The following is a 144179-nucleotide window of genomic DNA, read 5'->3' on the forward strand; positions in this document are numbered from 1 at the left end:
TATTTTTTAAGTTGATATTTTTTCAAATATTAACTTAAAATGGAATATTTTCAAATTAAGTGGTTACAACTTAATTTTTATATTTAATAAAATCTAATTTGAAAGATATTTAAGTTGGATATTTTAGATTCTTCTAAACAACTTAAACAAGATATTTTCAAATTTGTTCCATTTTTTTTTCGAATTTAAATAATAATTGAAATTTAATTAAAGTTGGATTTTTTATTTAAACCAACTTTAGTTTGTAATTTTTCATTATTAAAATATGGAACAGATGATTAAATAAAGTACATATTTTAAAATAATGAGCTTTAATCAAAAGATATTCGATCTCCATTGTTGGTCTTACAATAGTTAAATTTTTTCAATATAACCTCGAGACGCTAGACTTCGTCCTCCTTATGGATGGTTATTCGTTGAAAACTTTTAACACCGTAAGATCTCATTTGATAAGTGTTTTGTGAGTTTTCGTCTCTATTAGACTCTCCCCTACAGTGACTACTTAAAGATAAACTCATAAAACATGAAACAATGGTGGAAGCTCATAAAATGAGAATAACCTTGACTCTCAACTACCGGGACAACGTTGGATTCTCATTTTGATCGAATAAAAGGTTGCTAAAATGGTTTTATTTTAGATGAGCTGACTACTCTATTCGAATAATGTTATCTTTGACTCTCGCCTACCGGGACACTGTATTTTATTATGTTGGAAACCTTGGAAAATAAACTATGTTAGATTTAGTATTTTTATAACATAATGTGATTATTTGTTATTTTCTGAACTTGTGTATGAATTTATTGAACCAAAACTTACTTCTGTTTTATTGATATGTTAGTGCCAATAACCCTCATCCCAATAAACTCCTAGTTAATATCTTAGCAAATGAACTTGAAGATATAAACTCCTGGTCAGAGTAATACTTCACATGTGCTCATGATGAACATGAAATTTCAGAAAGCAGATAAGCTGGGAATTGTTCACTCTAAAGAGCAAATAGTTCATAACTCCATAAATCCTACTGATTCAAGCTCAGTTGAGAAGATAAGAGAAAGTGATTCCACTTCCTCAAGTTATACTTCACAACAAAATGAACCAGCAAGAACAACAATTCAAAAACGAAAAAAGCAGTGATGCTTTAGTCTTCGAATCATGTGTTTTAGACAATGATAAATCCATTTGGATTCTTGATTCTGGGTCTACAAACCATGTAAGTTGTTCATTGCAATTGCTTGAGAAATAGAATTATCTGAAATCCGGAGAGTTGAAACTTAAGGTTGGTAATGGCGAAATGGTTTCGGTTAGAGCTAGAGGAAAAGCCAAACTCAAGTTTCAAAACAGAATTTTGGAATTAGATAATGTCTTATACATTCCAAATTTCAGTAAAAACTTGATTTTTGTTTCATGCTTACAATTGCAACAACACAAATTAGATTTTTCAAATACTGGTTCTACCATTTCTCGAAATGACATTCATATTTGTGTTGCATCCATGGAACAAGGGCTTTATGTTCTTAGACCAGACGAACCATTAGCCCTACATAACGAACTTTTTAAAGTAGCTAAACCTAGAAACCACAAAAGGGAAAAGATCGATGATGATAAAGAAACATATCTATGGCATTTACGTTTAGGTCACATAGGCTATGACAGACTAAATGTTGGGTTTTATGCCCTAAATAAAACTCATTTCAATATAATCAGATTTACTTATTAATATAGATCAGAAATAACATTTAATGTTGCATGGTTCACATGATTTATTTCATGATTATATGTACATAATGTATAGATTCATCTGAAACCCTTTTCACATACTTGATCCTGTTTATTGTGCCGTCAACACATTGGAAAGTAAACATGACTATGTGAATAAAGTTTCCTAGATTTATCAGACATAGGGTTTTACTGATATGATAATCTACAACAGAGTTTACTTGCATTTGGAGAAGTTCTATGTTCTTTCCAGAGCATTGGTTAAAGTAAAGCTCAGGTTGGATGCATGGAGTATGCATCGGAAGGGACCGATATTGAACTTTGACTTAGATTTATTAAACTTACCGTAATATCTATTCAAGTCAATATCGCCTAGTTGATCCTAGATCAAATGATCTTAATCCTATTATGATTAGGCTCAATCTTGAAAGGCTATTCGTGTTCCTTGAATTGTTAGTTAAGCCTACTTTTAGGTCAGGGTGATACGTACTTTTTGGGAGCACGGTAGTGCAATTGAGTGGGAGCGCTAGCATAAACATGGAATCTATAACTTCTATCTAACGAATAGTAAGCAAAGGATGATCTCCTTCGAGCTTGACCAAACAAAAATAAATGGTGGAGATCTCATTTCACATAAGCTGAAATATCATTTATACGGGGTCAAGTGTTTTAAGGATAAAATACATAGTAGGGTGTTACGGTAATTTAATCCCTTTACTGTGTAGATCATTCATATAGAGGATAATTGATCAAATTAGGATTATAACAATGGATAACTGATGATGTGTCTATATGGTCGAACATATAGAGCATTCTATATACTGAGAGTGCAATTCTAAGTTCTATGCGTGGATTCAACGAAGAATTAATAAGTTAGTGAATTTTAGTAATAAATTCTTGATCTACTTATTGGAAGCTCGGTTATATAGACCCATGGTCCCCCCACTAGTTGAGATAATATTGCTTGTAAGACTCATGTAATTGGTTTTGATTAATCAATTATAATTCACAAATTAGACTATGTCTATTTGTGAATTTTTCACTAAGTAAGGGCGAAATTGTAAAGAAAGAGTTTATAGGGGCATATTTGTTAATTATGATACTTTGTATGGTTCAATTAATAAATATAATAAATGACAATATTATTTAATAATTATTTATAGTTATTAAATAGTTAGAATTGGCATTTAAATGGTTGAATTAGAAAATTGGCGTTTTTGAGAAAATCAGATGCAGAAAAGATAAAACTGCAAAATTGCAAAAAGTGAGGCTCAAATCCACTTGTATAGGGCCAGCCACTTTTGTAGGAAATTTAAACTGATTTTTTCATTATTTTAATGCCATATAATTCAAACCTAACCCTAGTGGAATGCTATAAATAGATAGTGAAGGCTTCAGGAAAATACACTTTTCTTCTGACACTTCTAATTCAGAAAACCTGAGCCTTCTCTCTCCCTATCTTTAGCTGCCACTTCTTCTTTCTCTTCCCTCTTGAATTTCGAAATCCTTAGTGTATGAGTAGTGCCCACACACAGCAAGTGATACCTCAATCAAAGTGAGGAAGATCGTGAAGAAAGATCATCAGCAAAGGAGTTTCAGCATCAAAGATTCAGAGAAAGAGATCCAGGTTCAGATATTGATAATGCTCTGCTACAGAAAGGAATCAAGGGCTAGATATCTGAACGGAAGGAGTCATTATATTCCGCTGCACCCAATGTAGGGTTTCTTAAACTTTATATGTGTTTATTTCATCGTTTTAGAAAGTTCTTATTTAGGATGTTAATAAACATACTTGTGAGTAGATCTAAGATCCTGGTAAAATAATTTCCAACAACTGGCCTCAGAGCCATGGTAATTGATTTACTTGCAAGAAATTTGGACTTTAAAACGATTGTTTGTATGTTTTTTGGATGGTATCATGTTGTATTGAGTGTTATTTGATGATTGATTGATGTTTGTAAATTTTCGTGAAAAATAATTGCGATTCTGTTTGTAGCATTATTTTTATTGGATAGTATGGAAAAAATTAAGCAAGTTAGCCTTTTACAGAACTCAATTTCGATTTTATTTGAATTAGTTATGAATTTTTGAAGATTTGAAAAAATCGGGGTTGTGCTGAAATTTTCCTGCGATCGCGAAACTGTCCGTACAATTCACAATTTTTTTGTTTTTCTTCGATTTTTTTTTTTTGTTTTTCTTAGATTTTTCATGCTTTTTCATGGAATTAACTTCCGATTTTTGGTATAGTTTTGTATTTATACTATTACTATTCCTAATTCAATTCTAATTATCATTTTGAATTAATTTAATATTTTTTAAATTTAATTCAAGATATTAGTGTAATTTGAATTTGAATAGAATTAGTATCTATCTTCTTGCTTAAAAATCTATCTTATTTTAAAATTTGATTATATCTTATCTTATTTTAAATTTAAAAATAAGATATTTATAATCATGTAATTTTTAAATGATATAAGATATTTTGCTAATTTTTTAAATTTTGTTATTTTATTTATTTAAATTACATTTAAAATTTGAAAAAGATATTTATTTATCTTTTCTAATTTTTTTTTTAATTTTTATTTATAAAATAACATTTAAAATTTAAAAGTAGTTAGCAAATTTTTGAAATGATATTTAGGTTGGTTGAAACCTAATTTTTCAAAGTTGTAGGTTAATTTTTAAATTTAAATTTTTTTAAAATTTCGAATTTTTTCAAATTTTTTTTTAAATTTTCGAAATTTTTTTATTTAATTAATTATTTTCGAAATTAAATATTTAATTTAAAATTAAATAAATCCTACATCCAACTATCCAACTAACCTTGTTGCAGGAGTATGTGTTTTAGCTTATGTGTAAGTTTTCAAAACCTATTATTACTTGATTGCAAATAGCCATGGTTACTTTTTGCCAGATCTAATGATCTGATGGCTCCCTTGGTCAAGATAATAATTTGTAACAGGTATATTTACAATCTTCTTTCATCTGTGTATGACCTAGCAACATGATAGGACCCATCCAAAGTGTGCCTGTGTGAGCCTATGTGTTTAATTTGATTATAGATACATATAGGTTGTTGTTGCTAAAATAAATTATCATAGTTCTTGATAGAATTTATTTAGGCCCATTTAGTTTTTGGGCCTATTCAATTAATAACAGTTGTTCTTATTAAGGTTAAATTCCTCTCTTTTGGGCCTTGTGTGAGAGTTGGGAGCCATAGAAGTGGGTACGACATACTGAACCCAGCACCCCCTCACATGAACCACCCCAATTGTGAAGGCCCATTTGCCTGATTTGAACAACTGTACTAGGTTAATTACACTAGTTTAACCTAATAAAATTGATTAGCAACATAATTAATTTCATTTATTTTGAAATTAATTTAAGAAAATTATAGTTTAAAGAATTTTTTATTCTAAGCTAAACTATATGTATTTTCTTGTATTTAATTAAATATAGAATTATAACCATCTAGATTCTTTCTGGAACTTAATTTAAATTTTTCATTAAATATTCTTATTTAAGTTAATATTTAGTTATCTACAACTAACCAACTTAAATCTGAATATCTTTTGAATTTCAAATTTCAAAATTAAGTTGAGGAATTTTAGGCATTGGTTATTAAGATTCTTTAGATATTTTTTAAGTTAATATCTTTTCGAATATTAACTTAAAATGGAATATTTTCAAATTAAGTGGTTACAACTTAATTTTTGATATTTAATTAAATTTAAATTTGAAAAATATTTAAGTTCTAGATTTTTTTTCTAATACAACTTAAATTAGATATTTTTTCAAATTTTGTGGAAAAGATACTTAGTCAAATAAGATATTTTCTAGATAGTTATTTCTAGACTACTTATTATTTCTAATATTAAATAGGAAAATATTATACATTGTGAAATTAATTATTTATATAATTAATTTTAATACAATTTATTTTAAGTATGTTTTTCCTAGTATTAAACTAGAGACTAATAATTAAGCCTTCTCTACACTTAATTATTTATTTCTTGAATTTAATACTTTTAATTAATTTGAAAATTAAATATCTAAGTTGATTTTTATCATCATACTTAAATATTTATTTTTCATGACATTTAATTAAATAGAAAATCATTTTTAGTTGAAATTTATTTTTTCAACTAAATTTAAATAATTTTTAAAATATATTTTTTCTTTATTTTATTAATCAATTTTCGAAATTGCATTTCTTAAATGATAGAATTTTGAATTTTATCTTGAAAAATAGATTAAGTTGTAAATTAATTATTTATTTTAATTAATTCTTGGATCAACTTAAATCAATGATTTTTTCATTTATTGATTAATTTAAAATAAATTGAATTAAAGTATATTATTAGAAATTGAATTAATTAGTCAAAGGAAAATCTAGATAATGATATTTTTGCTTGAAGTATTATTTCTAGTGTATTTAATTAAATAGAAAATTAATATTTAAGTTGATTTTCATCATCATACTTAAATATTTGAAATTTTTCTTATATATTTAATTAAATAGGAAAATTATATTTTTTGTTGTAAATTAATTTTGGGCCAACATTAAATTAGAATAATTTTTCCAGGATTAATTTTTTATTTTAACATGCATTTTCGAAAATTGTATTCTTAAATACTTTAATTTTTCGAAATGCAATATATATTTATAGAAAATTAAATTTGAGTTGTAAATTAATTTATATTAATTTTATAACAACTTAAATTGAATATTTTTCTAAATATTTATTGGAAATTATTACTAAGATGGAAATAATTCATGTTATTTTTATATCCATCTAAGTAAAATTTATAAATATTAAATTAAAATTTATATTTAGAATTTTTCATTCTAAATTGGAAATTTTAAATAAATATATATTTAAAATAAATAAATTAAATAAAGAGAATCAAAGAAAATACAACTCACTTTAAATAATGAGCTTGATTATTATTAAGATATTCGATCTCCATTGTTGGTCTTACAAAAGTTAAATGTTTTCAATATAACCTCGAGACGCTAGACTTCGTCCCCCAATGGATGGTTATTCGTTGAACGCATTTAACACCGTAAGATTTCATTTGATAAGTGTTTTGTAAGTTTTCGTCTCTATTAGACTCTCCCCTACGGTGACTACTTAGAGATAAACTTATGAAACATGAAACAATGGTAGAGGCTCATAAAATGAGAATAACCTTGACTCTCGCCTACCGGGACAACGTTGGATTCTTATTTTGATCGAATAAAAGGTTGCTAGAATGGTTTCTATTTTAGATGAGCTGACAACTCTATTCAATAAATGATGCTTTGACTCTCGCCTACCGGGACACTGTATCAGTTTGTTGAAAACCTTGGAAATTATTTAGGATTGTATGTTTTAGTATTTTTACTAGTCATTCCTACTTGCTATATGTTTATAATTTCTGAATTGTGTATGAATTTATATTGAACCATGTTATTTTCTGTTATTAAGTTGTAGTTTAATTTCGGATCTTCATTGTTGGTCTAACATGTTTGTTTTTCTAATGAGATAAATCCCTAATGGATTTTCACCATTAGACATACATAATAGTGTAAGATCTCGAAAGATAAATATTGTATATGCAACATCTAGCTGTTCATCAATTGATGACACCTTAGACTAGTATTTTTACAATATGAAACAAGAAGATTACATAAATAAGATTACTTTGTCTTTCGCTAATCGAAGCATCGTTGGATTCTTATTTATAAACGAAATTATCCTAATTCCTCTTAGCTTATTCATTTCGAATTAGCTTTAAAAATATATCATTGGATGAATGGTCTATAAATCATTTCATGTCATTATATTTTCTCTTAAGAAATTAAATTACGCATATGATTATAATCTCGAAATTCTATTCCCAATTGATATAAATCCTCAATCTTAGAAATCTCCTACTTGTATGGGTAAATCTGACTTCGAGTTTGTATTAGTAGTGGTGGTCCAAGATAGAATTACTCATTATATTTGGTATAAATTTAAGTCTTTGACTTTAATTTTAGATTTCCAAATAGAAATTTTCTTATATTTCTAATTCCAGATACAATACAGTTACACTTTCTTAAGTGTTTAATATCCATCTTCTATTAATGGATTAAAACTGTATGGAATATGAGTTAGGTATTCTGTGACCAGGATCCACTTGCAGTATTCTAAGAACTCTTTGATGTAACTAAACCTATGTCATCATAGACACTACCACATTTTTTTTAATCTATGGCATTTGTATCTTGTTCATAGTGGATTTGACAAGATCAATCTCTGCAAAGAGTTAATATGCCTATATCCACTGAAAGTAGTTCATCTCATTCGCAGATGGATGTACATTCAGGGGTGGATATGAGTTTTTCGTTGTATTCTTAAAACGATCACTCTAGATTATACCTTTCAGCAAAGAAATTTGAAATGTTTGTAAAATTTCATTAATTTCTAGCAATGGTTAAAACCATTAAGGTAAGTGGTTAAAGATCTTGCGAACTGATAGGGGTGGAGAAATAGTTAGTAGATATGCAGTTCAAAGATCATTAAATTGATTTTTGAATTATATCCAAACTTACCTCCCCAGAAATTTTGAGTTGCATGTTAATGATTAGTTACTAGTCGTTGCCTAATTCCTTCTATGGTAATACAATTTCAGAATGATGTAATGGTTGTATACTTAATGTAAAACATTACTCGATTTATGGATGACCTAATCAAAAATCTTAAGAAAAGCTAGAACTGTTAACCATGGTTTGTTAGCTTTTCTAAGTGATTAGGGGTGGACCATCCCATTGTCAATAGATAAGAAAGTGTTTGTTCAAACAAATACTACTTTTCTAAGAAAATGACTAAGTCTGAAAAACAAGTAGCAAATAAAGGAGATATTTAATTCTTGATTCCAAAAGTGTTCTATCATCTTATATAACATATGATGATCCCACTGCCTCTGTTGTCTTGTCACAACCGAAGAGATCAATACCATTTAGTTTTCTTAGACATAATTCACGGTGCCTTGTCGTAGTGGGAGAGTTTCTAGGAACTCACCTTCTTATGACTTGGGAGACACTAGTGATTAAAATCCATTGTGAGTTTAAACAAGTAATGGATTGTCAAGATAAGAAGCTAAGAAGAAAGCCAATAGAACTATGGTTTAATCCATTCACATGGAGTAACCTAAAGTTTTCTATTACAAGGACATAAAAGGAAATTTTCGTTTATAAGCCTATTCAATGGACTTAACAAACTTCCTGTTCCTAGTATTATAGGTTTGAGTTTATCTAAACCTATGGCTTGTGGTATACCTGGTAATTACTTACTCTAATGCAAGCAACTTATTTTAGTAAGATGCTGAAGCATTTTCTTTCTAATGGCAATCTATAGAAGCTTCACAACTTCTTAGGTATAGATTTTATTTATCTAAGGAAAAGTCTTAACTATTCCAGAAAAGATAAAGCCATGAAAGAATTTCTTATATCAACAGTGAGAGGTCTTAGATATGCTTTTGTATGCCTTAGACCAGACACCTACTGTTGAGTGGGAGTAATGAGTAGGTATCAGATTAATCCAGGAGAAGAACATTGGAAGACAATCAAGTAAATCTTAAGATTAAGAAGAGGAACTATATGTTAGTCTATAAGAATGTGTTTAAAACTCTTGGACTACACCATATCAGATTTCAAAATTTGCCTATGTGCTAGTAAATATTTCTGATAAGATGGTGGTTACTCTGGGGGTGGAATAGTGATTTTGGAGAAGTGTAAAAACCTATCTGAAGTCTCTAGGTCTACCAGAGAGGGACTGAATGTTAAGGTTGCAGGAAAGGTACTTATTCAGTCTAAGGAAAGTTCTATACATTTTTGGCATCATTCCAAATTGCCTTAAACTACTAGTGTTAATTTCCTGATTAACCAAAAGTAGTTGCCAAAGGTATAGAATCCAGTATCCCAAGAGAGTAGACATATAGAGAGGAATTTCACATTATCAATGATTTTGTGATTAAGGAAGAGTAATAGTGGAGAAAAGGTTGTGGTTAATTCAACCTTTCAGATCCTATTATGAGGAGTTTACTACTACTACACTTGATATGTATATCAAGGTGTTGAGATTATTTGAAATGCACTTTTTGTTTTATATTAGTGCAAGTGGGAGTTTGTTGGGTTTTATGCCCTAAATAAAACTCATTTCAATATAATCAGATTTACTTATTAATATAGATCAGAAATAACATTTAATGTTGCATGGTTCACATGATTTATTTCATGATTATATGTACATAATGTATAGATTCATCTGAAACCCTTTTCACATACTTGATCCTGTTTATTGTGCCGTCAACACATTGCAAAGTAAACATGACTGTGAATAAAGTTTCCTAGATTTATCAGACATAGGGTTTTACTGATATGATAATCTACAATAGAGTTTACTTGCATTTGGAGAAGTGTTATGTTCTTTCCAGAGCATTGGTTAAAGTAAAGCTCAGGTTGGATGCATGGAGTATGCATCGGAAGGGACCGATATTGAACTTTGACTTAGATTTATTAAACTTACCGTAATATCTGTTCAAGTCAATATCGCCTAGTTGATCCTAGATCAAATGATCTTAATCCTGTTATGATTAGGCTCAATCTTGAAAGGCTATTCGTGTTCCTTGAATTGTTAGTTAAGCCTACTTTTAGGTCAGGGTGATACGTACTTTTTGGGAACACGGTAGTGCAATTGAGTGGGAGCACTAGCATAAACATGCAATCTATAGCTTCTATCTGGCGAATAGTAAGCAAAGGATGATCTCCTTCGAGCTTGACCAAACGAAAATAAATGGTGGAGATCTCATTTCACATAAGCTGAAATATCATTTATACGGGGTCAAGTGTTTTAAGGATAAAATACATAGTAGGGTGTTACGGTAATTTAATCCCTTTACTGTGTAGATCATTCATATAGAGGATAATTGATCAAATTAGGATTATAACAATGGATAACTGATGATGTGTCTATATGGTGGAACATATAGAGCATTATATATACTGAGAGTGCAATTCTAAGTTCTATGCGTGGATTCAACGAAGAATTAATAAGTTAGTGAATTTTAGTAATAAATTCTTGATCTACTTATTGGAAGCTCGGTTATATAGACCCATGGTCCCCCACTAGTTGAGATAATATTGCTTGTAAGACTCATGTAATTGGTTTTGATTAATCAATTATAATTCACAAATTAGACTATGTCTATTTGTGAATTTTTCACTAAGTAAGGGCGAAATTGTAAAGAAAGAGTTTATAGGGGCATATTTGTTAATTATGATACTTTGTATGGTTCAATTAATAAATATAATAAATGACAATATTATTTAATAATTATTTATAGTTATTAAATAGTTAGAATTGGCATTTAAATGGTTGAATTAGAAAATTGGCGTTTTTGAGAAAATCAGATGCAGAAAAGATAAAACTGCAAAATTGCAAAAAGTGAGGCCCAAATCCACTTGTATAGGGCCAGCCACTTTTGTAGGAAATTTAAACTGATTTTTTCATTATTTTAATGTCATATAATTCAAACCTAACCCTAGTGGAATGCTATAAATAGATAGTGAAGGCTTCAGGAAAATACACTTTTCTTCTGACACTTCTGATTCAGAAAACCTGAGCCTTCTCTCTCCCTATCTTTAGCTGCCACTTCTTCTTTCTCTTCCCTCTTGAATTTCGAAATCCTTAGTGTATGAGTAGTGCCCACACACAGCAAGTGATACCTCAATCATAGTGAGGAAGATCGTGAAGAAAGATCATCAGCAAAGGAGTTTCAGCATCAAAGATTCAGAGAAAGAGATCCAGGTTCAGATATTGATAATGCTCTGCTACAGAAAGGAATCAAGGGCTAGATATCTGAACGGAAGGAGTCATTATATTCCGCTGCACCCAATGTAAGGTTTCTTAAACTTTATATGTGTTTATTTCATCGTTTTAGAAAGTTCTTATTTAGGATGTTAATAAACATACTTGTGAGTAGATCTAAGATCCTGGTAAAATAATTTCCAACACTAAATAGGCTAACCAAAGTCGTTCCATTGAAATATATCGTCTTAGGTGAATTACCTGTTTGCGAGTCTTGCCTAGAAGAAAAGATGACCAAACGTTCTTTCTCTGCAAAGGGAGAGCGTGCCAAACAACCCCTAGGGTTAGTGCATTCAGATGTTTGTGGACCTTTGAATGTAAAAGCCCGAGGTGGTTATGAGTACTTTGTCACTTTCATTGACGATTACTCTAGATATGGACATATTTACCTTATGCATAAGAAATCTAAAACGTTTGGAAAGTTTCAGGAATTTCAAGCATTGGCTCAAAACCAATTGGGTAAAACGTTAAAGATCTTGCAAACTGATAGGGGTGGAGAATATATGGATATGCAGTTCAAAGATCATTTGATCAAACTTGGCATTGAATCCCAATTAACTACCCCTAGCACTCCACAGCAAAATGGAGTTGCAGAAAGAAGGAATCGCACGCTTTTGGAAATGGTTAGGTCCATGCTTAGTTATTCAACTCTACCTACGTCCTTCTGGGGATATGCAATTCAGATGGCAACCGACATTTTAAATGTTGTTCCATCTAAATCAATCCCTAAGACACCTTTAGAACTATGGAATGGTCGTACACCTAGCTTACGCCATTATAGAATCTGGGGGTGCCCTGCTCATGTCTTAAGAAAGAAAGATGGAAAACTTGAAAAGCGAACTGAAGTTTGCATGTTTGTCGGAAATTCTAAAGAGACTAGGGCTGGACTATTTTATAGTCGCAAGGATGATAAAGTGTTGGTTTCCACAAATGCCACATTCCTTGAAGATGACTATATTAAGAATTTCAAACCACAAAGTAAAGTAGTATTGGAGGAAATGCTTGCAGATATAACTCCTTCCAATGTTCCGTCCTCTTCCGATCAAGAAGAGGATAATCCCACTCCCTCAGTCGAACCAACTGAGAAAACTACTACCAAAGTTTCTGTTCAGAAGATCACCGCTCCTCGTCGTAGTGGGAGGGTTTCAACAAAACCAGCTCGTTATGGCTTGGATGGTGAAATCAATATGGTCGTTGGTGACGGTATTGATGACGACCCATTAACCTATAAACAGGCAATGGCAAGTCTGCAACGGAAACGATGGTCAGCCGACATGGATTCAGAGATGGATTCCATGAAAAAAAAACAAAGTCTGGGAATATGTAGACGCACCCGATGACTATAGTCCAATCAGATGTAAGTGGGTCTACAAGAAGAAAAGAGGCACTGGAGGCGAAGTCGAAACTTTTAAAGCTAGACTTGTCGCCATGCTCAAATCCATCCGAATTCTTCTCTCCATAGTTGCTGCTTTCGATTATGAAATCTGGAAAATGGATGTCAAGACTGCCTTCCTTAATGGGGTACTTGAAGAAACCATCTATATGGAGCAACCAAAAGGCTATGTTCTTCCAGGGCAGGAAAAGAAAGTTTGCAAATTAAATAAGTTTATCTATGGACTTAAACAAGCTTCTCGCTCATGGAACAAAAGGTTTGATGAAATCATCAAGACCTACGGCTTTCTTCAGAATGAAGATGAACCTTGTGTTTACCAACTCAAGGAAGACCAAGTAGTAGTATTCCTGGTCCTTTATGTTGACGACATTTTGATTATTCGAAACAATATCAAGAAAATGACTAACATCAAGGAATGGCTTCACACTCAATTCGATATGAAAGATTTGGGTGAGGCAGCCTATGTTCTTGGTATTCAGATTATCAGAAACCGGAAGAACAGATCCCTTGCTCTCTCTCAAACAACCTACATTGACAAAGTTTTAGAGAGATTCTCCATGAACAACACCAATGGGGCGAATATGCCTTCTACATATGGTATTCGTCTATCTAAGGAACAGTCTCCTACTGATCCTCAAGAGATAGAGGACAGGGCAAAAATTCCCTATGCTTCTGCAGTTGGAAGTCTAATGTATGCAATGTTATGCACTAGACCTGACATTTACTATGCAGTTGGAATCGCGAGCAGGTATCAATCAAATCCAGGTCAGGAACATTGGAATGCAGTTAAGTATATTCTGAAATACTTAAAGAGTACAAGAAATCTTGTGTTAGTCTACAAGGGTGGTGCTTTAAATCCCATAGGCTATACTGACTCAGATTTCCAGGCATGTCTTGAAGACAGGAAATCTACATCTGGGATGGTGTTTACTCTTGGGGGTGGAGCAGTGGTTTGGAGAAGTGCTAAACAAACCGCGATATCAGACTCTACAATGGAAGCAGAATACATAGCTGTAGCAGAAGCTGCTAAAGAGCTTGTCTGGCTGAGAAAGTTCTTCACCAGTATCGGTGTCGTGCCTGGAATGGAAAAGCCTCTGGTCCTACTTTGTGATAATAATGGAGCAATAGCCAACAGTAAGGAACCTCGAAGCCACAAGAGAAGCAAACACATAGAAAGGAAATATCACATCATCAGAGAATATGTGGCAAGAGGGGATGTACTGGTTGTGAAAATGGACACAGAAGACAACTTAGCTGATCCATTCACCAAAGTCTTGGCAATAACTGCATTTGAAAAGCACCGTCAGAATTTAGGATTAATTGATATGTACTGATTAGTTTTATATTAGTGCAAGTGGGAGTTTGTTGGGTTTTATGCCCTAAATAAAACTCCATTTCAATGTAATCCATTTTATTCAATATCAATAAAGAAACAGAAGTATTTTTTCATTCATTTATATATTTTGGTTCATGTTATCAATTGCTTGTCTATTTAATTTATAAATTCATCTAAAACCCTTTTCACATACTTGATCCTGTTTATTGTGTTGTCAACACAGTGAAAAGTAAACATGACTATGTGAATAAAGATTCCTAGATTTATCAGAGACGGGGTTTCACTGATATGATAATCTACAACAGAGTTTACTTGCGTTTGGTAAAATGCTATGTTCTTTCCAGAGCATTGGTTAAAGTAAAGCTCATGTTGGGTGCATGGAGTATGCATTGGAAGGGACCGATATTGAACTTTGACATAGATTTAATCAAACTTACCGTAATATCTATTCAAGTCAATATCGCTTAGTTGATCCTAGATCAAATGATCTCAATCCTGATATGATTAGGTTCAATCTCAAGAGTGTTATTCGTGTTCTTTGATTTGTTAGCTAAGCCTACTTTTGGGTCAGGGTGATACGTACATTTTGGGAACACGGTGGTGCAATTGAGTGGGAGCGTTAACATAAATATGAAATCTATAGCTTCTATCTGGCGAATAGAAAGTAAAGGATGATTTCCTTCGAGCTTGACCAAACGAAAATAAATGGTGGAGTACTCATTTCACATAGCTGAAATATCATTTATACGGGGTTAAGTGTTTTAAGGATAAAATACATTGTAGGGTGTCACGGTAATCTAATCCCTTTACAGTGTAGATCATCTATATAGAGGATCATTGATCAAATTAGGATTATAACAATGGATAACTAATGACGTGTCTATATGGTGGAACATATATAGCGTTTTATATACTGAGAGTGCAATTCTAAGTTCTATGCGTGGACTCAACGAAAAATTAATAAGTCAGTGACTTTAGGTTATAAATTCTTAATCTGCTTATTGGAAGCTCGGTTATATAGACCCATGGTCCCCCCCACTAGTTGAGACAATATTACCTGTAAGACTCATTTAATTGGTTTTTATTAATCAATTATAATTCTCAAATTAGACTATGTCTATTTGTGAATTTTTCACTAAGTAAGGGCGAAATTGTAAAGAAAGAGTTTTTAGGGCATATTTGTTAATTAAGATACTTTGCATGGTCCAATTAATAAATATGATAAATGACAATATTATTTAATAATTATTTATAGTTATTAAATAGTTAGAATTGGCATTTAAATGGTTGAATTTGAAAATTGGCGTTTTTGAGAAAATGATATGTAGAAATGATAAAACAGCAAAATTGCAAAAGTGAGGCCCAAATCCAATATGCCATGGCCGGCCACGTTTGTAGGGTTTATCATCTGATATTTTCATTATTTTAAGCTATAAATAGATAGTGATGGCTTCAGGAAAAATAGACTTCCACATCTTGTTTCCTTCAGAGAAAAACCTGAGCCTTCTCTCTCTATACCTAGCCGCCACCTTCACCCTCTTCTTCTTCCTTGAATTATTTCGAACCTCTTAGTGATAGAGTAAGTGCCCACACACAGCAAGTAGTACCTTAATCATAGTGAGGAAGATCGTGAAGAAAAGACATTCAACAAGAAGGAGTTTCAGCATCAAAGGAAGGAGAGAAAGAGATTCAGGTTCAGATCTTGATAATACTCTGTGACAGAAAGGATACAAGGGTTAGAGATCTGAACGGAAGGAGACATATTATTCCGCTGCACCCAATGTAAGGTTTCTCATACTCTATATGTGTTTAAATTTATAATCGTTTTAGAAGTTCATATTTAGGGTGTTAATCAACATACTTGTAAGTAGATCTAAGATCCTGGTAAAATAATTTCCAACAGAATCAGGCAAGGCGATCCACTTTCACCTTACCTATTTCTTCTTGTTGCAGAAGGTCTCTCTACCATTATTCGTTCCAAAACTCAAGCTCATTTGTTTTAAGGTATTTCCATATGTCGTTCTGCTCCTTCTATCTCTCATCTTGTGTTATCTAATGATAGCCTGCTCTTCACTCATGTTAACCCTCAAAATTTTGAGGCAATTAAAGATATCCTCAGCATCTATAATAAAGCCACATGTCAATCAGTCAACTTGGCTAAGTCTTTTGTTGTTTTCTCTCCTAATACAACACCTAAGCACAAGACCTCTTTTCTTCATTTACTCCACATGAATGATAAATCTTTTATAGATAAATACTTAGGTGTCCCTCAATATTTTTCTCGTTCTAAGAAATCTTCTTTTCTTTTCCTCCTCCAAAGAGCTAGTAGTAAGTTATCTGTTTGGAACCAAAAACTTTTTTTAAAAGTTGGTAAAGAAATTTCACTCAAGACAGTTATCCAAGCCATTCCTTCGTATGTTATGTCTTGTTGTAGGATTCCTCTTTCTATTTGTAGACATCTTGGAAAACTTATGGCAAATATTTTGTGGAGATCTTCGGCTGATAATCAACACAAAATTCACTGAAAAAAAAATGGTCCCATGTTTGTAATTATAAGTTTTTCGGGGGTCTAGATTTTCAAGATATTTTTCATAACAACCAAGTTATGTTGGCTAAACAAGCTTAGCAAATTTATACTAACCCTGATTCCCTTGTGCCTTCCCTCTTAAAAGCAAAATACTTCAAACATAATGACTTTATCCAAGCTACAATAGGACATGTTCCTTTTTTTCTTGGATAAGTCTCCTTTGGGGAAGAGATCTTCTTATAAAAGGTTTAGTTTGGAAGGTGAAAGGTGGTAAATCTGTCCAAATATCTACCCTAATTCAGTTCCAGGATCCAATTATATCTCTTTTAAAAATAACCCAATTTCTCCTGAAACTACAGTTTCTTATTTTATTAGGGAGGATGGTCTTTGGGATATTGATAAGCTCAACAATCACTTTGAAGAAGACCTCATTAACTCAATTCTCAAAGTGCCACTTAATCCCAATACTAAGGATTGTCTCATTTGGGGGCACAGTCCTTGAGGAATCCTAACTGTCACTTCAGCTTACCATCTTGCAAACTCCAATTATTCCTATCCCAGTTCCGTTAATCCTAATACCTTTAAGTGGTGGTGGAAATCTATTTGGTCTTCCAATATTCCTCCTGAAATAAAACATTTTATTTGGAGGGCTTTCAACCACCTTCTTCAAACTTAATCTTTTTTTCAAGAAAGATCCTCAATAACCCATATTGCCCCTTTTGTTTAATACGAACTGATTCTAATACTCATTCCCTTTTAGAGTGTTCTAGGGCAGGTAAGTGTTGGAAACACACTAGTTTTCCAAATTTCTTCTATAATAACAAGTCTTGTGATATTAAAGAATTCCTTTTAAGAGGTTTTGAAATATTTCAGAGAGATGATTTGGCTGTATTTTTTGGTATCTTATGGACAATTTGGAATCATCGTAATAAGTCTCTCTTTGTAGATAAGAAGCTTGGTTACATGGATGTGGAACCTTTTGTTATTTCATATTTGCATGATAACAAGGAAGCTCAAGCTAAGGTCACCCTCAAATCAGATGGCACCTTTCAAGGCAGCAATTTGGATCAATCGAAATTAGTTTCATTATTGCCTTCACCAGGGAAATATAAGCTAAGTGTAGATGTTGCAGTGAAGAGTCAGGTCAATAGACATAGTTATGGGGCTATCATTCAAGATTCTCATGATAGATTTATAGTAGGGCTCTATTCTTTTGCAACTTTAGGTCTTTCTCCAACCATTGTAGAAGTAGAGGCTCTTCTTCGAGCTTTAAATTGGTGCCAGACAATCTAGTTTCCTATCGTTCTTGTGGTTTCAGATTGCCAAGTGTTAGTCTCTAGAATCCTAAAGAAGCAGAGAGATCAATCAATCTTGTCTGATTTGATATGGAATATCATCTCCTCTTTGTCCTCTTTTCCTAATGCAAAGATCTGTTTGCTCCTAGAAGCAACAATATCTTAGCTCATAATCTCGCCCAAGCTGCATTAGGAACTGATAAAGAGTGTGTTTGGAACAATTTTGTTTCAAAATTTCTTTAGATCTTTGTAACTTGTACTCTCATGTTCTATCCTTTGTTACAGATCTCGTTTGTTCAAAAAATAAAAAACTTCTCCACCAAATCTAAAAAGTTAACACAAAATTAAAATAAATTAAATCTTTTCAACTAAAATAATTTTTACAATTAAAACCAAAAAATATTTAATTAAATTAATTTTATGTACATAATTAAAGGTTTAAAATATACACATTTGAACCTTAATCAATAGCCTAAATGTATCTTCCATATATTTTGCAATATTTTATTATTAGGGTGACTACTCAATGGTTACATTTTTATTGTAACCATCGTGGTTACATTTTTTTTTATTTATAATAGCAGGTTACTAATAAGTAAAACTTCTTTTTTTAGAATTAATTATTTTTTTAATATAATTAATTAAATATTTAACAAGACTTCTTTTAGCAATTAATAATTATAAATAATTTTTTATATAAATTGTTGCTATAATTATTTTACCAGTTAAGCCATTTAATTATAATGTTTACAATAAAACTTTATTTTTTTTACAAAAATTAGACTTCTTTTTACACAAATTAGAATTCTCTTCTTGTATAATAAATTTTTAAATAATTTATTATTTTTAAATGATATTAAATTATTTTCTTATAGCTAGAAGAACTAAGTATGAGTTTTTCTATTCGAGTTTGAAGTTGCTTCGTTTTTTGGGGGAGCTTGACTTTTTTTTTACTCTGGTTTGGTTTTTTGAGTAAATGAATCCTTATAAAAAAAATAATGGAGGAGTTTAGCCACTTTTTTTAGAAAATACATTCAACCTATTTCACTTTTTACTTTTAAAATATTTAAATAAAAAATTAAGTAATTAAGTGTAATAATTTTAAATTAAAGTTATAAGTATAATAAAAATTTAATTATGAAATTATATATGTATAATTTTAAATTATAAAGAATTTTGCTATAAAAATTTTAATAATTTAAGGGCAAAAAAATTGCTAAAAGATCTTTATTTAATAGTAAATTATGAAAAATTAATTTATAATTGTAATTAATTAAATTTTAAACTATAATTAATCTTCATTAAAGTTTTATAAGAAAATAAATTATTAGGTGACTATGAGGTTATAAGTTAAACATTATTTATTTTTATTAATTTTTAAATTAATCACAATCATTCAATAGTAATCTAATGGCTAAAAAAATGTAACCATGATGGTTACATATTTAATGTAACTATTGAAACATCCTCTTTTATTATTATTATTTTAATAGGACCTCATTCTCTATAAAAGAAAAGTTTCAATAGCTAGTTTTAAGTTTAAAAAAATATATATAAAGTTAGAGCATCTCTCTCTAGAAAATAGAAATTAGAGCTTTCAGACTTAGCTAATTTTCTTATAATTCTCGTGAGAAATAAAAACTCGAAGTAGATGTAACTTCATTACTATTAAGACGTGAAGAGTGAATTACTATAAATTTTGTGTCGCTCTAAATTAATCACTTAAACTCATTATTCATCTTCCCAATCTAGCGAGCTGATATTGGCCACTTTTTAGCGTGAACACATTTTATTACCAATTGGTTTTGATATAGAATCTTATATACCTTATCTTAAATTCTAACATGATATCATAACAATTAAAAAATTTCCGTTCTATTTGGAACCTTTCGACCAATGTGTGTAAATTTTTAGTGTTTGGTTCTTTAACCAGTTTTAAAAAAATGTACAAATTTCTCAAAAGTTGCATATTATATCCACACTTCCCAAATCCAAATGTGAAAATGGTGTATTAGAAAGAGTCTCATATTGCTAATATATGGAAAGATAATACAATATATAAAATGTATGAGCTACTCCTGTCATTGTCGATTAATTTTGAGATGAAATCCCACCGAATTACCATATGTGCTTGAATTCGAGCCACACTTATGTATCCTTCTAGAATTATAATTTTCTTTCAATAATTGAGTGCATATGATTTATTTAAAAGGAATTATCCTGTATACTATTTTTTTAACTTTTTTATTTTAAAAAAAATTACGGTTTGAGTTTCTAAAGTGGTTGCAGCGCTAGTTGCAATAGGGGTTTCTATACGATTTTTTGTTGCAATTTAGGTTACAGCGCTAGTTGCAATAAGGGTTTCTATGTAGAATTCCGTAAAAATACAAAAAAAAAAAAAAAAACATATTTTAAAGTGTAAAAATAAAAAGCCCTTTTATTTAATGCATATGGAGATGATTCTTTTTCATAAATCTTATCCATTCTTTTCACATACAAGTCTGAGAAAGACAACACGTCATTACTCATTAGACAAAAAAAAACTCATCATAGATAGATATCATATATACTAGGTGGATGTTACGTGCCAAGCCACGTATGATTAATTTTATTTTAAGCTTTAAATTAATCCATCATATTTTAGGTAAATTTTGACTATGTACATAACGTCCATTGAATAACATATCAAAGTGTTACTGCTGATCAACATCAATGACACACATTACCGACTCTGTTTTCTCTTTGTTAAAGTCGATACCTATGCATTGCAAGAAGCAATAGCTTCATAAATCCAATGTAAAAATATAATTTCATCAAAGTACATATATAGCCTAATAGATCACACTTAATATTATAGCTAATAACAGCAGTATGAACAAGTAGAGAACACCAAAGCAATAGCTTATAAATCTAATATAAAAATATAATTTCATCAAAGTACTGATATAGACTAATAGATCACACTTGATATTGCAGAAAAAAAAAAAAATTACAGAAGAATATCACAGGCCTATATTCACCTTCGAGAGGCCTAGACTTTCCATGATACAATTAGAAACTACTCAGTTCATTGAGTAACTCTCACTCTTCCTACATTCACCTATTAATAATATCATTCACCATAATAACTTATCTACTCATTCATTTACTTTCTTTTAACATATTCTACTGTCTTGGGGTCTAACAAGTACATCCATAAGCAAACAGCATGACTGTGAAAATACACTAAATAGATACTTAGATTAAGTGAAAGAAAGTGAATGATTAAAGGGTATTTGGACTAATAATAATACATGAAATGTTAACAAAAACATCATATAAAATAACAACAAACCACAGAGCCGTGAGATCAGTTGAAACCATCATCACTCTTCACCACATTGAGGGGAATGATATAACCCCTTCAATAGAGATCACAGAAGCACCCTCATCTTCCTTTACAAGTAAAGTTGATCCAACAAGTGCAAACATAGTGCCTTGTTGACCTAATATAAAAATATAAGGACAAACATAATGTCTTGACACTGAACTAAGAATTTGTATTTCAGTCCTTACCTAAAAAATTATTTTGAAGCTAAACAAAAGTTTACTATGAACAAAAGAGAGTTATCAAAATCTAAAACTGCTTATACCTAAAATTACCATATTTTTTAGGAATTTAGATATGGAGGTGCGTTGTTCCTCATGTCCTGCAACAAATAAACAAACATTATTAGTTAGGAAAGTAAAACCAATAAATAAAAACCAAGCAAGATGAAAACATACCAGAGACTTATTATAAGCCCTTGAACTCTGTAAGTCTTCTAGTCAGTTTGATTGGAAAATATTAAATGACCAGAGACTTTAGCCTATACATAATATTAAATTGGATTCAAAGCATTTTTATATGATCAAAGTTATACTACAAAAGCATATCATAGCAAGACCCAACTAAAGATATCAATGACATAATTGAGATTTTTAGTCTATTAAACAACATAATGCTAATTATTAAAAACCTAATTCATAATTTAGCCATAATTGTCAATTAGAAAACCCATATATAATCTAACATAAATAACACAATGCCAAATTAAAAATTAAAAAACTCATAATAATGTAGAACAACGGCAAGACAATTGAACCCTAAACAAATTATCTATATTGATTATTTAGAGGATCACTTACCAAATCGAAGATGGACGTCTAAAGGGATATGAGCCAATCTTAGGAAGTGATATTAAGGAAGTGAGGAGTGGAATTTGGCTATAGTAAATCTTTAAGAGATTTCTTATTTGTAGAAGTGTAAAAACTATATACAATTAATTATTTCAAATACTAATGAAACCCTAGACACAGTTCTAAAAGTATCGCAGATAAAAAGAAAAAATAAAAGATTGGTATGTTCAATTTGGGGAAATACCAGAAAATTTGATTCAATTGAGTTATCGTGGTATAAGGATTGCTTAGACTGATATTCTTCGATGAAAAGCAGAGAAGCAACATTTCTCAAATTGTCGTAGGCCGTGGTTGAGAAGCAACATCGTTTCACTTCTAAATAGTACAATAACAAGTTATTATAAATGAAGAAGTCGACTCCAACCGAGGGAATAAAATCGATTGACCTCCGATTGGGATTGGGAGAGTGAAATGGAGGAGTCGGTGAAAGCGTCGTGCTGTTGGTTTCGACGATCTGCGATTGGGAGTGAGAATGGAAGGGAAGAGTTAAGTGTCGTACAGTGTAAATGAGTTAGGGTTTTGAGGGTTTAGTTTTATTTATCGATACAATCATTTGCAAAGTTAACTGGAGAATTAAACCTACTAACATCGTTAAATTTAATAGAATATTCTTTTATTTTTAAAGTATATTCTGTTAAACCAAGAAATGCAGTTAGATAGGCAATTTTAATATATAAAGATATATATATCTTAGGTAGAAGATGATCATGATATGATTACGATTTACGATGTGTTCTCCTTGTGTTTGTAAAGTGACTCCAAATGCACAAAAAGACTTACGCTTGAGGATGTGAACAAGCTTAAAAGAAACTGAATTGTCAATAGCAAATAAAAGAAAATTTTGAATTTTTATGCATAATAAGGGCTAAAATTGGTCCACTAATTTAAAACTTTAATAAATTTATAAAATGAGATAATTTTTAGTAAAACCCAATATTACCCCTCAATTACATCACATCGGCCTGACCTTCAGGAGCCCAGAAATGAGCTAAAATCGTGTACCATCGGGCACACATCAGACTTGCATCAGACCCCATCGGGCCCGACGTTCAAAAGCCCAAAAATTGAGCTAAATGTGTGTACCATCGGACACACATCGAACGGGCATCGACCCCATCGGAACGACTTCTAAAAAACCCAAAAATGAAGTAATTTTGTGTACCATCGGACACACATCGAACGTGCATCGGTTTCCATCGGACGGGCATCAAGCCCCATCGAACCCGACCTAAAAAATTCATTTTCGACAGAAAACTCATACCAATTTCAACCCTATTAACTAACAAATCTCATCTTAAATCTAACCTTAACTACCAAATTTCACAAAAAATTGCAACATATTAATCTATTTCATCAATTTAAGCACTAAAAATTGAATAAAAAAATTGAAAAAAAAAAAAAAAAAAAAAAAGAAGAATGCGAGACAGAGGGAAAGAGAGGGGACGGTGGGGGGCGGTCGGCTGTGGGTGACATGGGGCGGTCGGCTGCGTGGACAGTGGGGGCGGTCTGCGTGAACGGGTGTGTGCTGTCTGCGTCGACAGCTGTGGGCAATCTATGTGCGGCGAAGAGATGCGAGACAGAGAGAAAGAGAGAAAGAGAGGGGAAAGAGAGAGGTCAGATTTGAATTAGTGGGTAATATGGGAATATAGTAAATGTTGTCCCATCTTACCAATATAATGTATTATAGGTTTAGGAAAAAAATTTCTCCCTATTATACAAATAAAAAATCAAATTTTCCAAATAAAATAAAATGTGATTAATCACTATGATGCCATAATACAACACCATGAAAGTAGGTCCAAATTTTTCACACCAATATATAACAATTGCATCATATTCGTGGTAAATGTGTCCATTGTAAAGTGTTAAATTGAAGATTTTCTGTTACTAACTTCTCCATTATAAATTATTGAATAAAGAACAATACTCAACGGACTGCAAGTAATCGCTAACCCTCTGTAAATGCAGCCAATTCCAAGAGCTTGTTCCAGATTGAGGAAAACCGATTATAAGATGAAGACTTTTTTATGCTTGGTTGTGTTGATAAATCATGGACCAGATATGGTACTATATACTTTTTCATGTCATTTCTTGAGATTTGTAGATGATTTCCTGGTACACTAATGAATTTGACTTTCCCAGCTTCATCTAAATTTCTCAAACCAATCCAATCTTCAGTGTATAGCTTTGTCTGTACATGTTATGGAAACTAGTTTCAGTTGAATCGACCGGCAAAAGGAAAATGAAAATTTAAACTATTCTAAAGTGCAGCTTCCCACCACTTGCTTGGGATATTTAATTATCTCCCTAAGAACAAAAGTAAAGTTTATGGAAATAACATATTACCTCTTGTGGAGGTAGAACTGGATCAAAGGTCCCATCCGGATAATATCCAAACCAGGAGGTTTCCTTAGGTACAACGATAGTATCATGCTCAAACTGCTCAATCATGCAGAAAAAAGGAGATTGGCATAAGCCTTGAGCATCAAATTACATAATGAACTAAGAAGAGAAAATAAAAATTAATGAAAAAAAGTAGATAAATAATATAGTAATATTTTTTTAAAACATAAAATAGCTGAAACAGTAACTCACCATTATAAGTACCAAATTATCTATACTTGCAAATCTTTCCTTGTAAGTGGAATTTCTCTCTTCAACAATTTCATTATTAAGCTTGGGGAGAAAATGGCATCCTTTCAGATAGGTATCAATGTCCTGATGGAAGGAGAAGGGAATAACCTTTGGTGTCAGTTTTAGGAATCTGTGGTCTAAAATAACATTTACAAAACTGGATGATATATCCATCAAGCAATCAAATTTTTTGTCTACAACTACTCATTTCAGTTCCATGGAACTATAAGAAATAAAGTTCATCCCTAAACAAAATGAAAATTTAACACTGCAATAACTTTTAAACTCTCATCCTTTCCAATCTTTGTGAAACTGGGATCATCATGATGATTGTTGAGGACATTACTTAGAATTGTTACAAGAAGAAGCATGTAATCAGCTCAATTGAAAAGAAATGAGGAATTAACTTACAGTTGGGATTTTAAGATAGCCACTTGGAGCCAAGTGTTCCTGCAAACCACCGAAGAAAGGCGAGTTAAAAGAAACAAAATTTCTGATCAAGCCAAATACTGATGAGAGAGAGAGAGAGAGAGAGAGAGAGAGAGAGAGAGAGAAGACCAAAAATTTAAGTATCCCTCCTGCCTTTGTCACAATTACAAACATGTTTGAATATATGTGGTAGGCCTGTAGTTAAATTTACTTATGTTTGGAGAAAGGATAGAGGGGTGAAAATGACGTGTAAATGAGTGATGACTCATTGGAGAGAGAAAGAGTTTGTTAGGCTTGTTTATGCTGTGATAAAGTGTGCTTGTAGTTGCAAAGTGGGAACATTGGGAAATTGGTGGTGAATTGGGATAGATCAAGCTCTCTAGTTCCTGGAGGGGCTCTCTTTATTTTCTCTACTGTTTTATCAATAAATTTTGCCTAAACATGAACAATTTCTTAAGTTCCAGGAGTGTTTTTCTTCATTCTCTGGTATTGTTTCTGAGCTGTTTAATGATTTTGTGTCTTCTTCGTTAAGTTTCAATTAGAAACTTGCCGATATGTTACCTCTTCCTACCACTGCTTTTATTCTAATTTTTGACATAAAATATGTAATAGACATATACATCCATCCTATGCACTAGAATGAAAAAAAAAAACTTGAAATTTTAGAAAGAAATAAACCTGGACATAGTCGCTGTAGATCTCCGACTTGATTAAAGTGTCAATAAGAATGCAAAACCACCCAGACTGCAAAATGCAGAGCCTGTCAAACCATTTTGTGATAACTATCCTTTGATTCTCTATCCATGTTTAGCCATGCTAAATTAACATAAACATAAGAACATATCCATTACTAATATTTGTAAATTTAACATCTTCGGAATATTATGCACGAAAAGAATCTATAAAAAAACAGAAAAATTGCAAGGCAAGTAAAAGAAGCATACTCCACAGAATGGAATAGAAGCGGTACCAGCATGAGGACCTCCAATGGATACAAAATTTTTCACCTGAAAAATATATAATGAACAATAGATCATACTTAAAATCACAGAAAATAAGCACGAACTAAGTTTCAACATGAATTGGTGGAAATAAGTGTCAACAATACAAGTAAGAAAAAGGAAAGTAAGGACAATCTGAAGGGCAAGTTGAAGGAAAATTTTGGCTTCACAACTTTAGCACGGTATGTGGCAAATGGCAATGAATTATCTTCACATCTGCATAGCTAAGCCCCGTCTAGTAATGCTTGAACAAAGGTAGCGCATCCATTTTAAAGAAAAGATACAAGTAGCCAAGAAGAGAATGGAATTTCAAATATTGACAAGGCAAAACAAAGCAAATATATATGGATTGTTAAATCAAGCTCTTACAGGAGGTCCTCCATCACAAACTTCAATTACACCTCGACCAATCAAATTTCCCTGAGAAACATAATAAATGCACATTATATTTACATCCTACCATGTGTAAAAGACGTTTAATGAAAACATCAACACAGATGAATGCAAGAGCTCATGCTATATACTCCAGAATATAGGATTAGACTGATACAGGATAATATTAACAACATCGCTGCATAAGATGAAGGAGCTAATGTGAAGTGGCAAAACCATATGTTTACAACAATTTTAAATCACCTGTGAAAGTCCAACTATGTTGTATCCATCACTCAATTCACTCATGTTCTTCACCTGTAAAATGAAATCAAAATTTGGGAGCTAAGAAAATATACATTAATTCTTAGAATGGAAAAAGGAAAAAAAAAAACAATGTATCAGCAAACCATTTTACCACCTTCTCACAAACAATAGACGTCTGCAAAGAGAAGGACAATTATCCATTGTTAGTTTATAAGATTGAAGATGACAAACAAAAACATCAAATTTTGTATAATCAAATTTAAGATTCACTTGTTCAAACAGCGGCATTGTCCAGGAATCCCAAGAGCCATCTCCAATTTCTCTGCAGGCATAGTACCGATTCTCTTCATTAAATCATATAAAGAGGAATAGGGTTGTTATATAAACAAAAGTTTAATACTGAAAAGGCTTACAAGCAGTATCCTTGAGAACTGGACCAGTTGCTAAGGAGCTCAGTGAAATGTGTAATTCCTTTATTGCTGCATTTATCCCCAATGCCTATAAAGACATGTATGAAAAGAATCTCAATAATTCAAGCACAACTTTCATACATGTACTGACACAAATATTCTAATCCCAATCTGCCAATTAAAAAAAGGGCTTGGGGGAAAGCGCCCCAGCATATTAAAAAACTAGTTGTAAAGTTTAAAACAAGATTATGCAAGTTAACAACTATGTCACTTGGCAAATATTATCCTGGAAAGCTTGTTCCAAACATGTTTTCCATTACAACAGAAGCCAACAAACAAAGAAGAAGTGGGCAATAATTAATGAAAAACAAAGAGACAAAACGTTGAGTAAAATAAATAAATAAAGGAGGTAAGATTCTGAATTCAATCTAACTGTAGAATTGGAATAAAGGGTATTGACTAGAATTGAGAAAAATAGTATGATTAATTAGAAAGGTGAGAATTTCACTTACCATGCAAAACAATGAAAGGAACAGAGTGAGTGAGGGGAATGATAAAGACAAAGATAAATAGGATGGTTTGTATTGGAAGAGAACCCATTGATGTTGAAAGAAGACTTTTGTTGAAGAAGTAGTGAGATTTTAGACAAATTTGAGATTTAAGTTTCTACTAGATCTTTGGCAACACAGAAACTTGTCGCTTGTCGCAGACCCGACTGAGATGTCTGCCACGGCACTAGCTAGTAGCTACCTTTCCCTCCTCCTTTTGGCTCCTATCCGTGTCAAGTTTGAGGAAATTAAACAGTAATACCCAGTTTTTGGTGAAATTCCTTTTTTTTTTTCTGGCTAGAATTTTTCCTCAAAATTAATTACATATTTATCCCTAGTAGAAATAACACTAAAATATACCTTAAAAAAATACTAAAGTATATATTTTTTCTTAGAATCATCCTTTACTAGTTTTTTATTTTTTTTTTTATTTTTACAATTCGAGATGCTCCGGTGGTTGTTATGTAGATTTATGTTGCAATTTAAGTTGTTCTGTTTATTTCTATGACGGTTAGTATGTAGATTTCTATAAAAAATATAAAAAAGAAAAAAAAATGTTTTAAAATATAAAAATAATAAAACAAAATAATATAATAATTTGTTATAATTATAAATTGAATAAATTACGGATGAATCTCTTAAAATTTCACTATAATTGCATCTAAAACCCCTCAAATTTATTTTTTGCCAATAAAACTTCTCAAACTCCAAATTAACTTTTTCATCTATTTTTTGTTATTATATACAAAGTAGATTGTCCACGTGTACACTCATATATACATGTAATACATTTATATTGATCCATATAATATAAATATTTAAAAATATATATAAAAAAATTATTTTAAATGTAGATGGGACTATCTTTGCAGATCTCAATGGGTTCGGCCTTAGCTTGGTTGCGCGGGATGACAAGGGGTTTCTTATTGAAGGAAGGACCAAGCTTTTCCAAAGGAATGTGGTTGCTGAAGTTGCAGAAGCCATGAGCTTTAGAGAGGCTCTTAGCTAGGTAAAACAATACTCAAATTTTTGGCAGGGGGTCTTTATTGAAACTGATTATTTGGCTGTGGTACAATCGTTAAGGAGCTCCTTTAGAATGATTTGTAGGGATTTTATGCCCTAAATAAAACCCATTACTATCTAATATGATCTGTCAACAATAAAATATTAGAAATCATTTATGCTTACATGTTATATTCATGTTTATGGTTTAATTTATATATATATACACAAAATCTGTTAAATCCAGAACATATAGTCATACACAATTACAGTGATGTCAACACAGTGGAATGTGATTGTAATTATATGCTTCGAAAGACAAAGTCCCTGTTTCATCAGTGCATTGGATTTACACTGATGTGATAATCAGCGATGAAGTATACTTACACTTTGTATAAGTGTTATGTTCTTTCCAGAACATTGGCATAGTATACTGGTCTCCAATGTATGGAGTATACATTGGACTGGACTGATATTGATCTTAGTAAAGATATTATAATACTTACCGTTATATCTTTCCAAGTCAATATCACTAGTTGATCTTAGATCAAAAGAACTTAATCCTGATATGCTTAGGTTCAATCTCAGAAGTACTATTCATGTTCTTTGATTTGTTAGTTAAACCTACTTTCGGGTCAGGGTAATACGTACATATTAGGAACATGATAGTATGATTGAGTGGGAGCACTAAACATAAATATGGAATCTATAGCTTCTACTGGTGTATAGAAGTCAAGTGATGATTTCCTTCGAGCTTAGCTAAATAGATGTAAATGAAAGAGCTCTTATTTCTGTGATTATATTTTAGCTCACTTAAATATCATTTACAGGTAGCTAAGTGTTTTAAGGATCAAAATACATTGAGGGGTGAAACGGTAAATTAGTCCCTACTCGGTGTAAATCATCTAGATAGAGGATCTTTGATTATTTAGATTATAACAATGGTTAAATGTGATAGCGTATCTATATGGTGGAACATATAGAGCGTTCTATATGACTGAGAGTGCAATTCTAAGTTCCAAGAGTGGATGTAACAAAGAATTAATAAGCTTGTGAATTTACTTGGTGAATTCTTAATCAGCTTATTGGAAGCTCAGAAATATAGGCCCATGGTCCCCATTCTAGTTGAGACCATACTGCTTGTAAGACTCAGTTAATTGATTTTAATTAATCAATTATAATTCTAAAATTAGACTATGTCTAGTTTATGAATTTTCACTAAGCAAGGGCAAACTTGTGAAGAAAAGAGATTCTAGGTTTATTTATTAATTGGAAGACTTTGTTGTGTCTAATTTAAATATAATAAATAAAAATATTATTTAATAATTTATTTTAGTTATTAAATAATTAGTTTTGGCATTTAAATGGTTAGAATTTGAAAATTGGCGTTTTTGAGAAAATAGAAATGAAAATTGGTTAAATTGCAAAATACCAATGTGGGGCCCACTACATCATGGCCGGCCACTTAATATGAATTTTCTAATTAATATTTTCATTATTTTAATGTCCAATAATTCCTAACCTAAACCTAGTGGTTACCTATAAATAGATAGTGATGGCTCACACTTGTTAAGAGATTGAAAATCGGAAATTTTGCCTTCAGAAAAATTTGAGCCATCACTTCCCTTATTATAGCCGACCTCTTTTTCTCTCTTTTTCCTTCTTCAAGTTTTCAAAACCCTTAGTGATAGAGTAGTGCCCACACACATCAAGTGGTACCTCAATCATAGTCTGGAAGATTGTGAAGAATCCAAACTGAAGAGAAGGGCATTCGGGCTCAGATCTTGGTGATACTCTGCGACAGAAAGGATACAAGGGTTAGAGATCTGAGTGGAAGGAGACATTATATTCCGCTGCAACCACTGTAAGGTTTCTTATACTTTATATGTGTTTATTTCATATCGTTTTAGAAGTTCATGCTTAGGGTGTTAAAACAACATACTTGTGAGTAGATCTAAGATCCTAGTAAAATAAATTCCAACATGATTTTAGTTTTTGGTGATTTGATTAACGATTGTAAAGTGTTGCTTAATGATTTACCCTTTGTCTCGTTTTCAATTGTTAAACGGTTTGCAAATGTGGTTGCTCATAGCTTTGCTAGAGCGCCTCGTTCATACCTTAATCATACTTTTCAATTTGAGGGATGTCTCAACTGAGTTGTTATGTTGTTAGGTAACAGAATTTGATGCTTAATAAAGCTTGAATTTTTCATTCAAAAAAATAAAAAATAAAATTATTATAATTTTTTTAAGAAAAAGTATTTTTCTTTCTTTTTTCTTTCCTTTTCTTATTCCTTATTTCCAGAGAGAGAGACACACGATGGGTCTAGTGGTTCCAAATCTCTCGTGGCTTGTCCCATTCCGTCACTGCCAAACTTGTTGTCACAACTCTATTGGTTTTATGGTACTAAATCAGGTTCGCAGCAGAAGAATTCGTATTATCTGATTATCATTGTATCATAGCTCCCAGGATCTCCAAATGTGTACATTAAATCAGAACAATAAAAATAATAAGTTTAGAGTATATTTCTTGAAGCCTATCAGGGTATCCTCGAAACTTCTTGTAAGTTGTATCTCTTAATCCAGTTGATGATGAATTTACAATTTGGACTCACACTAGTATCTTCTAAATCGATCTACCACACACAAGGAATAGTGTGGACTATTAGGATAAAGTGTATAATCTTTGTTCTAGTTGAGTTTGTTGGAAATTATTTTACCAGGATCTAGATTTACTAACAAGTATATTGGATTAACAACCTAATATGAATTCTAAAACAATGAAAATAAACACATATAAAGTTAGAAAACCTTACAGTGGGTGCAGCGGAATAATATGACTCCTTCCGTTCAGATCTCTAGCCCTTGATTCCTTTCTGTAGCAGAGCATCACCAAGATCTGAACCTGGATCTTCTTTTCTCCTTCTTTGATGCAGAAATTCCATAGTCTTCCATACTATGATTGAGATACCACTTGATGTGTGTGGGCACTACTCATCTCACAAGGATTTTGAAATTTCTCTCTATTTTTCTCTCTCAATTTCGTGGCTCATGGTTCATATGATGTGCAAGAGAAGAGAACAAGGGCTGCTATATATAGGGAGAAGGGAGAGCACAACTTTCCAAATAAAACAGTTTCCTTAATTACTGTGTAATCAATCAACTGCCTTATTTAGTGTGATCCACCACTTTCCTATTTTTGCTAGGCTTTGATTAGCAATTACATGACAATTAAAAAATAAAAATAATAATTGGAAAACACAAAGGGAGTGCTCGGCCATAGAGGGAAATGGGCCTCACTTGGATTTTGCAGTTTCCTCAATTTTATTTCTATTTCTCCAAAAATGCCATTTTTCCAATTCTAATCATTTAAATGCCAAAACTAATTATTTAATAACTAAAATAGATTATTAAATAATATTGTCATTTAAAATAATTATTAATTAGACATACAAAGTCTCTTAATTAATAATTAAACCTAGAAACCCTTTTATTTACGATTTCATCCTTAAACTGTGAGAAGTCATAAAGTAGACATAGTCTAACTTTTAGAATTATAATTGATTAACTAAAATCAATTAACTGAGTCTTACAAGCAGTATGGCCTCAACTAGTATGGGGACCATGGGTCTATATAACCGAGCTTCCAATAAGTCGAACCGAATTTACCAAGTAAATTCCCTAACTTATTAATTCCTCATTGAATCCACACTTAGAACTTGGAATTGCACTCTCAGTCATATAGAAACGCTCTATATGTTCCACGATATAGACACGTCATTAGTTATCCATTGTTATAACCCTAATGTGATCAATGATCCTCTATATAGATGATTTACACTGTACAAGATTAAATTACCGTAACACCCTACAATGTATTTTATCCTTAAAACACTTAACCCTGTATAAATGATATTTCACCTAAGTGAAATGAGATCTCCACCATTTATCTTCGTTTGGTTAAGCTCGAAGGAAATCATCCTTTACTTCTATTTGCCAAATAGAAGCTATAGATTCCATATTTATGTTAGCGCTCCCACTCAATTGCACTACCGTGTTCCCAAAATGTACGTATTGCCCAGACTAAAGATTAGGCTTAACTAACAAATCAAAGAACACGAATAATACTCTTGAAATTGAGCCTAACCATATCAGGATTTCGATCATGTGATCTAGGATCAACTTATGATATTGAATTGAATAGATGTTTACGGTAAGTTTCAAAATCTAATTCAAAGTTCAATATCGGTCCATTCCAATGCATACTCCATGCATCCGATACTGGTAAACTTTGCCAATGTCCTGGAAAGGACATAACACTTTTCCAAGGTGTAAGAATACCTATCGCTGATTATACCATGTCAGTCTAAATCCAGTGTTCTGACAAATCAGGGAATCAACTTTTGAACATATAATAAAGATTATATTCCACTGTGCTGACAACACTATAATCTTTAACCAACTCATATGTTCTGGACTTAAAAAGAATTCATACATTATATACATATAATCATGAAATAAATCATGTGAACCATGCAACATAAAATGTTATTTCTGATCTTTATTAATAAGTAAATCTGATTATATGAAATGAGTTTTATTTAGGGCATAAAACCCAACAAACTCCCACTTGCACTAATATAAAACAAAAAGTGCATTTCAAATAATCATTAACACCTTGATATACCAATCAAGTGTAATAGTAGTAAACTCCTCGTAATAGGATCTGATAGGTTGAATTAAACACAACCTCTTCTCCACTATTACTCTTCCTTAATCACAAAATCTTTGATAATGTGAAATTCCTCTCTATATGTCTACTCATTTGGGATTCTGGATTCTATACTTTTGGGCAACTACTCTTTCGTTATTCTGGAAGTAACCCTAGTAGTTAAGGCAAGTTGGAACACTGCCACAAATGTATAGAACTTTCCTTAGACTGAATAAGTATCTTTCCTGCAACTTTTAACATTCAGTCTCTTTCTGGTAGACCAAGAGATTTCAGATAGGTTTTAACACTTCTCCAAAATCACTACTCCACCCCCAAAGTAATCACCATCTCATCAGCAGACTTTCTAGCACAAAGGCAAGTCTTGAAATCTGATGTGGTGTAGTCTAAGAGTTTCAAACAAACACCCTTATTGACTAACATATAGTTCCTCTTCTTAATCTTAAGATTTACTTGATTGTCTTCCAATGTTCCTCTCCTGGATTAATCTGATACTTACTCATTACTCCCACTCAACAGTAGGTGTCTGGTCTAAGGCATACTAAAGCATATCTGAGACCTCTCACTGTTGATTTAAGAAATTCTTTCATGGCTTTATCTTCTCTGGAATAGTTGAGACTCTTCCTTAGATAAATAAAATCTATATCTAAGAAGTTGTGAAGCTTCTATAGATTGCCATTAGAAAGAAAATGCATCAGCATCTCATGCTTGCATTAGAGTAAGTAATTACCAGGTATACCACAAGCCATAGGTTTAGATAAACTCAAACCTATAATACTAGGAACAGGAAGTTTTGTTAAGTCCATTGAATAGACTTATGAACGAAAATTTCCTTTCATGTCCTTGTAATAGAAAACTTTAGGTTACTCCATGTGAATGGATCAAACCATAGTTTTATTGGCTTTCTTCTTACTTTCTTATCTTGACAATCCATTACTTGTTTAAATTCACAATGGATTTTAATCACTAGTGTCTTCCAAGTTATAAGAAGGTGAGTTCCTAGAAACTCTCCCACTACAACAAGGTACCGTGAACTATGTCAAAGAAAACTAAATGGTATAGACCTCTTCAGTTGTGTTAAGACAACAGAGGCAGTGGGATCATCTTATAAAATAAGATGATAGAACACTTATGGAATCAAGAAAAAAAAAATATCTCCTTTATTTGCTACTTTATTTTCAGACTTAGTCATTTTCTTAGAAAAGTGGTATTTGTTTAAACAAACACTTTCTTATCTAATGACTATGGGATGCTCCACCCCTAATCACTTAGAATAGCTAACAAACATGCAAACCAAGGTTAGCAGTTCTAGCTTTTCTTAAGATTTCAATTAGGTCATCCATGAATCTAGTAATGATTTATATAAAGTATACAACCATTGCATCATTCTGAAATTTTATTTCCATATAAGGATTTAGGCAACGACTAGTAACTAATCATCAATATGCAACTCGAATTTCTGGGGAGGTAAGTTTGGATATAATTCAAAATCAAATTAATGATCTTTGAACTGCATATCTACTAACTTTTCTCCACCCCTATCAGTTCGCAAGATCTTTAACCACTTACCTTCACCATTGCTAGAAATTCATGAAATTTTTCAAACATTTCAAATTTCTTTTGCGTAAGGTAAAATCTAGAGTGATTGTTTTAAGAATACAACGAAAACTCATATCCACCCCTGAATGTACATCCATCTGCGAATGAGATGAACTTACTTTCAGTGGATATAGGCATATTAACTCTTTGCAGAGAATGATCTTGTCAAAACCACTATGAACAAGATACAAATGCCATAGATTTATGAAATATGTGGTTGTATCTTTTGATGACTTACTTTAGTTTCATCAAAGAGTTCTTAGAATAGTGCAAGTGGATTCTGGTCACAGAATACTAAACTCATACAGTTTGAATCCATTGAAAGAAAATGGTTATGAAACACTTGTGAAAGTGTAACTGTATAATTAGTAATTCTCTCTTGGACCACCACTACTAATCTAACTCTATGATTTGCCTATACAAGTAGGAGATATCTAAGATTGAGGATTTATATCATTTAGGGATAGAATTCCGAGAATATAATCATATGCGTCATCTAATTTCTTAAGAGAAAATAAGACTTTATATGATTTATAGACCATTCATCCAATGATATGTCATTAAGCTAATTCGAAATGAATAAGCTAAGAGGAATTAGGATAATTTCATTTTAAATAAGAATCCAACGATGCTCCGATTAGCGAGAGTCAAAGTAATCTTATTTATACAATCTTCTTGTTTCATATTGTAAAACATTAGTCTAAGGTGTCATCAATTGATGAACAGTTAGATGTTGCATATACAATATTTATCTTTCGAGATCTAACACTATTATGTTAGTCTAATGGTGAAAATCCATTAGGGATTTATCTCATTAGAAAAACAAATCAAGTTAGACCAACAATGAAGATTCGAAATTAAACTACAATTTAATAACAGAAAATAACATGGTTCAATACAAATTCATACACAATTCAGAAATTATAAAGCACATAGCAAGTAGGAATGACAAGTGAAAATACTAAAACATACAATCCTAAATAATTTCCAAGGTTTTCAACAAACTGATATCAGTGTCCCGTTTAGGCGAGAGTCAAAGCTATCATTCATTGAATAGAGTTGTCAGCTCATCTAAAATGTCAAACATTCTAGCAACCTTTTATTCGATCAAGATGTGAATCCGCGTTGTCTTGTTTAGGCGAGAGTCAAGGCTATTCTATCTTATGAGCTTCCACCATTGTTTCATATTCTTGCAAGTCTTATACAGTCGCCACCATTAGGGTGGTCATAAACTATATAAAAAAAAACTTACAAGATTACTTATCTTTCGAGATTAAACGGTGCTAACTTGCTAATGAACGTTCCTCCATTAGGGAGGATTACTCACTAAAACAATAGCTATGTAAAACCAACAATGGAGATCGAATATCCTTATAATAATAAAGCTCATTATTTAATGAAGGGTTGTATTTTCTTCTAATATTTATTTTAATCCATTTATTTTAAATATATATTTATTTAATTAAAATTTCCAATTTAGAATGAAAAATTCCAAATATAAATTTTAATTTAATATTTATAAATTATACTTAGATAGATAAATAACGTGAATTATTTCCATCTTAGTAATAATTTCCATAAATATTTAGAAAATTATTCAATTTAAGTTGTTTATAATTAATTTGAATTAATTTACAACTCAAATTTAATTTTCTATAAATATATATTGCATTTTCGAAAATGCTTTAAAATAAAATAAAATAAATCCTGGAAAATTACTCTAATTTTATGTTGGCCCAAAATTAATAAAAATTAATTTTCAACAAAAAAATATAATTTCCCTATTTCATTAAATATCTAAGAAAAATTTCAAATATTTAAGTATCGTGATTAAAAAATCAACTTAAATATTAATTTTCTATTTAATTAAATACACTAGAAAAATACTTCAAGCAAAACAGATAATAACTATCTAGACTTTCATAGATTAATTAATCCAATTTCTAATTATAATATATTTTAGTTCATTTATTTAATTAACCATCAAATGAAAAAGTCACTGATTTAAGTTGGTCCAAAATTAAATAAATAATTTTCAACTTTAATCTATTTTTCAAATAAAATTCGAAATTTCTGCATTAAAGAAATGCAATTTCAAAATTTTGGGAAATGATTAATAAAATAAAATAAAATATATTTTGAAAATTATTCAAACTTAAGTTATTCTGAAATAAGATTCCAAACTTAAAATAATTTTCAACTTTAATTAAATAACATGAAAATAACAATATTAAAGTATCATGATGAAAATCAACTTAGATATTGAAATTTTCAATTTAATTAAATGTATTAAATTCAAGAAATAAATAATTAAGTAAAGAGGAAACTTAATTATTAATTCTAGTTTAATACTAGGAAAATATACTAAACTTAGATTGTACCAAAATTAATTATGAGACAATTAATTTCACAATCAATGATATTTTCCTATTTAATATTAGAAATAATAACTAGTACTAGAAATAACTATCTAGAATATATCATTGACTAAGTGTTTTTCTAAAATTAACTTTAAAATATTACATGAAAAATAAATTTCATATATTTTAAAAGTTAATTATGTTGCTAATTCAATTTTAATTAGGTTAGACTAATATAATTAACCTAATACAATTATTTAAATAAGGCAAATGGGCCTTCACAATTGGGGTAGTTCATGTGAGGGGGAGCTGGGTTCAGTATGTCGTACCCACTTCTATGGCCCCCAACTCTCACACAAGACCCAAAAGAGAGGAATTTAACCTTAAAATAAACAATTGTTATTCATTGAATAAGCCCAAATCTAATTGGGCCTAAATAAATTTCCTTATGTCAAAATTTATTTTAGCAACCTAGTCCATTTACTTAGTAAAAACTTAAATGGGCTCCCTATATGCATCTAAGCCCAAAAGTAAACATATAGGCTCACACAGGTCAAATGATTTGGATGGACCCTATCATGTTACTAGGTTTACACAGATGAAAGAAGTACAAAATTTACCTGTTACAAATTATTTATAAGATCTATCGTCAATTGGACTATGATTAAAATCAGATCAATGGATCATGATCTGTCAACAAGTTAATCATAGCAATTTAGATCAGATAAATAATAGGTTTGTTAAAAAGTTTTGAATAAACAATATAAACAAACAAACATTGTCCATGTAACAGATGTGAATCAAGATATTAATATAATTAAATTATTATTCTTAAACTAACCAAATAAAGGAAACTAATTTTAAAATTTCTAGGTTTATTTGAATCAAATTAAATTAAATATCTAATAAGATCAATGATTTGAAGGGAAAGAGTCTTCAATATCACTTTCAGATCTTATAATTTAATAAAATAAACCAATTTTAAAATAGATTTGGTTAGATAATTATTATTTTAGGAATAAAATAATAAATAAATAATAATTACCATAATTATATGTCAAAATATCTCAAATTAAGCAATATTCAAATCTCTACAAAAATATCTATGTTATTTAAATATTTAAGATATGATTTATAAATTTCTAATAAGGAAAAAATGATATATATAGAAAAAAATATCATTTTTAAACTTATAATTTATAAATAATTAAATATTTAACAAAATAACAAATTTTTGAATTTGAAAAACATTATGGTAAGTATATCTATAAAAATATCTATGTTAATTTCAAATTTATTAATTATTTAATTTACCATATAAGATAATTTTAATATAATATTTTAAATAAAAAGACAAAGCTATCTTTTAATTTAAAATATCTTAAATATCAAAATATCCAATCTTATAATTAAATAACAAATAAATATTAAAGAAGTTAACAAATTTTTAAATCTGACCATAATAGGAAATACTTAAAAATTGGAAACAATCCAAAATAGAAATATTTAAAATTGGAAAAAATTCCAAATTGAAAATATTTAAAATTGGAAACATTTCAATTTAGAAATATTTTAAATTGGAAAAATTAATTTTTGGGAAACAAACCCATGAAAAAATTGGATTTTTGGGAAAAAATCCCAAAAATCGCAATTTTGGGTTTTTGCTGCCAGTAGGCTGCAACTGCAGCCAAAATAGGCTGCATGACACCCAATACGCGCGCGGAGCAGGTGGTGACGCCGAGAAAACTCGGCGCTTGCAGGGACTTCGACCGAGAAGCCTCGGTCAGCTGCAGGGTGCACGCCCAGACTTACGCGCGCGGATGGAAAGGCTGATCCGAGGGTCTGGTGCGCATGAGCACCACCCTTGACAACCTTGAATCCCGATTTTCAAAAATTCATATCTTTCTCAATTTTTATCGGAATCGAGTTCCGTAAAAAATAAAATTGCTTAATTTTTCACAAGGAATCCAAATAAAATATTTTCAAAAATTGAAAAAATATTTTTCATGGAAAACGAAACTGTACAACATATACATTCATTAACTAACACATAAACCAACATGAAACCATCCAAATCAACACAGATTCATGCAATCATCGTTTTAATTCATATTACATGAAAGTAAATCATTACCATGGCTCTGGTGCCAGTTGTCGGAAATTATTTTACCAGGATCTAGATTTACTAACAAGTATATTGGATTAACAACCTAATATGAATTCTAAAACAATGAAAATAAACACATATAAAGTTAGAAAACCTTACAGTGGGTGCAGCGGAATAATATGACTCCTTCCGTTCAGATCTCTAGCCCTTGATTCCTTTCTGTAGCAGAGCATCACAAAGGTCTGAACCTGGATCTTCTTTTCTCCTTCTTTGATGCAGAAATTCCATAGTCTTCCATACTATGATTGAGATACCACTTGATGTGTGTGGGCACTACTCATCTCACAAGGATTTCGAAATTTCTCTCTATTTTTCTCTCTCAATTTCGTGGCTCATGGTTCATATGATGTGCAAGAGAAGAGAACAAGGGCTGCTATATATAGGGAGAAGGGAGAGCACAACTTTCCAAATAAAACAGTTTCCTTAATTACTGTGTAATCAATCAACTGCCTTATTTAGTGTGATCCACCACTTTCCTATTTTTGCTAGGCTTTGATTAGCAATTACATGACAATTAAAAAATAAAAATAATAATTGGAAAACACAAAGGGAGTGCTCGGCCATAGAGGGAAATGGGCCTCACTTGGATTTTGCAGTTTCCTCAATTTTATTTCTATTTCTCCAAAAATGCCATTTTTCCAATTCTAATCATTTAAATGCCAAAACTAATTATTTAATAACTAAAATAGATTATTAAATAATATTGTCATTTAAAATAATTATTAATTAGACATACAAAGTCTCTTAATTAATAATTAAACCTAGAAACCCTTTTATTTACGATTTCATCCTTAAACTGTGAGAATTCATAAAGTAGACATAGTCTAACTTTTAGAATTATAATTGATTAACTAAAATCAATTAACTGAGTCTTACAAGCAGTATGGCCTCAACTAGTATGGGGACCATGGGTCTATATAACCGAGCTTCCAATAAGTCGAACCGAATTTACCAAGTAAATTTCCTAACTTATTAATTCCTCATTGAATCCACACTTAGAACTTGGAATTGCACTCTCAGTCATATAGAAACGCTCTATATGTTCCACGATATAGACACGTCATTAGTTATCCATTGTTATAACCCTAATGTGATCAATGATCCTCTATATAGATGATTTACACTGTACAGGATTAAATTACCGTAACACCCTACAATGTATTTTATCCTTAAAACACTTAACCCTGTATAAATGATATTTCACCTAAGTGAAATGAGATCTCCACCATTTATCTTCGTTTGGTTAAGCTCGAAGGAAATCATCCTTTAAATCTATTTGCCAAATAGAAGCTATAGATTCCATATTTATGTTAGCGCTCCCACTCAATTGCACTACCGTGTTCCCAAAATGTACGTATTGCCCAGACTAAAGATTAGGCTTAACTAACAAATCAAAGAACACGAATAATACTCTTGAAATTGAGCCTAACCATATCAGGATTTCGATCATGTGATCTAGGATCAACTTATGATATTGAATTGAATAGATGTTTACGGTAAGTTTCAAAATCTAATTCAAAGTTCAATATCGGTCCATTCCAATGCATACTCCATGCATCCGATACTGGTAAACTTTGCCAATGTCCTGGAAAGGACATAACACTTTTCCAAGGTGTAAGAATACCTATCGCTGATTATACCATGTCAGTCTAAATCCAGTGTTCTGACAAATCAGGGAATCAACTTTTGAACATATAATAAAGATTATATTCCACTGTGCTGACAACACTATAATCTTTAACCAACTCATATGTTCTGGACTTAAAAAGAATTCATACATTATATACATATAATCATGAAATAAATCATGTGAACCATGCAACATAAAATGTTATTTCTGATCTTTATGAATAAGTAAATCTGATTATATGAAATGAGTTTTATTTAGGGCATAAAACCCAACAGAGTTCTCAACACATGTGCAAGAATAATTGAGAAGAAAAAAATATTTTCTTTTCTCTCTATATACTTCGAAAATATAGTGTTCAAAATTTTTCAAATCAGACTTCTATTTAAAGTAGTTAAATTTCTTTTAATTAAATCATATTTAATTGTTTAAATAAACATATATTTATAACTAAATTCGGTTACTGATATTAATAAAGAAATCTCTCAACCACTTGAGAGAATATTTGAAAACCTTAAAATATCTATAATCACTTTTCAAATTAGATATTTACCTAATTGAATTAATTAAATAATTAATTAATCCAAGAAGACAAATACTGTAACGCCTTATCTCATAGGGACGCCACGTGTATAATTTTATAAACTAGTTTAGTACTAATAAAGTAATTAATTAATAAAATCTGTGATAATATTAAAAACTACACCAAAATAAAACATTGAAAACGGACATCATAACGACACTTAAACTGTGTTTCGGGGATCTTTGTTGTAGAAGTTTTACAAAAGCTATATACGACAACAAGTCAAAATACTAAATCAAAATACATGGCACATATAGCCCAAAAACAACTCCTGGCAACTCGGCACGCAGGCTGGTAGGGTCAATATGTACATTGTTGAAGAAGACTATGACCTCATGGTTGATCTAGCTTTTCTTTACTTTTACCTGCACCACATAGTACTCGTGAGTCATGAGGACTCAGAAAGAAAAGTAATAACAACAATCATATAATTTATTATTCGAATATTATCATTTAAACTCAGACAATCAGAATCAAACAATCATGCATTACTCATAAGATGAAATCCAAATCACTACTCGCATCTTTTGCGAATAAACATCAATATAAAGTTATTTAGTAATATAAAACTATTATATCAATAATAGAAATCATATTCATCTAATAATATAAATTATATATATGTTACCTAATAAAATAACTATCTTTATTACATCACATTGCCTAATTAGGCAAGTCGATACTTTAATTTGATCGTTTATTGCATTGCCTAATTACGCAAGCTCGTGCCATAGCCTGACACCCATATATCGCATAATTGCATCACCAAATCCATGTGCCATAATTTAACATTGTACATAATATCACTGTGTCACCTAATCAAGTGAGTCTGTGCCACAACTTGGCAACAATATGTCGCATTGCCTAATTAGATGAGTCTATACCATAACTTAGTACTCACATATCATTGCCGCCCGTACCTAATAAGGTACACTGCCAGGAAGAAACCCAACAACAGTTTCAGTCTATGCCATAACTCGACATTCACATGTCACTACCGCCCATACCTAATAAGGTACGTTGCCAAGAAGAAATCTAACAATGGTTTCAATCTATGCCATAGCTTGGCATTCTCATATCACTGTCGCTCGTACCTAATAAGGTATCGCCGAAAAGTATATCGCATCACCTAATCAGGTGAGCCTGTGTATGACATTCATGGTATCATCACATTGTCATTGCCTAATCAGGCAATCTTTTTATTACATAACAATAATAACCGTATCTTAATCTCAATATCAATTAATTCTCAACAATATTAATTGTATTACAATATAACATGCTATGTAGTACAATGTACTTTTCTTATATTTAATCCAAATTCATGCATGTCGGCCAACCCAAGTGGAGAAACATCCCCAATGATCTTGGCCCTATGTCATAACAACAGTAAACCAATAAGTGTTTATCCCAAAATGCTGCTTAATAGTTGCGAAGGGAAATTTAAGGTTTCCTACCAAACCCTGTAGTACAAATACATTAAAATAAAACTTATATTTTAGCTCTAAAACACACACCACATTGTAGAGCTCATTGCAAGCTTCAAAATGGTATATAGAATGTCCAAAACAGACATTGGAGTGAAAAGTTACGACAAAAATACGATTCCCGATTTCTTAAAACTTCCCAAAAAACGGTAAACCGGTTGGGAAATGGTTAACTGCTTCCCCATGAACTAGTTAACCGGTTCACCAACCGGTGGACCGATTTGGCAGGGGTAAAAGTCAAAAATTCCAAAATTTTCACTCACCAAAACGCTACCGAAACCTATTCATATCACTTCAAACTTCATAGGGCACACATATACCATAAGTACAACCATTCTGATGCAATAAAAGTTAAAATCAAGCCCTTAAATAAAAAACTCCATTAATGTTTAGACTTAAGCTTTAAAAAGTTCTAAACCCGATTTCTAACTTAAAATCACCTCAACAGCAAGTAAACATCGAAACTAGTTCCATAGTTACCCAAAAACAATTCTATGAAGTCAAAACTTCCATAACCACTCTAAATCACAAAACTACTATATAAAACCAATTGTATTAACCTTAAAACAAAACCAATCCTTACCTTAAGCTCTCCCTCTTTAATTATTTACTATCTCGCTATTATCGAAGCTTAAATTACTAGGTTTCAGGTTAAAATTTGAAGAAAATTAGATAGTAGAGGTGAGGGTTTCGCCACACCCAAGGAGGAGGGTTTCGTTCATTCTTCAATTTATATTTTTAAAATTTTAATAATATATATTAAACTGATATGGATATTTTTATTAATAATAATAATATAATATTATTAATAACAATTAATTTACTATTTCTTAACCACTAAGAAATCTCTAATTCTAGAGTATTTGGTAAAACCCGAGTACCCTAAAATATCCTGATATTTCTTAAATTAAATTATCTTAATAATCTCATCAATAATACTAACTAAAATCATTGTGATATTTTTAGCCTCCAATCGGGTCTCTAGGGTCGTCGAACTTGAAAATATTTTTATTTCACAAATAACTTACATTATATATACATATTCTAAATAAATCTTCGTAATTAATAAATTACGCTTATTTATCCACTTATAGCTAAATTTACAATTTATGCTAAATTAAATTAGCTAGATTATAATCCTACTCATTACTACCTAATTAATCCATAATATAGAATAAATCTTAATTAATCATATTTAAGTTTCAAGAATATTACAACCATCCCCTCATTATAGAAATTTTGTCTTTAAAATTTACCTAAATAATTTAAGATATTACTCCCGTATTCATGATTCTAACTCTCAAGTTGCTTCTTCCTCCTTGTTATTTCTCTACATCACTTTTAACTAGTAGAATTATCTTATTCTAAAGTACTTTTTCTTCTAGTCCAAAACCTGGACAAATTGTTCCCCATATAGTTAATTAGCTAAAAATTGTTACAATTCAGAATATGGGTCGGGTCCAATACATATTTTCTCAACATGGAGATATGAAACACGTTATACACTCTGGAAAATGCAGGAGTCAAGGCTAGTTGATAGGCTACCTAGCCTACCTACTCCAGTATCAAAAGGTCTAATGAATCTAGGTTTTAACTTCCCTCTCGACATATCTCTTTCATAGGCAATACTCAGAGAAAAACAAAATCTCCCATTTGGAACTCGATATTCCTATGCTTTGAATCATCGTAGCTTTTCTGTGTACTCAATGAAGCGAGCATACAACTCGAATTCACTCTATGGCTTTATAAATTCCTTGGATCTTTTCAGTCCATCGTATTCTTTTCTCACCTATGTTACTCCAGTGAACAGGTGTCTAATATTTCCCTCGTACCACACTTATTAAAGTACCTAACCAATGGTACATTTAATTCTCACTTTTATATAAATACTCCATCAGGGGAAGAGATTATTCCAAAATAATCTAACCTTTATAAAATATGCCCACAATATGTTTCTAATATCCCATTGATCCTCTCAGGTTACCTGTCTTTTAGGAATAAAACATTATACTATGTTTGCTTTAATCTCCATGGTTCTCATTAACCTTCTTTAATTTTTAACACCATAGCCAAAGATATCAACTTTGGGATTTCATTAGAGTAGACTATTCCTTCGTATGAACTCCATATCCTCATTTATTGTATAAATTGTCTGTACTGATAGATAGCATATTAACTTTGTATGTCCAACTGTTACTGCTCATTCAAAATCATAAGATCCTACAGTACATAATTCATAATTATGCCTTTCATTCCTCCTATGGGATCTCCTGAGTCGATGTACTAATTTAACTCATTAACAAGCTAAGTATTCATTTCTAATAGATATTCTATTATAGCATTCCTTACTTCCATCCACTATTATATACTCATCTCGACACCTTGTAAATCTTTACTTATTAAGACATCCTTTCCTCTTGATAATTTCTAGAATGACTGCTTATTCTGCATCCTAATACAAATCTTTCTAGCGTACTTTGTCCTCACTTGTATGCTATCCCAGATGACTCCCTAGAAGATTTCCTATCTTGAGATTACCCCAAGTTAAGTATGCTTAACTCAAAGGTAAGCTCATGGTGGGTTATCAGAAAGTAGATGCTTCTTTGTCATTCTTAATTGTATTTCTTACTTTCATTAATTAAATGTAATTTCCATCACTCACTTCATTAGCATCTTAAAATTCCTCATCAGTTTATTATTCATTAAAACTTGAGGGATTTATATTTTATTGTCAACTTGAATCTTGTTTATCTCTACCTATTTTGACGTGTATCAATTTTCCTTGAACTGACACAACTTTTAAATTCCCCAATCACTTACAGTTAACCACCGTTATAAAGTGAATTAATGTAACCCATATAGTAGAGGCAATATTGCTCATACTGGGTACCCATAACTAAATTGGAAATGTCCATTTCCTAAATTCTCAACTGATAACAATTAATTAAAGATCATCCTTCATCCTAAAGTTTCTTTTATGTGTTTGGTATAAATCTTAATAATCCTTTCAAACACATAAAAAAAAATATATATATACCTCAAGTGTATTCCCTATTTTATTGAATAACCCTTAGTATGAACTACCATACCAACTTATAGTGAGTCTCCCGTTGATGGTGCTGATTCATCAACATCTAAGACTCTCATATTATTTTCTCGTCATTACTACTAAGGTTTTACTCTATAGTTCATATGCTACTATTGCTCACTTGCAATCATCACTATCTTCATACTTGGTTAACCACTGTAAAACTTTTTTACATTGAATTATATAGTTCATTGTTTAACAAACAACATACTTTGTGATCCAATATTCACCAACTACTTGAATACATGCCCATCAAATTGCATCTCAGTTTATAAGATTTTCCCATTTTGGGTGAGCGTATATACCTTTTCATTATTGCTTAATAAGGTAATCTTTTCTTAGAATTTCAATTGTCAACTCATATACCAGATTGACCACCCGGTCAAATATAAAAGTATTCTCCCTTATTACCGTATCACCATCAGTAATTCATGTAATCTTCTTTACCTTAGGGATACCACTACTCTTTTTAACGTTCTGTTATACGTTACCTTTGTAACATCCCTACTTCAAGCCTCCATTGGGCCCTTACACCCACGAAATGAGGGCTCTTATACACGAGTACGTCACTCTGGCTGCTTCATGGACTAACGACTGGCCCTACAGACCAGCACGAGTGTTTCTAGCATTCTTTGTCCTCACTCGCATGCTTCTTGGGAAAACTTCCTGAATGAAATCACCCTAGGTCAAGGAAACTTAACCGTGGAGTTCTTTCGGGATGGGCTACCGAAAAACAAGATGCACTTTGTTAATATAGGTACTCCCAATCAATCCATTCAAGTCCCCAACTACTATGTAATCCCATAACTACATAGTCTCAAAATCATCACATACAACTATGTTTGCTTCAAGAGAAATACCTTCACAACTGGAGATCTTGTCAAAATAAAGCAAAGATGAGATGAGCCTTTGAAAGACTATATGCAAAGGTTCATGGCTGAGGCCACCAAGGGCAAAGGCGTGACAGAAGAAGACCGATATACGGCCATACTTAGAGGCATCCTATTGCTGAGTGAATTCTGGAAAGATATCAGAAGGATCTCAATGAGAAACATGAAGGAGTTCCTTGAGGAAGTTGATGGCTTCATAAAGTTAGAAGAAGCTGTCCGGTAAGCCCAGAAAATAGGGCAAGTCGGTGTTGAACAGACACAGGGCATCATATTACCCCAAGTGTTGTCTTATGTGTCGATCAGCATAGACGATCTCTGTCGATTCTCCAACAATGAGAATATTGGAGGCAAGTGCAATAACAATGGCTCTGACCAACATAAAGGGCAATTCAACGATTCCCTTATGCCATGAAGTCTAAGGGAGAAGGAGGAGAAGTGCACATGCTTCACTCTCCTACCAAAACACCCAAAGCAAATCATGCCAATCGGCCACGGCGATAGGTGTCACCAAAACCTGAAGCACCTGGCCAACCACTCAAGTGAACCACAGAGACTTGGCCAATGTAAGGCCTGTTGGAATTATTTTACCAGGATCTTAGATCTACTCACAAGTATGTTTATTAACACCCTAAATATGAACTTTCTAAAACGATGAAATAAACACATATAAAGTTTAAGAAACCTTACATTGGGTGCAGCGGAATAATATGACTCCTTCCGTTCAGATATCTAGCCCTTGATTCCTTTCTGTAGCAGAGCATTATCAATATCTGAACCTGGATCTCTTTCTCTGAATCTTTGATGCTGAAACTCCTTTTTGCTTAAAGTCTTTCTTCACGATCTTCCTCACTATGATTGAGGTATCACTTGTTGTGTGTGGGCACTACTCATACACTAATAATTTCGAAATTTGAGAAGAAGAAAGAGAGAGTGGGTTCGACCAAAGATAGGGAGAGAGATAGGCTCAGTTTTTTCTGAATCAGAAGTGTCAGAAGAAAAGTGTAATTTTCCTGAAGCCTTCACTATCTATTTATAGCATTCCACTAGGGTTAGGTTTGAATTATTTGGCATTAAAATAATGAAAATATCAGAGGGAAAAACCCTACAAAAGTGGCCGGCCCTACACAGTGGATTTGGGCCTCACTTTTTGCAATTTTGCAGTTTTATCTTTTCTGCATCTGATTTTCTCAAAAACGCCAATTTTCTAATTCAACCATTTAAATGCCAATTCTAACTATTTAATAATTATAAATAATTATTAAATAATATTGTCATTTATTATATTTATTAATTGAACCATACAAAGTATCATAATTAACAAATATGCCCCTATAAACTCTTTCTTTACAATTTCGCCCTTACTTAGTGAAAATTTCACAAATAGACATAGTCTAATTTGAGAATTATAATTGATTAATCAAAACCAATTATATGAGTCTTACAAGCAATATTATCTCAACTAGTGCGGGGACCATGAGTCTATATAACCGAGCTTCCAATAAGTAGATCAAGAATTTATTACTAAAATTCACTAACTTATTAATTCTTCGTTGAATCCACGCATAGAAATTAGAATTGCACTCTCAGTATATAGAATGCTCTATATGTTCCACCATATAGACACATCATTAGTTATCCATTGTTATAATCCTAATTTGATTAATGATCCTCTATATGAATGATCTACACTGTAAAGGGATTAGATTACCGTAACACCCTACTATGTATTTTATCCTTAAAACACTTGACCCCGTATAAATGATATTTCAGCTTATGTGAAATGAGTACTCCACCATTTATGTTCGTTTGGTCAAGCTCGAAGGAGATCATCCTTTGCTTACTATTCGCCAGATAGAAGCTATAGATTCCATGTTTATGCTAGCGCTCCCACTCAATTGCACTATTGTCTTCCCAAAATGTACGTATCACCCTGACCTAAAAGTAGGCTTAACTAACAAATCAAAGAACACGAATAGCCTTTCAAGATTGAGCCGAATCATAACAGGATTAAGAACATTTGATCTAGGATCAACTAGGCGATATTGACTTTAATAGATATTATGGTAAGTTTAATAAATCTAACTCAAAGTTCAATATCGGTCCCTTCTGATGCATACTCCATGCATCCAACCTGAGCTTTACTTTAACCAATGCTCTGGAAAGAACATAGCACTTCTCCAAATGCAAGTAAACTCTGTTATAGATTATCATATCAGTAAAACCCTATGTCTGATAAATCTAGGAAACTTTATTCACATAGTCATGTTTACTTTCCAATGTGTTGATAGCACAATAAAAAGGATCAAGTATGTGAAATGGGTTTCAGATGAATTTATACATTATGTACATATAATCATGAAATAAATCATGTGAACCATGCAACATTAAATGTTATTTCTGATCTATATTAATAAGTAAATCTGATTATATTGAAATGAGTTTTATTTAGGGCATAAAACCCAACAAACTCCCACTTGCACTAATATAAAACAAAAAGTGCGTTTCAAATAATCTCAACACCTTGATATACAAATCAAGTGTAGTAGTATAAAACTCCTCGTAATAGGATCTAAAAGGTTGAATTAACCACAACCTTTTCTCCACCATTACTCTTCCTTTAATCACAAAATCATTGATAATGTGAAATTCCTCTCTATATGTCTACTCTCTTGGGATACTGGATTCTATACCTTTGGCAACTACTTTTGGTTAATCAGGAAATTAACACTAGTAGTTTAAGGCAATTTGGAATGATGCCAAAAATGTATAAAACTTTCCTTAGACTGAATAAGTACCTTTCCTGCAACCTTAACATTCAGTCCCTTTCTGGTAGACCTAGAGACTTCAGATAGGTTTTTACACTTCTCCAAAATCACTATTCCACCCCCAGAGTAACCACCATCTTATCAGAATGATTTACTAGCACAAAGGCAAATTTCGAAATCTGATATGGTGTAGTGTAAGAGTTTTAAACACACCCTTATAGACTAACATATAGTTCCTCTTCTTAATCTTAGGATTTACTTGATTGTGTTCTAATGTTCTTCTCCTGGATTAATCAGATACCTACTCATTACTCCCACTCAACATCAGGTGTCTGGTCTAAGGCATACAAAAGCATATCTAAGACCTCTCACTGTTGATTTAAGAAATTCTTTCATGGCTTTATCTTTTCTGGAATAGTTAAGACTTTTCCTTAGATAAATAAAATCTATGTCTAAGAAGTTGTGAAGCTTCTATAGATTTCCATTAGAAAGAGAATGCTTCAGCATCTCACTAAAGTAAGTTGCTTGCATTAGAGTAAGTCATTACCAGGTATACCACAAGCCATAGGTTTAGATAAACTCAAACCTATAATACTAGGAACAGGAAGTTTTGTTAAGTCCATTGAATAGACTTATAAACGAAAATTTCCTTTTATGTCCTTGTATTAGAAAACTTTAGGTTATTCCATGTGAATGGATTAAACCATAGTTCTTTTGGCTTTCTTCTTAGTTTCTTATCTTGACAATCCATTACTTGTTTAAACTCACAATGGATTTTAATCACTAGTGTCTCCCAAGTCATAAGAAGGTGAATTCCTAGAAACTCTCCCACTACGACAAGGTACCGTGAATTATGTCTAAGAAAACTAAATGGTATTGGTCTCTTCGTTTGTGACAAGACAACAGAGGCAGTGTGATCATCATATGTCATATAAGATGATTGAACACTTTTGGAATCAAGAAAAATATCTCCTTTATTTGCTACTTGATTTTCAGACTTAGTCATTTTCTTAGAAAAGTAGTATTTGTTTGATCAAACACTTTCTTATCTATTGACTATGGGATGGTCCACCCCTAATCACTTAGAATAGCTAACAAACCATGGTTAACAGTTCTAGCTTTTCTTAAGATTTTGATTAGGTCATCTATGAATCTAGTAATGATTTACATTAAGTATACAACCATTACATCATTCTGAAATTGTATTACCATAGAAGGAATTAGGCAACGACTAGTAACTAATCATCAATATGCAACTCGAAATTTCAGGGGAGGTAAGTTTGGATATAATTCAAAAATCAATTTAATGATCTTTGAACTGAATATCTACTAACTATTTCTCCACCCCTATCAGTTCGCAAGATCTTTAACCACTTACCTTAATTGTTTTAACCATTGCTAGAAATTTATGAAATTTTTAAACATTTCAAATTTCTTGCTAAAAGGTATAATCTAGAGTTATCGTTTGAAGAATACAACGAAAAACTCATATCCACCCCTGAATGTACATCCATCTGCGAATGAGATGAACTACTTTCAGTGGATATAGGCATATTAACTCTTTGCAGAGATTGATCTTGTCAAATCCACTATGAACAAGATACAAATGCCATAGATTAAAAAAAAGTGTGGTAGTGTCTTTTGATAACTTAGGTTTAGTTACATCAAAGAATTCTTAGAATAGTGCAAGTGGATCCTGGTCACAGAATACCTAACTCATATTCCATACAGTTTGAATCCATTAATAAAAGATGGATATTAAACACTTGAGAAAGTGTAACTGTATTGTATCTGGAATTAGAAAATATAAGAAAATTTCTATTTGGAATCTAAAATTAAAGTCAAAGACTTAAAATTTATACCAAATATAATGAGTAATTCTATCTTGGACCACCACTACTATTTAATTCTAAGTCTGATTTGCCCATACAAGTAGGAGATTTCTAAGATTGAGGATTTATATCAATTGGGAATAGAATTTCGGGATTATAATCATATGCGTCATTTAATTTCTTAAGAGAAAATATAATGACATGAAATGATTTATAGACCATTCATCCAATGATATGTTTTGAAGCTAATTCGAAATGAATAAGCTAAGAGGAATTAGGATAATTTCGTTTATAAATAAGAATCCAACGATGCTTCGATTAACGAATGTCAAAGTAATCTTATTTATACAATCTTCTTGTTTCATATCGTAAAAATACTAGTCTAAGGAGTCATCAATTGATGAACAGCTAGATGTCGCATATACAATATTTATCTTTCGAGATCTAACACTATTATGTATGTCTAATGGTGAAAATCCACTAGGGATTTATCTCATTAGATAAACAAGCCAAGTTAGACCAACAATGAAGATTCGAAATTAAACTACAACTTAATAACAGAAAATAACATGGTTCAATATAAATTCATACACAATTCAGAAATTATAAGCAGATAGCAAGTAGGAATGACAAGTGAAAATACTAAAACTTATAATCCTAAATAATTTCCAAGGTTTTCAACAAACTGATATCAGTGTCCCGTTTAGGCGAGAGTCAAAGCTACCATTCATTGAATAGAGTTGTGAGCTTGTCTAAAATGTTAAACATTCTAGCAACCTTTTATTCGATCAAGATTGGAATTCAGCGTTGTCCCGTTTAGGCGAGAGTCAAGGCAATTCTATCTTATGAGCTTCCACCATTGTTTCGCAATTTGCAAGTCAAGTATGGTCGCCACCATTAGGGTGATCCATACCATACAAAACACTTACAAACTACTTATCATTCGAGATTAAACGGTGCGAAATTGCTAATGAACGTTCCTCCATTAGGGAGGATTACTCACTAAAACAAACGCGGTGTAAAACCCACAATGGAGATCGAATGTCTTTTGATTAAAAGCTCATTATTTAAAAAGAGTTGTGTTTTCTTTGATTCTTTTTATTTATTCTATTTATTTAATTGAAATTTCCAATTTAGATTGAAAAATTCTAAATATAAATTTTAATTTAATATTTATAAATTTTACTTAGATGGATATGAAAATAACATGAATTATTTCCATCTTAGTAATAATTTCCAATAAATATTTAGAAAAATATTCAATTTAAGTTGTTACAAAATTAATTTAAATTAATTTACAACTCAAATTTAATTTTCTGTAAATATATATTGCATTTCGAAAAATTAAAGTATTCAAGGACACAATTTTCGAAAATGCATGTTAAAATAAAAAATTAATCATGGAAAAATTATTCTAATTTAATGTTGGCCCAAAATTAATTAATAAAATTAATTTACAACAAAAAATATAATTTTCCTATTTAATTAAATATATAAGAAAAATTTCAAATATTTAAGTATGATGATGAAAATCAACTTAAATATTAATTTCCTATTTAGTTAAATACACTAGAAAAATACTTCAAGCAAAAATATCATCTATCTAGATTTTCCTTTGACAAATTAATTCAATTTCTAATAATATACTTTAATTCAATTTATTTTAAATTAATCAATAAATGAAAAAATCATTGATTTAAGTTGGTCCAAAATTAAAATAAATAATTTACAACTTTAATCTATTTTTCAAATAAAATTCGAAATTCCAGCATTTAAGAAATGCAATTTCGAAATTTGATTAATAAAATAAAGAAAAATATACTTTGAAAATTATTTAAATTTAGTTGAAAAAATAAATTTCAACTAAAAATAATTTTCTATTTAATTAAGTGTGATGAAAAAGAAATATTTAAGTATCATGATGAAAATCAACTTAGATATTTAATTTTCAAATTAATTAAATGTATTAAATTCAAGAAATAAATAATTAAGTGTAGAGAAGGCTTAATTATTAATCTCTAGTTTAATACTAGGAAAAAATAAATTGTACCAAAATTAATTATTTAAATAATTAATTTCACAATGTATAATATTTTCCTGTTTAATATTAGAAATAATAAGTAGTCTAGAAATAACTATCTAGAAAATATCTTATTTGACTAAGTATCTTTTCTACAAAATTTAAAAAAATATCTAATTTAAGTTGTATTAGAAAAAATCTAGTACTTAAATATTTTCAAATTTAAATTTAATTAAATATCAAAAATTAAGTTGTAATTACTTAATTCAAAAATATTCCATTTTAAGTTAATATTCGAAAAGATATTAACCTAAAAAATATCTAAAATATTCTATTTTAAGTTAATATTCGAAAAGATATTAACTTAAAAAAATATCTTAAAGAATCTTAATAACCAATACCTAAAATTCCTCAACTTAATTTTGAAATTTGAAATTCAAAAGATATTCAGATTTAAGTTGGTTAGTTGTAGATAACTAAATATCAACTTAAATAGGAATATTTAATGAAAAATTTAAATTAAGCTTCAGAAAGAATCTAGATGGTTATAATTCTATATTTAATTAAATACAAGAAAATACATATAGTTTAGCTTAGAATAAAAAATTCTTTAAACTATAATTTTCTTAAATTAATTTCAAAATAAATGAAATTAATTATGTTGCTAATCAATTTTATTAGGTTAAACTAGTTTAATTAACTTAGCACAATTATTCAAATCAGGCAAATGGGCCTTCACAATTGGGGTGGTTCATGTGAGGGGGTGCTGGGTTTAGTATGTCGTACCCACTACTATGGCTCCCAACTCTCACACAATGCCCAAAAGAGAGGAATTTAACCTTAATAAGAACAAATGTTATTAATTGAATAGGCCCAAAAACTAAATGGGCCTAAATAAATTCTATCAAGAACTATAATAATTTATTTAGCAACAACAACCTATATGCATCTATAATGAAATTAAACACATAGGCTCACACAGGCACACTTTGGATGGGTCCTATCATGTTGCTAGGTCATACACAGATGAAAGAAGATTGTGAAAATTACCTGTTACAAATTATTTACTTGACCAAGGGAGCCATCAGATCATTAGATCTGGCAAAAAGTAACTATGGTTATTTGCAATCAAGTAATAATAGGTTTTGAAAACTTACACATAAGCTAAAACACAAACTCCCGCAACAAGGTTAGCTGGATAGTTGGATGTAGGATTTATTTAATTTTAAATTAAATATTTAATTTCGAAAATAATTAATTAAATAAAAAATAATAATTTTCGAAAATTTAAAAAAAAATATTTCAAAATATCGAAAATTTAAAAATAATTTAAACTTAAAATTAAACCTACAATTTTGAAAAATTAGGTTTCAACCAACCTAAATATCATTTCAAAATTTGCTAACTACTTTTAAAATTTAAATGTTATTTTATATATAAAAATTAAATAAAAAATTAGAAAAGATAAATGAATATCTTTTTCAGATTTTAAATGTAATTTAAATAAATAAAATAACAAAATTTAAAAGTTAGCAAAATATCTTACATCTATATAAAATTACATGATTATAGTTATTTTATTTTAAATTTAAATAAGGTCAAATTATTTGAAAAAATTTAAATTTAAAAATATATAAAATCTGCCCTTAAATTTAAAAATAAGATAAGATATAATCAAATTTAAAAATAAGATAGATTATTAAGCAAATAAGATAGATACTAACTATTTTAAATTCAAATTACACTAATATCTTGAATTAAATTTAAAAAATATTAAATTAATTCATAATGATAATTAGAATTGAATTAGGAATAGTAATAGTATAAATATAGAACTACACAAAAAATTGGAAGTTAATTCCATGAAAAAGCATGAAAAATCGAAGAAAAACGAAAAAATTGTGAGCTGTACGGACAGTTTTCGCGATCGCAGGAAAATTTCAGCACAGCCCCGTTTTTTTCGAATCTTCAAAAAATCATAACTAATTCAAATTAAATCGAAATTTAGTTCTGTAAAAAAATAACTTGCTTAATTTTTTCCATACTATCCAATAAAAATAATTTCAGAAACAGAATCGTAATTATTTTTTATGAAAATTCACAAACATCAATCAATCATCAAATAACACTCAATACAACATGATACCATCCAAAAACAAACAAACAATCGTTTTAAAGTCCAAATTTCTTGCAAGTAAATCAATTACCATGGCTCTGAGGCCAGTTGTTGGAATTATTTTACCAGGATCTTAGATCTACTCACAAGTATGTTTATTAACACCCTAAATATGAACTTTCTAAAACGATGAAATAAACACATATAAAGTTTAAGAAACCTTACATTGGGTGCAGCGGAATAATATGACTCCTTCCGTTCAGATATCTAGCCCTTGATTCCTTTATGTAGCAGAGCATTATCAATATCTGAACCTGGATCTCTTTCTCTGAATCTTTGATGCTGAAACTCCTTTTTGCTGAAAGTCTTTCTTCATGATCTTCCTCACTATGATTGAGGTATCACTTGCTGTGTATGGGCACTACTCATACACTAATAATTTCGAAATTTGAGAAGAAGAAAGAGAGAGTGGGTTCGGCCAAAGATAGGGAGAGAGAGAGGCTCAGTTTTTTCGGAATCAGAAGTGTCAGAAGAAAAGTGTAATTTTCCTGAAGCCTTCACTATCTATTTATAGCATTCCACTAGGGTTAGATTTGAATTATTTGGCAGTAAAATAATGAAAATATCAGAGGGAAAAACCCTACAAAAGTGGCCGGCCCTACACAGTGGATTTGGGCCTCACTTTTTACAATTTTGCAGTTTTATCTTTTTTGCATCTGATTTTCTCAAAAACGCCAATTTTCTAATTCAACCATTTAAATGCCAATTCTAAATATTTAATAATTATAAATAATTATTAAATAATATTGTCATTTATTATATTTATCAATTGAACCATACAAAGTATCATAATTAACAAATATGCCCCTATAAACTCTTTCTTTACAATTTCGCCCTTACTTAGTGAAAATTTCACAAATAGACATAGTCTAATTTGAGAATTATAATTGATTAATCAAAACCAATTATATGAGTATTACAAGAATTATTATCTCAACTAGTGCGGGGACCATGGGTCTATATAACCGAGCTTCCAATAAGTAGATCAAGAATTTATTACTAAAATTCACTAACTTATTAATTCTTCGTTGAATCCACGCATAGAACTTAGAATTGCACTCTCAGTATATAGAATGCTCTATATGTTCCACCATATAGACACATCATTAGTTATCCATTGTTATAATCCTAATTTGATCAATGATCCTCTATATGAATGATCTACACTGTAAAGGGATTAGATTACCGTAACACCCTACTATGTATTTTATCCTTAAAACACTTGACCTCGTATAAATGATATTTCAGCTTATGTGAAATGAGTACTCCACCATTTATGTTCGTTTGGTCAAGCTCGAAGGAGATCATCCTTTGCTTACTATTCGCCAGATAGAAGCTATAGATTCCATGTTTATGCTAGCGCTCCCACTCAATTGCACTACCGTGTTTCCAAAATGTACGTATCACCCTGACCTAAAAGTAGGCTTAACTAACAAATCAAAGAACACGAATAGCCTTTCAAGATTGAGCCTAATCATAACAGGATTAAGAACATTTGATGTAGGATCAACTAGGCTATATTGACTTGAATAGATATTACGGTAAGTTTAATAAATCTAACTCAAAGTTCAATATCGGTCCCTTCCGATGCATACTCCATGCATCCAACCTGAGCTTTACTTTAACCAATGCTCTGGAAAGAACATAGCATTTCTCCAAATGCAAGTAAACTCTGTTGTAGATTATCATATCAGTAAAACCCTATGTCTGATAAATCTAGGAAACTTTATTCACATAGTCATGTTTACTTTCCAATGTGTTGACAGCACAATAAACAGGATCAAGTATTTGAAAAGGGTTTCAGATGAATTTATACATTATGTACATATAATAATGAAATAAATCATGTGAACCATGCAACATTAAATGTTATTTCTGATCTATATTAATAAGTAAATCTGATTATATTGAAATGAGTTTTATTTAGGGCATAAAACCCAACAAGGCCCCCTGTCAACCAAACATGGCCATCAAAGGCCAAGCTCTCGCCAGCTTCATAGCTAAAAATAGAAGCATATCTCCCCAAATCTCTCAAGGTTTGGGAGAAAAGAAAGAGCCAGAGAAGAAGCAAGAGCAAGAGCAGACAACTCAACCTAGAAGGTACATTGACCACTTGCCTGATGCAGGTCTGACTCTCAGAGCACCTGGGGGCAATGGCTACATGAGGCAACAAAGGTCAGACTCAAAGCTTCTAACAATGAGGTTGAATATGAAACTCCAATTGCTGGCCTCAAGCTAGCACACGAAGCTCAAACTGAAAACCTAGACATACACCATGACTCTTAACTAGTCATAGGTCATGTCCTGGGTGAATATGCAGCTTAATCCAAAAACTTGATTACCTACTTGAGCTAATATCAAAACTTGTTAAGTTAGCTCAAAGGTTGTACTAAAAGGCAAGTCCCTAAAGACAATGCAACAACCGACACACTCGTTTGACTAGCCAGTTGCGCTTGACAACCAAGGCAAACTTGGTACCCGCTTAGTTCTTCAAAGAACTAAGCATCTCTATTCAAAAAGGGACAAACATGTTGGACAACCAACATGGATATACCTACAACAGCATACCTCCAAACAAAAACCTTGTTAGAAGGTAGGGATTAGGGGAATGGCTACAAGGTGCTAAATTATACCCAACATAACGCACAAATGTGGTATCCCAATACCACTTCTAAGAAACATTACCAAGAAAGAAGTTGAATAGCTATTGACATGAGTGCACAAAGGCTTCAGCAAGCATGTCAGGGGCAAAGCTAACTGAGTGCAGAAGGGATCAAACTGTAGCATCAACTTGGCCTCCAAAAGGCTGGCCGACCATGGCCTTAGTAAGCTAGCCGGACATAAGATCAACAACCTAGCCACCCACCATCTCCACAGGCTGGCTGGCCATAGTCTCCTTCAAATGGCCAAGCAATTCTCCAACGTGGCTGGCCACCTGGAGTTGGAAATTAATTTACCAGGATCTTAGATCTACTCACAAGTATGTTGATTAACACCCTAAATATGAACTTCTAAAATGATTATGAAATAAACACATATAAAGTTTAAGAAACCTTACATTGGGTGCAGCGGAATAATATGACTCCTTCCGTTCAGATATCTAGCCCTTGATTCCTTTATGTAGCAGAGCATTATCAATATCTGAACCTGGATCTCTTTCTCTGAATCTTTGATGCTGAAACTCCTTCTTGCTGAAAGTCTTTCTTCACGATCTTCCTCACTATGATTGAGGTATCACTTGCTGTGTGTGGGCACTACTCTCACAATAAGATTTTCAAAATTGAAGAGGGAAGGAGAAAGAGAAGGGTCAGCCAAAGATAGGGAGAGAGAAGGCTCAGTTTTTTCTGAATCAGAAGTGTAGAAATTTAAGTGTAAATTTCCTGAAGCCTTCACTATCTATTTATAGCATTCCACTAGGGTTAGGTTTGAATTATTTGGCATTAAAATAATGAAAAAAATCAGTTTAAATTTCCTACAAAAGTGGCTGGCCCTATACAAGTGGATTTGGGCCTCACTTTTTGCAATTTTGCAGTTTTATCTTTTCTGCATCTGATTTTCTCAAAAACGCCAATTTTCAAATTCAACCATTTAAATGCCAATTCTAACTATTTAATAACTATAAATAATTATTAAATAATATTGTCATTTATCATATTTATTAATTGAACCATACAAAGTATCATAATTAACAAATATGCCCCTAAAACTCTTTCTTTACAATTTCGCCCTTACTTAGTGAAAATTTCACAAATAGACATAGTCTAAATTGAGAATTATAATTGATTAATCAAAACCAATTACATGAGTCTTACAAGCAATATTATCTCAACTAATGCGGGAACCATGGGTCTATATAACCGAGCTTCCAATAAGTAGATCAAGAATTTAGCACTAAAATTCACTAACTTATTAATTCTTCGTTGAATCCACCCATAGAACTTAGAATTGCACTCTCAGTTATATAGAATGCTCTATATGTTCCACCATATAGACACATCATTAGTTATCCATTGTTATAATCCTAATGTGATCAATGATCCTCTATATGAATGATCTACACTGTAAAGGGATTAAATTACCGTTACACCCTACAATGTATTTATTCCTTAAAACACTTGACCCCGTATAAATGATATTTCAGCTTATGTGAAATGAGTACTCCACCATTTATGTTCGTTTGGTCAAGCTCGAAGGAGATCATCCTTTGCTTACTAGTCGCCAGATAGAAGCTATAGATTCCATGTTTATGATAGCGCTCCCACTCAATTGCACTACCGTGTTCCCAAAATGTACGTATCACCCTGACCTAAAAGTAGGCGTAACTAACAAATCAAAGAACACGAATAGCCTTTCAAGATTGAGCCTAATCATAACAGGATTAAGAACATTTGATCTAGGATCAACTAGGCTATATTGACTTGAATAGATATTACGGTAAGTTTAATAAATCTAAGTCAAAGTTCAATATCAGTCCCTTCCGATGCATACTCCATGCATCCAACCTGAGCTTTACTTTAACCAATGCTCTGGAAAGAACATAGCACTTCTCCAAATGCAAGTAAACTCTGTTGTAGATTATCATATCAGTAAAACCCTATGTCTGATAAATCTAGGAAACTTTATTCACATAGTCATGTTTACTTTCCAATGTGTTGACGGCACAATAAACATGATCAAGTATGTGAAAAGTGTTTCAGATGAATTTATACATTATGTACATATAATCATGAAATAAATCATGTGAACCATGCAACATTAAATGTTATTTCTGATCTTTATTAATAAGTAAATCTGATTATATTGAAATGAGTTTTATTTAGGGCATAAAACCCAACAAACTCCCACTTGCACTAATATAAAACAAAAAGTGCTTTTCAAATAATCTCAACACCTCGATATGCAAATCAAGTGTAGTAGTAGTAAACTCCTCGTAATAGGATCTGAAAGGTTGAATTAACCACAACATTTTCTCCACCATTACTCTTCCTTAATCACAAAATCATTGATAATGCGAAATTCATCTCTATATGTCTACTCTCTTGGGATATTGGATTCTATATCTTTGGCAACTATCTACTTGGTTATTCAGGAAGTAACACTAGTAGTTAAGGCAATTTGGAATGGTGCCAAAGATGTATAGAACTTTCCTTAGACTGAATAAGTACCTTTCCTGCAACTTTAACATTCAGTCCCTTCCTGGTAGACCTAGAGACTTCAGATAGGTTTTTACACTTCTCCAAAATCACTATTCCACCCCTAGAGTAACCACCATCTTATCAGAAATATTTTCTAGCACAAAGGCAAAGTTTTAAACACACCCTTATAGACTAACATATAGTTCCTCTTCTTAATCTTAAGATTTACTTGATTGTCTTCCAATGTTCTTCTCCTGGATTAATCTGATACCTACTCATTACTCCCACTCAACAACAGGTGTCTGGTCTAAGGCATACAAAAGCATATCTAAGACCTCTCACTGTTGATATATTCTTTCATGGATTTATCTTTTCTGGAATAGTTGAGACTTTTCCTTAGATAAATAAAATTTATGTTTAAGAAGTTGTGAAGCTTCTATAGATCGCCATTAGAAAGAAAATGCTTCAGCATCTCACTAAAGTAAGTTGCTTGCATTAGAGTAAGTAATTACCAGGTATACCACAAGCCATAGGTTTTGATAAACTCAAACCTATAATACTAGGAACAGGAAGTTTTGTTAAGTCCATTGAATGGACTTATAAACGAAAATTTCCTTTTATGTCCTTGTAATAGAAAACTTTAGGTTATTCCATGTGAATGGATTAAACCATAGTTCTTTTGGCTTTCTTCTTAGTTTCTTATCTTGACAATCCATTACTTGTTTAAACTCACAATGGATTTTAATCACTAGTGTCTTCCAAGTCATAAGAAGGTGAGTTCCTAGAAACTCTCCCACTACGACAAGGTACCGTGAATTATGTCAAAGAAAACTAAATGGTATTGATCTCTTCGGTTGTGACAAGACAATCGAGGCAGTGGGATCATCATATGTTATATAAGATGATAGAACACTTTTGGAATCAAGAAAAATATCTCCTTTATTTACTACTTGTTTTCAGACTTAGTCATTATCTTTGAAAAGTAGTATTTGTTTGAACAAACACTTTCTTATCTATTGACAATGGGATGGTCCACCCCTAATCATTTAGAATAGCTAACAAACCATGGTTAACAGTTCTAGCTTTTCTTAAGATTTTGATTAGGTCATCCATGAATCTAGTAATGATTTACATTAAGTATACAACCATTACATCATTCTGAAATTGTATTATCATAGAAGGAATTAGGCAACGACTAGTAACTAATCATCAACATGCAACTCGAAATTTCTGGGGAGGTAAGTTTGGATATAATTCAAAAATCAAATTAATGATCTTTGAACTGCATATCTACTAACTATTTCTCCACCCCTATCAGTTCGCAAGATCTTTAACCACTTACCTTAATGGTTTTAACCATTGCTAGAAATTTATGAAATTTTTCAAACATTTCAAATTTCTTTGCATAAGGTATAATCTAGAGTTACGTTTTAGGAATACAACGAAAAACTCATATCCACCCCTGAATGTACATCCATCTGCGAATGAGATGAACTACTTTCAGTGGATATAGGCATATTAACTCTTTGCAGAGATTGATCTTGTCAAATCCACTATGAACAAGATACAAATGCCATAGATATAAAAAATGTGGTAGTGTCTTTTGATGACTTAGGTTTAGTTACATCAAAGAATTCTTAGAATAGTGCAAGTGGATCCTGGTCACAGAATACCTAACTCATATTCCATACAGTTTGAATCCATTAATAGAAGATGGATATTAAACCCTTGTGAAGGTGTAACTGTATTGCATCCTGGAATTAGAAATATAAGAAAATTTCTGTTTGGAATCTCAAATTAAAGTCAAAGACTTAAATTTATACCAAATATAATGAGTAATTCTATCTTGGACCACCACTACTAATTTAATTCTAAGTCTGATTTGCCCATACAAGTAGGAGATTTCTAAGATTGAAGATTTATATCAATTGGGAATAGAATTTCGGGATTATAATCATATGCGTCATTTAATTTCTTAAGAGAAAATATAATGACATGAAATGATTTATAGACCATTCATCCAATGATATGTTATTGAGCTAATTCGCAATGAATAAGCTAAGAGGAATTAGGATAATTTCGTTGTTTAAATAAGAATCCAATGATGCTTCGATTAGCGAAAGTCAAAGTAATCTTATTTATACAATCTTCTTGTTTCATATCGTAAAAATACTAGTCTAAGGTGTCATCAATTGATGAACAGCTAGATGTCGCATATACAATATTTATCTTTCGAGATCTAACACGATTATGTATGTCTAATGGTGAAAATCCACTAGGGATTTATCTCATTAGATAAACAAGCCAAGTTAGACCAACAATGAAGATTCGAAATTAAACTACAACTTAATAGCAGAAAATAACATGGTTCAATATAAATTCATACACAATTCAAAAATTATTAAACATATAGCAAGTAGGAATGACCAGTGAAAATACTAATTCATACAATCCTAAATAATTTCCAAGGTTTCCAACAGACTGATACAGTGTCCCGGTAGGTGAGAGTCAAAGTATCATTCATTGAATAGAGTTGTCAGCTCATCTAAAATAGAAACCATTCTAGCAACCTTTTATTCGATCAAAATAAGAATCCAACGTTGTCCCGGTAGTCGAGAGTCAAGGTTATTCTCATTTTATGAGCTTCCACCATTGTTTCATGTTTCATAAGTTTATCTCTAAGTAGTCACCGTAGGGGAGAGTCTAATAGAGATGAAAACTTACAAAACACTTATCAAATGAGATTTTACGGTGTTAAATGCGTTCAACGAATAACCATCCATAGGGGGACGAAGTCTAGCGTCTCGAGGTTATATTGAAAACATTTAACTTTTGTAAGACCAACAATGGAGATCGAATATCTTAATAATAATCAAGCTCATTATTTAAAGTGAGTTGTATTTTCTTTGATTTTCTTTATTTAATTTATTTATTTTAAATATATATTTATTTAAAATTTCCAATTTAGAATGAAAAATTCTAAATATAAATTTTAATTTAATATTTATAAATTTTACTTAGATGGATATGAAAATAACATGAATTATGTCCATCTTAGTAATAATTTCCAATAAATATTTAGAAAAATATTCAATTTAAGTTGTTACAAAATTAATTTAAATTAATTTACAACTCAAATTTAATTTTCTATAAATATATATTGCATTTCGAAAAATTAAAGTATTCAAGGACACAATTTTCGAAAATGCATGCTAAAATAAAAAATTAATCCTGGAAAAATTATTCTAATTTAATGTTGGCCCAAAATTAATTAATAAAATTATTTTGTAATGCCTGATCTGTGATACGTGTGAATTTGATTAGATTTAGGGTTTGTTTTGGGTCGTGTCTGTGTTACCACGAGAAAAACTTGGGTTTTAGCTTAGGCCTGATGCATGTCTGATATAGGCCCGATATAGGTCCAATGTAAGTGGATATGAGATAATAATAGAGGTTGAAGATAAAGGTTCGATAGAGGCTAATATAGGTTCGACATAGGTCTGATACTAAACCATAAAGTCTTAGGTCAGATAGAGGATGATGTAAAGTCCAATAATGAGTCAGATTGATTATGTGTTTTATGTAGGGGTGTTCGCGGTGCGGGTGGTGCGGTTTTTAACCATTTTTTCAAACCAACCCGCACATGCGGTTTTTCCAATTTTCCAAACCGCACCCGCACCGCAATACTAAAAAACTGCAAAAACTGCACCGCAAAAAATGATGCGGTGCGGTGCGGTTTCTGCGGTTTATGCGGTTTGAAGTATCACATTTTTTTTTGAAGTCATCACAAAATAATTAAACTATCATTAATATAATTATTCCAAAACACTTAAGAAAATACAACAAACTTGAGACTAATAAAAGTTATAACAACAACAATAAGTTAATAATCTTTTTAAAGTTTCAACAACACACCTAAATCAAAATAATAAACTTGAAACTAATTAAATTGCAACAACAATATAAATGTACAAACACAAACTTCTAACTCCAAATTTCAATACACATGTATGGGCTTGGGTTTGTTGCTAAGAAGAGAGGGTTTGTGAAGAGTTATGGATTTTGTCCTAAGATTTATGGGCTTGGGTTGGGCTCATATGTATGGGCTTAATTAAATAAATATAAAAATTAAAATTTTAAAACATGCGGTGCGGTGCGGTTTGAATCGCGGTTTAATAATTCCAAACCGCAAACCGCACCGCACCGCGCGGTTCGGGAGAAATTCAAACCGCAACCGCACCGCGAAGAATTTCAAACCGCATTTTTTTTGCGGTGTGGTGCGGTGCGGGCGGTTCGAGCGGTTTGATGTACACCCCTAATTTTATGTTTTTTTAATAAAATGTGTCTCTGTCCGACGTAGGATGGTAGTGGGTCTGATGATGGGCCCGATTGTGTGTCCCACATTTGTACTTTTGGATTGTATTGCTCTATGTATGATTGTGGGTCTAATATTGGACGATTCTTGTCTGATAGTATAATAGCATTTTTTATAAACATGTAGGTCCAATAGAGGACGATAGTGGGACTAATAGTGGGACCGATAATGATTGTGCTTTCAATTTATTTTGATGTTTGTGTGTTCAATACTGGTCCGATATAGGCATGATATTTGTAAGATATTTTGCTGCAGATTTCTAAACTTGTATTTTCCTGTGTCATTTCTCTAGGATTCAAGACCACCAGGCCTTATAATTCTAGTCTCAAAGTATTACACTGTCCGTGTCACTTGGCATGGAAAAAGTTATTACTATCTGAGGATTAAGGCAAAATTTGACAAATTTCAATTATGGGATAAGGTGAAGGAATCCCCTTTAAAATAATTCTTCGAGAGAAAATCGCTAAACTTTTTGGGACCATTGATCCATCAGTTATTCATGTACAAGATCAAATCTGAGAAGCCAAATGAGGTACACTTTTATTTTGCAAAGAAGAGATGCAGATTCAGCCAGGTCGAGTTTACGTTGGTGATGGGGTTGAACTTGTAACCTTGGTCTACAAAATAATAAATCAGAGAAAGGACGTTTGAATCGATTGATTGTCAAGTACTTCAATGACAATTTGTCCATCAACTTTGGCCAATTGCGGAAAGTTTTCGAGAGTTGCACAGAAGTTGATGATATCTACAAGTTGGAGATGGCCTTGTTTGTTTTGGGCATTCTCACTGGTAAGGAGGAGAAGATTGTTGTTCCTCCATTTGTGATAAGGATGGTTGATAACCTTGAATTCTTCTACGAGTATCCATGGGGAAAGATCTCCTTCAACAAGTTGATGGAAACTTGTAACAAAGATTTTATAGAGGTTAAGAAATGGATGCATAAGAAGATTGAGAAGGGAGTTTCTGAGAAGGAGGCAAAATACACATCATACGACTATACTGCGACGTTGCAGTATTGGGCCTATGAGGCCATCTTGGAGTTGGGCAATGAATATGCAGTGAGGATGTCGCATCGCTTTCCAAGAATGGTTAACTGGGAGAGTAAGGAAAAGACCACACTCGGCAAGGATGAAGTTATAAGATTGTTTGCAAAAAATGTAAGTTTTTTACGCTTTGTATTTAGTCATATTTATTTTATTTTCATTTCCTTCTAATATTATATTGGTTTTTATTTTCAGTTGATAGTGTACTCAATGTTATGTCCCTAGAAAAATGAGGAATAGTTCGTGAAGATTATCACCGGCGGTGAGGGGCCTTTATTTGTTGACTTAGAGAAACTAGTGTTAGGTGACAATGATCAACCAACTCAAGATGCTCTACAGCTAGGCCCAGAAGCTTGCCTCAACATTAGAAGACTAGGAAAATGTAGGCTGAATATTTAGAGACAATACACCACCTGCAGCGTATCCACCATCAGAGGATCCTCCTCTTGCCCCGTCATCATCTATTCCCAGCACCTCAAAGGCTCATGAACCAGTATGCTCGACCATTTTGGCAAGGTTGGAGACTGTAGAGAGGGAGCAGATTGCTTTAAGGCAAGGCTAGACTGCTCTTTTAAAAGGGTAGACAAAGATTATGGGTTACCTAAAGGCCCTAACGAGACTAAAGGAAGATTAGAGAAGGCCCTAATGGGTTACCAACTCAAGGAAGACCAAGTAGTAGTATTCCTGGTCCTTTATGTTGACGACATTTTGATTATTGGAAACAATATCAGGAAAATGACTAACATCAAGGAATGGCTTAACACTCAATTCGATATGAAAGATTTGGGTGAGGCAGCCTATGTTCTTGGTATTCAGATTATCAGAAACCGGAAGAACAGATCTCTTGTTGTCTCTCAAACAACCTATATTGACAAAGTTTTAGAGAGATTCTCCATGAACAACACCAATGGGGCAAATATGCCTTCAAGATATGGTATTTGTCTATCTAAGGAACAGTCTCCTACTGATCCTCAAGAGATAGAGGACATGGCAAAAATTCCTTATGCTTCTACAGTTGGAAGTCTAATGTATGCAATGTTATGCACTAGACTTGACATCTGCTATGCAGTTGGAATCGTGAGCAGGTATCAGTCTAATCCAGGACAGGAACATTGGAATGCAGTTAAGTATATTCTGAAATACTTAAAGAGTACAAGAAATCTTGTATTAGTCTATAAGGGTGGTGCTTTAAATCCCATAGGCTATACTGATTCAGATTTCCAGGCATGTCTTGAAGACAAGAAATCTACATCTGGGATGGTGTTTACTCTTGGGGGTGGAGCAGTGGTTTGGAGAAGTGCTAAACAAACCGCAATATCGGACTCAACGATGGAAGCAGAATACATAGCTGCAGCAGAAGCTGCTAAAGAGCTTGTCTGGCTAAGAAAGTTCTTGACCAGTATCGGTGTCGTGCCTGGAATGGAAAAGCCTCTAGTCCTACTTTGTGATAATAATGGAGCAATAGGCAATAGTAAGGAACCTCGAAGTCACAAGAGAAGCAAACACATAGAAATGAAGTATCACATCATCAGAGAATATGTGGCAAGAGGGGATGTACTGGTTGAGAAAGTGAACACAGAAGACAAGTTAGCTGATCCATTCACCAAAGTCTTGGCAGTAACTGCATTTGAAAAGCACCGTCAGAATTTAGGATTAATTGATATGTACTGATTAGTTTTATATTAGTGCAAGTGGGAGTTTGTTGGGTTTTATGCCCTAAATAAAACTCCATTTCAATGTAATCCATTTTATTTAACATCAATAAAGAAACAGAAGTATTTTTCATTCAATTGTGTATGTTTTGGTTCATCTTATCAATTTCTTGTCTATTTGATTTATAAATTCATCTGAAACCCTTTTCACATACTTGATCCTGTTTATTGTGTTGTCAACACATTGGAAAGTAAACATGACTATGTGAATAAAGATTCCTTGATTTATCAGAACACAGGGTTTTACTGATATGATAATCTACAACAGAGTTTACTTGCATTTGGTATAATGCTATGTTCTTTCCATAGCATTGGTTAAAGTAAAGCTCAGGTTGGGTGCATGGAGTATGCATCGGAAGGGACCGATATTGAAATTTGACATAGATTTATTAAACTTACTGTGATATCTATTCAAGTCAATATCGCCTAGTTGATTCTAGATCAAATGATCTAAATCCTGATATGATTAGGCTCAATCTCAAGAGTGTTATTCGTGTTCTTTGATTTGTTAGTTAAGCCTACTTTTGGGTCAGGGTGATACGTACATTTTGGGAATACGGTAGTGCAATTGAGTGGGAGCGCTAACATAAATATGGAATCTATAGCTTCTATCTGGCGAATAATAAGTAAAGGATGTGTTGGATATATTTTACCAGGATCTAGATTTACTAACAAGTATGTTTCATTAACATCCTAATATGAATTCTAAAACAATGAAATAAACACATATAAAGTTTAGGAAACCTTACATTGGGTGCAGCGGAATATAATGACTCCTTCCGTTCAGATATCTAGCCCTTGATTCCTTTCTGTAGCAGAGCATTATCAATATCTGAACCTGGATCTTTTTCTCTCCTTCCTTTGATGTTGATTCTCCTTCTTGTTGGATGGTTCAACAGTCTTACACACTATGATTGAGATACCACTTGATGTGTGTGGGCACTCACTCATTCACTCAAGGATTTCAAAAATAAAGAAGAAAAGAAGAGGGAAGTGGCAGCTAGAAAAATTTCTGTGAAGGAATGCGATATATCATCTTTTCCTGAAGCCATCACTACCTATTTATAGGTAACCACCTAGGTTTAAGTTGGAATTATTTGGCATTAAAATAATGAAAAAATAAATGATAGAACCCTATAAGTGTGGCCGGCCACAGGCTTGGATAATGGGCCTCACTTATGCAATTTTGCTGTTTTATCATTCTTGTATCTGATTTTCTCAAAAATGTCAATTTTCAAATTCAACCATTTAAATGCCAATTCTAATTATTTAATAACTAAAAATTAATTATTAAATAATATTGTCATTTAAAATATTTATTAATTAGACATATAAAGTCTCTTAGTTAATAAATAAACCTAGAATTCTCTTTTCTTTACAATTTCGCCCTTGCTTAGTGAAAATTCACAAAGTAGACATAGTCTAACTTTAGAATTATAATTGATTAATCAAAATCAATTAACTGAGTCTTACAAGCAGTATGGTCTCAACTAGTATGGGGACCATGGGTCTATATATCCGAGCTTCCAATAAGTAGATCAAGAATTTATATCTTAAATTCACTGACTTATTAATTCTTCGTTGAATCCACGCATAGAACTTAGAATTGCACTCTTAGTATATAGAACGCTCTATATGTTCCACGATATAGACACGTCATTAGTTATCCATTGTTATAACCCTGATGTGATCAATGATCCTCTATATAGATGATTTATACAGTAAAGGGATTAAATTACCGTAACACCCTACAATGTATTTTATCTTTAAAACACTTAACCCCGTATAAATGATATTTCAGCTAAGTGAAATGAGATCTCCACCATTTATTTTCGTTTGGTTAAGCTCGAAGGAAATCATCCTTTACTTTCTATTCGCCAGATAGAAGCTATAGATTCCATATTTATCACTACAACAATTTTTTATATTACCGGCGGATGCCTCCGCCGGTATTGATAGGCTAGACCGCCGGTAATAATTAATACCGGCGGAATCCTCGGGTAATAATCCGCCGAGACTAATTGGTCGCTATCAGTGGTTATTAGCGACGAAAATGGTATTCTGCCGGTAATAATATGAATACCGGCGGATTAATAGCGGAGGGGTCCGCTGGTACTAATGTCTGCACTTTTACACGCAGATGCATTAATACTGGCGGACCCCAATCATTGTTCCGCCGGTATTAAAATTTTTAAATATTAAAAAAAAACCATTATTCTGATTATTTAATACAATTAAATTAATTATAATAATTATTTTATATATAATAATTATTTCATAAATATATTATTAATTAGAAATAAAACATTAAAATTAAGAAATTAAGCATTAAAATTAATTTGTCCATTACAATATAAAGTATATTATCTTAAATAAAATTAAGAAATTGTCTTTAAATAAACATTAAAACATAAAAATTGACATAATTAAAAAAACCTAATTATCATTGTTCAAATCAGTATACTCTAAAAATTCATCTGCATTTGAGCTAAGTCTTGAACCATCAAGATTATCACGGGATTGAGCAGGCGGGGTAGGGTAATAAGGTTGTCTAGTCTGCGGTGTTGGTAAGATGTCCACATATTGTCGAGGCTGCGGACGAACCAAAATTAGTTGTTGCTGTTGTTGCTAACTCTGCGCACTAAAAAACTTACCATACATAGGCTGTTGTGGAGATCCTCTAAAATTTCGCAATGTCGTCCAAGACTTGTCGATTGTCATCTAAAATTTTATAAAGGCATATAAGATTTCATGTTATGACACAATTTTATAATATTTTATATTAAAATATTTTATATTGAAATAAATTATTCATCATTTAAGAGTTATTATATTATTAATTAATTATATTTTATTTTTAAGTTATTATTACTTTAATTTTTTATATTTATTTCTTATAAAAAATTAATTAAATAATTATTTTAAAAATATTACTTTAATAATTTATTAAATTTATTTATTATTATTATTCATTACTTTAAATTTATGACATATTAAATTTTCAGTATTTTAAAAAAAAATTATTATTTTTAATAATACTTATTTAATAATTTAAAAATTATTTTACTATTAATTAATTAAATTAATTTTTCATATTTATACTTCTAAGTAAGTATTACTTTATATATATTTATATTACATTTTTTTATTTAAAAAATTTATAACTAATTTAATTTATTTTTATTTTATTTTTAAAAATTTATTATTTCAAATTTTTTATATTTATTATTTATGATTTTTTATATTACTTTACTTAATTATATTTTTGTAAATTTATTTTTCAAAACACTTTTAATTTATAATTTTCTTCATGTTAAATCTTTATTATTTATATACTACAATATTACATAATTATTTTAAAAATATTAATTTTATTATAATTAACTTTTTAAGTAATTAATATATTCTTATTCTAATTTTTTTTTAAAAAAAAAATAAAAAACATTACATAATTAATTATTTAACAAGCTTATAATTTTGTAACTATTCAAAATTCTAAGTATTAAACAAAAATACACATTTATTATTATAAAATACATTTATTACGATATAAACTTAAAATTTAAAATTTTACAAATTTACACATTTAAAACTTTTAAGCAATATATATAATATATATATATATATTATATTTATTATTATATAAAAATTTACATATTTAAAATTTTTAAACAATACATTATATATATAGTACTATATATACACACTAAAATCTAAACTTTAATAAATTTACATATTCATAATTTTTAACAATATATTATACATACTGTTGACCGAGATTTTCGGCAACTATTAAAATATGATTATAGTATTGAGCTGTAAGAAAGCGAGATGAGGATTTTTACGTGGTTGGGGCGTTAATGAGCCTTAGTCCACGAGTCTTTGTTATTAATGGATGTATTTAATACAGATTCCACACTTGAGGGAATGTTGTCCTCATAAATACAGAGAATGTTCTTGATGAGTATTTGCTCTTCTTGCTCATATGCAACCCAAGATTCTCGACCCCCTTAAATGAGTTTTGAGGGGGTATTTATAGTGTTTTGGTGGGGTAATTCCTAGGATTGTTCTTACAAACGTATCTGTAAGTATCCATAAAGTTGGGTATTCCCAATGAATATACCATGGGTGATGCATGGTCAAATCCCTAGGTGATGTAGGGTTTTTATGAGGAATGTCCTTTTTGCCTTGTGATTGACGTGACTCTTCGCAGAGTAGCCGTCGCTAGACTTAAATGATCATTACTGTGGCGCTGCTGTTTGGGGGTTGTGCCGTCAGACTTTATTGCGTGTTACAGTCCCAACACGCTTCCTCCCATGCGGCATTAAATGCGACTTGATTGCTCTAGAGAGGCCTGACACATCCCGGAGAGGCTTCATGCTATGCGAGCTTCCGGGAGTACCTTGTACTCCGGGTGCCTCCTCCGAGACCTATGCCCAGGGTGCTTCCTTGTGGCATACAAAGACTTATCAAATATTTACAAGTTATCTGATCCACGTGTCCCTACTTGACTGGTCCACGTATTTTGGGCGAATTCAGGGGCAACATTTACCCCCCAAGCCTTGTTTACTTGGAAAATAAACCAAGGCTTGCTTAGGTGCCTCCGGTTGACTCCTCGGTTCCCTGGCTCAAGCCCAGAGCGCGTGGGGGCACATGTAATGACGACATTTAATGTAGCGATTCGCTTTTTGCAGAGGTGTCTCCGGCCGCCTCCTCGGTTTCTTGGCACGAGCTTGGGGCGCGTGAGGGTGCGTCTAATGATGGCATTAAATGCAGCGATTCGCTTTTCTGCAGAGGTCGATTCGTTTCACGCCCTTTGATTGATGCGGCGCATTAATGGTGTCAAACGGATACTCAAACGTTTACACCGCCTTTATGGCAGCTCGATCTGATCCGTTGATCTTTGGGTATTTGAATCGTGCATCTCCCCCACCGTACGATTGGTAGGTGGTGACGCCTGTTCCTCATGCACTTTTGCCTATAAAAGCCACCATCTTTCCTTCATTTTGGTTACTTTCCATTCCTTGCCATTTTTGCTCTAATTTCCCAGAGAGAAAATTCTTCAAAACAGCACGAACCTTCTTAACACTTTGCCATTTCTTCCAGTTTTTCCGTGTTTGCTATCATCAGTTCTTCTCAACTTTACTCGGCCACACTCAGGACCCCCAGTTCAACACTTTACTGTAAGTTTCTTGCATCCTTTGGTAGTGACATGCTTTTACTTGCTTTGTTTGTTTTTCTGGGTTCGTACTTTGAGATTTCTGGGCATGCAAGTGTTTAGGTTCTTCAGGTGTTCTGTTTTGTGTTTATTGCTTTAGTTGTAAGATCGCCATTATCATGCCTCTGTTATTATCGTGCATTTTTGTTGAGGAAAACCATAGGTTCTTTGTTCAACGGTTGCTAAGGGCATAGAATGGGGTCTTTTTCCTTCTGTTTCTCTTACTGTGTAAAACCACTTTCTGCGATTTTACTGCACCCGACACTTGTTCAGGGAATCTTTCTAGGGTTTCCCATGTGACACGTGTCCGGAGGGGGCCTCTTTCCAGCGGTTAGGGGACCCCCACTCCCTTTTTCTTGACTTAGGGTTTGGTATGGGACCTAACTGCTGGAATTTTCTCTTTCTTTTTTTTTTGTTTTTCACAGAGTACAAAATGTCTGCCTCTGGTTCGAAATCTTCGAAGAAGAGTGGGAAAGGCACGGCCACTCTGGAGGAGGTTTCCCTGGGACCTGTTGCCCAGGAGGGGTACAAATCCCGAGCGACCGGTTGGGAAGCGGCTGAGCTTCATTCCACCCTAACCTGTCCTCACCAGCTGGAGAATATTATAGACGTTGCTGGGATCAAACCTTCCACTTCGGGGACCTATCACCGGCCACCTCGCGACTCGGAGACGCCTAATCATAATTACGGCGGCTTCGGGGCCAGGAGCCAGACACACCTGATGGCCGGTGCCATGCTCCCGCTTCAAGATTATTTTGTTAATTTCCTTGTATTTGTCGGCCTTGCGCCATATCAACTCATTCCTCAAGCTTATCGCCTGCTTTCAGGCTTATTTATTTTTTATACCGCCCGCGGATGGGGATCTCCCAGCCCAGCGAAAATTTTATATTTTTATGAACTTGTATCCGTCCCCAAGAAAGGGGACAAACTTAAGGACGGTTTCTATGGGTTCCGGATCCATCCCGCTAACGAGGGGGTGGTTCCGTATAATAGGCAGACTCACGTTAAGGAGTATCGCCATCACTTTTTCTTTTCCTCCGGGTTCCGGGCAGTGGATCACCCGGAGCTCCTTACTGAGTGGGTGAGGATCCCACCTTATCAGCGGACGGCCCCTACTCACACCTTCCTCCGGAGGGCCCAAGCTTTTGCCTCCTACGACCGCGCCGATCTCGATGTCGGGGGTTTGGTCACCACGGAGAACTGCAGGAAGGCCAAACTTATCCTTCCGCATCAATCCGTGGAGGACTCTAACCTCTCGCGGGTCATCTGTCCCAACGTAAGGGCGCCGGTCGCGGAGAAGGCCTTCCGGGATGAGCTTATTGCCACGGCAGAGAAAAAATACCAAGATTATCTCTACCGGAAGGCCCAGGAGAAGGCATACTCTCAGGCCCAGGCTGCCTCTGGGAGGGGACTTCGCGTGGGGAGCCAGGTGGTGCGGAGGAGCCAGGCGATTGCCAGGAAGTCCGAGGCTAAATTTTTTGACAAGATTCTTCAAGAAGAGATTGGGGATCGTCCTGCCAGGAGGCCCCTTCGTATTGAGGATTCTTCGGAGAAGCAAACCCCCCGGCCACAGCCTTCGGTCCCAGAGCCAAACTCGGGGCTCACAGTGCTAGCACCTCCGGTGCCGGTGGTAAGTCTCCTTTGATAATTCGTTATGTTCCTTCCGTTGGTGAATACGCCAGTCATAGGCCTGTAGGGTTCGACGAGCGTCTTCATAGGTTTAGGATGCCATCGACCCGGTGGGGGGATCGTTTGAAGGAATTTTATTTTTCAAACTTAGGAGATTTCCTAGGTCGGTCCCGGATGGGCTTCGGCCCTCCGGAACCTATTCCCTTAGGTCCTTCAGCTTACATAACGTCCAGCTGGTTCCGGCCCTCGGACAGTTATCTCGGAGATGATGCTGCCAGCATTAAAGTTCAGGACTTTGCTAGGGCCGAATTAGGAAGTTCGGGTAGGAGTAGCTTATTTGTTGTATCTTGTATAAGTGGTTCTTCATGGACATCTAACACTTGCTTATTTTGTGAAACAGGTGTCTCCATGGATGCCATTTTGGAACAGCTTGCCGGAGTTCACACTCCCGTGGCTCCTCCGGCCTGTACCTCTTCGCCCCCGGCCCCTTCCCTGAAGGTTTCTTCCAGCGCTCCCCCCGACACTATTGACTTAGTGGATGACGAGGAGGTGCTTCCGGGAGAAGGCCAAGGGAAGCAGTGGGACTTCTCAGAGGAAGTTGCTGAGGGTGCGGGAGAGCCCCGAGCCCTTCCGGAGGAAGCTGAGGAAGGCGAAGAGGAGCCTGAGGTGGCTCTGATTCGTAAGCGCAAGGGCAAAATGATTGCCCAGGACGAGCCCAAGAAGCCTCGGAGAGCCGACACTCCTGCTCATGGTCTTGACGACGGGGTCTCCCCCATGGAAGAAAATCCTGCTCCTCCCAACATCGTGCTTACTCCGGTTCCGGGGGATGAGGTGAGGCAAGAGCTTCGGATAGCCAAGCATAACTATGCTATGGACGAGTACTCCCGGGGGTACGCCGAGGTGGAAGCCCTTAGGAGGATTCTGCGGGCGGAGGTTGAGGCGAGCATCAACCACCCGGAGTACCAGGATCCGTGGGACCTTAATCTGGACCCCTTATCGGACTGGTTCCGTCGCTTCCTACGGCCCACCTTGGCTCCTTTTGCCGCGGAGATGACTGGGGAGTTCGCTTCTCAGCTTACCCGGTGCGCGCCCAAGCGGTTCGCCACTTGTGCTTCCCTGAACTCCATCTTCCAGGTCCAGGACCTCAGTCATTCTCTCACTGTGGTATGTACTTCGCAATTTTGCTTTTCCTTTTATTTTTTCTTCTTGAGAAACTTCTCCTTCTTACCCTTGCATTATGGTTCAGCTTGCTGCTGAGGCTGGCCGCCTCTCCAAGAACATCATAAATCATGGCTTCGTTCTGTCCGACTTTGGTGACATGAACGATGTCAGGAAGGTCCTTCAGGACCTCACAGCGGAGAGGCAGATCTACCAGGAGGCTGCCGAGCGCCAGGAGGCGGCTGCCAAGGCCAAGGAAGAGGAGGCCAAACGGAGGGAGGCTCAGGCGGAAGCCATGATCCGGGACGAGGCCCAGCGGAGGGACAGGATGGAGGCCCAACACCAGGAGGAACTGAGGGCTCAAAGCGAGGCTGCTGATAAGGCCAGGCGAGACCTCCGGGAGGCCAGGGAGGCTTTGGATGAAATGGTCGCCAATGTGAGATCTTTAGAGGAAACTCACCAGGCGAACATAGAGTCCAAGGCCGCTCTAGCTGCGGAGCTGAAGGAGCTCAGGGACTTCAAAGAACAATCCATTAAGAAGGCCAAAAGAGCCGAGCTCCTCTCTCCTGTTTCCTGCGCTCGGTGTCCGAAGCGCTTTGACGATGGAGTCTACATGGCTTGGTCCACCAACGACCAAAATATCAAGCTTACTTTTTATCCCAAACCCGAGGTAATGATTGCAAAATTTCGGGAAAAGAAGAAGAAGCTTGATGCCGTGTTAGAGGCACGTATCGGACCTCGCCTTCCTCCGCGCGCTGACTGAGCTGCTGTACAACCGACCCAGTATAACCAAGATTCCACCCGGTTCTTTTATTATTCTCTTTTCTTCTTTTTTTTTTTGTACATATTTGCTGCTGCCTTAGAACAATATATATAGGTAGCAGTTTTTATTCGAAGGGGAGACAATTATATTCTAAGGCCTGTCCCCGGGCCATTTATATGTATATGACCTGCCCTTTGGGCCAGGATATATATTTTTTTTTTTATGTGATCTTTCTTTTGCCACATACTTATGTTTTTTAACCTGTCCTTTGGATCAGGATTTTTGAGCTTATGCCTTTTATTTTTGTGCATACTTTTTGACCTGCCCTTTGGGTCAGGATATTTTACTTAGTTTGTTTTTCTGTTTGTTCGTGCGGTATACCCTAGTACCCCACTGAGTGGCATAGAAACTTTGTTTTTAAGGCACTCAGTTTTATTTAATATATAGAGGAGGTATACATTTGGACGGTACAAACCCTTTGAACAAAGTCTAAGTTTTATTTCGCTACTGGTAATATTTTCTGAGGTGATCGGCATTCCAGGCTCTTGGGACGGTGGTTCCGTCCATTCTTTTTAGTTTGTAAGTGCCGGAACCGATCTCGTCCTCGATCTCATATGGTCCTTCCCAATTTGGTCCAAGTACCCCCACTCCGGGTTCTTGGGTGGCTGGGAAAACCCTTCTTAGGACCATATCCCCAATAGCGAATTTTCTGTTTTTAACCTTAGAGTTAAAATACTTGGTCACCTTCTTTTGATAAGCAGCCATCCGTATTTGAGACTCATCCCGGAGTTCTTCGACTTGATCCAAAGCTTCTTGGAGCAGTCCCTGATTAGTGGCAGGATCGTAAGTCGTCCTCCTGTGGGATGGGAATAATGTTTCTACCGGGACCATTGCTTCACAACCGTACGCCATTGAGAAAGGCGAGTGGCCGGTTGTGGTTCTGGGGGTCGTCCGGTAGGCCCATAATACCCTTGGCAATTCTTCAGGCCAGTTATTTTTGCAGGCCAACAGCTTCTTTTTCAAGGTGACTTTTAGGATTTTATTGACCGCTTCCGCCTGGCCATTTGTTTGAGGCATGGCTACCGCGGAGAAGCTTTTCACTACTCCGTGTTGGTTGCAGAAGTCAGTAAATTCCTCGCAATCAAATTGCTTTCCATTGTCTGAGACTATTTTGTGAGGCAAGCCGTATCGACACACTATGTTTTTGATAACAAAGTCCAATGCCTTCTTGGCAGTTATTGTCTTCATGGGCTCAGCCTCTGTCCATTTAATGAAGTAGTCTACTGCTACTATTGCATACTTTACCCCTCCTTTCCCTGTAGGTAGAGACCCGATGAGATCTATTCCCCAGACCGCGAAGGGCCAAGGACTGGTCATCAGGGTGATCTCGTTTGGAGGAGCTCTCGGTATGTTCGCGTACCTTTGGCACGAGTCACACTTTTGGACATAGTCTATACAATCTTTTTTCATTGTTGGCCAGAAGTACCCTTGCCTCAATATTTTCTTTGAGAGGCTGGGCCCTCCCGTATGATCTCCACAGAACCCTTCATGGACCTCTAGCATGATTTTTCTAGCTTCAGGGTCCGATACACACCTTAAATAAGGCATGCTGAGTCCTCTCCGGTAGAGAATTTGGTCCATCATTACATAACGATGAGCCTGATACTGAATCTTTCGAGACAGTGCCCTCTCTTGGGGCAACTCACCTGTGGTTATGTATTTTATGATGGGGACCATCCAGCTGGGTTCTTGCCCAACCGTTAGTGTGGTCTCTTTTATTTTGATGCTTGGCTCTGCCAAGCGTTCCACTGGTACTACCCCCAGCTCTTCGATTTTGCTATCCGAGGCTAACTTAGCCAGACAGTCCGCGTGAGCGTTCTTTTCTCGGGGGATTCTTTCTATTTTATAGTCCGCGAACTCGTGGAGCAGTTCTCGGACTATTGTTACGTACGCGGCCATCCGCTCGCCGCGAGTTTGGTATTCTCCGGAAACCTAGTTTACGACCAGTTGAGAGTCACTGTAGACTTCTACTCTTTTGGCTCCTACAGCTTTTGCCAATTTCAGCCCTGCTATCAGGGCTTCATATTCGGCTTCATTGTTTGAAGCTGTGAAGTCAAATCGGAGTGCCGCCTGGAGCCGCAGTCCAGTTGGTGATATCATAGCCACTCCGGCTCCTGAACCGTTCTCATTAGAAGCTCCGTCTATAAATACCCTCCAGGTGGGGATTGGTGGTACCGGCGTATTTGCTGTTGCCTCGGCTTCGTTGCATTCAGTAATGAAGTCTGCCAAGGCTTGGCCTTTTATGGAAATCCGGGGGACGTAGTGTAAGTCGAATTGACTTAGCTCCATCGCCCACTTGAGGAGTCTTCCGGATGCTTCAGGCTTCTGGAGAACTTGTCGGAGCGGATGATTGGTTAGGATTTTGATTGGATGGGCTTGGAAGTATGGCCTCAGCTTCCTTGACGCCATCAGGAGGCAGAATACTAATTTTTCAATGACCGGGTACCTTGTCTCAGCCCCTATCATGCGCTTACTGACATAGTACACGGGATGCTGAGTTTTCTCTTCCTCCAGGACCAGGGCAGCGCTGACCGCGTGCTCGGAGACGGCCAAGTAAAGAAACAAGTCTTCTCCAAGGACGGGTTTCGATAGGATAGGGGGTTTGGCCATGTGGTCTTTTAACCTCTTGAATGCCTCCTCGCATTCATCCGACCATTCGAACTTTTGGCATTTCTTTAGCACGTTGAAGAAAGGTATGCACTTGTCCGTGGATCGTGAGATAAAGCGACTCAGTGCGGCTACCTTTCCGGTCAAGTTCTGCACGTCTTTATGCTTTTTGGGGGATGGCATGTCCAGGAGAGCCTGGATTTTTTCCGGGTTTGCTTCAATCCCCCTTTGGCTGACTATGAAACCCAGGAATTTTCCTGACTTGACCCCAAAGGTGCACTTTTTTGGGTTGAGCTTCATACCGTATCTCCGAATGACTTCAAAACATTCTTCTAAGTCGCTTGCATGGCTGTTGCATGCTTTGGATTTGACGAGCATGTCGTCCACGTATACCTCCATGTTTCGTCCCAGGAGGCTTTTAAACATCCGGTTAACCATTCGTTGATAGGTTGCTCCGGCGTTTTTCAGTCCGAAAGGCATGACTAGGTAGCAGTATACCCCCTTATCGGTCCTGAAGCTAGTGCATTCTTGGTCTGCCGTGTGCATTTTTATTTGGTTGTACCCAGCATAGGCATCCATGAAAGACAACAGTTTGAATCCGGACGTGGCGTCTACCATTTGGTCGATCTTGGGTAGCGGGAAGCAGTCCTTTGGACAAGCTTTGTTTAGATCAGTGAAGTCTATACAAACTCGCCAAGTCCCGTTCGGCTTGGGCACCAGGACCGGATTGGCCAGCCATTCCGGATAGTATACGTCGCGGATCATGCCGCTGGACAAAAGTTTGTCCACCTCTTTCTCTAAGGCCTCGGCTTTCACCGAGTCGAGCGGGCGTCTCTTTTGCTGTACAGGAGGCATGTCCGGGTTGACATTGAGTACATGTGTGATGACATGAGGGCTTATGCCGGTCATGTCTTCTTGGCTCCATGCAAAGATGTCGATGGCGCCCTTCAGTGTTTTTATTATTTTGTCCTTTTCCTCCGGATCCAAGTTCTTCCCTATCCGGAGTACTTTGGTGGAGTCGTCGTCGCACACTTGTATTTCTTCGACGTCCTCCATTGGTTCCACGACCCTTTCGGACCCTATGCGAGGATCCAACTCATCCTCTTCAGCCTTCTCTATCTCACGGGACTCCCGGACCATAAGTACGGGTAGGTGGGTGGCAACATTGTAACATTGCCTGGCTTCCCCTTGATTTCCCCTCACAGTTCCGACTCCGGCTTCCTGGGTAGGGAATTTTAGGCACAAGTGTCGGATTGAAGTGATTGCACCAAAGTCCACTAGGGCCGGTCGGCCGAGGATCGCGTTGTAGGCTGTCGGACAGTCTACTACCACGAAGGTGCAATATTTGAATGTGCTCTCGGGGGTATCCAGGCACAGGGTAACCGGGAGCCTTACTTTTCCCATCGGGATAAGCGTCGTCCCGTTAAACCCCGTGAGCTGTGACCCACTAGGCGAGAGGTCCGGGTCGGTCAACCCTATCGCAGTGAAGGCTTCTTTGAAGAGCAGGTTCACGGAACTTCCATTGTCAATTAAGACCCTAGCCACCACTTTATTTGCGATGGGGGTCTCTATGACCAGTGGGTCGTGATGACGAAAACGCACCGTCTTGGCGTCTTCTTCCGTGAATGTGATGGGTTGGTCCATCAGCCGAGGCCTTTGAGCTGGGAGTTGAGTAACTTCCCATATCTCATTGTGCTTCGCGGCCTCGGCGTATCGTTTTCGCTCCTTACGAGTGTTCCCTCCGATATGGGGACCTCCGGAGATCATGGCTACCCGCCCATTAGGCCGAGGCGGTAGCCCGGGAATATGCTGGGCGTCACCTGCGGGAGCAGCTGGAGCCAATACTCCTGCTGTACCCCCGGTGTTCCCCAGGGCATACCCCCGGCACACGCCCGGATTAAGGTCGGGCAACCTATTTTTGAACCACTCATAGAGGTGGCCCAAACGGATTAGATTTTCAATCTCGTCTTTGAGATTTTTACACTCATTGGTGCTATGACCAATGTCGTTGTGGTACTCGCATCTTTTCCTCGGATCTCTCCGGGAGCTATCTTTGTACAACGGCTGTGGTCTCCGGTAGTGCGTATTTTGCCTAGTGGCGAAGTACACACGTTCCTGGGAGTCCGATAGCTCCGTGTACTGAGTATATTGGGGTGTGTACCCCTTCTTCTGGCGCTTTTCTCCCGTTCGGGTGCTGCCTTTGGAGGACCTTTTGCTCCTCGACCCCTGGGTAGGGCCTGTTAAGCTAGCAGTCGGGGCAGCCTGTGAAGGAGCTTGTCCATTCACCCCGGACGGGTTGCCATAATGGGAAGATGCTGGCGCCAAAGCTTGGCCCTGGCTGTACCCGGGGGTAGCAGAGAACTGTATGCCACTCACTTGTGGAGTTGCGGCCGGGGTAGTACCCGAGGGCGATACTCCGGGCATGTACCATGCTATCCTAGTGGGATAATAGCCTCCATAAGCCACGATCTGGGCTTCTTCGAGGTTGATATACTTTTGGACTCTTTTCTGGAAGTCCTGGAGGCTAGCAGCCCCTTCTTGCTGCAATTCATTCTAGAAGGGAGTCCCAGTGCGGATTCCTGCTTGGAGAAGTGCAAGCTGTTGTCCGTCATCAACCTTCTTGGTCTTCGAGGCTTCCTCCCGGAACCTCTTGATGTAATTCTTCAAGGTCTCGGTGGGCAGTTGCTTGATATTGGTCAAGGCACTAACCTCCAAGTTAACCTTTCTGGCGGCGACAAGCTTGTCTCCGGAAGTTGGTCTGGAGTTTGTTCCAACAGCCCACGGATCCTGGTTCCAGCTTTTTGAACCATTCCTCCGCTGACCCGCTCAGAGTGAGGGGGAAGCACAGGCATTTGGCATCATTGCTGACCCGCATGACTGTCATGACACGGTTGAACCGTGACAGGTGGTCACTGGGATCGGAGTTCCCAGTATATGCCGCCATTTCAGGCATCTTGAAGTTTTTAGGGAGCTCCGCCTCCAGGATGTGCTTGGCACATGGCTCCCGATCCTCGCTGTCCGAGTCAGAGTCGTCTCCCTTCTGCCTCCGGGAGACTCGAGCAATGCCTTTTCGAAGTATGGCGAGTTCCGCCATAATCCCTTCGTTTAACGTACCCGAGAAAACCACGGGCCCGTATCTTTTTTGGTCAAGGTGATCGCGGAGGTCACCTTGATTCCCATTGATTTGATTTCTCAGATCAATGGGAGGACCTCTCTGTCCTCTTCTCCCTCTACCCCCTGGTTCCTGGTGCACAGAAACGCTTTTTCGGTCCCCTCGATCCTGAGGGCCAAGACTCCCTTTTTGGGGCTTGCCCCTCTGCGGACCTTTCCCTTTAGGGAAATCCGAGCGGACCCTTCGCGGATCCTGCACCTTTTTCTTTCGCCCAGGGGTAGAAGTAGGGTTTTTTGTCTGATTTTCCTCAGCAGGGTACCTTATAGGGCTAGGTTCCCTAGATTTTCTTCTTTGGGAATTAGGCGAAGACGTCGCTGGCTCTCTGTTGAGCCCAGCGGTCATTGCCTTGGGGTGCACATGAATACCAGCTGCCTCCATGGCTTTCTGCATGGCTAGCATCACTTCCTGCATTTTTTGGTTTTGCGCTTTCTGAGCTTCGATCTCGGCTTCATGATCGATAGCTTTTTGTCTGAGAAGCACCAGCTCTGAGTAACTTCCTTCGTCATAGGCATACTCGTCGAGGTTCCCCTCGTAGTCCTCGTCAGGGACTATTTCTTCTTCTTCCTCGGACTCCTCTGCCGCTCTTGAGGCCACATCTTCCTCATTTGGATCTTGAGCATCTTCCAGAGGGCGAGGCTGACGTGTACTTCTTGTCTCCACCATTCTTGTGAAGTCAAATGCTTGTTATGTAGCAGCTTTCCTCAGCTCTCAATGAAAGCACCAAAATGTTGACCGAGATTTTCGGCAACTATTAAAATATGATTATAGTATTGAGCTGTAAGAAAGCGAGATGAGGATTTTTACGTGGTTGGGGCGTTAATGAGCCTTAGTCCACGAGTCTTTGTTATTAATGGATGTATTTAATACAGATTCCACACTTGAGGGAATGTTGTCCTCATAAATACAGAGAATGTTCTTGGTGAGTATTTGCTCTTCTTGCTCATATGCAACCCAAGATTCTCGACCCCCTTAAATGAGTTTTGAGGGGGTATTTATAGTGTTTTGGTGGGGTAATCCCTAGGATTGTTCTTACAAACGTATCTGTAAGTATCCATAAAGTTGGGTATTCCCAATGAATATACCATGGGTGATGCATGGTCAAATCCCTAGGTGCTGTAGGGTTTTTATGAGGAATGTCCTTTTTGCCTTGTGATTGACGTGACTCTTCGCAGAGTAGCCGTCGCTAGACTTAAATGATCATTACTGTGGCGCTGCTGTTTGGGGGTTGTGCCGTCAGACTTTATTGCGTGTTACAGTCCCAACACGCTTCCTCCCATGCAGCATTAAATGCGACTTGATTGCTCAGAAGAGGCCTGACACATCCCGGAGAGGCTTCATGCTATACGAGCTTCCGGGAGTACCTTGTACTCCGGGTGCCTCCTCCGGGACCTATGCCCAGGGTGCTTCCTTGTGGCATACAAAGACTTATCAAATATTTACAAGTTATCTGATCCACGTGTCCCTACTTGACTGGTCCACGTATTTTGGGCGAATTCAGGGGCAACACATACCTATAATATAATATATACACTGTTTAAAAATTATATATGTATATACATATATGCATATAATATATATAATATAATATATTGTTTAAGAATTATGCATTTGCATATAACACATATATCATACATACACAAAATTATATATTTACACATACACAAAAAAATTACTAAACATTTGCATAAAAACTACTAAACACAAAATTATATATTTACAGATACATTTGCATAAAAATTTACACATACACAGATATATAAATGTAATATACCAATTACTAAACATTCAAAGATTGAAAAAAAAAAAAACAAACAAACCTGTAAATTTTTCTGCCAAGCTTTTACGAAAATATCTCCCCCAAAACTTCAAGCATGGAGAAAAAATTCATAACTATCAAAGAAAAATAAAAATAAAATGGAAAAATGAAAAAACCATATAAAAAACACATAACCTGTCAAAAAAAATGGCGCTTCACGGTGGCAAACGGGCAGACTATGACGGAGGAGGACAACTCGGAGGAGGGGACTATGGCAGAGGAGGGCTGGGCTTAGGGAGGAGGAGGAGGAGGAGGAGAAGGGTCGGAGTGGGGTGGTGTAAAATGGAGTGGGGAAATGGAAAATATTTTCAAAGTTATGGGGGGGATTATATAGACATTTATTACCGTCGGGACCCGCCGGTATTAATAGGGGTTCCGCCGGTATTAATAAAATGGTCAAAATCCCCTGACTAATACCGGCGGAACCCGCCAGTAATAATCCGCTGGTATTAGTCTTTTTAAAATTTGGGCGGCAAAAATCCCGCCCAAACTATTAGAGGTAGATTTTCCGCCAATAATACTAATGTTCTGCCGGGAATACTAAATTTAAATAAATATTTAATTAATTTTTAATTATTCAAAATTAATACCGGCGAAATGCCTTTTCCGCCGGTAATAACCCCATTAATACCGGCAGTTTGGCTCCGCCGGTATTACTTCCGCCGGTACTGAGTAAAAATGTTGTAGTGTATGTTAGCGCTCCCACTCAATTGTACTACCGTGTTCCCAAAATGTACGTATCACCCTGACCCAAAAGTAGGCTTAACTAACAAATCAAAGAACACGAATAACACTCTTGAGATTGAACCTAATTATATCAAGATTAAGATCATTTGATCTAGGATCAACAGGTGATATTGAATTGAATAGATATTACGGTAAATTCTAATATATCTAATCAAAGTTCAATATCGGTCCCTTCCGATGTATACTCCATACATCCGATGCTGGTAAACTTTGCCAATGTCCTGGAAAGGACATAACACTTATCCTAGGTGTAAGAATACCTATCGCTGATTATACCATGTCAGTCTAAATCCAGTATTCTGACAAATCAGAGAATAAACTTTCGAACATATAATTAAGATTATATTCCACTGTGTTGACAACACTATAATCATTAACAAATTGATATGTTCTGGACTTAAATAGAACTCATATATTATGTACATATAATCATGAAATAAATCATGTGAACCATGCAACATTAAATGTTATTTCTGATCTATATTAATAAGTAAATCTGATTATATTGAAATGAGTTTTATTTAGGGCATAAAACCCAATAGGATGATTTCCTTTGAGCTTGACCAAACGAAAATAAATGGTGGAGTACTCATTTCACATAGCTGAAATATCATTTATACGGGGTTAAGTGTTTTAAGGATAAAATACATTGTAGGGTGTTACGGTAATCTAATCCCTTTACAATGTAGATCATTCATATAGAGGATTGTTGACCGAGGTTTTCGGCAACTAATAAAATATTATAAAGTTACTGAGCTGTAAGAAATTGAGAGAAGGATTTTTACGTGGTTGGGGCGTTAATGAGCCTTAGTCCACGAGTCTTTGTTATTTATGGATGCCTTTAATACAGAGAATGTATTTGGGGAGTGTTTCACTCTTATAAATACAGAGAATGTTCTTGGTGAGTATTTACTCTACTTGCTCATATGCAGCCCAAGATTCTCGATCCCATTTAATGAGCTTTGAGGGGGTATTTATAGTGTTTTTGGTGGGGTGATCCCCAGAATTATCATTACAAATGTATCTGTAAGTATCCATAAAGTTGGGCATTCCCAATGAATATACCATGGGTAATGCCTGGTCAAATCCCTAGGTGCTGTAGGGTTTTTATGTGGAATGTCCTTATTGTCTTTTGACTGATGTGACTCTTCACAATGTAGCCGTCGCTAGACTTAAATGATCATTACTGTGCTGCTGTTGGTTGGAGGTTCTGCCGTCAGACTTTATTGCGTGTAGCAGTCCCAACACGCTTCCTCCCATGCGGCATTTAATGCGACTTGATTGCTCAGGAGAAGCCTGACACCTCGCGGAGATGCCTTAGCGTTATTCGAGCTTCCGGGAGCATATGGAGTTCCATGTGCCTTCTCCGGGGGCTACGTCCTGGACGCTACCTTATGGCATAAAGACTTAGCAAATATTGTAAATTTCTTGATCCACGTGTCCTTATCTGGTTTGTCCACATATATTGGGCAAAATCAGGGGCAACATTTACCCCCCAAGCCTTGTTTATTTGAAAAATGAAACAGGGCTTGTTCAAGTGCCTCCAGTTGACTCCTCGGTTTCCTGGCACGAGCTTTGAGCGCGTGAGGGTGTATTTAATGATGGCTTTTAATGCAGCGATTCACTTTTTGCAGGGGTTGATTTGTTTCGCGCCCACTGATTGATACGGCGCATTAATGGTGTCAGACGGATACTCAAACGTTTCCACCGCCTTTATTGCAAATCGATCTGGTCCGTTAATCTTTGAGCATTCGAATCGTGCGCTTCCCCCACCGTTTGATTGGTAGGTGATGACGCCTGTTCCTCATGTAGCTTTGCCTATAAAAGCCACCACCTTTTCTTCATTTCGGTTACTTCCCATTTCTTGCCAACTTTGCTCAAATTTCCCAGAGAGAAAATTCTCAGACCCAAAACAACGCCTTTAAACACTTTGCAATTTTCTCCAATTCCTCTTCGTTCGTTACTATCAGTCCTTCTTGTCTCTATTCGATTCACAGCAGGACCCCCAGTTTCAACACTTCATCGTAAGTTCTTTGCACCCTTTGCTTTTATTGAATGGCATGCTGTTACTTATCTGTTTGTTCTTTTCTGGGTTTGCATTCGAAGTTTCTGGGCATGCAAGTGTTTAAATCCTTCATATAATCGGTTTGAGTTTACTGCTCTAGTGATAGGATTGCTGTTGTCACGCCTCTGTTGTTATTTTTTGTAGAAGACCATACGTTCTTCGTATAATGGTTGCTTAGGGCATAGGACAGACTTTTTTCTTTCTGTTTTCTTTAGCGTGTAAGGCCGTCTTCTGTGAATTTATTGCACCCGAATCTTGTCCAGGGAATCCTCCTAAGGTTTCCTGTATGACAGGTGTCCGGAGGGGGCCTCTTTCCAGCGGTTAGGGGACCCCCATTCCCTTTTTCTTGATTTAGGGTTTGGTATGGGGCCTAACTGCTGGAATCTTACTCTTTTTACAGAATCGAAAAATGTCTACTTCTGGCTCAAAATCATCGAAGAAAAGCGGTAAGCGCCTGGCTACCCTCGAGGAGGTCTCCCTAGGTCCTGTTGCCCAGGAGGGGTACAAGTCTCGGGCGGCCGGATGGGAGGCGGCCGAGCTTCACTCCACTCTGACCTGTCCCCATCAGTTGGAGAACATCGTGGAGGTAGCTGGAATCAAGCTTTCCACATCAGGGACCTACCATCGGCCACCTCGCGACGCGGAGACGCCCAATCACAATTACGGCGGCTTCGGGGCCTGGAGCCAGACGCATCTGATGGCTGGGGCCATGCTTCCTCTTCAAGATTATTTTGTTAATTTTTTAGTTTTTGTCGGCCTTGCGCCATACCAAGTTATTCCCCAAGCATACCGCCTGCTTTCAGGCTTATTTATTTTTTATTCCGCCCGGGGATGGGGATCTCCCCGCCCGGCAGAAATATTGTATTTTCACGAACTTGTTTCCGTCCCCAAGAAGGGGGACAAACTTAAGGATGGTTTTTACTGGTTCCGGGCCCACCCTGCTAACGAAGGGGTGGTCCCGTATAACAGGCAAACTCACGTTAAGGAGTATCGCCATCGTTTTTTCTTCTCCTCCAGGTTCCGGGCAGTGGACCATCCGGAGCTCCTTACTGAGTGGGAAAGGATTCCTTCCTATGAACGGACTGCACCTACTCAGGTCTTTCTTTGGAGAGCCCAGGCCTTTGCCTCTTACGACCGGGCTGATCTTAACGTCGGGGGCCTGGTCACTACGGAGAACTGCAGGAAGGCAAAACTCATCCTTCCGCACCAATCCGTGGAGGACTCTAACCTTTCCTGGGTTATCTGTCCCAACGTGAGGGCGCCGGTCGCGGAGAAGACCTTCCGGGACGAGATCATTTCCACTGCAGAGAAGAAGTACCAGGAGTACCTCTACCGGAAGGCTCAAGAGAAGGCGTACTCTAAGGCCCAGGCGGCTTCCGGGAAGTCACTTCGCGTGGGGAGCCCGGTGGAGAGAAGGTGTCAGGCGATCGCCGGGAAGCCCCTTCACATTGGGGACTCAACGGAGAGAAGGGCTCCCAGGCCACAGCCTTCGGCTCAGGAGCCGAACACTGGGGCTCCTGGTGCCAGCACTTCCGGCGCCGGCGGTAAGTCTCCTTTGGTAGTTCATTATATTCCTTCTGTTGGCGAGTATGCCAGTCTTAGGCCCGTAGGGTTCGACTAGCGTCTTTATAGGTTTAGGATGCCCTCGACCCGGTGGGGAGATCATTTGAAGGAATTTTTTTTTTCAAACTTAGGAGATTTCCTAGGTCGGTCCTGGATGGGTTCTGGTCCTCCGGAGCCCGTTCCCTTAGGCCCTTCAGCTTACATTACATCCAGCTGGTTCCGGCCTTCGGAGAACTATCTCGGAGATGATGCTGCCAGCATCAAAATTCGAAACTTTGCTAGGGCCGAATTAGAGAGTCAGGGTAGGACTAGCTTGCTTGTCATATCTTGTGTTGGTGGTTTCCCACGGATGTTCTAACACTTGCTTTCTTTTGTTGTAGCAGGTGCTTCTATGGACGCCATTTTGGCCGAACTTGCCGGGGTTCACACTCCTGAGGCTCCTCCTCCCTTTACTTCTTCCCCGATGGCCCCCGCTTTAAAGATTTCTTCCAGTGCTCCTCCAGACACTATTGATTTAGTGGATGACGAGGAGGTGTTGCCGGGAGAAGGTCAAGAAAAGCAATGGGGCTTTTCTGAGGAAGTTGAAGAAGGTGCAGGAGGGCTCCGGGCTCTTCCTGAGGAAGCTGAAGAAGGTGAAGAAGATCAAGAAATTGCTCTGATTCGCAAGAGCAAAGGCAAAATGATTGCCCAGGAGGAGCCCAAGCGGCCTCGGAGGGCTGATACTCCGGCCCACGGTCTTGATGGTGGGGTCTCTCCCATGGAAGAACATACTGCCCCTCCCAACATTGTGCTGACTCTGGTTCCTGGAGATGAGGCGAGACAGGAGCTCCGGATAGCTAAACACAACTACGCCATGGATGAATACTCCCGGGGGTATGCTGAGGTGGAAGCCCTTAGGAGGGTTCTGCGGGTTGAGATGCAAAACACCATCAATAACCCGGAGTACCAGAATCCGTGGGACCTAAATTTGGACCCCCTATCGGACTGGTTCGGTCGCTTCCTTGGGCCCACCTTAGCTCCCTTTGCTGCGGAGATGACTAGCGAGTTTGCGTCTCAGCTTACCCGGTGCACACCTAAGCGGTTTGCTGCTTGTGCATCCTTGAACTCCATCTTCCAAGTCCAGGATCTCAGCCACTCCCTCATTGTGGTAAGTGTTTTGTAATTTTGCTTTTCCCTTTATTGTTTTCTTTTTTGGAGACTCTTTCTTATACTTGTATTGTTTTTTAGCTTGCTGCTGAAGCCGGCCGTCTCTCCAAGAACATAATCAACCATGGCTTCGTCATGTCTGATTTTGGGGACATGGACGAAGTCAGGAAGATTCTTCAGGATCTTACTGTTGAGAGGCGGCTTTACCAAGAGGTTGCTGAGCGCCGGGAGGCCGCTGCCAAAGCTAATGAGGAAGAGGCTAAGCGGAGGGAAGCCCAGGCAGAGGCGATGATCCGGGAGGAGGCCCTGCGGAGAGACAGGCTGGAGGCCAAGCACCAAGAGGAGCTGAGGGCAGAAGGTGAGGCCACTGCAAAGGCCCGGCGGGAGCTTCGGGAGGCTAGGGAAGCCTTGGACGAGATGGTTGCCAAGGTGAGATCCTTAAACTCACTAGGCAAACTTAGAGTCCAGGGCCACTCTGGCTGCGGAGCTGAAGGAGCTCAGGGACTTCAAGGAACAAGCCTCAAAGAAGGCAAAAAGGGCTGAGCTTCTTTCTCCCGTTTCCTGCGGCCGGTGCCCTAAGCGCTTTGACGATGGCGTCTTCATGGCTTGGTCTACCAATGACCAGAATATCAAGCTTACCTTCTACCCCAAACCTGAGGAGATGATCCCCAAATTTCGGGAGAAGAAGAAAAAGCTTGATGCCATGGTGGAGGCACGCATCGGACCTCGTCTCCCTCCGCGCATTGATTAGACCGCTCGAGATTAACCCAGTACAACCAGGATTTCACCCACTTCTCTTTTTTTTTTATATATATATATATATATTTGTTTATATACAGCTATTTTGAGACAATATTTATATATCTGTTTTTATTTAGAGGGGAGACGATTTCTAAGGCCTGTCCCCGGGCCATTTGTATATATTTTGACCTGCCCTTTAGGGCTAGGATATTTATACGTGATCTTTTTTGATGCACATATTTCTCTTTTTGACATGTCCTTTGGATCAGGATTTTTATACTTATGCTTTTTTTTTTGTGCATACTCTTTTTGACCTACCCTTTGGGTCAGGATATTTTACTTAGTTTATTTTCTGTCTGTCCATGCGGTATACCCTAGTACCCCCCTGAGTGGCATAGAAACTTTGTTTTTAAGGTACTCAGTTTTATTCAACATGTGGAGGATGTATACATTTAGACGGTACAAACTCTTTAAACAAAGTCTAAGTTACATTCTTGGCTATTCGTAATATTTTCTGAGGTGATCGGCATTCCAGGCTCTTGGCACAATGGTTCCATCCATTCTTTTTAGCTTTTAAGTGCCTGAGCCGATTTCGTCCTCGATTTCATATGGTCCTTCCCAATTTGGCCCAAGTACCCCCACTCCGGGTTCCTGGGTGGCTGGGAAGACTCTTCTTAGGACCATATCCCCAATAGCAAATTTTCTGTTTTTAACTTTAGAGTTAAAATACTTGGTCACCTTCTTTTGATAAGCTGCCATCCGTATTTGAGACTCGTCCCGGAGTTCTTCAACTTGATCCAAGGCCTCTTGAAGCAAAGCCTGATTCGTGGCTGGATCGTAAGTCGTTCTCCTGTGGGACGGGAATAACGTTTCTACCGGGACCATCGCTTCACAACCGTACGCCATTGAAAAAGGCGAGTGACCGGTCGTGGTTCTGGGGGTCGTCCGGTAGGCCCATAACACTCTAGGCAACTCTTCAGGCCAGTTGTTTTTGCAGGCCAGCAGCTTTTTCTTCAAGGTGACCTTTAGGATTTTATTGACTACTTCTGCTTGACCGTTTGTTTGAGGTCTGGCCACCGCGGAGAAGCTTTTCACTACTCCATGTTGGTTGCAGAAGTTAGTAAATTCCTCGCAATCGAATTGCTTTCCATTGTCAGAGACTATTTTGTGAGGCAAGCCATATCGACACACTATGTTTTTGATAACAAAGTCCAGTGCTTTTTTAGCAGTTATGGTCTTCATGGGCTCAGCCTCCGTCCATTTGGTGAAGTAGTCTACTGCTACTATTGCATACTTTACTCCTCCTTTTCCTGTTGGCAGGGACCCAATAAGATCTATTCCCCATACCGCGAAGGGCCATGGACTAGTCATCAGGGTGATTTCATTTGGAGGAGCTCTCGGTATGTTCGCGAACCTTTGACACGAATCACACTTTTGGACGTAGTCTATGCAATCTTTTTTCATTGTTGGCCAGAAGTACCCCTGTCTCAATATTTTCTTTGAGAGACTGGGTCCTCCCGTATGATCTCCACAGAACCCTTCGTGGACCTCTAGCATGATTTGTCTAGCTTCAGGGTCCAATACACACCTTAAATAAGGCATGTTGAGTCCTCTTCGGTAGAGAATTTGATCCATCATTACATAACGATGAGCCTGATACTGAATCTTCCGAGACAGTGCTCTTTCTTGGGGCAACTCACCTTTTGTTATGTATTTTATGATGGGGACCATCCAGCTGGGTTCTTGCCCAACCGTTATCGTGGTCTCTTTTATTTTGATGCTTGGCTCTGCCAAGCGTTCCACTGGTACTACCCCCAACTCTTTGATTTCGCTATCTGAGGCTAACTTAGCCAGACAGTCTGCGTGAGCGTTCTTTTCCCGGGGGATTCTTTCTATTTTGTAGTCCGTGAACTCGTGGAGTAGTTCCCGGACTATTGTTACGTACGCGGCCATTCGCTCGCCGCGTGTTTGGTATTCTCCGGATATCTGGTTTACGACCAGTTGGGAATCACTATAGACTTCCACTCTTTTGGCTCCTACGGCTTTTGCTAATTTCAGTCCTGCTATTATGGCTTCATATTCGGCCTCATTGTTTGAAGCTGCGAAGTCGAACCGTAGGGCCGCCTGGAGTCGCAGTCCGGTTGGTGATATCATCGCCACTCCGGCTCCGGAACCATTTTCATTGGAGGCTCTGTCTACAAATACTCTCCATGTGGGGATTGGCGGTACCGGCATATTCGCGGTAGCCTCAGCTTCGTTGCATTCAGTAATGAAGTTCGCCAAGGCTTGGCCTTTTATAGAAATTCGGGGTATGTAGTGCAAGTCAAATTGACTTAGCTCCATTGCCCACTTGAGGAGCCTTCCGGATGCTTCAGGTTTTTGGAGGACTTGCCGGAGCGGGTGGTTGGTCAGTATCTTGATCGGATGTGCTTGGAAGTATGGCCTCAATTTCCTTGACGCCATCAGGAGGCAAAAAACCAGCTTTTCAATGACCGGGTATCTTGCTTCGGCTCCTATCATGCGCTTACTGACATAGTACACAGGATGCTGAGTTTTCTCTTCTTCCCGGACTAGGGCAGCACTGATCGCGTGTTCGGAGACAGCCAAATATAGAAATAGGTCTTCTCCGAGAACGGGTTTTGATAGGATAGGAGGCTTGGCCATGTACTCTTTTAGTTTTTTGAATGCCTCCTCGCACTCGTCCGACCATTCAAACTTTTGGCACTTCTTCAATATGTTGAAGAAGGGTATGCACTTGTCCGTGGACCGTGAGATGAAGCGGCTTAAGGCAGCTACCTTTCCAGTCAGGCTCTGCACATCTTTATGCTTTTGGGGGGATGGCATGCTCAGGAGAGCCTGGATTTTTTCGGATTTGCCTCAATCCCTCTTTGACTGACGATGAAGCCCAGAAACTTTCCTTACTTGACCCCAAAGGTGCATTTCTTTGGGTTGAGCTTCATGCCGTATCTCCGGACCACTTCGAAGCATTCCTCTAAGTCGCTTGCATGGCTGTTGCATGCTTTGGACTTGACGAGCATGTCGTCTACATAAACCTCCATATTTCGCCCCAGGAGGCCTTTAAACATCCGGTTAACCATTCTCTGGTAGGTTGCTCCGGCGTTTTTCAGTCTGAAGGGCATGACTAAGTAACAGTATACCCCCTTATCGGTCCTGAAGCTAGTGCACTCCTGGTCTGCCGTATGCATTTTTATTTGATTGTACCCAGCATAGGCGTCCATGAAGGATAGCAGTTTGAACCCAGAAGTGGCGTCTACCATCTGGTCGATCCTGGGCAGCGGGAAGCAGTCCTTCGGACAAGCTTTGTTTAGATCATTGAAATCTATACAAACTCGCCAAGTTCAGCTCGGCTTGGGCACCTGGACCAGATTGGCTAGCCACTCCGGATAGTATACGTCGCGGATCATGTCGTTAGTCAAAACTCTGTCCACCTCTTTCTCCAGAGCCTCGGCTTTCACCGAGTCGAGCGGGCGTCGCTTTTGCTGGACGGGGGGCATGTCCGGATTGACGTTGAGTGCGTGGGTGATGACATGAGGGCTTATGCCAGTCATGTCTTCTTGGCGCCATGCAAAGATGTCGATGGCGCCCTTCAGTGTTTTTATTATTTTTTGCTTTTTCCTCCGGATCTAGGTTCTTCCCCAGCCGGAGTACTTTGGTGGAGTCGAGGTCGCACACTGATAGTTCCTCGACATCCTCCATCGGTTCCACAATTCTTTTGGACCCCACACGAGGGTCTAACTCATCTTCTTCAGCCACTTCTGGCTCAACTGACTCCCGGACCATTAGTACGGGCAGGTGGGTTGCGACATTGTAACATTGTCTTGCTTCCCCCTGGTTTCCCCTCACCGTTCCGATCCCGGCTTCCTGGGTAGGGAACTTCAGGCACAGGTGCTGAATCGATGTGACTGCGCCAAAGTCTACCAAGGCCGATCGGCCGAGGATCGCATTGTAATCTGTCGGACAGTCCACCACGACGAAAGTGCAGTATTTAAATGTGCTATGGGGGGTGTCTGGGCACAAGGTGACTGGGAGCCTTACTTTTCCCATTGGGATAAGTGTCGTTCCGTTAAACCCTGTGAGCTGGGACCCACTAGGCAAGAGGTCCCGGTCCGTCAAGCCTATTGCGGTGAAGGCTTCCTTAAAGAGTAGGTTCACGGAACTTCCATTGTCAATTAAGACTCTGGCCACCACTTTATTCGTGATGGGGGTCTCTATGACCAATGGGTCATGATGAGGGAAGCGCACTGTCTTGGCGTCTTCTTCCGTGAACGTGATGGGTTGGTCCATCAGCCGGGGCCTTTGAACTAGGAGTTGAGTAACTTCCCAAACCTCATTGTGTTTCACGGCCCCTGCGTATCGTTTAAGCTCCTTGCGAGTAGTTCCTCCGATATGGGGACCCCCGGAGATCATGGCTACCCTCCCATTAGGCCTGGGCGGCAGACCGGGGATGTGTTGGGCGTCGCCCGTGGGAGCAGCTGGAGCTAATGCCCCTGCTGTACCCCCCGGTGTTCCCTGAGGCATACCCACAGTCGCCTGGCCCGGATTGAGGTGGGGCAACCTATTTTTGATCCACTCGTAGAGGTGGCCTAACCGGATTAGGTTTTCAATCTCGTCCTTGAGATTCTTGCATTCATTGGTGCTATGACCGATGTCGTTGTGGTACTCGCATATTTTGCTCGGATCTCTCCGGGAGCTATCCTTGTACAACGGTTGTGGCCTCCGGTAGTGTGTATTTTGCCTAGTAGCAAAGTACACACGCTCTTGGGAGTCTGACAGCTCCGTGTATTGAGTGTACTGGGGGGTGTACCCCCTTTTCTGGCGCTTCTCCCTCGTCCGGGTGCTACCCTTGGAGGACCTTTTACTCCTCGAGCCCTGGGAAGGGCCTCGCTGTGCTAGCGACGGAGCAGAGTGCGAAGGAGTTTGTCCATTTATTCCGGACGGGTTGCCGAAATGGGATGATGCTGGTGCCAAGGCCTGGCCCTGACTATATCCGGGGGTAGCAGAGAATTGTATGCCACTTGCTTGTGGAGTTGCGGTCGGGGTAATACCCAAGGGCGATACTCCGGGCGTATATCCTGCTATCCCGGTGGGATAGTATCCTCCGTAAGCCACGATTTGGGCTTCTTCGAGGTTGATATATTTTTGGAATCTCTTCTGGAAGTCCTGAAGGCTAGCGGCCCCTTCCTGCTGTAGTTCATTCCAGAAAGGAGTCCCAGTGCGGATGCCTGCTTGGAGTAGCGCAAGCTGTTGTCCATCGTCAACTTTCTTGGTTTTCGAGGCTTCCTCTCAGAACCTCTTTATATAATTCTTCAAGGTCTCGGTGGGCAGTTGCTTGATATTAGTCAAGGCACTGACCTCCAGGTTGACCTTTCTTGCGGCGACAAACTGTCTCCGGAAGTTGGTCTGTAGCTTGTTCCAACAGCCCACAGATCCCGGTTCCAATTTTTTGAACCATTCCTCCGCGGACCCACTTAGAGTAAGCGGGAAGAACAGACATTTGGTGTCATTGCTGACCCTCATGACCGTCATGACACGGTTGAACCGTGACAAGTGGTCGCTAGGATCGGAGTTCCCGGTATAAGCTGCCATTTCGGGCATCTTGAAGTTCTTAGGGAGCTCCACCTCTAAGATGTGCTTAGCACATGGCTCCCGATCCTCACTGTCTGAGTCGGAGTCGTCTCCTTTCTGTCTCCGGGAGACTCAGGCAATGTCTTTTCGAAGTATGGCGAGTTTCGCCATAATTCCTTCATTTAACGTACCCGTGGAGACCGCGGGTCCGTATCTTTTTTGGTCAAGGTGATCTCGGAGATCACCTTGGTTCCCATTGATTTGATCTCTCAGATCAACGGGAGGACACCTTTGTCCTCTTCTCCCTCTACCCCCGGGCTCTTGGTGCACGGAAACGCTTTTTCGGTCCTCTCGATCCTGAGGGCCAAAGCTCCCTTTTTGGGGCTTGCCCTTCTGCGAACCTTTCCCTTTAGGGAAATCTGAGCGGACCTTTCGCGGATTCTGCGCCTTTTTCTTTCGCCCTGGGGTAGAGGTAGGGTTTTTTGTTTGGTTCCCTTCAGCAGGGTACCTTATAGGGCTAGGCTCCCTAGATTTCTGCTGTTGGGAACTAGGCGAGGACGTCGCTGGTTCCTTGCCAAATCCAGCGGTAATTGCCTTGGGGTGCACGTGAATGCCAGCCGCCTCCATGGCTTTTTGCATGGCCAGCATCACTTCTTGCATTTTCTGGTTTTGCGCTTTCTGAGCTTCGATCTCGGCTTCGTGATCGATAGCTTTTTGTCTGAGAAGCACCAATTCCGAGTAACTACCTTCGTCGTACGCATACTCATCGAGGTTTCCCTCGTAGTCATCATCTGGAATTCCTTCCTCTTCCTCGGAACCCTCAGCTGCTCTTGAGGCTACATCTTCCTCATACGGGTCTTGAGCATCTTCGAGAGGGCGAGGCTGACGAGTACTTCTAGTCTCCACCATGTTTGTGAAGTCAAGTGTTCGTTTACAGTGGCTTTCTTCAGCTCTCAATGAAAGCACCAAAATGTTGACCGAGGTTTTCGCCAACTAATAAAATATTATAAAGTTACTGATCTATAAGAAATTGAGAGAAGGATTTTTACGTGGTTGGGGCGTTAATGAGCCTTAGTCAACGAGTCTTTGTTATTTATGGATGTCTTTAATACAGAGAATGTATTTGGGGAGTGTTTCACTCTTATAAATATAGAGAATGTTCTTGGTGAGTATTTACTCTACTTGCTCATATGCAGCCCAAGATTCTCGATCCCATTTAATGAGCTTTGAAGGGGTATTTATAGTGTTTTTGGTGGGGTGATCCCTAGAATTATCCTTACAAGTGTATCTGTAAGTATCCATAAAGTTGGGCATTCCCAATGAATATACCATGGGTAATGCATGGTCAAATCCCTAGGTGCTGTAGGGTCTTTATGTGGAATGTCCTTATTGCCTTTTGACTGATGTGACTCTTCACAGTGTAGCCGTCGCTAGACTTAAATGATCATTACTGTGCCGCTGTTGGTTGGAGGTTGTGCCGTCAGACTTTATTGCGTGTAGCAGTCCCAACACACTTCCTCCCATGCGGCATTTAATGCGACTTGATTGCTCAGGAGAAGCCTGACACCTCGCGGAGATGCCTTAGCGTTATTCGAGCTTCCGGGAGCATATGGAGTTCCATGTGCCTTCTCCGGGGGCTACGTCCTGGACGCTACCTTATGGCATAAAGACTTAGCAAATATTGTAAATTGCTTGATCCACGTGTCCTTATCTGGTTGGTCCACGTATATTGGGAAAAATCAGGGGCAACAAGGATCATTAATCAAATTAGGATTATAACAATGGATAACTAATGACGTGTCTATATGGTGGAACATATAGAGCGTTTTATATGCTGAGAGTGCAATTCTAAGTTCAATGCGTGGATTCAACGAAGAATTAATAAGTCAGTGAATTTAGGTTATAAATTCTTGATCTACTTATTGGAAGCTCGGTTATATAGACCCATGGTCCCCCCACTAGTTGAGACAATATTACTTGTAAGGCTCATTTAATTGGTTTTGATTAATCAATTATAATTCTCAAATTAGACTATGTCTATTTGTGAATTTTTCACTAAGTAAGGGCGAAATTGTAAAGAAAGAGTTTTTAGGGCATATTTATTAATTAAGATACTTTGTATGGTTCAATTAATAAATATGATAAATGACAATATTATTTAATAACTATTTATAGTTATTAAATAGTTAGAATTGGCATTTAAATGGTTGAATTTGAAAATTGGCGTTTTTGAGAAAATGAGATGCAGAAATGATAAAACTGCAAAATTGCAAAAAGTGAGGCCCAAATCCATAATGCCATGGCCGGCCACTTTTATAGGCATTATCATCTGATATTTTCATTATTTTAATGCCAAATAATTCAAACCTAACCCTATGTGGAATGCTATAAATAGATAGTGAAGGCTTCAGGAAATACAACACTTTCACATCTTGTTTCCTTCAGAGAAAAACCTGAGCCTTGTCTCTCTAAACCTAGCCGCCACCTTCACTCTCTTCTTCTCTCTTGTAAATTTCAAACCTCTTAATGATAGAGTAGTGCCCACACACAGCAAGTGATACCTCAATCATAGTGAGGAAGATCGTGAAGAAAGACTTTCAACAAGAAGGAGATTCAACACTAAAGAAAGGAGAGAAATAGATCCAGGTTCAGATCTTGATAATACTCTGCGACAGAAAGGATACAAGGGTTAGAGATTTGAACGGAAGGAGACATTTTATTCCGCTGCACCCAATGTAAGGTTTCTCATACTTTATATGTGTTTAGTTTATAATCGTTTTAGAAGTTCATATTTAGGGTGTTAATCAACATACTTGTGAGTAGATCTAAAATCCTGGTAAAATAATTTCCAACAACTGGCCTCAGAGCCATGGTAATTGATTTGCTTGCAAGAAATTTGGACTTAAAATGATTTGTTTGTGTTTTGGATGGTATCATGTTGTTTTGTGTGTTGTATGATGATTGATTGATGTTTGTGAATTTTCGTGAAAAGTAATTGAAAATATGTTTCTGGAATTATTTTTATTGGATAGTTTGGAAAAAATTAAGCAATTTACTTTTTTACAGAACTCAATTTCGATTTTATTTGAATTAGTTATGATTTTTTGAAGTTTCGAAAAATATCGGGATGGTGTCACTGCACCACGCGCGCGCATGAGGGGCTTCCCTCGGACAGCACGCGCTAGGACACGAATTCGTGTCTGAAACTGAGGATTCCGCGCGTGGAGAGGCTGCATGCAACCTCCTGCGCCGGCATTTCTCGGTCAGGTCCTCCCTAGCCTGCGCGCGGACAGTATGCAATGCATATTGTCCGTACTGCATGCAATTTTTTCGTTTTTCTTCGTTTTTTCATGCTATTTCATGGAATTAACTTCCGATTTTTTGTGTAGTTTTGTATTTTGATTTTTACTTTTCAATTTTCAAATCTAATATCAGAAATAAATTAATTTGAATTTTTTTACTTTAATTTAAGATATTAGTGTAATTTGAATTTGAAAACAAGTAAAAATCTATCTTTTTGCTTGATTTTATATCTTATTTTTAAATTTGATTATTTTATCTTATTTTTTAAATTTAAAGGTCAGATATTAAATATTTTTAAAATTAAATTTTTTAAATTATTGGACCTTATTTAAATTTAAAATAAGATTACTATAATCATGTAATTTTAAATAAAAGTAAGATATTTTGCTAACTTTTAAATTTTGTTATTTTTTTATTTAAATTAAATTATAAAATCTGAAAAAAAAAATTATTTTATATTTAATTTATAAAGTAACTTTAAAAATTTAAAAGGTGGTTAAAAATTATTTTTGAAATGATATTTAGGTTAGTTGAAGCCTAATTTTTCAAAATTGTAGGTTTAATTTTAATTTTAATTTTATTTTATTTTATTTAAATACCGATTTTTTTAATTATTTAAATATTTTTTTTCGAAAATAATTATTTAAAATTAAATAAATCCTACATCCAACTATCCAATTCATCTTGTTGCAGGAGTATGTGTTTTAGTTTGTTTGTAAGTTTTATAAAACCTATTATTGCTTGATCTAAATTGCCATGGTTAACTTGTTGACAAATCTAATGTCTGATTTTAACCCATGGTTCAATTGTCAATAGGTCAAGTAAATAATTTGTAACAAATAAATTTTACAATCTTTTTTCATCTGTGTATGACCTAGCAACATGATACGATCCATCCAAGTGTATGCCTGTGTGAGCCTATATGTTTAATTTTGTTATAGATGCATATAGGTTGTTGTTGCTAAATAAAATATCATAGTTTTTTGATAGATTTTATTTAGGCCCATTTAGTTTTTGAGCCTATTCAATTAATAACAGTTGTTCATTTTAAGGTTGAATTCCTCTCTTTTGGGCCTTGTGTGAGAGTTGGGGGCCATAGAAGTGGGTACGACATACTGAACCCAGCTCCCCCTCACATGAACTACCCCAATTGTGAAGGCCCATTTGCCTGATTTGGATAACTGTTCTAGGTTAATTAAATTAGTTTAACCTAATAAAATTGATTAGCAACATACGTAATTTTATTTATTTTGAAATTAATTTAAGAAAAACATAGTTTAATGAATTATATTCTAAGCTAAACTATATGTATTTTCTTGTATTTAATTAAATATAGAATTATAACCAACTAGATTCTTTCTGAAGCTTAATTTAAATTTTTCATTAAATATTCCTATTTAAGTTGAAAATTAGTTATCTTTAACTAATCAACTTAAATCTGAATATCTTTTGAATTTTAAATTTCAAAATTAAGTTGAGGAATTTTAGGAATTGGTTATTAAGATTCTTTAGATATTTTTTAAGTTGATATGTTTTCAAATATTAACTCAAAATGGAATATTTTCAAATTAAGTGGTTACAACTTAATTTTATATTTTATTAAATCTAATTTGAAAGATATTTAAGTTGATTTTTTTTAGATTCTTCTAAACAGCTTAAACAAGATATTTTCAAATTTGTTCCATCATTTTCGAATTTATTTTTCGAATTTATATAATAATTGAAATTTAATTAAAGTTGATTTTTTATTTAAACCAACTTCAATTTGTAATTTTTCATTATTATAATATGGAAGAAATGATTAAATAAAATACATATTTTAAAATAATGAGCTTTAATCAAGAGACATTCGATCTCCATTGTTGGTTTTACATAGCTTTTGTTTTAGTGAGTAATCCTCCCTAATGGAGGAACGTTCATTAGCAAGTTAGCACCGTTTAATCTCAAAAGATAAGTAGCTTTGGAAGTGTTTTATATGGTATGGATCACCCTAATGGTGGCGACTGTATTTGACTTACAAAATATGAAACAATGGTGGAAGCTCATAAGATAGAATTACCTTGACTCTCGCCTAAACGGGACAACGTTGAATTCCAATCTTGATCGAATAAAAGGTTGCTAGAATGATTATCATTTTAGATGAATTGACAACTCTATTCAATGGATGATGCTTTGACTCTTGCCTAAACGGGACATTGTATCAGTTTGTTGAAAACCTTGGAAAATAAACTATGTTAGATTTAGTATTTTTATAACATATGTGATTATTTGTTATTTTCTGAATAGTGTATAAATTTATTTGAACCAAAACCTTACTTCTGTTTTATTGATGTATTGTAGTGCCAATATGAATAACCCTCACCCCGATCCACTCCTAGTTAATATCTTAGCAAAAGAACTCTATAGTGTGAAAATGCATCCTGGTAGTTGCATAAACTCGCACCTGTTGATGATGAATCTGAAGTTCCAAAAGGCAAATCTACTAGGAATTGTTTATCAAGAGAACAATGGGTACAATTCATTCTTAATAGTCTTCCTCCGGAGTATATTGGATTTGTTGTTTCTTACATGATCAACAATTTCAACTCCTCCGACATGAACAAGCTCGAAGCAGAATTACGAGCTCATGAACAGAATCTGATTGCAATGGGACCTCCTGGGTTTGCAAATCTTAATCAGAGGAAAAGGATTAAGCATGAAAGCTCTGGGTCTACTAACCATGTATGTTCTTCATTGCAGCTGCTTGAAACTTGGGAAAATCTGTTTCCAGAAGAGTTAAAGCTTAAAGTTGGGAATGACGAGTTAGTGTCGGTCAAAGCTAGAGGAAAAGCCCGCATCAAGTTTCAACAAAGATTTTTAATTTTAGAAAATGTTTTATTTATTCCAAACTTTAGTAGAAACTTGATTAGTGTCTCACGTTTGCAAACACAATCTTATATATTGAATTTTTCTTCTTATTGCTCAATTTCTCGTAATGGATTTCAAATATGTGTTGCTTTCATGGAACAAGGGCTTTATGTTTTAAGACCAAATACACAAATCTCACTAAGTAGTGAACTTTTCAATGTAGCTAAACCTAGAAACCTTAAAAGAAAAGAGATTGATAATGATAATCAAACTTATCTATGGCATTTACGTTTAGGTCATATAGGCTTTGATAGACTCAAAAGGCTAACCAAAGACGGTCCATTGAAAAATGTCGTATTAGGTGAATTGCTAGTATGCGAGTCTTGCCTAGAAGGAAAAATGACCAAACGTTCTTTCTCTGCAAAGGGAGAGCGTGCCAAACAACCCCTAGGGTTAGTGCATTCAGATGTTTGCGGACCTTTGAATGTAAAAGCCCGAGGTGGTTATGAGTATTTTGTCACTTTCATTGACGATTACTCTAGATATAGTTTTCTTTACCTAATGCAAAAGAAATATGAAACGTTTGAAAAGTTTCAGGAGTTTCATGCTTTGGCTCAACACCAATTAGGTAAAACATTAAAGATCTTGCGAATTGATAGGGGTCGAGAATATATGGATATGCAGTTCAAAGATCATTTAATTGAACTTGGAATTGAATCCCAATACATCGCCCTGTGCACTCCACAAAGAAATGGAGTTGCAGAAAGAAGAAATCGCACTCTTTTGGAAATGGTTAGGTCTATGCTGAGTTATTCAACTCTGTCTACGTCCTTCTGGGGATATGCTATACAGATGGCAAATGACATTTTAAATGTTGTTCCATCAAAAGCAGTCCCTAAGACACCCGTCGAACTATGGAATGGTCGTACACCTAGTTTACGCCACTATAGAATTTGGGGGTGCTCTGCTCATGTCTTGAGAAAGAAAGAAGGCAAACTTGAATCACGAACTGAAGTTTGCATGTTTGTCGGAAATTCTAAAGAGACTAGGGGTGGACTGTTTTATAGTCACAAGGATAACAAAGTGTTTGTTTCTACAAATGCTACTTTTCTTGAAGAAAACTATATTAAAGACAACAAACCGAAAAGTAAAGTTGTTTTAGAGGAAATGCTTTCAGATATAACTCCTTCCAATATTCCGTCCTCTTCCACTCAAGAAGAGGATAATCCCACTCCCTCAGTCAAACCTACTGAGAAAACTACTACCAAAGTTCCTGTTCAGAAGATCACCGCTCCTCGTCGTAGTGGGAGGGTTTCAACAAAACCAGCTCGTTATGGCTTGGATGGTGAAATCAATATGGTCGTTGGTGATGGTATTGATGACGACCCATTAACCTATAAACAGACAATGGCTAGTCCGCAACGGAAACGATGGTCAGCCGGCATGGATTCAGAAATGGATTCCATGAAAAAGAACAAAGTCTGGGAATATGTAGACGCACCAGATGAGTATCATCCAATCGGATGTAAGTGGGTTTACAAGAAGAAAAGAGGCGCTGGAGGCGAAGTCGAAACTTTTAAAGCTAGACTTATAGCCAAGGGTTATACCCAAAGAGAAGGTGTGGACTATGAGGAAACTTTTAGTCCTATTGCCATGCTCAAATCCATCCAAATTCTTCTCTCCATAGCTGCTGCTTTCGATTATGAAATCTCGCAAATGAATGTCAAGACTGCCTTCCTTAATGGGGTACTTGAAGAAACCATCTATATGGAGCAACCAGAAGGCTATGTTCTTCCAGGGCAGGAAAAGAAAGTTTGCAAATTAAATAAGTCTATTTATGGACTTAAGCAAGCTTCTCGCTCATGCAACAAAAGGTTTGATGAAATCATCAAGACCTACGACTTTCTTCAGAATGAAGATGAACCTTTTGTTTACCAACTCAAGGAAGACCAAGTAGTAGTATTCCTGGTCCTTTATGTTGACGACATTTTGATTATTGGAAACAATATCAAGAAAATGACTAACATCAAGGAATGGCTTAACACTCAATTCGATATGAAAGATTTGGGTGAGGCAGCCTATGTTCTTGGTATTCAGATTATCAGAAACCGAAAGAACAGATCTCTTGCTGTCTCTCAAACAACCTATATTGACAAAGTTTTAGAGAGATTCTCCATGAACAACACCAATGGGGCGAATATGCCTTCTAGATATGGTATTCGTCTATCTAAGGAACAGTCTCCTACTGATCCTCAAGAGATAGAGGACATGGCAAAAATTCCTTATGCTTCTACAGTTGGAAGTCTAATGTATGCAATGTTATGCACTAGACTTGACATCTGCTATGCAGTTGGAATCGTTAGCAGGTATCAGTCTAATCCAGGACAGGAACATTGGAATGCAGTTAAGTATATTCTGAAATACTTAAAGAGTACAAGAAATCTTGTATTAGTCTATAAGGGTGGTGCTTTAAATCCCATAGGCTATACTAATTCAGATTTCCAGGCATGTCTTGAAGACAGGAAATCTACATGTAGGATGGTGTTTACTCTTGGGGTGGAGCAGTGGTTAAGAGAAGTGCTAAACAAACCGCGATATCGTACTCGACGATGGAAGCAGAATACATAGCTGCAGCAGAAGCAACTAAAGAGCTTGTCTGGCTAAGAAAGTTCTTGACCAGTATCGGTGTCGTGCCTGGGATGGAAAAGCCTCTAGGCCTACTTTGTGATAATAATGGAGCAATAGCCAATAGTAAGGAACCTCGAAGTCACAAGAGAAACAAACACACAGAAAGGAAGTATCACATCATCAGAGAATATGTGGCAAGAGGGGATGTACTGGTTGAGAAAGTGGACACAGAAGACAACTTAGCTGACCCATTCACCAAAGTCTTGGCAGTAACTGCATTTGAAAAGCACCGTCAGAATTTAGGATTAATTGATATGTACTGATTAGTTTTATATTAGTGCAAGTGGGAGTTTGTTGGGTTTTATGCCCTAAATAAAACTACATTTCAATGTAATCCATTTTATTTAACATCAATAAAGAAACAGAAGTGTTTTTCATTCATTTGTGTATGTTTTGGTTCAATTTTATCAATTGCTTGTCTATTTGATTTATAAATTCATCTGAAACTCTTTTCACATACTTGATCCTGTTTATTGTGTTGTCAACACATTGGAAAGTAAACATGACTATGTGAATAAAGGTTCCTCGATTTATCAGAATACGGGGTTTTACTAATATGATAATCTACAACAGAGTTTACTTGCATTTGGTATAATGCTATGTTCTTTCCAGAGCATTGGTTAAAGTAAAGCTTGTTGGAAATTATTTTACCAAGATCTAGATTTACTAACAAGTATGTTGGATTAACAACCTAATATGAATTCTAAAACAATAAAAATAAACACATATAAAGTTAGAAAACCTTACAGTTGGTGCAGCGGAATAATATGACTCCTTCCGTTCAGATCTCTAGCCCTTGATTCCTTTCTGTAGCAGAGCATCACCAAGATCTGAACCTGGATCTTCTTTTCTCCTTCTTTGATGCAGAAATTCCATAGTCTTCCATACTATGATTGAGATACCACTTGATGTGTGTGGGCACTACTCATCTCACAAGGATTTCGAAAATTCTCTCTCTTTACTCTCTTAATTTCGTGGCTGATCATCCATATGATGTACAAGAGAAGAGAACAAGGGCTGCTATATATAGGGAGAAGGGAGAGCACAACTTTCCAAATAAAACAGTTTCCTTAATTACTGTGTAATCAATCAACTGCCTTATTTAGTGTGATCCACCACTTTCCTATTTTTGCTAGGCTTTGATTAGCAATTACATGGCAATTAAAAAATAAAAATAATAATTGGGAAACACAAAGGGAGTGCTCGGCCATAGAGGGAATATGGGCCTCACTTGGATTTTGCAGTTTTCTCAATTTTATTTCAATTTCTCCAAAAATGCCATTTTTCCAATTCTAATCATTTAAATGCCAAAACTAATTATTTAATAACTAAAATAGATTATTAAATAATATTGTCATTTAAAATAATTATTAATTAGACATACAAAGTCTCTTAATTAATAATTAAACCTAGAAACTCTTTTCTTTACGATTTCATCCTTAAACTGTGAGAATTCATAAAGTAGACATAGTCTAACTTTTAGAATTATAATTGATTAATTAAAATCAATTAACTGAGTCTTACAAGCAGTATGGCCTCAACTAGTATGGGGACCATGGGTCTATATAACCGAGCTTCCAATAAGTCGAACCGAATTTACCAAGTAATTCCCTAACTTATTAATTCCTCATTGAATCCACACTTAGAACTTGGAATTGCACTCTCAGTCATATAGAAACGCTCTATATGTTCCACGATATAGACACGTCATTAGTTATCCATTGCTATAACCCTAATGTGATCAATGATCCTCTATATAGATGATTTACACTGTACAGGATTAAATTACCGTAACACCCTACAATGTATTTTATCCTTAAAACACTTAACCCTGTATAAATGATATTTCACCTAAGTGAAATGAGATCTCCACCATTTATCTTCGTTTGGTTAAGCTCGAAGGAAATCATCCTTTACTTCTATTTGCCAAATAGAAGCTATAGATTCCATATTTATGTTAGCGCTCCCACTCAATTGCACTACCGTGTTCCCAAAATGTACGTATTGCCCAGACTAAAGATTAGGCTTACCTAACAAATCAAAGAACATGAATAATACTCTTGAAATTGAGCCTAGCCATATCAGGATTTCGATCATGTGATCTAGGATCAACTTATGATATTGAATTGAATAGATGTTTACGGTAAGTTTCAAAATCTAATTCAAAGTTCAATATCGGTCCATTCCAATGCATACTCCATGCATCCGATACTGGTAAACTTTGCCAATGTCCTGGAAAGGACATAACACTTTTCCAAGGTGTAAGAATACCTATCGCTGATTATACCATGTCAGTCTAAATCCAGTGTTCTGACAAATCAGGGAATCTACTTTTGAACATACAATAAAGATTATATTCCACGGTGCTGACAACACTATAATCTTTAACCAACTCATATGTTCTGGACTTAAAAAGAATTCATACATTATATACACATATAATCATGAAATAAATCATGTGAACCATGCAACATAAAATGTTATTTCTGATCTTTATTAATAAGTAAATCTGATTATATGAAATGAGTTTTATTTAGGGCATAAAACCCAACAAACTCCCACTTGCACTAATATAAAACAAAAAGTGCATTTCAAATAATCATTAACACCTTGATATACCAATCAAGTGTAATAGTAGTAAACTCCTCGTAATGGGATCTGACAGGTTGAATTAAACACAACCTCTTCTCCACCATTACTCTTCCTTAATCACAAAATCCTTGATAATGTGAAATTCCTCTCTATATGTCTACTCTTTTGGGATACTGGATTCTATACTTTTGGGCAACTACTCTTTTGTTATACAGGAAGTAACCATAGTAGTTAAGGCAAGTTGGAACACTGCCACAAATGTATAGAACTTTCCTTAGACTGAAAAAGTATCTTTCCTGCAACTTTTAACATTCAGTCTCTCTCTGGTAGACCAAGAGATTTCAGATAGGTTTTTACACTTCTCCAAAATCGCTACTCCACCCCCAAAGTAATCACCATCTCATCAGCAGACTTTCTAGCACAAAGGCAAGTCTTGAAATCTGATGTGGTGTAGTCTAAGAGTTTTAAACAAACACCCTTATTGACTAACATATAGTTCCTCTTCTTAATCTTAAAATTTACTTGATTGTCTTCCAATGTTCTTCTCCTGGATTAATCTGATACCTACTCATTACTCCCACTCAACAGCAGGTGTCTGGTCTAAGGCATACTAAAGCATATCTGAGACCTCTCACTGTTGATTCAAGAAATTCTTTCATGGCTTTATCTTCTCTGGAATAGTTGAAACTTTTCCTTAGATAAATAAAATCTATGCTTTTGAAGTTGTGAAGCTTCTATAGATTGCCATTGGAAAGAAAATGCTCCAGCATCTTACTAAAGTAAGTTGCTTGCATTAGAGTAAGTAATTACCAGGTATACCACAAGCCATAGGTTTAGATAAACTCAAACCTACAATACTAGGAACAGGAAGTTTTGTTAAGTCCATTGAATAGACTTATGAACGAAAATTTCCTTTCATGTCCTTGTAATAGAAAACTTTAGGTTACTCCATGTGAATGGATCAAACCATAGTTCTATTGGCTTTCTTCTTAGTTTCTTATCTTGACAATCCATTACTTGTTTAAACTCACAATGGATTTTAATCACTAGTGTCTTCCAAGTTATAAGAAGATGAGTTCCTAGAAACTCTCCCACTACAACAAGGTACCGTGAACTATGTCAAAGAAAACTAAATGGTATAGACCTCTTCAGTTGTGTTAAGACAACAGAGGCAGTGGGATCATCTTGTAACGAATAAGATGATAGAACACTTATGGAATCAAGAAAAAATATCTCCTTTATTTGCTACTTTACTTTCAGACTTAGTCATTTTCTTAGAAAAGTAGTATTTGTTTAAACAAACACTTTCTTATCTAATGACTATGGGATGCTCCACCCCGAATCACTTAGAATAGCTAACAAACATGCAAACCAGGGTTAGCAGTTCTAGCTTTTCTTAAGATTTCGATTAGGTCATCCATGAATCTAGTTATGATTTACATTAAGTATACAACCATTGCATCATTCTGAAATTTTATTTCCATAGAAGGATTTAGGCAACGACTAGTAACTAATCATCAATATGCAACTCGAATTTTTGGGGAGGTAAGTTTGGATATAATTCAAAATCAAATTAATGATCTTTGAACTGCATATCTACTAACTTTTTCTCCACCCCTATCAGTTCGCAAGATCTTTAACCACTTACCTTCACCATTGCTAGAAATTCATGAAATTTTTCAAACATTTCAAATTTCTTTTGCATAAGGTAAAATCTAGAGTGATCGTTTTAAGAATACAACAAAAACTCATATCCACCCCTGAATGTACATCCATCTGCGAATGAGATGAAATTACTTTCAGTGGATATAGGCATATTAACTCTTTGCAGAGAATGATCTTGTCAAAACCACTATGAACAAGATACAAATGCCATAGATTTATGAAATATGTGGTTGTATCTTTTGATGACTTACTTTAGTTATATCAAAGAGTTCTTAGAATAGTGCAAGTGCATTCTGGTCACAGAATACTAAACTCATACAGTTTGAATCCATTGAAAGAAAATGGTTATTAAACACTTGTGAAAGTGTAACTGTATAATTAGTAATTCTTTCTTGGACCATCACTACTAATCTAACTCTATGATTTGCCTATACAAGTAGGAGATATCTAAGATTGAGGATTTATATCATTTAGGGATAGAATTCCGAGAATATAATCATATGCGTCATCTAATTTCTTAAGAGAAAATAAGACTTTATATGAAATATAGACCATTCATCCAATGATATGTCATTAAGCTAATTCGAAATGAATAAGCTAAGAGGAATTAGGATAATTTCGTTTTAAATAAGAATCCAACGATGCTCCGATTAGCGAGAGTCAAAGTAATCTTATTTATACAATCTTCTTGTTTCATATTGTAAAACACTAGTCTAAGGTGTCATCAATTGATGAACAACTAGATGTTGCATATACAATATTTATCTTTCGAGATCTAACACTATTATGTTAGTCTAATGGTGAAAATCCATTAGGGATTTATCTCATTAGAAAAACAAATCAAGTTAGACCAACAATGAAGATTCGAAATTAAACTACAATTTAATAACAGAAAATAACATGGTTCAATACAAATTCATACACAATTCAGAAATTATGAAGCACATAGCAAGTAGGAATGACAAGTGAAAATACTAAAACATACAATCCTAAATAATTTCCAAGGTTTTCAACAAACTGATATCAGTGTCCCGTTTAGGCGAGAGTCAAAGCTACCATCCATTGAATAGAGTTGTCAGCTCATCTAAAATGATAAACATTCTAGCAACCTTTTATTCGATCAAGATTGAAATCTGCGTTGTCCCGTTTAGGCGAGAGTCAAGGCTATTCTATCTTATGAGCTTCCACCATTGTTTCATATTCTTGCAAGTCTTATACAGTCGCCACCATTAGGGTGGTCATAAACTATATAAAAAAAACTTACAAGATTACTTATCTTTCGAGATTAAACGGTGCTAACTTGCTAATGAACGTTCCTCCATTAGGGAGGATTTCTCACTAAAACAATAGCTATGTAAAACCAACAATGGAGATCGAATATCCTTATAATAGTAAAGCTCATTATTTAATGAAGGGTTGTATTTTCTTCTAATATTTATTTTAATCCATTTATTTTAAATATATATTTATTTAATTAAAATTTCCAATTTAGAATAAAAAATTCCAAATATAAATTTTAATTTAATATTTATAAATTATACTTAGATAGATAAATAACGTGAATTATTTCCATCTTACTAATAATTTCAATAAATATTTAGAAAATTATTCAATTCAAGTTGTTTCAAAATTAATTTAAATTAATTTACAACTCAAATTTAATTTTCTATAAATATATATTGTATTTTTCGAAAATGCTTTAAAATAAAATAAAAATAAATCCTGGAAAATTACTCTAATTTTATGTTGGCCCAAAATTAATAAAAATTAATTTTCAACAAAAAATATAATTTCCCTATTTAATTAAATACCTAAGAAAAATTTCAAATATTTAAGTATCATGATTAAAAAATCAACTTAAATATTAATTTTCTATTTAATTAAATACACTAGAAAAATACTTCAAGCAAAATAGATAATATCTATCTAGACTTTCATAGACTAATTAATCCAATTTCTAATTATAATATATTTTAGTTCATTTATTTTAATTAATCATTAAATGAAAAAATCAATGATTTAAGTTGGTCCAAAATTAAATGAATAATTTTCAACTTTAATCTATTTTTCAAATAAAATTCGAAATTTCTGCATCATGGTGATGCAATTTCGAAATTTGAGAAATGATTAATAAAATAAAATAAAATATATTTTGAAAATTATTCAGCTTTAAGTTATTCTGAAATAAGATTCCAAACTTAAAATAATTTTCAACTTTAATTAAATAACATGAAAATAACAACATTTAAGTATCATGATTAAAATCAACTTAGATATTGAAAATTTCAATTTAATTAAATGTATTAAATTCAAGAAATAAATAATTAAGTAAAGAGGAAACTTAATTATTAATTCTAGTTTAATACTAGGAAAATATTCTAAACATAGATTGTACCAAAATTAATTATGAGACAATTAATTTCACAATCAATGATATTTTCCCATTTAATATTAGAAATAATAATTAGTACTAGAAATAACTATCTAGAATATATCATTGACTAAGTGTTTTTCTAAAATTAACTTTAAAATATTACAATGAAAAATAAATTTCATATATTTTAAAAGTTAGTTATGTTACTAATTCTGTAAAGTCTTTTTTTGGCAAGTTAGGTGACAAAATAATTTTTCCTCTTTATGGTAAGATTGTTATGCATTCAAATTCGAAATCTTACCTCTTTTATTCGGTTTTTAGTTGCCATTTTCCTTGTTTGGAAAGTTGCACTTTCAGCTGAACTTTCCCTTGTTGAAAACTTCTCAAAAGAGAAGGAATTCTCTTTTGGAAAGTTGTCTTTTTTAGGGAAACTTTGTTTATTGCCTTTTCCTTACTGATTTCGATTGTATCTTGATACAATCAGAATATCTAATCTGTTTTTGGCAGGAATCAAGCATTGAAAGAAGATCGGACCCGATTTTAGTAAGTTTCCCGTTTCTCGCGTATCCGTTTCGCAAGAACCGAATCTGATGTAGCAGATCGTGTTTCTTTTGCAAAGTTTTTGTACAGCTGCTAATTCGAACTTGTGGTTGCCTCTTTGGTTTCTATGATCTATAAATAGAGCCTAGAGAGCAACCATTCGAATTACCTCTTCCATTATTCATTTTTTGCATTTACATTTTGTGAGAAGAGAGTGTTTCTTTGTTTTGTGAGAGCCTAGTTATTCACCTAGGTTCTAGTTGTTCTATTTCTGTTCTTACTCTATCCTAGAGGTTGTGAAGAACTACTTGACTGAACAAGAGATTGGTCTTCGGGAGAAGACTTGATAAAGCCTTACTTCGGGAGGAAGTAAGCACTTGGTCTTCGGGAGAAGACTTGTTGAAGCCTTACTTCGGGAGGAAGTAAGCACTCACACTTCAAAGACGAAGGGAGTTCGGGCTTGAAGGTGTTTCAAGAAGTCAGATTCATAAAGTGGATTACAAAGGATTGCGGCAATACTTTAGAGGGAGTCTAAACTTGTTTAAGTCAATTGTCTTTGTAATTTTGATACTTTATTAATTGATTTCATTCTCTGGGCGTGGCCCCGTGGACTAGGAGTGTTCGTGAGAGCACTGATACCACGTATAAATCTCTTGTGTCAAGTTATTTATTTTTCTGCAAATATTTTATATTCTCGTTCGTTCTTTGTAGCATTACTTTCTGCAAACGCTTACAGTTTTTATATTTTCTTATATACAACTGACATTTGCAAAAACACGATTTTTCATTTGGTATCAGAGCAGGACACTAAACTCTTAGTGTGGTCCTATAACGTTTTTGTTAGAATGTCATTTTTTGCAGAAGGAAGTTCTATTTCTAGACCACCGTTGCTTAATGACTCTAACTATCCTTATTGGAAAGTTAGAATGAGGGCCTTCATCAAATCTCAAGATGAGAAGGCTTGGAGAATAATTCTATCAGGTTGGTCTCTTCCAGTTGAGACAGATTCTTCAGGTAATACTACTATAAAATCTGAACTGGAATGGTCTATTGAAGATGATAAACTTTCTGCCTACAATAGCAAAGCCTTGCATGCTATCTTTAATGGTGTAGGTGAGGGTTACATTAAACTTATATCATCTTGTGTTTCTGCTAAGGAAGCTTGGGAGATCCTTCAAACTCAGTTTGAAGGAACTTCTGATGTGAAAAGATCTAGATTTATCTGTTAGGTTTTATGCCCTAAATAAAACTCTTTACAATCTGATTAGTTATCAATATAAGAAATTTGAAGTGATTGATGTTTGCATGAATTTTACATGCTAATGGTTTAATATGTTTAATATGTTTATTACATTCATACACACAAAATCAGTTAAATCCAGATTATATGTTTATTCACAATTACAGTATCGTCAACACAGTGGAATGTGATTGTGATCATATGAATCAAAAGTTTTGGTCCCTGTTTCATCAGTGTTATTGGATTTACACTAATGTGATAATCGGCGATGATGTGTACTTACACTTGGAGTAAGTGTTATGTTCTTTCCAGGACATTAGTAAAGTATACTAGTTTCGAATGTATGGAGTATACATTGGACTGGACCGATATTGCAACTAAGTTAAGATATTACAAACTTACCGTTATACATATCTTTCCAAGTCAATATCAGTAGTTGATCTTAAGATTGAAAAGAATCTAAATCCTGATATGCTTGGGCTCAACTCAGGAGTGCTATTCATGTTCTTTGATTTATTAGTTAAGCCTACTTTTGGGTCAGGGTGATACGTATATTTTGGGAACATGATAGTATGATTGAGTGGGAGTGCTGAACATAAATATGGAATCTATAGCTTCTACTGGTGTATAGAAGTTAAGTGATGATTCCCTTCGAGCTTAGCAAATAGAAGTAAATGGATGAGCTCTTGTTTAACTGACTAATTATTAGATCATTAAACACCATTTACAGGTAGCTAAGTGTTTTAAGGGGCAAAATACATTGAGGGGTGAGAACGGTAAAGAAATCCCATCTCGATGTAAATCATCTATATAGAGGATCTTTAAATCACAATAAGATTATAACAATGGTTAAATGAGATAGTATATTGGTATCGTGAAACATACAATATGCTCTATATAAGTCTGAGAGTGCAATTCTAAGTTCTAAGAGTGGATTCAACGAAGAATTAATAAGTAGGAATTTACTTGGTAAATTTGGTTCACTTATTGGAAGCTCAGCATATAGATCCATGGTCCCCATTCTAGTTGAGAACATTCTGCTTATAAGACTCATTAATTGATTCGTGATTGATCAATTATAATTCTAAAGTTAGACTATGTCTGATTTTATGAATTTTCACTATTCAGGGGTGAAATTGAAAGGAAAAGAGTTTTCTAGGTTTATTTATTTATTAATAGACTTTATATGTCTAATTAATAATTAAATTAAATGACAATATTATTTAATAATGTATTTTAATTATTAAATAATTAGTTTTGGCATTTAAAAGGTTAGAATTGGAAAATTGGCATTTTTGAGAAAATAGAGATAAAATTTGATAAAATTGCAAAATTAAGTGGGGCCCATTACAACACCTATGGCCGGCCACTTATAAGGCTTTTTCAAATTAATATTTTCATTATTTTAATGCCAAATAATTCTAAACTTAAACCTAGTAAGTTGCCTATAAATAGAAAGTGATGGCTCAGTCAAAACACAAGTTTTCAATAAGCCTTTCTGACAGAAATTTCTCTCTTCAGAAAACTGAGCCTTCCTCACTCTCTACCTTGGCCGAAACCTCTCTCCCTCTTTTCCTTCATCTTTTTCGTGACCCTAGTGAAAGAGTAAGTGCCCACACACAAGAAGCAAGAACTCAATCATAGATTGGAAGACCGTGAAGGATCAAAGCTTGAAGAAGAAGGAGATTCGGGCTCGGATCTTGATTATACTCGCTACGTAAAGGAATCAAGGGTTAGAGATCTGAGTGGAAGGAGACATTTATTCCGCTGCATCAATGTAAGGTTTTCTTAACTTTATATGTGTTTATTTTATCGTTTTAGAAAGTTCATATTTAGGATGTTAATAAACATACTTGTGAGTAGATCTAAGATCCTGGTAAAATAATTCCCAACAACTGGCCTCAGAGCCATGGTAATTGATTTACTTGCATGTAATTTGGACTTTAAAACGATTGTTTGTATGTTCTTTGGATGGTATTATGTTGTATTGAGTGTTATTTGATGATTGATTGATGATTATGAAATTTTCGTGAAAAATAATTGTTATTTCGGTTCTGGAATTATTTTTATTGGATAGTATGGAAAAAATTAAGCAAGTTAGCCTTTTACAGAACTCAATTTGGATTTTATTTGAATTAGTTATGATTTTTTGAAGATTTGACAAAATCGGGAAATTTGTCTTGATAGTTTCACATGCGATCGCAGAACTGTCCGTACAGTTTCGAATTTTTTCAATTTTCTTCAATTTTTCATACCTTTTCATGGAATTAACTTCCAATTTTTTGTATGGTTTTATATATATACTATTACTATTCCTAATTCAATTCTAATTATCATTTTGAATTAATTTAATATTTTTTAAATTTAATTCAAGATATTAGTGTAATTTGAATTTGAATAGAACTAGTATTTATCCTTTTGCTTAAAAATTTATCTTATTTTTAAATTTGATTATATTTTTTTTAAATTTAAGGTCAGATTTTTTTTGATATTTAAAATATCTTTTTAAGATATTTATAATATCTTTTAAGATATTTAAAAATATCTTATCTTTTAAGATATTTTAAAAAAATATCTTATCTATTAAGATTTTTTAAATCTTTTTAGATATTTTGACCTTATTTAAATTTAAAATAAGATATTTATAATCATGTAATTTTAAATAGATATAAGATATTTTGCTAACTTTTAAATTTTGTTAATTTAAATTAAATTTAAAAATCTGAAAAGATATTTTATTTATCTTTTCTAATTTTTATTTAATTTTTATTTTTAAAATAACATTTAATTTTTAAAAGGTAGTTAGCAAATTTTGAAATGATATTTAGGTTGGTTGAAACCTAATTTTTCAAATAGTAGGTTTAATTTTAATTTTTTTTTAAAATAATTTCGAAATTTTAAATATTTTTTTTATTTTTTCGAAATTAATTAATTTTTTTTATTTTTTTCGAAATTAATTAAAATATTTTATTTAATTATTTATTTTTCGAAATTATTTATTTAAAATTAAATAAATCCTACTTCCAACTATCCAAATTAACCTTGTTGCAGGAGTATGTGTTTTTAGCTTGTATGTAAGTTTTAAAAACCTATTATTACTTGATTGCAAATAGCCATGGTTACTTTTTGCCAGATCTAATGATCTGATGGCTCCCTTGGTCAAGTAAATAATTTGTAACAGGTAAATTTTACAATCTTCTTTCATCTGTGTATGACCTAGCAACATGATAGGATCCATCCAAAGTGTGCCTGTGTGAGCCTATATGTTTATTTTATTATATAGATGCATATAGGTTGTTGCTAAATAAAATGTCACACCATGATAGATTTTATTTAGGTCCATTTAGTTATTGGACCTATTCAATTAATAACAGTTATTCATTTTAAGGTTAAATTCCTCTCTTTTGGGCCTTGTGTGAGAGTTGGGTGCCATAGAAGTGGGTACGACATACTGAACCCAGCACCCCCTCACATGAACTACCCCAATTGTGAAGGCCCATTTGCCTGATTTGAATAACTGTACTAGGTTAATTATAATAGTTTGACCTAATAAAATTGAATTAGGAACATAATTAACTTTTAAAATATATGAAAATTTATTTTCATTTTAATATTTTAAAGTTAATTTTAAGAAAAACACTTTTAGTTTAGATATTATTTCTAGATAAACTATTTGTATTTTTCTTGTATTTAATTAAATATAGAATTTTAACTAACTAAGATTCTTTCTGGAACTTATTTAATTAAATATTCCTATTTAAGTTATAAATTAGTTGTATCAACTGATTTTTCTTAACAAACTTAAATTTGAATATTTGATTTAAATTTTAAATCAAGTTGAGGAATCTTAGGCATTAGTTATTAAAGATTCTTAAGATATTTTTTTAAGTTAATATCTTTTCAAATATTAACTTAAAATGGAATATTTTAGATATTTTTTGGTTGATATTTTTTTTTAAATATTAACTTCAAAAGATATCTTCAAATTAAGTGGTTACAACTTAATTTGTGATATTTAATTAAATCTAGATTTGAAATTATTTAAGTTTTAGATTTTTTCTATATAACTTAAATTAGATATTTTTTCAAATTTTTGAAAAGATACTTAGTCAAATAAGATATTTTCTAGATAGTAATTTCTAGACTACTTATTATTTCTAATACTTATATAGGAAAATATTATACTTTTGTGAAATTAATTATTTAAATAATTAATTTTGGTACAATTTTATTAAGTATATTTTTCCTAGTATTAAATAGAAATTAATAATTAAGGCTTCTCTACACTTAATTATTTATTTCTTGAATTTAATACAATTAATTAAGTTGAAAAATCTAAATATCTAAGTTGATTTTCATCATGATACTTAAATATTTATTGATTTTTCATGACACTTAATTAAATAGAAAATTAATTTTAGGTTGAAATTTAATTTTTCAACTTAAATTTAAATAATTTTCAAAATATATATTTTTCTTTATTTTATTAATCAATTTCGAAAATTGCATTTTAATTATGCAATATTTTCGAATTTTATTTTGAAAAATAGATTGAGTTGTAAAGTAATTATTTATTTTAATTAATTCTTGGACCAACTCAAGTCAATGATTTTTTCATTTAATTGATTAATTTAAAATAAGTGAATTTAAAATATATATATTATTAGAAATTGAATTAACTAGTCAAAAGAATATCTAGATAGATGATATTTTTGCTTGAAGTATTTCTTTTCTATTTTTATTATTTTCGAAAATTGTATAGTTTTTATACTTAATTTTCGAACCCAATAAATATATTCTCAAAGGAAATTTTTAAGTTGTTAATTATTTATTTAATTCATCTTAAATTAATTTCCTTAATATTTATATTTAAGATTATTACTAAGATGGAAATAATTAATTTTATTTCAATCACCATCTAGTATAATTTTATAAATATTATATTAAATTCTTATTTTTGAATTTTAATTCTTAAATAGAATTTAATGAGATTTATTTATTAGAATAATAAGAAAATACATTTTAAACAATGAGCTTTATTATTATTAAGATATTCGATCTTCATTGTGGGTTTTACACCGCGTTTGTTTTAGTGAGTAATCCTCCCTAATGGAGGAACGTTCATTAGCAATTTCGCACCGTTTAATCTCGCATGATAAGTGGTTTGCAAGTGTTTTATATGGTAAAGATCACCCTAATGGTGGCGACCATATTTGACTTGCAAATTGCGAAACAATGGTAGAAGCTCATGAGATAGAATAGCCTTGACTCTCGCCTAAACGGGACAACGCTGGATTCTGATCTTGATCGAATAAAAGGTTGCTAGAATGTTTAACATTTTAGATGAGCTGACAACTCTATTCAATGGATGGTAGCTTTGACTCTCGCCTAAACGGGACAACCGATATCGCTTGTTGAAAACCTTGGAAATTATTTAGGATTGAATTTTTTAAGTATTTTCTCATATCATTCCTACTTGCTATGTGCTTATAATTTCTGAATTGATTTTGTGTGTTAAACCATTATTAATTTCTATTTGTTGATTTCTATTATTTTGTAGTATCCTGTTTGTCAAAATGAATCCCATGTTATCACTGTTGACTGAAAATAAGCTGAATGGATCTAACTTTAATAAATGGAATGAGAACATTAAAATTGCTCTCATAGGAGAAAGTGCCTTGTTTGTTTTAACTGAGCCGTCACCTGAAGTGCCTGGGGATAATGCATCCAAAGCTGTGAAAGAAAAGTATGAGCGTTGGCAGAAGGCAAATGACAAAGCTCTATACTTTATGCTTTCTAGCATGGTTGACACCCTCAAAACTCGGTTTTCTAAAACTGAGAAGGCTGCTGAAGTTATGACGAAGTTAAATGAGCTATTCGGTAAGGCATCACTTCAGTCACGCTTTGACGCGACTAAGAAGTACATTAACGCACGGATGGAACCTCATCAAAACGTGCGTGATCATGTTCTCCTCATGTCCAGTTATTTCCAAGAAGCCCAGGATCATGGTGCTGAAATGGACAGTGCTACTCAAGTAAGTCTTATCTTGAACAGCCTGACTCCAGCATTTCTACCATACACATCAAATTATGTCATGAATAAGAAGGAAATTGACTTTCATGAATTAGTCAATGACCTTCAAACTTATGAAAATTTGATTGGAGGACCCAAGAAGAAAGGGAGTAAACCTCATCCTGGCAATGGTAATGGGACGATGAAACCTGAAGCAAATGTCGCCTCTGCTTCAAAGCCCAAATCGAAGAAGAAGTGGAAGAACACCAAGAAGCGAACAAAAGTCATGAAAAAGACTGCTCCTTCTGGTGATGCTACACTTAAAGGAAAGTGTTTCCACTGCAATGAAAAAGGCCATTGGAAACCCCAATGTCCTAAACTTCTTGCAAAGAAACAAGGTATTTCCTTTCATAAACTTTAAGAGTTTTAGTGAATTATTATCCAATTGGATTTATAATTCTGGACTAACTTTGTTTATTTGTTTTCTTCTTCTTATAGGCCAAGCTACTTGAACTCAATTGAGTTGGATCAGCAAGCTGGACCAAGGGTGAAATCGTCCAGATGAAGATGAAGCTCTTCAATTTATTTTTTGAATTAATTGTTTTAGTTTAAAGACAATTTGGATTTCAAATTTTAGTTAGGGATATTTATCCCTGTTTCTCTCATATTGTTGCAATATTTTTTTTTATTTTTAATAAAATTTTATTTTTTTTTAAATTCCCTATTGCAATTTATGAGATTGAGCTTCATTTAATTCTATCTTCATCAATTATTACCACATTATATTTATATGTTTGTATGTGTAAGTGTTTTTATTATTGATGCAAATTCTATAATATTTACAACTCTTCATAGAGTTATATTATATAAACACTAGAAATTATTTCTATGTTTATCAATAATTGTTAATTCTCATACAATTATTAAGAATTTGTTTAATAAAAGGATCTTATGATCTGATAGGGGTGGAGAAAAGTTAAGAAAACTATGCAGTTCAACGATCTTTTATATCTAATGAACTCTGGATAGTATTCAACTCCACATAAACTCTATCACACAGAGAATCATGATCTTTACAACCTTTAGGGGTGGATCATAATCTCTATATACTTAGGGGTGGAGATTTTCCATAGTACCCTATATGTATATTCTTAGGGGTGGAGTCTATTCCACAATTCCCTATGAAACACATATCTTGTTTAAACATAGAAGTAATATAATGAGTCAGCTATTGTCAATATAAATTCTTGATCTTGATTGTATGTTCCATTTCAATTTTACTGTTGTAAGTAAGAGTTTGATACCGTTGAAAGTTCTTTGTTAAAGTTTCACACTACCTTAATTGAGTGGGAGAATTTTAAAGTTCTATACCCATCTTCATTAGGTTGATAATTGTGATAGGTACTTAAGAACACTACTGAAAAGCAAATCTAACCATTCACATGGATAGGTATAGCTTATCAGAATTATGAGAATAAGATAAAGAACTCTAGTTCAGTCCATTCGAATGACTTGAGCCAAGAATTCTTAATCCTCATAAAATTTGATGGTATCTTAATTTTGATTACTTTATCTCTGGCATGTATTTTTCACTTCAAATACTAGTCTGCCATGTTGATGACTTAGTCTTAACTTAAAGTTTCAGACTAATACAAAAGTCACAACTAGGTAACTCTCCAAACAATCAGAGGTTAAAAGTATTATTTAACCAGACATCTGCTATTGAGTGGGAGCTATCTGAGATGTAATCAAATAGGGAACATTAGAAGATATTCAAGAAGGATTTATGAAAGTGATCTATATGTCAGATATTAAGGAACTGTGTATCAGTTGTCTTTGTATCACACCATCTAATTTCGAAATTCTTAAGATGGTGCTTACTTTGGGGGTGGAGGAATTATTGTATAATAATTCAAGCTCTACCAGAGAAGAACTATAACTTGGTCTATTCGAAAATACCAGAAAGTTATATCACTGAAGAAAAGTCTACACTGTATTATCTCAATTACATATTTTAAAATATGAGAGATATGTCCTCTGTTAATTCAGATGTACTTTTAAAACAGTAAAGATTTCAGTATCCCTTGATGAGTAAAGCATATAGTAAAGGATGTTTCATAAGAGTATTTATGAACTAGTTTCCAGAAGTTTGGGTGGATTAAAATACACTACACTTGATCTGAAGATCAAGAAATCAGATTGACCAATTTGCGCAGTTTGTTTTATATTAGTGCAAGTGGGAGTTTGTTAGGTTTTATGCCCTAAATAAAACTCTTTACAATCTGATTAGTTATCAATATAAGAAATTTGAAGTGATTGATGTTTGCATGAATTTTACATGCTAATGGTTTAATATGTTTAATATGTTTATTACATTCATACACACAAAATCAGTTAAATCCAGATTATATGTTTATTCACAATTACAGTATCGTCAACACAGTGGAATGTGATTGTGATCATATGAATCAAAAGTTTTGGTCCCTGTTTCATCAGTGTTATTGGATTTACACTAATGTGATAATCGGCGATGATGTGTACTTACACTTGGAGTAAGTGTTATGTTCTTTCCAGGACATTAGTAAAGTATACTAGTTTCGAATGTATGGAGTATACATTGGACTGGACCGATATTGCAACTAAGTTAAGATATTACAAACTTACCGTTATACATATCTTTCCAAGTCAATATCAGTAGTTGATCTTAAGATTGAAAAGAATCTAAATCCTGATATGCTTGGGCTCAACTCAGAGTGCTATTCATGTTCTTTGATTTATTAGTTAAGCCTACTTTTGGGTCGGGGTGATACGTATATTTTGGGAACATGATAGTATGATTGAGTGGGAGTCTTGAACATAAATATGGAATCTATAGCTTCTTTGGTGTATAGAAGTTAAGTGATGATTCCCTTCGAGCTTAGCAAATAGAAGTAAATGGATGAGCTCTTGTTTAACTGACTAATTATTAGATCATTAAACACCATTTACAGGTAGCTAAGTGTTTTAAGGGGCAAAATACATTGAGGGGTGAGAACGGTAAAGAAATCCCATCTCGATGTAAATCATCTATATAGAGGATCTTTAAATCACAATAAGATTATAACAATGGTTAAATGAGATAGTATATTGGTATCGTGAAACATACAATATGCTCTATATAAGTCTGAGAGTGCAATTCTAAGTTCTAAGAGTGGATTCAACGAAGAATTAATAAGTAGGAATTTACTTGGTAAATTTGGTTCACTTATTGGAAGCTCAGCATATAGATCCATGGTCCCCATTCTAGTTGAGAACATTCTGCTTATAAGACTCATTAATTGATTCGTGATTGATCAATTATAATTCTAAAGTTAGACTATGTCTGATTTTATGAATTTTCACTATTCAGGGGTGAAATTGAAAGGAAAAGAGTTTTCTAGGTTTATTTATTTATTAATAGACTTTATATGTCTAATTAATAATTAAATTAAATGACAATATTATTTAATAATGTATTTTAATTATTAAATAATTAGTTTTGGCATTTAAAAGGTTAGAATTGGAAAATTGGCATTTTTGAGAAAATAGAGATAAAATTTGATAAAATTGCAAAATTAAGTGGGGCCCATTACAACACCTATGGCCGGCCACTTATAAGGCTTTTTCAAATTAATATTTTCATTATTTTAATGCCAAATAATTCTAAACTTAAACCTAGTAAGTTGCCTATAAATAGAAAGTGATGGCTCAGTCAAAACACAAGTTTTCAATAAGCCTTTCTGACAGAAATTTCTCTCTTCAGAAAACTGAGCCTTCCTCACTCTCTACCTTGGCCGAAACCTCTCTCCCTCTTTTCCTTCATCTTTTTCGTGACCCTAGTGAAAGAGTAAGTGCCCACACACAGTAAGCAGTAACTCAATCATAGATTGGAAGACTGTGAAGGATCAAAGCTTGAAGAAGAAGGAGATTCGGGCTCAGATCTTGATTATACTCGCTACGTAAAGGAATCAAGGGTTAGAGATCTGAGTGGAAGGAGACATTTATTCCGCTGCATCAATGTAAGGTTTTCTTAACTTTATATGTGTTTATTTTATCGTTTTAGAAAGTTCATATTTAGGATGTTAATAAACATACTTGTGAGTAGATCTAAGATCCTGGTAAAATAATTCCCAACATTATCATGCTTCAAACTAAATTTGATGAGCTTAGAATGTCTGATAATGAAACTTTAACTGAATTTTATGAAAAATTATCTGACATTGCTAATGAATATTTTGCTCTTGGAGAAAAGCTTGATGATTCTGTTCTTGTAAGAAAAATTGTTAGAGTACTTCCAGAAAGGTTTGATACTAAACTTTTGGCAATGGAGGAAGCTAAAGATTTTAGCACTATGAAGGTGGAAGAATTGATGGGTTCCTTACGTACTTTTGAATTAAATCGACAGATTAAACAAAAGGACAAACCCAAATCCATTGCTGATAAAGGTAAAAGTATTGCTTTGAAAGTTGCTGATAATGAAAATTCTGATAGTGAATGTGATGATGAGATTGCTGTATTAACTAAGAATTTTCAAAAATATATGAAAAAGATGGGAAATAAAAAGAATATTTCGAAAGGTTCAAAAGGTAATACTTTTATTAAACCATTTGTTTCTAACAAAAAGGGAATTCAGTGCAGGGAATGTGAAGGTTTTGGGCATATTCAAGCTGAGTGTGCAAACACTTTGAAAAAGAATAAGAAAAGTTTCAATGTCACTTGGAGTGATGATGAAATCGAAAGTGATGAAGATAATTCTGAAAATGTTGTCCTAACCTCTGTTATGTCTAATGTGTTGTGTGATTCACAGGTGAAAGCTAGATTGGTATGTCTGAATAATACCACCGAACAAGAGGAATCAGATTCAGATGAGTCTGAAATCTGTGAAGAGTCTCTTGCTGAATCATACAAAGTCATGTATGAAAAATGGATTCAGGTTGCTTCTGAAAATAGAGAGTTGAATAAATTGAATAAACAATTGTCTCATCAAATTGAAATGTGTGAACTGAAAATAAAAGAGTATGGGACAAATGTTTGTGATAAAGATGAAAAAATCACTCTCTTAAAGAAGGAACTTGAAAATTTTAAGAGAAATATTCAAATGCTTAACCCTGGATCTTCTATTTTTGAAAAAGCACATAATGCAGGTCAAAGAGGTTTCGCAGGCATTGGATCAAATGGAATGGAAAATTCTGGAGTCACAAAGTTTGTAAAATCTAGTGTTCCAACGAATCATTCTGAGGCTACAAAGTCTGCTGCAACAGTTTCACAGACTATTGTAGCAAGAGCTGTTTCTTATGTCGCAAAATCTCCAGAATTTTCGAAAAGAGTAAGATCTCAGGTAAAAAGATTTGTTCCTACTTGTCATTTTTGTGGTAGAAAAGGACATATCATACCTAAATGTTTCACGTTGAAAAATTTGTTTAAAACAAATTATTTTGGTAATTTGAATTTTTTTCAAAAGAAACATAGTGCTTTGAAACAAAAATGGATTGAAAAAGAAAAATGTCTAGTTGGTTTTTCTGATAAAAGTGCTGCTTCTCAAATGTGGTATTTTGACAGTGGTTGTTCTAGACATATGACAGGTGACAAGGATTTTTTAATGAATATCAAACCAATGCAATGTGGTGAGGTCACGTTTGGTAATGGCTTAGCTGGTAAAGTTGTTGGTATGGGAACTCTAAATTTTGAAGGGTTACCTAGACTGAAAAATGTGATGTTAGTTGAAGGACTAAGGGCTAATTTACTTAGCATTAGTCAAATTTGTGACCAAGGGTATACTGTTTCATTTGATAGTGATCATTGTTATGTTCTTAATGATGATAATGAATGTATCTTGCAAGGATTTTGATCCAATGATAACTGTTACACTCTAACCCCTGTGTTTACTTGCCATTCAGCTATCAACAACACCACAGATTTGTGGCATGCCAAGCTTGGGCATATTAATTATAAAAACCTGAAAAAATTGTCAAATGCAGGTATTGTTCGAGGACTTCCCAAGCTTGGTAAAGAAAGTGTTGGTAAGTGTGAACCGTGTCAACTTGGGAAGCAATTAAAAATCACTCACAAGCCTGTGTCTGATATCAATACCTCAAAAGTATTGGAATTGCTTCACATGGATCTTATGGGTCCAATCCAAGTTGAAAGTTTGAATGGTAAACGATATATCTTTGTGTGTGTTGATGATTTCTCTCGTTTTACTTGGGTAGATTTCTTAAGAGAAAAATCTGACACTTTTGATGCCTTTAAAACTCTTTGTTTGAGACTAAGAGTTGAGAAAGGTTGTAATATTGGGAAAATTGTTCGAATTCGAAGTGATCATGGTAAGGAGTTTGAAAATTCTGTGTATGATGATTTTTGCAAGTCTACAGGTATAACTCATGAATTTTCAGCTCCCAAAACTCCTCAACAAAATGGAGTTGTTGAGAGGAAGAATCGAACATTGCAGGAAATGGCAAGAGTGATGTTAAATAGCAAGAAGTTGACAAAGCGCTTATGGGCTGAAGCTATTAACACAGCTTGCTACATAATAAACAGAGTGTTTATTCATCCTGGTACCTCAAAAACATCTTATGAAATCTGGAAAGGTAAGCGCCCCAATGTAAGTCATTTTCATGTTTTTGGATGTGTGTGTTATGTCTATAGAGATCGTGAGCATATTGGTAAATTTGATGCTAAAAGTGATGTTGGTGTGTTTATTGGATATTCCTTAAACAGTAGAGCTTATCGTGTTTATAACATGAGAACTCAAACTGTATTGGAATCAGCTAATGTGGTTGTTGATGATATAGTTTTTGGTTCTACATCTAACCATGAAGTGCAGGTATTTGTTGATCAAATGAAAAGTGAATTTGAAATGAGCATGGTTGGTGAGCTTAATTTCTTTCTGGGTCTTCAAGTAAGACAAATGGAAGGAGGTACATTTGTATCTCAAAGCAAGTATGCTAAGAACCTTGTCAAGAAATTTGGCCTTGAATCGGCTAAGCAGGTAAGTACTCCTATGAGCACCACACTGAAATTAACAAAAGATGAGAATGGAGTAAAGGTAGACACTACACTCTATCGTAGCATGATTGGAAGTCTTCTGTATTTAACTGCTAGTCGTCCAGATATATGTTACAGTGTGGGAGTGTGTGCTAGATATCAAAGTAATCCTATGGAATCTCATGTATCAGCTATAAAAAGGATTATTAGATATGTTAATAGCACTCCTGATTATGGAATTTGGTACTCGAAAGATACCAATTCAAATCTTGCTTGTTTTAGTGATGCAGATTGGGCAGGAAATGCTGATGATCGAAAGAGCACAAGTGGAGGGTGCTTCTTTCTTGGGAATAATCTAGTATCTTGGCATAGCAAGAAACAGAATTCCATCTCCTTATCCACTGCCGAAGCTGAGTACATAGCTGCTGGCAGTTGTTGCACTCAACTATTGTGGTTGAAACAAATGTTGATTGACTATGGGTTTGATTTGGGTGTTTTGACTATTTTTTGTGACAATACTAGTGCCATAAATATTTCCAAAAATCCTGTTCAACACTCTAGAACAAAGCACATTGATATAAGACACCACTTTATCAGGGAACTTGTTGAAAATAAATCATTGCAATTAGAATATGTTGATACTGAAAAACAATTAGCTGATATTTTCACAAAGGCCCTAGATGCAAGTCGCTTTGACTCCCTCAGAAAGTCTTTGGGAGTTTGCATTGTTTAATTTTATCTGTTCATAATTCGTGTACAATAGTGTTATGTGATTCTTCTCTAGCTCTTAATCTTCTATCATTGTATTTTGACAAATCATGTTTATGCTTTTGGAATATAATTAGTTAGGATCTCAGTCTGATCATACTTTGTGATGTTGTGTTAAAAGATTCATGTTACTCTTTCTTTGTGTCTGGGATTAAATAATGTTCTTATACAGAGTTGAGCAATTTTTGTTTCATTCTTGTCAGGCCCCTTGCTGGAATAGAGCTACCCATACTGAGGTGTGAAAGCCATCTGATGAGTAAGCTGGAACATTGTAATTAGCAACTATGATGAGGATGCACTACCATAGAAAAGGGCTACCTTCAGTATGGTGTGAAAGCATCCAGTTGCGGGATCAATTTGAAAAAGGCGAAAATGAAAAAATCTTGCCAAGGACAATGATCCTATTTACACTGCACACACTTATGTCTGACAAGTGTGTTCAAATCTGTAAGTCTCCTCTATTAAAATTAAATTGATAAATCCTGGTTCACAACTTTCAGTAACATGCATATCTTTTTCATCAACATCAATTAAGTATGATTATTCCATGAGATACTAATTAGTTATTTTCCTTAAAAGCATAACATGTATTTTATTTTGTCAATTGTCAATGATATTTGATTTACTTGCTTAATACGAATCACATATAGTTATTGTACACTTTGTCTTTTATTTTCGGTTTTTATTTAAAATAATAATAATAAAAAATAATAAAAAAATAAAAAATAAAAATGAGGGAGGCGTGTGACTTGCTTCATGGGTTAAGGAAAATCTTGTGCATAAATGGTAAGTATCAACATTTATTCTTTCTTTGATTTATTATGATATTTTTCCAAGTAAAGATTAATCTTTATATGGTAATGTGCCTTTATTCTTGAAAGATTGATTTATTTTTGGAAAAATTTGTTGGCATTTCTAGTTTCCTTTTATGTTTTTAAAAAAAAAAAGGGAAAGGAGTTGTGAAGTGGGCAGTTTCCTCTTTTGGTTCATGGGCTGGCGGTTACCATTTGAATTTTCAAAATTGGTTTCCTTTTTATTGCTTTGATGCCAAGGTTATATAAACCAAATTGTGACACTTATTTCTCCACCTACCCGAACCTTGTTTCTTGTTTCTCTGTCAGTCACTATTCATCTTCCCTTCCAGTTTCAAAATGGTGAGAACCAAGAACCTAGGGCACTCAAAAAAATTAGAAGAAACCGTTCCAACTCCTTCTAGTGCAACCCCTGCTGCCTCAATTCCTCCTCCTGCTGTTGCAAAGCCTGGAGATTCATCGCTTCCACAGCGTGAATCTCAAGCCGTGAAGCCAAAACGTCCACCCAAGCAAGTTGCTCGCAAATCGGTAAGGCCCTATCGCACCTGGACTTCCTCATCTGAATCTTCTAAGGAATCTCCTCCTCCATTGGCTGTTCCTCCTCCTGCTGCATCAATGGCTGGCACCACTCCAACAGGCCCTTCCACTCGAACTCGAGCCCAGCAAGCCTCGGCTGAGAAAGAACTTCAGGCCTCTAAATCTCGAGAGAAGACTGTTCCTCCAGCCAAGAAGAAACTCAAGACTAATCCTCCCTCGGCTTCCTCGAGTTCCAGTTCAGAAGAAGAGGATCCAATGGAAGTCTCTTCAGACAAATCAGTCTCTCTGCATACTGAGAAGGACAGTGAGGACACAGAACTCGAGCCAGAGCCTCCTCTCTCGAAAACTGCTTCTGCAGCAAAGGCGTCTGCTGCTGCCAAAGGCAAGCAGCCCATGGAAGATCCTCCATCTGGTAATATCCCTTCCTCTATCTCTGGTTGTCCAACTTTTTACTATCGAGACAATGAGCGTGACTGGAATCTCTATGCAACTCGTAAGTTTGAAAGTGAGAGGAATTATGATTTGCATGCCCATCGAGTTTATGGTATTGTAAAATTCATTCAATTTCATCAATGGGAAAACACTCTTACTGGTTTCATTGGATTCATTGCTAACATTATTAAAGAGTTTTATGCTAATCTTACTGATGATTTCCTTGATGAGAACTCTAGACTGTATAGGAGAGTTTATGTTAGGGGTCACTGGTTCTCATTTTCTGAAAAGGACATTGCTCAGGCTTTGCAATTGCCTGAGAATGTATCCAATGGTGTGATGTCCATGGATCGTGACTTGATGCACTCTGAACTCACTGGTGCTCGTTCAGAATTGAAACCAGGGGAGAGTCTTCGAATTACTCACCTCACTTTTGCTCATGCTTCCCTTATGCGGTTTGCACTAAGCAATTGGGTTCCAAATTCGAACAAGACCGTGGTGTCTCAAGAAGTGGCTACACTCCTATACCGCATCACCTCTGGAACTTCCATTGATCTAGCCTCTCATATTCTCAACCAGATTGTCTCCTTTCGACGAGGTAAAAAGCCAACCTTCAAACTTGTATTTCCCAATCTAATCTATAAGGTTTTATCCTCTCAGAAGAATGTGGCCCAAGCACATGAAACACTTGAGCCTCCCATCTCTGGCCCTACTTTCCAACCTTCTGAATATTTTGATGGTGTGTTTCAAAAACGGCCAAAGGCTGGTGCTGCTGCTGCTTCTGCTGGTGCAAGTTCAGGCTCTGCTGCTGCAGAACTCCTGGAAGTCAAGTCTGAACTTCAGAATGTGTATACTCGTCTTGAAGCAATGGCTGATGTCCAGCATGACATGTCCAGGCAACTGTCCACGTTGATTAAACTTTACAAAGCTTAAAGTGTTTTAGTTTGTTTCTTTTTCCTTTGTTCTTTGTTCTTTGTTTACTTTGGCACTCCGATAAACAAAAACGGGGAGAGATGGTTATTTTTTGGTTTGTTGCCCAACTCTGGACCCTCTTTTTCAGGGGGAGTTGTGGTTTGTTAGTACTTGTGAACTTAATGTTTCTTAATGTTTAAAGTTAGCATGTTCTTTGTTTTTATTGTGATATTCGATTGTGTTACTCAGGGGGAGTTGTATCTTTTGCTCTTGCTAACTTTGCTTTGCAGGTACTTTATGGTTAAAAATTATTTTGTTCATCTAAAGTGCCAAAGGGGGAGATTGTAAAGTCTTTTTTTGGCAAGTTAGGTGACAAAATAATTTTTCCTCTTTATGGTAAGATTGCTATGCATTCAAATTCAAAATCTTACCTCTTTTATTCGGTTTTTAGTTGCCATTTTCCTTGTTTGGAAAGTTGCACTTTCAGCTGAACTTTCCCTTGTTGAAAACTTCTCAAAAGAGAAGGAATTCTCTTTTGGAAAGTTGTCTTTTTTAGGGAAACTTTGTTTATTGCCTTTTCCTTACTGATTTCGATTGTATCTTGATACAATCAGAATATCTAATCTGTTTTTGGCAGGAATCAAGCATTGAAAGAAGATCGGGCCCGATTTTAGTAAGTTTCCCGTTTCTGGGCAGATCTGCTTCGTCAGCAACCGAATCTGATGTAGCAGATCGTTTTTCTTTTGGAAAGTTTTTGTACAGCTGCTAATTCGAACTTGTGGTTGCCTCTTTGGTTTCTATGATCTATAAATAGAGCCTAGAGAGCAACCATTCGAATTACCTCTTCCATTATTCATTTTTTGCATTTACATTTTGTGAGAAGAGAGTGTTTCTTTGTTTTGTGAGAGCCTAGTTGTTCACCTAGGTTCTAGTTGTTCTATTTCTGTTCTTACTCTATCCTAGAGGTTGTGAAGAACTACTTGACTGAACAAGAGATTGGTCTTCGGGAGAAGACTTGATAAAGCCTTACTTCGGGAGGAAGTAAGCACTTGGTCTTCGGGAGAAGACTTGTTGAAGCCTTACTTCGGGAGGAAGTAAGCACTCACACTTTAAAGACGAAGGGAGTTCGGGCTTGAAGGTGTTTCAAGAAGTCAGATTCATAAAGTGGATTACAAAGGATTGCGGCAATACTTTAGAGGGAGTCTAAACTTGTTTAAGTCAATTGTCTTTGTAATTTTGATACTTTATTAATTGATTTCATTCTCTGGGCGTGGCCCCGTGGACTAGGAGTGTTCGTGAGAACACTGATACCACGTATAAATCTCTTGTGTCAAGTTATTTATTTTTCTGCAAATATTTTATATTCGCACTTTGTTCGGTTTTCTTTGTAGCAGAATTACTTTCTGCTGCTGCAAACGCTTGCAGTTTTTATATTTTCTTATATACAACTGACATTTGCAAAAACACGGTTTTTCAAATTCAATTTTAATTAGGTTAGACTAATATAATTAACCTAATACAATTATTTAAATAAGGCAAATGGGCCTTCACAATTGGGGTAGTTCATGTGAGGGGGAGCTGGGTTCAGTATGTCGTACCCACTTCTATGGCCCCCAACTCTCACACAAGGCCCAAAAGAGAGGAATTTAACCTTAAAATAAACAATTGTTATTCATTGAATAAGCCCAAATCTAATTGGGCCTAAATAAATTTCCTTATGTCAAAATTTATTTTAGCAACCTAGTCCATTTACTTAGTAAAAACTTAAATGGGCTCCCTATATGTATCTAAGCCCAAAAGCAAACATATAGGCTCACACAGGTCAAATGATTTGGATGGACCCTATCATGTTACTAGGTTTACACAGATGAAAGAAGTACAAAATTTACATGTTACAAATTATTTATAAGATCTATCGTCAATTGGACTATGATTAAAATCAGATCATTGGATCATGATCTGTCAACAAGTTAATCATAGCAATTTAGATCAGATAAATAATAGGTTTGTTAAAAAGTTTTGAATAAACAATATAAATAAACAAACATTGTCCATGTAACAGATGTGAATCAAGATATTAATATAATTAAATTATTATTCTTAAACTAACCAAATAAAGGAAACTAATTTTAAAATATCTAGGTTTATTTGAATCAAATTAAATAAAATATCTAATAAGATCAATGATTTAAAAGGAAAGAATCTCCAATATCACTTTCAGATCTTATAATTTAATAAAATAAACCAATTTTAAAATAGATTTGGTTAAATAATAATTACCATAATTATATGTCAAAATATCTCAAATTAAGCAATATTTCAAATCTCTACAAAAATATCTATGTTATTTAAATATTTAAGATATGATTTATAAATTTCTAATAAGGAAAAAATGATATATATATATATATATAGAAAAAATATCATTTTTAAACTTATAATTTATAAATAATTAAATATTTAACAAAATAACAAATTTTTGAATTTGAAAAACATTATGGTAAGTATATCTATAAAAATATCTATGTTAATTTCAAATTTATTAATTATTTAATTTACCATATAAGATAATTTTAATATAATATTTTAAATAAAAAGACAAAGTTATCTTTTAATTTAAAATATCTTAAATATCAAAATATCTAATCTTATAATTAAATAATAAATAAATATTAAAGAACTTAACAAATTTTTAAATCTGACCATAATAGGAAATATTTTAAAATTGGAAACAATCCAAAATAGAAATATTTAAAATTGGAAAGAATTCCAAATTAAAAATATTTAAAATTGGAAACATTTCAATTTAGAAATATTTAAAATAGGAAAAATGAATTTTGGGAAACAATCCCATGGAAAAATTGGATTTTTGGGAAAAAATTCCAAAAAATCGCACTTTTGGGGAAGGCAGCCCAGGAGGTTGCACGTGCAGCCCAGGAAGGCTGCACGCAGCCTCCTACGCGCGCGGACAAGGGGAGCTGCAGGGTGGGACGCCGAGTTTTCTCGGCAGGTGCAGCATCTCCTCGGGCGGATGTGCAGGGTGCACACGGGCGTGAGGCTCGTCACACGCGCGCGCATGGGGGGCTGATCCGAGTGCCTGGTGCTCACGATTGAGCACCCTTGCATACCCGAATCCCGATTTTCTAAAATTCATATCTTTCTCAATTTTTATCGGAATCGAGTTCCGTAAAAAACAAAATTGCTTAATTTTTCACAAGGAATCCAAATAAAATATTTTCAAAAATTGAAAAAATATTTTTCATGGAAAAATTTCGTACAACATTAACATTCATCACATAAGCACATAAACCAACATGAAACCATCCAAATCAACACAGAAACATGCAATCATCGTTTTAATTCATATTACATGAAAGTAAATCATTACCATGGCTCTGGTGCCAGTTGTTGGAAATTATTTTACCAGGATCTAGATTTACTAACAAGTATGTTGGATTAACAACCTAATATGAATTCTAAAACAATGAAAATAAACACATATAAAGTTAGAAAACCTTACAATGGGTGCAGCGAAATAATATGACTCCTTCCGTTCAGATCTCTAGCCCTTGATTCCTTTCTGTAGCAGAGCATCACCAAGATCTGAACCTGGATCTTCTTTTCTCCTTCTTTGATGCAGAAATTCCATAGTCTTCCATACTATGATTGAGATACCACTTGATGTGTGTGGGCACTACTCATCTCACAAGGATTTCGAAAATTCTCTCTCTTTTCTCTCTTAATTTCGTGGCTGATCATCCATATGATGTACAAGAGAAGAGAACAAGGGCTGCTATATATAGGGAGAAGGGAGAGCACAACTTTCCAAATAAAACAGTTTCCTTAATTACTGTGTAATCAATCAACTGCCTTATTTAGTGTGATCCACCACTTTCCTATTTTTGCTAGGCTTTGATTAGCAATTACATGGCAATTAAAAAATAAAAATAATAATTGGGAAACACAAAGGGAGTGCTCGGCCATAGAGGGAATATGGGCCTCACTTGGATTTTGCAGTTTCCTCAATTTTATTTTAATTTCTCCAAAAATGCCATTTTTCCAATTCTAATCATTTAAATGCCAAAACTAATTATTTAATAACTAAAATAGATTATTAAATAATATTGTCATTTAAAATAATTATTAATTAGACATACAAAGTCTCTTAATTAATAATTAAACCTAGAAACCCTTTTCTTTACGATTTCATCCTTAAACTGTGAGAATTCATAAAGTAGACATAGTCTAACTTTTAGAATTATAATTGATTAATTAAAATCAATTAACTGAGTCTTACAAGCAGTATGGCCTCAACTAGTATGGGGACCATGGGTCTATATAACCGAGCTTCCAATAAGTCGAACCGAATTTACCAAGTAAATTCCCTAACTTATTAATTCCTCATTGAATCCACACTTAGAACTTGGAATTGCACTCTCAGTCATATAGAAACGCTCTATATGTTCCACGATATAGACACGTCATTAGTTATCCATTGTTATAACCCTAATGTGATCAATGATCCTCTATATAGATGATTTACACTGTACAGGATTAAATTACCGTAACACCCTACAATGTATTTTATCCTTAAAACAATTAACCCTGTATAAATGATATTTCACCTAAGTGAAATGAGATCTCCACCATTTATCTTCGTTTGGTTAAGCTCGAAGGAAATCATCCTTTACTTCTATTTGCCAAATAGAAGCTATAGATTCCATATTTATGTTAGCGCTCCCACTCAATTGCACTACCGTGTTCCCAAAATGTACGTATTGCCCAGACTAAAGATTAGGCTTAACTAACAAATCAAAGAACACGAATAATACTCTTGAAATTGAGCCTAACCATATCAGGATTTCGATCATGTGATCTAGGATCAACTTATGATATTGAATTGAATAGATGTTTACGGTAAGTTTCAAAATCTAATTCAAAGTTCAATATCGGTCCATTCCAATGCATACTCCATGCATCCGATACTGGTAAACTTTGCCAATGTCCTGGAAAGGACATAACACTTTTCCAAGGTGTAAGAATACCTATCGCTGATTATACCATGTCAGTCTAAATCCAGTGTTCTGACAAATCAGGGAATCTACTTTTGAACATACAATAAAGATTATATTCCACTGTGCTGACAACACTATAATCTTTAACCAACTCATATGTTCTGGACTTAAAAAGAATTCATACATTATATACACATATAATCATGAAATAAATCATGTGAACCATGCAACATAAAATGTTATTTCTGATCTTTATTAATAAGTAAATCTGATTATATGAAATGAGTTTTATTTAGGGCATAAAACCCAACAAAGCTCAGGTTGGGTGCATGGAGTATGCATCGGAAGGGACCGATATTGAACTTTGACATAGATTTCCAACATTTTTCGCGTCAATGAAGGGTCGATGGGATGCGTGGAAGGGAGATCCAGACCACCGAGGCTTTCTTTGGGATGACTCCATTTTGGATTTGGTTCGTGGTGATGAAGTTCAATTTTTTTCTTCTTGGGAGAAGAAGCAATTCATATACCTGGCCCTGTTCTTGCATGCTCAAAAACATTGGGTGGCCTTAGAGGCGGATTTAGAGTTGTTGAAATTATTGGTCCTCAATTCTAGTATTGGCTCGATCACTCCAAATGAATTGAAGAAGTTGATGGACAATTACTGTAACATATTCACATCATTGATCGACCAGTCTGGTATATTTGACACCCACTGCTTGGTAATGGTCCCTTAGATAACAGCCTCTGAAAGCCAAGTCGACCATTCACTCGGGATCTCAAGAACAGAACGGAAGTACCACAGATAAAGACGAGGTAATACGTTTTCTAAGTAATTTGATACATTGATAAATATGATTATAATAACACTAACTTATTGCTTATTTACTAATGCAATGGCGATTGCGGTGTGTACGTTATTGAGCATATTGAGCATAAGATTCTTGAGTTGCCATTCGATGGAGTGAATGACGACAACATGTTGTTTAGACAAAGATGGGCTGTAGATTTATTCTACCAAAACTTAGAATGAATTATTTTTTTTGTCAAAATCATGCCAGTTACAGCATTGGGAGAACAAAAAAAATTAATAGTGAATTATAATATATTTTTATGGAAAATTGTGGTTTTTATTATTATTATGCTAAATTTTCTGTTTAGCCCGATATAGTTCCGATACACGTATGATTATTGTCAATAGGATTTTGTTCTATTTTGCAATGGAGTAGATTTTCCTTATTGGAAAATTAGAATGGAAACTTACCTTCAATCTATAGACTGTGATTTGTGGCATATTGTGTCTAGTGGTCCTTACGTTGCTAAACATGTCATAAATGGTGTTGAAGTAATCAAGACTTATCAGGCATATGATGAAAATGATAAGAAAATACTTTCTAAAAATGCTAAAGCTAAATATGCTCTTATATGTTGTTTGGATAGAGACATATTTAAAAATATTGAACAAGCCTCTACCGCTTTTGATATGTGGAAAATGCTTGAAGTTACTCATCAAGGAGCTAGTGCTATTAAAGAGACTAAAATTCAAATTTATTCCACTTAATATGAGAACTTTAAGATAAAAGCGAATGAAACCATTACTAACATGTATACTCGCTTCACTACAATTACTCATGGTTTGAATTCTCTTGGCACGGTACTTACCCAAAAGGATATGGTGACTAAGATTTTGAGAAGTCTCACTAAGGCTTATCAAGGAAAGGTGGTTGCCATTCAAGAACCCAAGGATCTCTCAACACTTCCATTGGAAGAATTAATTGGCTCACTCATGAACCATGAAATTTTCATGAGTGCCCAAGAAGAAGAGGAAGTTGAAAAGAAAAAGAAGACTATTTCATTCAAGTCTTCCTCATCCCATGCCATTAGTGAAGAAGATGAGGAAAGTATATATAGTGACATGGAGGACTTGGCACTCTTCTCCAAGAAATACAAAAAGTTCATGAAATTCAAAAAGAACTTTGGGAAGAAGCCACAAAGAGGGAGTGACTAAAAAGAAAGAAAGAGCAAAGATGATCCACCAATTCAATTTTAATGGAAGAAGCCCGGACATATGAAGATGGATTGTCCAATGAGGAAGAAGAACAAATACAAAGGAGGGCAATGTTGGCGGATTGGCTCAATAGTGATGAAGAGGACTCTGAAGAAGAAGGAAAGAATGAAGTGGCAAACATGTGCATGATGGCACTTGATGATGGGGTAAGAATTTCTAGCCAAAATGATTGTGATAGCGAAAAATGATGATGATAACTTAGATATGTCATATGATGAGTTGTCTAATTCATTTAAGGAACTATTAGATGATTTTGGTAAATTGCTTGTTAAAAACCAAACCCTTAGAGAGAAGACCAACATGCTTTTAAAAGAAATTGAGATTTTGAAAATAAATGAAAAAGAACTTTTAGCTAAATCTCAATGTTCTACATGTGCTTCACATAAGAAAGAAATTATTGAATTAAAAGTCCATGTGAAAAGCCTAAAAAATGACATACATATACTTTCACTAGAGGTAAAGAAGGCTATGATCTCATGGTAGGAAGCCAATCATGTGGTTTTTCAAAAAGTGGTATTGGTCATGATCCTAGTAGAAAACAAAAGCTCTTGAGAAACTTTTTTGTGAAATTATCTAGTCTACCTCATTTTACATGCACATATTGTAACCGATATGGTCATACTATTTTCTATTGTCATGTGAAGAAATATGCATATCTAGGCAAGACTAAATGGGTACCAAAGGGTTCTAGAACTAACAAGAAAGGACCCAAAATTATGTGGGTACCAAAAGCCAACAAATGAACTTGTTTTTGTAGGAATCAACAAGAAAGAGCCAAAGCTTATGGTTCTTAGATAGTGGATGTTCAAAGCATATGACTGGTGATCCATCAAGATTTTCAAGCTTTAAAAGCAAGGAAGTGGCTTTGTCACTTTTGGAGACAATTCAAAAGGAAAAATTTTGGGTATTGGTGATATCGGTAACATATACTCTCCATGTATTAAAAATGTGCTTCTTGTTGATAATCTTAAACACAACTTGCTTAGTATTAGTCAATTATGTGATATAGGTTTTCGTGTTGTGTTTGAAACCTCAAAATGCTCCATTGAAAATGTTTCAACCAATGAAGTTATTTTCTTTGGAGAAAGGAAGGATAATGTGTATGTTATTGATGTTGATTCATTTGATAGTAAAAATAAATGTTTAACCATTATGAATGATAATTCTTGGTTGTGGCATAGAAGATAAGGACATGCTAGTATGGATTCTATCTCAAAATTAGTTAGAAAAGATCTTGTTATTGGTTTACCATCTATTCCTTTTGTCAAAGATAAACTTTGTGATGCATGCCAATTTAAAAAACAAATTAAAACATCTTTTCATTCCAAGAAAGAGATTTCAACTACTAGACCTTTACAATTGCTTCATGTTGATTTATTTGGTCCTTCTAGAATTGCTAGTCTTTGTGGTAAATACTATGAATTTGTAATTGTTGATGACTTTTCAAGATTTACATGGGTTATTTTCTTGACTCTTAAAAGTGATATTTTGGAAAACTTTGTCAAATTTTGTAAAAGTGTGCAAAATGAAAAAGGATACTCTATTACCTCCGTTAGGAGTCACAATGGTGGTGAGTTTGACAATGATGCCTTAGAATTGTTTTGTGATGAACATGGTTTTAACCATAACTTTTCGGCACCAAGAACTCCACAACAAAATGGACTTCTCAAAAGGAAGAATAGAACAATTCAAGAAATGGCTAGGTTAATGCTAAATGAAATCTCATTACCAAAATACTTTTGGGCCAAGGCCGTCAATACTTCTTGTTATATTTTGAATCGTGTTTTCATTAGGCCCAACATGAATAAAACCCCTTATGAGCTTTGGAAAGGGAGAAAAAACAACAATGGTTATTTTAGAGTTTTTGGATGTGAATGCTATATTTTAAACACCAAGGACAACCTTGGAAAATTTGATGCAAAATCCGATGTTGGAATTTTTATAGATTCAACACATAGTAAAGCTTATAAAATTTATAACAAAAGAACTTATGTTGTTGAAGAATCTATTCATGTGCTTTTGATGAGACTAACCCGCCTACAAGCAAAAGTTTAGATGATGATGTTGTAGGTTTGGGAGATGAGGTTTAAAATCTTGAAATTGGAGAGACTTCAAATGCTCCTTCACAAACTCTCAAAGAGGAACCACCCGTGGAAACGGTATATGAAAGCCAAGGTATGAATTCTAACCTTCCACATGAGTGAAAATTCAAAAGATCTCATCCTATAGACCAAATTCTAGGCGATCCTTCTCAAGGTGTCACTACTAGAAACTCCCTTAGAAACTTGTGCAATTTCATTGCTTTTATTTCTCAAATTGAACCAAAGAATTTTAAAGAGGCCGAAGTTGATGAATCTTGGCTTCTAGATATGTAAGAAGAAATAAATCAATTTATAAGAAATAATGTTTGGGAGTTAGTTCCAAGACCGTCACATCAATCGGTGATTGGAACAAAATGGGTCTATAGAAATAAGGTAGATGAGCATGGGGTCATTGTGCATAACAAGGCTAGAGTAGTCGCCCAAGGTTACAATCAAGAAGAAGGAATTGATTATATGGAAACCTTTGCCCCGGTAGCAAGACTTGTCCATTAGAATGTTGTTAGCTTTTGCATGCCATAAGAATTTTATCTTGTACCAAATGGATGTAAAAAGTGCATTCTTAAATGGGTACATTATGGAAGAGGTTTATGTCTCTCAAGCACCCGGTTTTCAAAATCATAAATACCCTAACCATATTTACAAATTGAAAAAGGCTTTATATGGTTTAAAGCAAGCTCCTAGAGCTTGGTATGAAAGATTAAGCACTTTTCTTATCTCAAATGGTTTTTCAATGGGTAAAGCGGATAATACACTTTTTATAAAAAGAAAATCGAAAGACATTATTATAGTACAAATTTATGTTGATGATATTATCTTTGGTGCTACTAATGATGCTCTTTGTGAAGAATTTTCTAAGTGTATGCACAGTGAGTTTGAGATGAGCATGATGGGAGAACTCAAATTATTCCTTGGACTTCAAATCAAGCAACAAAAGGATGACATATTCATAAGTCAAACCAAGTACATCAAAGATCTTCTTCAAAAGTTTGACTTAGCAAATGCAAAGTCCATGAATACTCCCATGAGCACATCTATAAAGATGGACAAAGATGAAAGTGGTAAGAATGTGGACATTACCAAGAATCGAGGTATGATTGGCTCTTTATTATATTTAACCGCTAGTAGACCGGATATTTTGTTTAGTGTTGGTCTTTGTGCTAGGTACCAATCTTGTCCTAAAGAATCCCACTTGAGTGCCGTTAAGAGAATATTTGGATACTTGATAGGCACAATGAATCTAGGACTTTGGTACCCTAAGAACTCAAACTTTGAAATAGTAAGCTACTGGATGCCGAGTTTTTCGGTTGTAAGACGGATAGAAAAAGTACTAGTGGAACATGTCACTTTCTAGGAAAGTCCTTAGTGTCATGGTTTAGTAAGAAACAAAACTTGGTAGCTCTATCCACAACCGAAGCTGAATATATAGTCGCGGGTAGTTGTTGTGCACAAATACTTTGGATGAAACAAACTCCAAAGGATTTTGATGTTGATTTTGAATGTACACCCATAAAGTGTGACAATACTAGTGCCATTAACCTCTCTAAGAATCCAATATTGCATTTTAGAGCCAAGCATATTGACATAAGGCACCATTTCCTTAGAGACCATATCCAAAGAGGTGATATTATGTTAGACTTTGTGACACCGAATTCCAATTAGCGGATATATTCACCAAGCCTCTTAGTGATGAGAGATTTAGTTTCATTAGAAGAGAGCTATGCATGACCAACTTAAATGAAATATAAGGTTTGCTAGCTATGAAAAATTTCATATCTCTTTGCTTACCTATTTATGCATATTCGTTCCAAATATGATATTAATGAGATTTATATCCATAGATGAGAAAATTTCTTGATACTTGACCTATATGAACTATACTTGTTGAAAACTCAAAATTATAGGTCATTATGTGAATTTTTGGTGAACCTTGGACTTGATTTTAAACAAGTGAACATGTGAATTTTTGCATATTTAATTATCTTGTGTGTCTATATGTTTGAACATGTGAAATTGAATGTATTTAGTGTGCCTATAGGTTTGTCTTGACTGAAATACGCATGAAACAAATTTTTGGCGCCCTACTTGTTGAAATTTATAGGTTTTTAGGCCTAAAAGAGTGTTTTTCACCAAACGTTCTCATTTTTCAACATTTTTCAATTCCGTAAGTTTTTACACCTCACATTTTACTTCATCAAACTACTGGAAAAAGAATTTTTCAATTTCGTTGCATAAAACTCATTTTCGGTAAGGTTCTAGTATTCTTGGCAATTTTCGAAAAGCTTACCGTAAATCGTGATTTTTCATCATTTTTGAGTTTTTCTTGTTTATGAAATTTTGTTTTATCATATTTGAGGTGCTAAAAAAATTTGGGGTCAAACAGTTGGACAAAATGGGTTTTCAAGCCTTTTCAGGGAATCTGCCTGCTGCAGAAACCGGTTAACTGGTTCTGCAATACCTGATAAATCGGTTAACCGGTTTCTTCACTGGGCACAATTCCAAGGCTAAATCAGTCTTTTAAAAATCAAATTTTTTGCTATAAAAACCCCACTACCAACTTTCTCACTCCCCATTCAGATACTTTAACCCTAAATAGAGCCTCAAACCCTTTTTCTCTCAAATTCTCACTCTCTAAACCTAATCTCCTTATTCTCTTTCACCCCCTACCACCATGGCCTCTTCTTCAAGACCAAAGAGACAAAGAGTGAAAATGCAACAAAGGGAGCAAAGAACTAAGGCAAAGCATGAGCTCTTCTCACATGGAAAATATGCGAAGAAGTTCAAAGAAGATTTCTTACAAAGGGATGCCATCAATGGTAAGCAATGTGATCTCCAAGCCCTTGAGTATGTCAATTTTAATTTTCTTATTGAACGTATGGGATGGGAAACATTGTTAGAAATTCAAACAAATATATATCCTAGGTTAGTTAGAGCCTTCTATGCTTGCATTGAGTTTAGTTGTGATCCATATAGCGTTAAGGGAATTCTAAAAGGAGTACCATTTGAGTTAACTATTGACTCACTTAATAATCTCCTTAATGCACCCAAAGATGGCATCTTGCTTGACCATAGACCTCGCCTTACAAATGATGCCTCTTTCAATTTTAACCTTTTCCATAATCATGTGTGTGTAGGTAACAACTTTAGGTTAAAACTAAAAAGAACCTACCTCACCCTTCAAGGGAAATTTGTCCATGCCTTTATATGCTCTAATCTTATTCCTAGGAAAGGCCATCAAGATGAAGTAAGTGTCATTGATCAAGTGCTCCTATACAATCTTATAATGGGTGATAACAAAATTAACCTAGGTTATCTCATCCTTAAAACCATAAGTGAAGTGTTTAAACCTTCCCTAAAAAGGGCATTACCCTATGGCTATCTCCTTAGCTATTTATTCCCACTTCTAGGAATCCCAATAGAAGATGAAACCGATATTTATGAACCCAATGATTTCGACACTCTTGGTGAGATCACATTCAATTCATGCGCTACAAATTCAATGAAGAGGAAAAGAAGTGGATTCCCACCAATCCAATGTCACATGCCAATGAGGAAGAACACTTGGTCCCAGGTTAAGATGAAAGGGAAGAGCAAGATATCCAAGCTCAAAATGAAGAGGAAGGCGAAGAGGAAGTGCCTCAAATACCCCAAGCTCCTCACTTCAACCTTGAAAAAGCTTTTGCCAACCTTACCACCTCCATGACTTCCAATTTCAACAACTTGAGAGGTGAAATGAACAACCAATTTTCCACTCTTCAACATGAGATGACAACCATAAGGAGTGATATTACCACATTGAGAGGAGACATGGAGCAAGGGTTTGACAACATGCAAGTGGAAATGGCACAATAGAGGGCATACATGGATCGTTTTGGACCTCCACCATATTAGTTTCCTTGCATTTTTTTTAGCATCTTCACTCTTGTTTTATTTTATTTTGCTTGTGTGCAAAGGCTTCATGCCTTTTAACTTTATGTGTTGGATGTTTTTTTTTTTGTTGGATGTTATTTTTTTTAAGTTTTGTTGGATGTTATGAGTTTGATATTTTTTATGCATGGTATGTGCTACTTTATTTTTTTCTTTATTTTGTGAATTTCTTGCCACCCTTTTTGATGAATCAAAAGGGGGAGAAAATCCATGATTATTTTTTTTTGGCACAAACTCAATTTTTTTTTTTTGGATATTTTTTTAAGTATAAAATTGAGGGGGAGTTTACAAAATCATGCAAGGTAAAATTAAAAGGTAAATTTTTTTTCTTGCACACATTAAGGGGGAGCTAATCCAATATACATTGTTTAAATTTTTCCTTTCCCTTTCCAAAATAATCAAATATTTGATATCATCAAAAAGGGGGAGATTGTTAAGTCAA

At 34.8% G+C, this 144179-nt stretch overlaps 1 protein-coding gene across 2 annotated transcripts; it reads right to left on the bottom strand.

Moving 5' to 3' along the window:
* Nucleotides 1-24114: 24114 nt before the first annotated feature.
* Nucleotides 24115-28393, bottom strand: LOC115717142 (uncharacterized). 2 transcript variants are annotated; one of them, XM_030646092.2, is made up of 12 exons: nt 28008-28393; nt 27499-27583; nt 27356-27407; nt 27240-27260; nt 27083-27136; nt 26816-26866; nt 26390-26452; nt 26124-26189; nt 25428-25466; nt 24978-25100; nt 24729-24821; nt 24115-24573 (listed from the first exon to the last, which is right to left on the bottom strand). In XM_030646092.2, exons 1-12 carry the CDS (start codon nt 28093-28095, stop codon nt 24331-24333), a joined length of 978 nt encoding a protein of 325 aa, XP_030501952.1. In that variant the 5' UTR covers nt 28096-28393; the 3' UTR covers nt 24115-24330. The 2 variants fall into 2 exon arrangements, with proteins under 2 accessions (XP_030501952.1, XP_060971529.1); XM_061115546.1 differs by lacking the exon at nt 27240-27260 and having other exon boundaries at nt 27083-27163; nt 28008-28389.
* Between the last annotated feature and the right edge of the window lie 115786 nt (nt 28394-144179).

Source organism: Cannabis sativa, chromosome 5 (assembly GCF_029168945.1).
Source record: "Cannabis sativa cultivar Pink pepper isolate KNU-18-1 chromosome 5, ASM2916894v1, whole genome shotgun sequence".
In the NCBI taxonomy this organism is placed as follows: domain Eukaryota; kingdom Viridiplantae; phylum Streptophyta; class Magnoliopsida; order Rosales; family Cannabaceae; genus Cannabis; species Cannabis sativa.

Bases quoted from the DNA above. Each gene is read 5' to 3' on its own strand.
- LOC115717142 (XM_061115546.1), bottom strand. From the start codon at position 28,095: ATGGGTTCTCTTCCAATACAAACCATCCTATTTATCTTTGTCTTTATC. The intron at 26,867-27,082 runs GTGATTTAAAAT...TATGTTTCTCAG, and splicing joins ACATAGTTGGACTTTCACAG to GGAAATTTGATTGGTCGAGG. The intron at 25,101-25,427 runs GTAAGTTAATTC...TCCTTCCATCAG, and splicing joins GCTATCTTAAAATCCCAACT to GACATTGATACCTATCTGAA.